Genomic DNA, 144,179 nt, shown 5'->3' with positions numbered 1-144,179 from the left:
GGGTTTTGGTGGGCTATACCACACACTAACATTTTCATTGTTGACTGCAGCTCCCATGATATACAGTTATTCATTACTGGTTGAACACCATAGGAATTGTAGACTGGGGTAGTTGTGGCTAATCTTTACCACCCCAGCTATTGTTAACTAAAGTTCTCATGCTTCAATGATCATATCATTTTTCCTATTAATGGGTAACTAACATTTGCCTGCCACCAGGAAACCCCTCTCCTGAGCCAACAAAGGCAGGCAACAGAGAGGAGGTATTGGAGTGGGAGAGGAAAACGATCGGGGGGTTATTTTGCCTCCCCTTAAAAAAATCCAGCTGACACCCAATGCGCCATGATGCTGCTCCCCCATACATTTCTGCCCTCATAAATTCTCCACTATTTACATTCTTACCGCTGGCTAAGGCTTTCATTCTCGTTTATCACCTGTTGCTTTTCCATCTTACAAGACTTCACTCGAGCCCCATAACTCTGAAACTCATTTCCACCAAACCTCCAGCTTTCACCCTCCCGCTCAATATTCAAGGAAAACCTCAAAACCCACTTCTTCAGAGAAGATTATAAGCATATATCACTTATCTGTCGCTAATAAACCCCCCGCATCCATCTATGGCACCACCTCACCCCTTTCTCCATACCTTATGATTCTTCATGCCATCCAGATTGTAAGCTTGTGTGCAGGGCCCTCCTTACCCAATGTATCAGTTCGTCTTAGTGTGTTAATTCTAGTTGTGCAAGACCCCTTGAATATCATATATTGTTGAAATTGTTGGCGCTTTAAAAGACAATGTTATTAAAGTGGAATTTGTATGAAAAATGGTGTTAAAAAACAAGCAGAGTTAAAAAAATTACTTTTTTTAATAAAAATAACTTTCATACTCAAATACTTTGGTAAAAAGATATGGAGCAAGCATATGCTAGGATGGGAACATCTATCAGGTCTTTTAACTCCTAGTCTTGCTGTATTTTCCTTTTTCCTAAATCTTCCTAAATCTTTCATATTATCTAGGTAATCCTAGTATCTAGGTGGAGACTATATGTAGTAGAGTATATAATTGTGCATTTTCTTTGACTTTCTGCATTTTACTATACTGTTACCTTGTGTGCTGATGGCGTAACTTATTGGATTGTTCTGATTCAGCTTTTGTTGATGATCCTAAAATCCGAAGTTGGGTCCCTCGGTGCATGATCCCAACAAAAATCCAGTGGGATTCCTGCTTCTAAGTCAATGCCTCCCAAATTCCTTTCTTAGAAGTCATAACCGATTTTACTTTACCGATTGTACAAAGTGGAACTTCTTGTGCCCTTTTACCGGGGGTACTACTTGACATTTATTCATCCTTTTGAAGCACCTGCTATCAAATGCATCAAATCTTTGCTTGCTTGACACTCCTGGTCTTTTTGCTGTAACAAGCAAAGTTGATACCACGCAGCTGTTCCACGTTTTGTTTTGCCGACACTCCCTCACGGCAACTTTTGCCCTTGAAGTAATGCCGTTGATGTTAGAATCATGTTTGCCTCTGCTAATAATGGAGATAAAGACAAACTCTTTGAAAATAAGCCTCAAAGGGATAAAGGCATTTGTAACATTCAACCGTATAAATATTTTTTAGAATGGAACTCCAAAGATCGTAATGTAACATTTTGAAAGAATATGGCTCCGCTTGAAAGCTACAGTGATGGGCACGGTATCACATGTTATTGGCATTCCTTCCAACCCTCTGATCTTTGAATCTCTGATCTGCCTTGGCCCTTTGTTGGCTGTTCTGCATTCCACCATTGACAAGAAGAAAAAAAAAAAACTCTAGCGTATTTTAAGCCACTGGTCAAATAGCAACACAGTGGTTCATCGCTCAGTCGGTTTAATAACAGGACTAAGCTCCATACCCACTCATTTATATTTAATAACGATAATAAAAAAAGAAACTTCTAACCCAACCATTTTCCCAAACCGCAACGCTGTTTTCGCATCGTCGGTTGTTACAGAGAAAGAGAAAACATTTTCAAAGAAAGTATGGCCTTTTCTGCTATATTTTTTCTATTAGAAGTAAAATACTGAATTAAATGGGGATTAAATAAAAACTAGCACAGATACTCCAGCAGACATTTTTAAAAAAAATTATTAATTATTATTTTTATTTAGTATCTAATTAAAGGGTCTCTATGATTACCCCCTCTTCCCACGAACCCACTAAAGTGGTAATAGGAGTAGGTCATTTGGTACTGATTATCCCACCATAAGTGAACATGTACACTACACCAAGTTTGGGGTCACTTAAAAGTGTCCTTGTTTTTGAAAGAAAAGCAAATTTTGTCCAATAAAAAAACATGAAATGGATTGGAATACAGCAAAGACATGTTAATATTGTAAATGACTATTATAGCTAAATATTTTATTGTTCATTGGGTGCAGATACCCTTTATCGCTCCCATCACTCCTGTGTTCCAATGGCACGTTGTGTTCGCTAATTCAAGTTTAAGTTTAAAGGGCTAATTGATGGTTAGAAAACCCTTTTGCAATAAAGTAACAGCTAGAAATGTCCTTGTCTTCCATGAAGACAGCTGAGTGACCCCAAACTTTTAAACGGTTGTGTATATCTCTGATTGACTTGCATTAAATGCTAGTTCCAATTCAACCAAAAAAGAAGTTAACAAAATAAGTATACATATATAATTTTACATTAAGGGTTTAGAATGTACATGAATGAAAATACATCTCCTTACTAAGAGCTGAGAAGCAGGTCCTTACTCACCTTCTATATAAACTTCCATCAAGTCAGGAAAAGATCTTTAAAGTATTCCGAATACAGGAAATTATCTCTCACTTACTAACTGCTAGTAAGATTACACCGGATGACATTAGATGTTCACTTATTTTTATATATCAGCCTTTTACTAGCATGTTTTTCCTTACTATGGACTCTGGTGGACTGCATTCTTCTCGGATATCTTAGTACATTGAAGTCTGAATTCCGTCTGTCATTACAACTGTTTGTGTGACGCTGATTAATATAAATCTTCCTTGATCTATTCCTACTCATTAAACATGATTTATGCTTTAACTTGTCTTGTGTAGAATAGGATTTTAGTTTGAATCGCTTTAAGCTAAAGTTAGCCAGATCAGTCAGGATGTATGAATTCCAAGTTTACTCATGAAGGTCTGATCCTCATGTTAATACAGTTTTCTTCTGGTTCCTGCCCTAAAAAAGCTGTTTTTAGAGGGTATAGATCATGTGGTGGATCCCTGGTTGTCCAACGCTAGTGTCCAGGAATACTTGGAGGGCTCAGCTTCTGTACGAAGTCTGTCTGTACATCTGGGAAGGAAAACTGCTCCACTCGAAGAGAATAGAGTAGGAACTCAACTTTGGCATCACCACCAAGTGAATTTTCCCCCCCATCTTTGAGTTCCTCTAGACTTTAGCTACAATCAAATCACCCTCGCCCTCTTCACCGTCTGTTTTATTCCTCCTCACGATATTTAGCTCACAAGAACGTGGCCTTCTTTACAAGTTTGTCTCTTTTGATGGCCTTATATAAATAAATGGTAATAATGATGATGCAAGCGGACAAGAAACCACCCGCTTATTTGACCTGCACTTATTTTTATTTATAACACAGGAAATCATTATAAATTAGTTAATAGATTATTTTTTGAGTGAATTTATATTCTCACTTGTAAACATAGCTCAGACCAGTATAGAAGCATAAGACCTATGGAGCTGTTTTTACAGTATGTTCTCTATAGATTGACCCCAGAAATGGGAGTTTTTTTGGTTCCTCGCCAAAGTCATGTCACTAAGACTAAAGAGCCAAATTGACAATGAACATATACATGATTTAAATCATGCTTTTACTTAGAGTGATGTAACAAAATACCTCACTAGCGGAACTATCAGAGTTTCTTTCTCAGGAAAAGGACTGTTTGATATAGTTTAAACATTAGCATGAAACTCAATATTTCTGCTCTGGAATTTTAATTACAGCCTTCCATTTTTTTTAAAGCTTCCAAGTATTTGGAAGATCACTGTTTCTTGAAATTGAACAACTCATATAAATGTGCTATATCCGGTATTTCTCATTAAAAATTTTTGACCTGCGAGGTACAGAGTATCCAAATAACATATCGTGGAACTATTATTTTCATACACCTTGATCGTTTCCACATTTCATTAAATAATATGCAGACCCCAACATACTAACAATCAAAAAATTAGACTATTTCCTACATTCTCCTCCCTGCTGCTCAGGCACAATTTGCACATATAAGTATTTCTTAAAAACAAAAGTTAGTATTATTCTAAACTGGCGTGAAAAGCACAGAAAATGTCCAGTGAGCACAAAAAAACACATAGGGAGACTAGTAACACTTCATCATTAACAACATTAAGGGCCAGAGGAGCTCCCTGCCGGTGACCAATAGAGTCACTTGTACAGACCTTAAACTCCTGGAGCAGGGTCTCCCCAAGCAGAGTTTCGCCATCAGGAGTTAAAGGTCTGTACAAGCGAATCTATTGGTCGCCGGCAGGGGGCTCGTCTGACATCAACCAATGAATAGCAGCTGTACTTCATTAGTTGATGGCTCATACGGACCTTTAAAATCCTGGCACCAAAGCTGCTGCGTACCACGTTAACCCCGTATTAACCCCTTAAAAAATTGATGAAAAAAAACGAATACAAAGGATGTACACGATTGTTCACCCGAACCGGACACAGGAACGGGCGAATATTCGTGGAATACCAAGATTTATTTCCTCACGAAGACCAACACGAAGAGTTGGACGGCCCCCAAGTCTAACAATAACAGCCCCCTCCCTAGCCTTTTTTTTTAATTTTTCCCCTTAACGTTTTCGAACCCTTTTAATGCTCCTCTTTTAACCTAAAACATTGGCACTCTCACCCACTCGTACCACCACATCACCATATCCCTTAACCCTGCTCCTTACTTTTCCTCCCTTAACCTGTTGTTATCCGCTCCCTCACTTTTCTCCCCTTAACCTGTTGTTACCTTCTCCTTCGCATCTTTCCCCTCTCTCATTTAATGCTTTCACCTTAACTGTTATCATATTATAATTAATTACCCTATTCAAATGTGAATCTAGATTTAATGTGATTTTCTGTTTCCCTTACTTTAATGGCAACTTCACTAATGGCATAATCAAAAAGAGAATGTTTTAGTAAGTTAAGTGGACTTGATACAGGAATATTCAACACTGTCGTTTCGTCTGTCGTCTTCCTTTACGTGTCTATCCAATGACCTGTATCACAATCTTCGGAACACGGGTCTCTTCTATGTTTGAAAATTCGTAAAGAACTCGGCTAATCTCACCCAACCAGATGCCTTACAGGCATTAACAAGTCAACGAGTTTCTGCGTCTTTTATTCTCTTGTTCATATATTCTTCCAAGGTAAGCGATATCAAATGTCTCACCTTTCTATTTGCATGGACCTGACAAAACTTGTTTCCTTCTTAGCTATAGTCTGTTGATACCTTTAAAGACAGACATATTCTGAACCTATGAGGTATAGGCGATGACAGAAGAGCTTATGCAGTTCATTAATAAGTAGACTTGAAAAACCTCCAGATTTTACATGGAGATTCCAGAAATCAGAGCTGATTTCTGGGACTCCAGGTATGTATCTGATCTGCTGGAAGGGAAGTCGTTCATGACCATGTCTTCGCCATGCTTACAAACCACCCGTGGAGGTACCCCTGTCCCAATCAGTGGCTTTGCGAAGGGGTGGTTCTTGTGGTGCACGGGAGTGCTAGCCACCTATATGAGCAGGGCTGGTCAGAAATGTGGACCACTTAAACTTAAATCTGCATGGGGCGGGAGGGGAATAGGACAAGCCGCGGGCATGCTTAACCGGCACTACCCGTCACTGGGAGATTCACCACCATGACCAGAAGAGCCCTTAGAAGCTCCCAGGCATGGTTATTATGACCAGGGCCGTCATTAGAAATCTTGGGGCCCAGAACATACTTAACACCTATATTAAAAATAACATTTTGTAACAATTTAACAAATTTTGGGGTTTTTTCTCTTTATTTAATAGTAATTGTTGCAAATGGTTAAAAATTTGAGAATTATAATCATGAAATAATGCATATTAAATATTCAAAATAAAAATTTTAAAATGCACTTTTTAACCATGTAAAGTTTGTATTATTATTTTTATTATTTAATGATTTAGATAGCAAAATCATATTCCACAGTGCTGTACAATGGGTAGGTGACCAGTCATTGGGTTTATTCTGCCTGTTACATTGCCAGATATAATATCTTTTTACACAATTGTTTTGAATAACGGAAGAGGCAGGGTATCTTGGTCAAATGTCTGCGGCAGAGAAAAAAATCTGGATAAATCACCATTTAAACCAACAGAATGTTCTTAATGTTTGCCCCAAACGTGACTGATAAATAGTCCTAAAAATGTCTATTTTAACATTGAGAAAACAGTTGGTTTCTCAATGAACACAATTTTTACTATACTTTTTAATACTATAACAATATCAGTGATAGACATTTTTTATTGCATAAGTGCAGGTGTGAGGGGTGTGCATAAAAATGGTGCAGGTGTGAGGGGATGATTTAAGGAGCATATATATATATATATATATATATATATATATATATATATATATATATATATATATATATATATATATATATATATATATATATATATATATATATATATATATATATATATATATATATATATATATATATATACAGTATATCAGACCTGCTTTATATATGGGTTTTGGGATTATATGGCCTAGTGTCGGTATGGTCTTGATGAGTAGAAACATGCTCGGTAAGAGAGTTTCTAACAATAAAAGTGCAGTTAGCAAAATAAGTGTATGGTATTAAAACAACAATATATTTTTCTTCTGGGTCTGAGAAAAAAATTAATATGTTTACTGTTTGGCATTTGGCGAATGTATCACAAGGTCATTGTTTTAAATTATACTGTTTATAAACTTTTATTTTTTAAAATTGTATTGGGTACAAATGGATTGTCTATCATTTTCTCCAAATTAATTTGGCTGTCGGCTAAAAAATGTAATTCTTAAATAACTTTTAAATATTCATAAAAATGTCACTAAATAAAGGTTCTTTGGAAAATTTTAAAAAAATCACAAATGTAACAATTATTTCCAATGCTTTTATGAGATTTAACTATGATTATGTTGTTAATGGGATTTAAAAAAAAAAAAAGGAATAAAAAATGAAAAGTTATAGGAAACAAGCACCCTTATGAAACCAAAGGCTAAAAGGTTTAGAAGTAATGTGAAATAAAAAATTATTTGATTCAAAACATAATCTGTTCAATAGAGGTGACAGATACTAATAAAATAATACACTTAAAATATACGCACGGTAGTCAAAGGGTTATTCTGGCCGTCTATTTATCTACTTGCTTTAACTTCTCATTTAATTAAGATTATCATTTGTCCATCTGCTAAAAGTAATGAAAGAGAGAAAAATTAATCCTGCTGTTCCAATACTCAAATAGGGAAGGTTCTGGAGAAATGTAAAAAAAATATATATAATTCCATATTGCTTCTTTCAATTTGTATTTATACTTTTTGTTTGTTTGCATAGTATTTTTATGTATACTTTGCTTTAAGTTCTTGTTTTATTTTTATTTAAAGGCCAAAAACTTTTAGCGTGAAATTTTTTTTGCATAAGGTATTATACAAAATACAGATCCATTGAAGTACTATCCATTGAATGACATATCGAGTATTTTCTTTATGATATTCTTATTATTTCAATACATTTTTAAATTTTTTGCATTTGCAAGGAGGCTGGAGGCAGCTGTAATTCATTGTTCCTGGCAACTTTTTGCAGGTAACTGCTCAAAAATCTCAAAAGCAATTGTTTCTTCCAGTTCCCTAAATGTATAACATGATGTTCAGTATATTGTAAGCTGTATAAATTTATGGAAATGTTTACCTAAATATTTGGACTTGTCAAAAACTATTTGAAATACAGAAGTATAGCAACAATTTCCCTTTCATTGTTTTCTCTGGAAAACTTCACCGTAGATCAAGCGTGACCGAGGACTCTATATAGTTTTGTATCATTGCTTTGTTTTGCCAACAATGGTATTATTTAATCAAGTCACAGAATCTGGTTCATTATTATATAATTGTTAGGAATTTCAAATTTTTTTATTTAAATAAGGTCTGGACAATATCCCAACATGGCTGGAAAGTGTCTGTTTCCATGTGCAAACAGCTGTGATTGGATAATGAAAGAAAACAATTGCCGAAGTATCTGGCAGTACTCCGACACAAGCATTTTAAAAAACTTTTTGGCATGTGTGATACTTTGAGTATTTTTTTTTATTCTTTTTTTTTTAAGTTGTGTTTTAACATTTAGTTATTCAATATAAAGTAGACGGTTATCCTATAGCACCGAAATTTATTATGTGTGTGGATTACCTCTGGCACGGTGGAATATGGACGATGAAAGTCCAGCTCCTAAGTCTTCATGAGCAGATGTTTTTGAGTGACTTAGCTATTTATTTAGCTATAGGGAACCCGAGACTTTTTAGTGTATGCAACATACCTCATAATGGTGTACAAGAACAATAGCGCCATGTAATCTATACTGGTTAAATTGGCAACAATGTCAACAAGTTAATCCCTTCTTATTATTGGTATTTTGGAAACAAGCAAAAACAAGGTTCCTCAATGCACAATTTGAGATAAACCAGAGCAATTATAATAACATATGGATTTTATATATGTTGTTCATGTGGTGAACTAGACTACATGGTAACACCTTACGAGGGTAAAAAAAAAAAATTCCTGTTAGTCTTCATGGTAGAGCTTGCGTGGAAGCTGTAGTGGCCTCACCCCAAGCGGACTCTTTATAAGTAGGCAGATAACTGGCGTTACAATGGACTATCCAGACATCCATCCCTGGTCTTCATGCTTTCATCCAACTACTCACCTGACAATCGTTAATGTCCACCATATCTTCTTCTCTCACAGGTATGATTATCTCATTGCATTGGATCCATTCCTGAACCCCTCATCTCCTGCTGTAACCCCTTGTTTTCACTTGGCCGAACTCTATTCTGCCTGTCTCCATACTCTGTTGATTTCAAAGAGTTAAGTTTGGTGCCCTCTTGTCTGACTTAATTACAAGTGTTAAGACAGGGCGTGAAACATCTGCATCCTATGTGCAATCACCGTTTCTGACCACGTGTGAGGCTTCCCTATAAAATCTTGGGCCTTATTTGGAAACAAGCTTTCTTGGCGATGTAGCTGCAGTGACCTCATTCCAAGTGGACTCTTTATAATTGGACAGATAAGAGTTACAATGGAGTGACATTCTGTGGAATTCCCTTTCAATTTATGTTAGACTTTCTCCCTCATATGCAACCCTCCTTCTTTCAAGAAGCGTGCCAACTTTCCTCCTAACACTCTCAGCCATCATCCTAATCAAGACATCTGAACAATCAACAACCTCTACAGATCATCCGCACCCCATCAACTCATCCCCATCGAAGCCGTCCTCTCCTGCTGTTTTACTTACCCCTCAACCACTGACTAGATTGTAAGCTCTAAGGGCAGGTCCCTCTTCTCCTTTTTTACCAGTTTGTTATTGCGTGTGACTTTAAATTATTCCACTGATTGTAACAGCGCTATGGAATCTGCTGGCGTTATATAAATAAATGTAATGTAATGTACTGTAAGATATAATTTATAGCGTTGAGCATGAATATTGTTCAAGCACAGCACAAACTTGGAGTAAGTTTTTCTTTTTCCCTGTAGGTTTCTCGGTAACCCTCCATGGTGATCATGTCCCCAGGAGAGAGCCAAGATACATTAAGAGAAAACGTATTACGTGACATGGGTTTTTATGTCAATATATTGTGCCAAGTGTGGTCCAAGCAATTGGTCTAAAGAGATTGTCTTATTTCATGTAGGCAAATTGTCATTAGAACAAAAAGATGTGGGGAAAAAAAGGTTTGTAGCATTAAGGAAAACAATATCACAAACAATATTACTATTATAATGTATTATATATATATATATATATATATATATATATATATATATATATATATATATATATATATGTTATTAAAAAAATAATAATCAATTGGGGGGAAAGTTTTTTTTTCTATAATAGCCGTACAGCTATAACAGCATGGCTATTGAGTTTTGTGCCTCCATGAAATGTAACAAATATCATGTTATGCACCAATATTTTTTTCCTGTGTAGCAAAATAAGGAAATCATTTCTTTCATGTGCCAGCCAAATATACGATCATAACCAAAGATAGAATTTGCTTCATTCAACACAAGGTCGCGGCACAGATATTTTACTGCACCTGGTCCTTGCTTCAGTAAAATGATTCCTTATTGCGTTATGCGCAGCAAATCTGGTTTCCAAAAACATTGATTAAAAAAACCTGAGTTTATAAAGAGTCGCTTACGTATCATGTGCCGTCTTCAAAGGTGCTTTCAATAAATTTAAAGAATGATCAAATGAAAATGAAACAGACCATTTGCCGTTTTGAACGTAAGGCAAATACTCCTTGTGATTAACCGTGACGTCGATTTTCATATCATTTCCTCCAGATAATACTTCTGTTTGGTCTAGAATACTATGAACTGGGGGATTGTCTCTTTTCTTTGAATACTGTAAATAGATGGCATGGTTCTTATTGACACCGGATAGGCCTAGATAGATAATTCGAGCGGAAAAGAGAGAAGAAGGGATAAGGAGAAGGAAAGAATATATAGGAACATATTCATTGATGACCATAATTTTAAATATATTGTGACTGTATTCTTGTAATTACAATATTAATATAATAGATAATATAATCTATTTATCAAAGGATTAGTATGACTGTGCATAACTTTTGTTATTGTTGAGATGTGGAAGTAATTAAATGGTTAAAATACTGGTATACCATCTGCACAGTGTTTTACATTGGGTGCCTAAATCACACTATATCAAAATATACATATATTTAATGGTTGAAATCCACCCCCTGAGATAGTTTGGGTATCACCCACACATAGTGCTTCCATGGCTAGACAGTAAAATCTAATATTGGAAACAGTCCTTTTTATTTGTTAAATAATTAATTTGCTTGAATAATTAATTTGCTGCCATGGAAAATAGCCAGGAAACAAAATATGCTAAATACGAATACATTTTGCTTTGATCCTCATGTATTTTGTACAGTTAAATTATATAGTCATAGTTGCAAAATCTGATTACTTTTGGGATGTCAAATTGTACAAAATGTTCCACGGGTAATGTTACATTGTTTCTGTTGCAAATTTGTCGAACACTTTAGTTCCTCTTTTAATACAAGATCTTCATGGCATCATATTCGAATCGAGAAGTCTTAATCCTTAAGGGCCTTTCTGTAATGTAATATGCTATTTGTTTGCTAGAATTGTAAGAAAAATATTTAGAAATGGGCAAGTGAGTACATATTTAAAGCAGACATTAAATGGATCAACTATCCCCATATCAAATAATTTCCGCAAAACTTCTAAAAATGTAAAGCTTGTTTTAACAGCCGATGCCGTATGTATTATGTTGAATAACTAAACCAATCTTTGGCCAGGCCATTCCTGTCCCTTCGCCTTCTACTAGGAGTCCTTTTAAGATGATCAGATGCATGGCTAGTTGGACCCCCTGTGCCTCTCATGTGGTTTGCCCTTAAGCCCCCATAAAGCCAAGCCACTACCCTATCTGCCATTCTGTACCCCTAACCTTACTTCCAAAACCCTCATCACCCTTCCATTCTCACCAACTCCAACTCAATATTTCAAACCATCCACCCACTTAGGTCTTATGTCCAATTTAGGCTACCATAACCATATAGATGAGAATATTTTTTCGTGATGTTATTGCCCACACATTTACCCGTACAGTTTAACAGTGCACAGGGCTGAACCTTGTTTGCGTTTTTATGCGTACTTTTATTGACGTCACTTGGTACCGGTACATTCCACTCCACAAGTAACGGAGATCCACAGATCTTGTGTCTCTGGGAAATGTGTTACTTAATTGGGCTCAAGTTACACAGCTTGAGAATGTCCCCTTCCAAAAATAAACATTCATTGAAAATCAATATATCTAAAAAAATATGATTTCATTATTAATGATATATGAATATTAAAGCTTTATTATTGTTAATGAAATTCTATTTCTTGTGTTCCAAGCATCATTTCATCTTGCATAGCAAAAAAAAACCCAAAACAAAGTAATAACAAAATAATCTGCAAAAAACGGGATTAGAAATGCTTGTATGAATCAATGAATGCATTTGTTTTGTTGTTTATTTTTTATAGTTAAAGAGACGGTTCCACTCCACACATTTCGAAGATGTCACTGCAGTTGAGGGAAACGCGCATGTTGGAATGCTTATGGAGTGCTCTCCAGTGCTGTTTAAAGTAAATTAAATAAAGAACTTAAAAGAACTTAAAAAAAGAGATGGAAAGAGAGAAATTACAGGAACAAGAAATATACAGGAAAAGTCTTTGCCTCTCAAAAACAGACACACAGTACACGGCCTCAACAACAGTCTTCCTTCACTAATAACCTTACTACCTTTTTTTCTCTGTTACCAAAAATGTTACTTTTTTTTTTCTTTTCTATCATGTTTTTTTTTTTTTTTTTTTTCTCAAAAATAAAAATTAGGTAAGTCCTGAAACTTACCATCACAAATCATACATGAAATACATCTTCTTCAAACATGACGAGCCTTCTAGACAAACACAAATTGTTTTAATCGGTATATTATTATTAGTCGGGGCAAATCATTTAACCCCTTAAGGACAATGGGGGGTCCCTAAACCAATTGAAAACAATGCATTTTGAGCCCGTACATGTACAGGCTTTGTCATTAAGGGGTTACAGTAATAGAACAGGAAAGTTCATAAAACAGCTGTGTTGTGTACGTCTGAACTTTACACTAAATATCAACCCTTGTGTCTGCAATAATATTATTACCTTTCAAATAATCACAGAAAAGAATTCATTTAATATTTAACATTGCTACTAGTAATAATTGTCTACAGAAAAAAATATAAAATTTCATGTATTTGACCCTACCAAAGAAAACACATTTTGGTTTTTAATTGGGATTTGTAAATATCCACACAATATTTTCCCTTAATATTGATAATATGTAACACAGAAAAAAAAAATGTTTTACATTTAATATTGATTTTTACTAAAATATTGTACAAAATTATTTCAATAAAATAATTCCATTATATTTGTATAATAATGTAAAAATAAAGAAGAGGTATATATATATATATATATATATATAAATGTATATATATATATATATATACACTCTTGGGATCTCTGGATTTATTTATCAATTTTTCTGTTTAAAAGATAGAGAATGTATTTTTTTATTTTAAATATTTATGGTCAGTTTTGAAAATTAATGTTGTCTTTATATAACTTTGCATGTATGTAACCTCCAAGCAAATGATCATCAACAAATACATTATAACAGATATACAATATACAGTATTTTGTCTCTGCTCTCCTCTAGTTCTCTATATTTTTCAAAAGTCCAGTTAAATCTAGTTTATTCATTTAAAATAAATTTGTCAAATATGGCCCTCTCATCTGTTAATATAAAACGTGCAACTTGCGCAAACCTGATTCCATGAGAATCTATTTTATCCAAGTTTATTTTATGAACCTGGACATACTCAGTTACATTTTAATTCCCCCTCCCAGATAATTTTTATGAAGCTTACCAGCGTCTGCTTCTACGTGACGTGACAATGCAGTATTCCCTTAAAAAATTATGAAAGAAGTGAAATTTGGTGCGTGAAAAAGTGCGTATGTATTTAACATCACTAATAACGTTACGTTCAGTATGTCTGCTATATTATTATTATTTTATTTATATAGCGCCAACAATTTACGCAGCGCTTCTTACAATACATATATTCAAGGGGTCTGACAAGACGAGAATTGACCGACTAACACAAACCGATATAGTACCAGAAATTATGTAAAACTATATAGCAATATTTCTAGCAACTCAAAAGCAAATCTTTAGTAAAGGGATATAAGGAGTTAAATTTAAAACTGAAAGTTGAAAAAGTATTATTACACCGACCCACTGCGATATTAATTTTGTATTTATAACACTGTATTAACCTGGCTGCTCTTAATTATCCATTCCTTTCTATAAATACACATATTATGCATTTATGAAAAGTGAAACTACATAATTTTTACGTGGCACGTTTATCTCTGAATTGGAGGCAGCCTATTCTACTTAGATGTATTTATTTCCCCTTTTCTCAATGCTATACACGTGATGATTTTGTTTCGTATACTTTAACACTTTTTACAGTGCTTGTTGTATCAGGAATTAACCACTTACAAAAAAAAAAAACCCCAAAACAATTAATTATATCATAAATTAGGTTATTATTGCTTTTTATGGATCACTGTCGCCGACCAAGTGTTTAGATTTTGTAAAAGCCTATTCAAAAGTGCAGCTGAGAAATCAGACAATAATCAGATGTAATGGTTCAAAAAATATATAAAAAATGCCAGTGTCAGGCCAAAATGAATGTAGACATCTCCTCTTAAATCAATCCAGATACCATGGCTGCTTGAAAATTATACTTATGCAGAGTCCTAATACCCAAAGAGATATAGCGTTTAGTTATTATGAATCTACATAAGAATAATATTGTTATATAGGTGTATTTGGAATTATTTCTTAATTTAAATTATTACTAATGGTTATGGCACGTCAAACATTTGCCCTTAATACAATTGGCAGGACACCGCTCAGAAGCTGGCCATCTGTCTGTATTTTTATGGGCTGTCCGAAATAATTCAGAGCTATCCGTTCAGAATTCTTCTACGTGTTAGCGCAGCTACAATATATTGGTTTTAGAGAATATTTTGAGAATATTGCTTCCATTATAGCTTATTCATCAGTAGCTGAATTTGCATTTTGTCACCAGCCTTTGGGTAATAATAAATAATTACCCTAGCTGAGCAAATTCACATTTGTTTTTAAATGTAACATCACTAAACTTTCCTATCCTTTACTATTTCTTTCCTTACTATTGTAAAAATGAAATCATTGCACAGAGCTGTGGGATATGATGGATATATATATATATATATGATTAATGATAATAAATCATCAATACAGTTAAAACTAATAAAATTAGAATTAATAGAATTAATATTCTCCAGAATTTTTAATGATATATACTCTTCCATTTTTTATTTTTTTTATTTGACACTTTATTATTACTATTATTATTATTATTTATTGTTTTATATTGTGCCTTCAAATTCTGTAGAGCTATACAATGGGTAGACACTTTAATAACGCCTGTTTCTGGAACTGATGATGAATCAATAACTGCTATAGTGAATGCCCAGACCACAAACTTTTTAACCACAGTCTAAAGCGGAAAAGAACATCTGGTGGATGTTTTAATTGTAGGAATGACTAACCTCAAAACTGTCTCCTGGAAGAAAATGTAGAATTCTCTCTTAAGAGCTGTCACTGTGGAATGCTGTGAGTTAGATTCGGAGCAGGTTAAATAAGCCTGTCCTTTTGAGCTTGTGTTGTGGAGAGACATATATACTCTGGAACAGGCTTATTGTCACCTTTCAAGCTTCCAAAAAGCTCATTATCCTTCGGTGGGTGTAAAGATCACGAGAAGTGTTATTAACTACTGAGTTATGCCTTGTTGAATGTATTTAATACAAATAGAGCGAAAAATGAGAACTGATAAATGATTTCACTTAGGATCATTTCGTAATGTTAACTGTAAAAAACTATTTTGTAAATTTATATATATATATATATATATATGTGTAGATAATAAAATTATGTTAAATTTAGGTTAAACAGAAAATAGGGGGAACATTTTGAAAATTGTTACTTTATTATGCTGCAAAAATACATTGTGCACGCTGATATACTATATCTAAATGTACATTTTTAAACATATATAATTTTTTGTACATCTATATATATATATATATATATATATATATATTAATAAAGTAAATTATATTTCATTGTCTAACAGTCCCTAGTAAAATGTAATTTAATTTATATTTTTACCTAAGCCATTGCTCCAGCTCTAAAGAGTCTTCTAAAGGTCTCATCTCTTCTTCAAACGCCTGCTCTCAACCTTACACCGAGTGAGATCAAAGCTGCTGGCTTGGATGTTTCAGCTGCCTTCCCACTGGCATTTGACATTAACCGAGCTTAGACCGTTTGAGGGTGCTGTGTCCCATTGGCTCAGTGCGGTGGTCTAAATAATTCAGCCGATTCTGCTTGTTTATTTATTTTTTATTTTACATGACGTGTAAAGATTTTGTGGTAGATTTTTTATCTATCTATCTATCTATCTATCTATGATGTGACCAATAATAATTAGAATGGCTTTTGATTTTAATGAGCTTGGATTCTTGATGAAGAGTCAAGAATTTCAAAGAAGGTGAGCATTTTGCATACATGTACCAGTAAGAACTTGTAACAACAACTAATGGCACTTTCTGAATCATTGGTGAGAGTGTATTTAGAATATTGTGTTCAGTACTAGAATCTGTGGCTGAGAAGGACATAAGAGTAGGTAAAATGGTCAAACCCTTCTAATAGATCAAAGGATGTAAGCCCAAGAGGGTTAGCATCCTTAATAACAAGAGCCATAGAAGATTACTAGAGGGCATGAGTGGAAGTTAGAAGTTGGAAGGCTGAGGGGTAATGTAAGAACATTCTACTTTACAGAAAGGGTTGTAGATATGTGGAATAAGTTTTTGGTGGAAAATGTTCAGACAACCTCTGTAGAGGAATTCGTTAAAGATTGGGATTTGCATAATCCTGTCCTCAAGAATAAATAAGGAGCCTAAAAATTCCCAGGTATGGTCACGGGTGTATCGCTGGTCATTTGCCTTTTAATATACAATTTACTAAATCAATTTAGGGGTTCAATATGATTGAAAAATGTTGGCCCAGATTTGATCTGAAGTTTGATTCGGTTCACAATTTCAGATGCAAAAGGGCCACATGAAGACAAGTATTTTGTCCTGCAGGAGCAGTGAGAGGAAGCAGTTTGCGCTGCTCCTTTTCCCAATTCATCAGCCGGAGTCCTGCTACTATAACCTCTATAGCGACAGCAGGGAAAAGCAAACAAAATGTGCAACTGAAAAATCTATTCTAGCAGAAAACTTTAAGTATATATAAAAATCCGGTTCCTACATATGAAGCCAGAGTTATTTATTTGTCTTGGCGGACCTTTCTTACCCCTTATCAACTTAAAAATCGATTAGCGTTATAATTATGGTATAAAATAGGATATTTGTATATTATATCAATGCGCTAGATTCATTACAATGCTCAGCTTTTATATTTTTCATCATGGAACTTTATCTCTACTTTGATGCGATGACCAAGAATGTTGTGAGGATGGAGCGGACGCCGCTGTGTTGTAGGTTAGAGGTGTGGGAGTTAATCGCTGAATGGGATTTCTGTTAGACTGCTTAAGAGCGATGGAAAAGTCAGTTTGTTTCCTCTGAAAGGGATCATTGTGTACGGCAATAATTTCTATCGCAGAGATTTCCTGATATTTTCTCCAGAGGTGCTCAGAGGAACAAACGACTGAGCATAGAAAATGTATGTTTCTTAAATCACATGTGTAAGTGATCAGAATTGCAGATATGGGATTGACGCTTTGCTTCGTTATATTTCGGCTTTTAAAATAAGGAAATTAGGCCTAAGGGATAACATTTGCACACGGATAGAAGACTGGTTAAAGGATAAGGAGCCGCCGTGGGGTCAGTTTTAGGCCGTCTGCTTTCATTTGAATGGCGTAGAAGCTATTTAGCAATATTTGTATTTTTCCTTAATTGTGTAGATTTAATAACTCGGGATGTGTGTTCAGAATAAATATTAATTGCCGAGTGATCCGATTAAATTGAGAGAGTGATCCAAAAAATGGAAGAAGAGACGTCAACGTTGATGAATGCGTGGCCAAGGGGACTGGGCTTTACCCAAATATGTAACTTTGTGCCCTATTTGCTAAGACATCATATATATATCTATATATATTCATTTTTAGAGTTGTAGAACAGTATCATACACTCTTTCTAGAAAACATTCTAAGTTCTTAGAAAAGAGGAACATCACGTGAGGAAAGAGGGGCAATGGGATTGAAGTACAAAAGAGGGGCTCCCCATTTTAAAGAGGGTCACTTGGAAGGTAGAGACTCATTCAGAAAAATTCTCCGATTTAAAGTTATATTGATCTATAATTGATTAATGTATTTTGGGTGATAGATACGTTTTCACATAAGTGCAACTGCAAAAATGTTAGGGTTGATGGCCAATCTCGAAAGTCATTTGTTGGCTAAAGGTACCGTAAGGTACTGTCTGCTAAAAAAAGAGTTCCTAGGGGTAGATAGAGAAAAAAAATATCTTTACAATTTACAAATGTTACAGAATGTATACTAAGACCCAAGTTGAATCACTTTGTTGTACTGTTCTTTAGTACTCACCCCTGTTGTTAACTAGAATGTGGACAAAACCAGCTGTAATGTGAGAAAAGTCGCATAAAGAATATATAGTCACAGAGTTCATCTTTGTTTCCCCCTCATGTGTGTGTGAGGAACCCATTCAGACTGCTTTCACATTAACATACAGGTGTAGAGGCATTCTTGAAGTAATGAGCACTCCATTGTGGAGGGATTGTCCATGGAAGCCGGCGTTATATGTCCTTTAATAGGAAGCCAGGAGCGTGGTTAGTACTGGGAGTGGTGGATCTAAGCGATTATGGTATATAAACATCAGAAAAGGCTACAGAATACAGGTCAGGTGGGGCTCAGAATTATAAAATGTTGATCTGGGAACAGAATAGAACATCAAGGAGAACTATCTTATTTACCCTGTAAGCTTTGAAGTATATTCACACAAAAATCCTGGCTCCATATTGTTTATATTTTAAAGAAGGAGTGTCCTCGGCTCAGCCCAAGTCATATTAACAATAGATCCAGACACTCGTCTCTGTAAATGTCATGTCAAATTACTTAAACGTCATATTAGTGTCATTGTCTGAAAAAGTGTGTGGGCCCGTAAAATGCACACGTTGATTCCTTGTCTTTTTTTGAGGAATATCAATTACAATAATCCCTTTAATACTTCAGGGGTTTTTATGCTACCTGGAAAATGATTTTCTCCTCACTATGTAATTATGTTACTCCGATTTTTGTTAGCGTAAACATAACGTTAACCACTTATCGACCTTGGGCCGAACTAGTGCATCCGAAGGATTGTGTCCTAGGTGACCTATTGTCTTTGCCTTGATGGGGACTTGCTGTGCTAACAAGTGTTTTGTCAGTTTTGCCCTCATTGTAAACAATTGGAAAGAGTTCCAAGATGGTCTATTCAGTCCCTGCTGGGACATCTGATGGCCCACACTGCAGGTCGATCATTGGTAAAGCAATCAGCAATGCAGGGTATTGGGTGCTGCTCGTTGATCCCTCTGAGATCTACCTCAGTGGGCTGACGAGGGCAATCTCCGATCGTTGATGAGGTAAAGTGGGAGGGACTGTGTGTGGGAGGGTGCATATCAATAACTGATAGGTAGAAGTAGCCAAAGAAATAGGGTTGGTCTCATTGATTGTTATGGCTGTGATTGATGGGTCCAAAAACCTTACTTTTTTCACTCTGGCCAATCAGCATTTACAAGGGGAGGGACAAGCATTAGCTATATAAGTGTGCTGGCACCATTTTAACTTGTCAGTAACAGCGGTTACAGAATGATGGGATTTGGAGTGTCAGACAGTGACAGGTTAGCAGAGGCTGAGATTGATGCTTTTTGCTCACCTCCCATACTGCAAGTTAACTAATAGTTTATTTGAGTGCAGAGAATCTCCTGTTGTGGGGTATAGAAGCTGTAGTGACTGCTGTAATGTTGTACAGGGGGTGCAGCAGACATTTTCCCTGTTCCTGAGGAGAGTTCAGTTGATGAAGAGGGTCGGCCATTTACTCTGCCAGACAAACCTGTAATTTGTGGACAAGTCAATTTTTGTTATCTTTTTATCATATCATCTATTATTCTTCATTGATAAATACATATTGGTGACAAAAAGAAGCATTATAATATATAATATTGGAGAAATCCAGTCCTGCTCCACGGGATGCATGTGCCTATCTTCTGCCGGTGTCTGCCTGCCCAGGCCCAGTGCTCTACTACTACTGCGCCTCTTTGACTGCCCTTTTTTTTATTTTTTATAACGAAAGGCGAGCCCAGAAGGTTTCAGTGACCTCCCCCTTTTGGGAAAGCTCCCCAAATTTTGTTTCAAATAAAAAAAGACCTCCGAATTTCATCCGAAACGAACAATCAGGAAACCAAATTCATTGCCTGAAAACAAACGTAGCAAAAATGAAACGAAAATGATGTCCGAAGTGATTTTGCTCGCCATGCACGTGTCTAGCAGCCCATAGTTACACATGTTGACACTCCAGCGGCAGATTTGATGCTGCAAACGCTCGCTGGATATGCCCCGACATACACTGCCTTAGTAAATAAACGTGACGTGTGACCCCCACACATCCAATTTACGGTTGCCATTCCATCATTTGGCTGCCACTGGCCTTAAAGTGCCAGAGCCACCTAATCATCCCTAGTCTGGCCTTGTTGCTTTATATAAATCAGTAAATAAAAATAATATGTTTGGCAGGGAACACTACAATATTCTATTTTTACACTGTTACTGATTTTTACACAATTATAAGCAAACTGACCACATTTTTCTTTTGTTACGTCTTCTCAGTGCACAACAAACTTTATCATCTGGAAAACTAAATATAAACTTAATAAAAACTATCAGCTCGAGAAACATTGTTTGCTTTATATTATTCCAGGAATGTGAAAAATAGATAACCTGAGTACAATGCCAAGATAAATACAACCCGCCATATATCTTTTAGTGTAAGCCTTATAGAAAAAGATGGAATATTATTTGGGACAGAAAGACTATATTGTTACATTCAGAAGGTTTATAATAGGTGGTAGCTAAAAAAACCTTTGCTTTATAAACCTGTCACTTCAATAACAGCCTTACGTGCGATCCATCTGCCTTCAATTTCCTGTACAATTGTTCAACAGTACTTCCTAGAAAACTATGTGCCCTGGACCTCAGTCCTGCCCCTGTTTTAAAGGTGATGTTTCACTTAGAAATATTAATTAGTAGGCCCAGACTGGCCATCGGGCACACCGGGCACAACCAATGGTCCACTGACCTACATCTATCATTGGGTGATGCGGTGTGCAGCCACTGCCCGGATATACCCAGCTGCATGCTTCAAGAGCATAAAACATAGTGTGTGGCCATCCGCTCTGATATCATTGGGCAGCCGCTGGCCAGTGTTAGTGTTTGTGAGCATATGCATACCTGGGAACTCTCAGGTATGAGCATATGATATTAGCATGTGTGTGTCTGTTACTGTATGGTGTTAGAGTGTGTAAGCGTGGTGGTATGGTGGTAGCATGAGCGTATGTATGCTAGTATTTGGTGTTAGCATGTGTGTGTAGGTGGTTGTCAGTGTATGATGGTTTTGCGAGTTTTGTGTTAGCATATATTGTTGGAATGTCAGGGGCGATCCTAGGGTTAAAAGCTCCTGGGACACGAAGAAGAGGAACAGCAGAAACAATGTGTATGTACCGTATGTAAGTGTACGGTGTTAGAGTGAATGTGTGTTTGTGAGTGAGTAAAAAACAAGTTTGTGTGTTAGCATGTATGCGTGCTATTTATAGGGGACCCTAAAGAAATACTGCACCCAGGGCTTGCCCCTGTTCTGATAAGGTATATTTATGGGAGGATCTTAGGACCAAGTGATGGGTGGAGCAACATGTGGGAAAATGGGATTGGCTGATCAGAGAGGTATGGGGGCTTTAAGTATGAAGCCTGTACTGGGTTCCAAAATCTCCGAAGTTAGCCCTGCTAGGGGTTGTAGCGTTAGAACGTGAGTGGGGCATGACCAAATACCGCTCCCTTGTCTGCATATTTAAGATACCGACCTGGAACCAAGGAAAGAAGCATTTCAAATTGGAGACTCAGAGTTCCCAAAATATACCAGGGCCTGTAATTCAGTAAGATAGGATCTTTTCAGATACAGAGACCTGCAATGGGAACATTATGTAAGGTTTATGTTATTCTGTATTTTATATTTTATTATAAAACAGCACACATAATCAGCTTATTTATTCAACTAAACCTCCACGACCCACAACAAAAATCTATAGCACCTATGCCTCAATTCCAACTATTTAAAAGTATTTTTTATGGAATTTGAGCGCTATAATATAAATTTTTTTATGGAATACAGGTGGTTCTTAACAGACGTTTGCATTGATACACAATGAATACACTGTAATAGCAGACAGAACTCAGGGATAAACAAGTTCGTTTTCTTTTTCGTCTTACTCTGTGATGCTTTTGTCAAACATTATGAGCACATAAAAGGGAAAATACTTTAGGCTGCGCCTCTGAGTTAAAATGACAAAACTGTGAACAGAAGTGTATAAATTTATCTCGCACTGGTTCAATGTGCAAAGGCTTCAAAAAATAAAAAAAAATCAGATTGTCATACGATTTTACAAACACAGCTTAGGAGCTTAAAAAAAAATAAAAAATAATAATAATAATAATAAAAAAAATAAAATATATATATATATATATGTAGATTTTTTGTTTTGTTTTGTTTTATTTGGTTGATTATATCAAATTGGATAAAACAGTATCCAAGCTATCTGTGGAAGAAACAGTTATCCATAAGCCTAATGTATTTATAATTGGAACATTGTTCTGGTGGACTAAATATAGGTTTAATTGCACACATGGGAGATTCATTTAAGTTCAATCAGTACGGTGTGATGTGTAGAGTCAATTAAAAGGTATCTAGTTCTGCGCAATCCTATCCCCCTCGTAAAATATATTTGAAGCTATGCTCTTTGTGATCACCTTGTGTGCGCTCAACAGGTGTATGGATGTATCCGTGGCACAGAGAAAATAAAATGCCCTTGATTTAGCACAAAATCTTTTATTTTTAGGTTTACAAGTGTCTTATATTTCTTAAGTCTGTTTGATTGGGTTAATCTAAAAAAAGTAGGCTTAGTTTAAATTAGGCTTTATTGAACGGGGCGCGCATTATTGTTTACAACTAATAGATTAAAAATGAGTTTTCTTTTTTCTATAACATAATGTTAAAATTATAATATAATATAGTGTTGCGCAAAAAGGATTTTTAAAACAATTCTAAGGTGATTATATATATCACCATCAGTGTATAAACCGTATATATAAAAAAAATATAAAAAAATAACAATAATAAATAAATAATACTTATTTTTTTCGTCTCTGTGTTCAATCTTCCAATTGTGGTTTTTGATCCAGTGTTTTAACATATATAAAGGAAGAAAAACAACAAAAACATAGTGCTTTCCGTAAACAATAAATCTATGACAAATGTCTCTAAGTGCAGTATCTCACTCACATTGATTAGAGCAATAGAGTTTGCTCTACCTTTCTGGGTGTAAATTAAGCGATTCCACCCGCCAAGTAAGGAGTATGGGCTTCCAAAGCTCGGTTCTCCGTCCACACGGTAACGCCACGGAACGAAGAGCACGAAACGAAGAGGCAGAAGGTAAGGTATACAATTGTTTAATCCGTTTACAAACAAAGTGCGCTATGCTCAGATTTAAGATTTCTTTCTCGAATATCTGGATCTCTCTCTCCAGGCGGACAGCTTCCGGGTATAACGAAAATAAAGTCGGCACGCAGGCGCGTTTCGTCTCAAACAGGCTTTCTCAATGGATTGGAAGATTGAACACAGAGACGAAAAAATATAAGTATTATTTATTTATTTATTATTGTTATTTTTTATATCTTTTCTATATATATATACGGTTTATACACTGATGGTGATATATATAATCACCTTAGAATTTAAAAATCCTTTATATTATAATGTTCACTTGTTTTTTGGTATTTAGGGGTTATACTTAAAGTGTTTGCAGCACCTGATATAGACATAATTTAAATCTTTAACTCACTATATATATTTATATTCTCTAGCGCCTGATCTTTATTTATTTTTATAATATAATGTTATCTATCAAATAAACATGCCCTGACACCTTATCATACAATGCAATGGCCAAAAAAATATACAGAAAGGGGAGAACACAACCTAAAAAGCATAAAAGGCATACAGATTCAGATTCCTGAGTTGCTGCTAGAATAATAATGATCAATAAATACACCAAAAAAAGCACCCATTTAAGGCATAATTATATTGCTTAGCCCCCATTATGTCACAGTACTCCAAGTTTGGCCAAATGAGCTCTATCTGTGGGGCTGCACTGCTTTTTAACACAAAAAAGACTCTCAAGCAATTTAAGCCTTCTCTGGACACCATTAATGAGGGTCCTGTGTGGAAGGGGGGCTTTTTAATCAAGAAGTTGTGTGATCTTAATTTTCAATATATGTTTTCAAAAAATACTCTTAAGTCTACAGATATTCAATAAAAATAACCTGGCAAATGGATAGAACTTAACAGGGATCCCTGGGGAAATATATTTAAGAAAAAAGAAGAAGGGGAACCTGGGAGAACAGACGGCTTTTCTCAAAGTGCTAAATGTGTATGGAGAGGTGGGATTTTCCCCTTTAACTTGTAGAGTTGGGGTTCGGGGTAAAGGCAGAATGTCAGCTCTTTCACCCAATCCAATGCAACGCAATGTCGAGACAGCGGGACATTGCTCCAAAATATGAACGGCCCCACAAAAAAAAAGGACTGTGTCAATACAGCACATATTGGTTCATTTTCGGAATTGTAGAAAAGCTTTGTCTGTCTTCGTTATATGTTTTTGTCGTCGTTTTTTGTGCGAGGTGTTGATTTTCACCTTGGGAAGTAATCAAAGTGAGGTAATTGTGAACAGGGGCCGGTGATCTCATGCTTCAATTAAAATTCCTGTCTCCAGCTGCTGGTTGTGAAATGAAGCTCAGAGATTTGGCCTTTTCGTTAGCTTTCAAAGATATAACATATTTCGCAGGTCAACCCACATTTGGTTTAAAGTGAAAAGGTTAAAAATATATTTTGGTGTCCTACAAAAGAGCCCTAACTTCTACATTGAAGTCTGGGCAGTCCAAACCTAGAACCTTTCCTATCTCAAGGAAACTTTTCCCAGGATGCTCTGGTTTAACTTTAATTCTTTCCCGCTGACCCTACCTGTTTACTGGAGTCTCCCCATTTAGGAGGGCCAGTCCACCAGTGGCCTAACCCTAGTTCATCAGGTCCAGGGAGTGCGGCAGACCCTCCGCCAAAAGAAAGTAGGCAGATAATCTATTATTATCTATCTAATCCCGACCTGCCCTGCTCAATGGACTAGGTGCAAGGGAGATCTTTGACCTCTGCATCCACCGACTTATACTATGGAGGACTGTGCAGGGCCAACACAGCCTCCATAGCTTGTTGTAAACAGAGCCACTTGTCCTTCTGATGCAGAGGGGTAGGATATGATGTCATATCCAAATACTCAGTAGAAAGGACAGTGGCCACAGAGGTAGGTGCTTGGAGTGCTTCCTCGAGTCAGGACTAGAGCAGTGCCCAGTATAAATATATCTCTGGGCTAAGATCCATCTGCCCCCTTTTCCTCCCCTGATGTCCCTCTTATTGACTTGGCCAAAATGTTTGAGTATTAGAGGATCACAATTAACCCATTCCTGTTTTAATATATCCACCCAAAGCATGTTCAGTAGTGTGGGAGTTTAGTGAATATACTCTGTGCTGATCGTGGGGAAGTTCTTGGCATGGTTACATTGTGAAAAGTAAACAAATCATAAAAAGCGGTTCTATTTTAACAACCTTTGAACGTGTTTTAAATATTTTCTTAAGGAATAATGGTAAATACCAGCATTATTACTGTTGTTATCATCATTATTAATATATTACATGTGAATATCAGTTCCAGGAGCTCTGGAAAATCGTACCGGCCCCTGGAGTACATTGCAGCCAGTACTGCAGTATAAATATATATTACCAAAATATTAGGAAATTACATTTTGTGATAAAGCCAAAATCAACGCCAATTCTTCAATTCAAGACTAAGGAGGCTTAAATGGTAACAACAATAACAAAAATCTATTACATGGTAAAATGTTATATTTACTAAAAAAAAACAAACCAAAACATCACAAATAATTTGCATAGATTTTACTATATGATATTATTCGCTATTGTGTCAGAATGATTCACCCTGATTTAAAGGGTCTTTTTTTACTAAATGGAACAAGAAAACAGCTTTTTACATCATTGGGGAAGAGATCCAGATTGTTGAATCGATGATAGGGTCATGCGAGGTAAGTGCACGTTCCCTCGTGAATTTTACATTTGCTCTCCAGTTAATCCCATTTAGTATTGTAAATGAGCCTCTGTTTGCCCTCTATGTTTTTATCCTAAAGCAGCTGTGGCTGCTTCATATAGTGCTTCTGGATAAGACAACAGCCGATACCGAATGCTTCCTGGAACACGTGCCTGAGCTGCTCCGAGCCTCAGTCCAACTACAAAATATACATTTCGACTCCCAAAGTAGTTGTGATTCTGGGTCATCCAGCTGGAGCTCTACCTTAATAAAATAATTAAACCAAACGGGCAGGAAAATCCATCTATACCTTGCATTAACCCTTTTTGCAGACTTTTTAAGACTTTTGCAGTTGCCCCGTTTTCTGTACTTAGTGTACAATTTCTCATATCACTTCTTTTATAAAAGTAGCGTTCCACCTGCCATAATCATGTAACATTTTGCCTCATTCACAATTTTTCTTGTTGGGATTTCTTAATTGTCATGTGACAGAACGGCAGCCACTGATGGGCCCATGCCATTGAAACTGAGAAACTTTCTTAAACGTTTCTGCTATACTTTTGTGATTAAGTGTTTTTTAGGGAAGCAAAAAAAGAAGATCTGCTCATCTCTATTCATTTAACTAGAGAGGGCATTCACTGTTTAGTCTATATGAAACAGCGCCTTTAATACAATGGGGATGATACATCTTCAGAGTGCCCCAGGTGCCTTCACCATAATGAATTCCACTACAGCTATATTGTAATGTAAATGGAAATATAATAACAACAGAATTATAATAATTCACAAACTTTCTTTGTTTATTTGTTCTGACTGCTTCATTTACTAAGGGTAAATAATTCGTATTGATAATACTATAATCAATAATCATGCAAGACCTGTGTATGATCCAAAAATGATTTTATTAAATTTTTGACTAGCGCTATACCAAAAACTAGCATATATCAACGAGGAAGAAATTATATATATATATATAGGCTGTCGTGTACAGCGGGCAATTACTTTCAAGGGATACATGTATAAAGGGGATATAGAGGCAAAAGGTGATCATAGTTGACCTTATTTGCATGTGCCTACCCAGAATCCCTTGTGGTTGGTAGTTGTGGCATCACCACGAGATTTCCTTCTGGCCTTCTGGCTTGTCTGGTGTCTGTAGATGAGTGTTTAACAGAGGCGTATATAGGGTATGGCAGCCATGGCACGTGCCATGGGCGCCATCTCAAGGGGGGCGCCGGTGAGCGGCTTTTAAATGCCGCTCACCGGCATTTTTTATTTTTTTTTGATGCGGAGGAGAGAGAGGGGCGTCTAGCAACCGCTCGGCGCCCCTCATTCTCCTCCACGAGCCCTCTACCCCCATTCCGGTGCCGGCATTTCATGCAGAGCGCCGCAATATGCCGGCATATTGCGGCGCTCTGCATGAAATGCCGGCACCAGCAAGCAGCTTTTAAACACTGATGCGGAGGAGATAGAGGGGCGCCGAGCGGTTGCTAGGCGCCCCTCTATCTCCTCCGCATCAGTGTTTAAAAGCCGCTCGCTGGTGCCCGCTGCTTCACTGCTGGGCGCGGAAATATGACGTCATATTACGGCGCTCAGCAGTGAAGCAGCGGGCACCAGCGAGCGGTGCAGGAAGACAGCAACATCGTGCTCCCGTCACTGGACTTCAAGGTGAGAGGGGGGGGTTTAAAAAGTGGTAAGGGAGGGAGGGGGTTAAAAAGTGGTGAGGGAGGGAGGGGGTTAAAAAGTGGTAAGGGAGGGAGGGGGTTAAAAAGTGGTAAGGGAGGGAGGGAGGGAGTTAAAAAGTGGTAAGGGAGGGAGGGGGTTAAAAAGTGGTGAGGGAGGGAGGGGGTTAAAAAGTGGTAAGGGAGGGAGGGGGTGGGTTAAAAAGTGATGAGGGAGGGAGGGGGTTAAAAAGTGATGAGGGAGGGGGGTAGATATAAGTAAAGAGTGTGCATTAATGTGTGGATGCATTGAGTGAATGAGAGAGAGCATGAGTTAATGTGTGGATGAGTTGTCTGAATGAGGGCGAGCATGAGTTAATATGTGAATGTATTGTCTGAATGAGGGAGAGCATGAGTTAATGTGTGGATGAATTGTCTGAATGAGGGAGAGCATGAGTTAATGTGTGGATGAATTGTCTGAATGAGGGAGAGCATGAGTTAATGTGTGGATGAGTTCTCTGAATTAAAGTGTGAATTAGTGAGTGACTGTAAAAGTGTTTGTGTGTATCATAGATGTATAATTGTGGAAGGGCAAAGATGGCACTAGCAGGAGGTTTGAGCCTTGGGGACAAAGATGGCACTGGCCGGACTGTTTGGGGACAAAGTTGACTTGTGGTGGGCTATTTGGGGACAAAGATGGCAAATCTTATGTGTGTAATCTGGGTGCTGGCCAGGTTCTATGTGGGCAGTGTGGACGCCAGGGCTGGCTTTGGGGTGTGCAACCTGTGATCTATGCCTGTAATTTAGGGGGTTTTAAATATACCTTTAATGCCGTGTTTTTATGTGAATTCCAATTGATCTTTACCTGCAAAGCTGGGTTTTTGTGTTATGCTGTAGATCCATATCTGCTATGCTATGTTTCCATACATTATTTATGTGTACCTGCAAATACAGGGTTAATATGTCTTATTCAGTTGATCTATACCTGCGATGCTACGTTTCATATATTATTATTGTATACCTGCAAATACAGGACTTGTATGTCTGATTCTGTTTATTTGATATATACCTTCAGTGCTGAGATCACAAGTGAATTTCAATTGATCTGGGTTTGCGTGTTGATCTATACCCGCTATCGGCAGCAGGGACTAATATATATATATATATATATATATATATATATATATATATATACATATATATATAGGCAGCAGGGGCTAGTAAATGGGTTTTTATTTGGACAGGGGCGCAATTTCAGTGCTTGCCATAGGCGCTATTTTCAGTAGATACGCCTCTGGTGTTTAATAATACTTCTACTACCCCCTTATATATATATATACCAAATTGAGACACCTGTATCAGCTTTTGTCTGTGTCTCAGCACAGACCTCAGTTGAGTTTACATTTCTCTGTGATGGACAGATCAGAAGATCTCCCCAACCTACTCATAATCCCCCCTGCCTACAGTTGAAGCAGCTACTCGGGACAGTTCCTTAAATTTGGGACTCTTTCACAAAAACATGGACTGTGGATAGGGATAGATAGATAGATATTGGCCAGAATGGAAAACGATCAAATTTGTCCTCTTTCAGCGGATCATTTTGGTCCGCTAGAGCGTATATCTCTTTTTTTTGTTCGCTTTGTATCCCAACTGCTTGGCAGCCCAAGTTTGTATCTGAGAAACATTATACGCGTTCTGCATCTTCCTGTAGTACTTCTGTCTGGGGAACATCTGTTGTATCTCCCAGCTGTTAAAGCGCTTCCTCCTCTGATGTGTCCCTCATGACATTTGCAGCAAGTACTGATAATATTACATCTCCGAGGGCTCGGATACCGGTCGCATTCATCGAGTGCTCCGTTTCTCACAAACGCAAAGATCCAGACGTGTGCTAAGCTGCTGCCCCAATACAGCTCACTGCTACGACTTCATATGATGTCATTCTAAAGAATCCAGCGTAAATCCTAAACAAAGCGAACGGCCTTTATGGGTCGTATCCGGCAAAATAAAGAGATTACAGGAGACTATTTATCATTGAAGAAAAAAAATATTATTAAAATATCTGCGAATAAGATGTTTTTTTTTAGTTCATGGGAAATAGTTCTTTAAGCTTGGTGGGAATGAATTAGAATTCACGTCTCTGATTAGCAGCTGCTAAACCTACTTTGCTGAATTTAACACTTTCATCGCAAAATTTAGTTAGAAACATAAATCTGTACTGCGTGACTTTACCTTTCCCAGGAATAAATTGAAATTTTACCTCTTTCCTAATTATTGGCATGAACAAGATTTGTCATGTGACGCCGCATGTCATATGATGCAGGCTCTGATAGATGGTTGACCTCAGGAAAGGAGATATTGATCGTGTTTCCACTCAATCTCCTATCTTAATGCTACCCTCTTTCTTCTCACCATTCTTAACCCCTTAAGGACAATGGGCGGTCCCTAAACCCATTGAAAACAATTCATTTTGAGCCCGTACATGTACGGGCTTTGTCATTAAGGGGTTAAAATATCTGTGTGATCCAAGCAACCCGTTGCATGTATGCTAGCATAACATCGGTGATCCGATACATACGTGTGATCTGTTGCCCGTATTGCTATTAAATGAACTCAACTCCCATTGGTCTGAAACTTAGCATGTGCAACAAGTGCCCCCTGCTTTTAGTAGCGGCAGCATTCAAACAATGTAAGGGTAACTGTGCTTAAGCCAAATGCCATCAGCTGGTTCTTGCTGACAAAGGGGGACCGGGCTGTCATCAGGCTTTATTAAGTACAGAAGAGAATGTTTATTTTTAAAGGAGGATAAAGGTTAGAACATGAGGTCTTAATCTAAAACTAGAGGTTCAGAGACTCGGATGTAACGTAAGGACATTTTACTTTACTAAGAGGGTGTTCGATAAGTGGAACAGCCTCCTAGCAGAAGTGGTAGAGGCTAATACAGTGAGGGTATTAAACATGCATGGGATAGTCTAAGACGAGACTAACGACTGATTAAGATTTGAGTTTTTACAACAGGAAAACTGGGCAGAATGATGGGTATTATCTGCTGTCAAATTCTATGTTTCTGCGTGTTGGCATGGAGATCACCCCGCCGCACCGAAATAGCCTAGAACTTAATAGTACGTCATGCCTTCTTGACGTAGTTATCCTTGACATACTTGTCCTCAAGGGGTCCGTTAATAAAAACATAACATTTGAGCACATTTAGTGTACTGATCTGTAAAATGTAGGGTTTGGGAATACATTAGCATTTTTTTAGTCACAGCGTAATAATGGATAACTCTGTACAGCGTTGTCAGCGCAGGTCTCTGCAGTGTTGTCAGCACCTTGGCTCATATGGCTTTATGGCTATACGTAAGGCATGTCTTATCTTACATTATTTCCATGAGCAATGAATCACAAAAGACATTTCCCAAGGCTTAACGTCATATGTGGAAGATTTCACGGGGATATTGGTGATATGTTGGAGGAATTCACGTAGATCCTTTTATGACTGATGAGTTGACATGACAAGAGGTTTCTTTGGGCTCAGCGGATTGAAACCATCTACCTCTGTAGGATTCCTGGTGCACACCTGACTCTTTCCTTCTAACGGGAACTCTCCGCGGAGAGTCCTGCTCACACACACGCTACGTCAATCTCTCCTCATTTATCTGTCAACCGTAGAAATTCATTTAGAATTGAATCTCCGCTTTCATCATTTCTGAAATTCTTACCCTTCTAGTAAGATATATTCTTTAAACATAGACCTTTAATGTTCACTCCAGACATATTTTGTTTATAAAATTGTTCTTTTATATTTATAGGTAATTGAAAGAAAAAAAATCTTTCCCACTGTATTATCTGTTGCTAAAAAGCATTTTTGTTTATTAAAGTCTCTGGTAATATTTCTAGATCCTACATTTTAAGGTACTATACAATAAATAAATCTTTTACAGTGTTTACAGATTTAAGTAAGCGTGTATGTATAAGAAATGACATCATAGGAGGGATAATGATGTATAGTATAAGAAAACTACACTTTATTTGCGTACCTGGGAACTTTCAGGCTCCAGATACCCGTAGCCTTACCTTCTCGAGATGGGGTAGATGTCCTGCTGACGTTGGTGGATATTGTGGAAGTGGACAGGGAGAGAGGCATGTTTGAAAGCCACTCCAGTTTCTTTGTTAAGACCTGGAGATCTGGAGCAGAGGTGCGTCACCTGGAGTCTCAAGCCCAAACCTGGAGAGTTCTTAGGAATGCTTTTTTTATACCATACAAGCATACCTGAGAACTTTTGGGCTCCAGCTACCCGGAGCCTTCCCTTGTGGGACGCAGCCAGGACCTGACCCAGAGAACCAGAGAAGCAGTGCTCACCCGGCAATCTCCGGGTCAAACCTGGAGAGTTCCCATGTATGCATAGGAGCAGCAACTTTAACTTCCTGTTCTTACAATCCGCATCATTATCCCTCCTATGATGTCATATCTCTTTTATTAAGATGCTGATTGTTGCTGATTGACCCAGACAATCTTTGTAAAGGTAGAAGAAGAACTCTAGGATAGGAAATTGATTGTATAATGCTGGCCCTGCCACAGGCTGCCGCTGATCTCTAGGAGGTGAACTTAGACTAAATATCTCCAAAGTTATTACAAAAACCTCAAGCTACAGATAGTTTTAATTAAATTATTGTAGTTGTGCTAAAAGTTCTTCACCTACAAAGCTCTGCTCGTTGGCCAGGAACATCTTTCTGTCATTTGTAACGGATATCCAATGCATTCCAATTATTTCCAAAGCCACAAAATACTAAGATTAGATTGCTGTATCTACCCAGATCCCGGAGGAACATCTTTATTGACAATTTTTTCCTCTGAAACCTCACCCTCCACATCCGTACTCTCTCGCGCAGTTCTAGCCAATTTTCTAACCGTTCTACGTGCCTTACATCCAGCAACGCAAGCCAGATGGGCTTATTGTTTAGATTAGTACAAAAGCTAGTGGTAATTTAAAATTAGAGCAGTAATCTTAAAATGACTATGGCATGACACACTGCAACTTTAAGATTCCAACAGATCCCATCACTGGTTCTCTTTTAGATTAATTCAATAAAAAATAAAAAAACATTTCTTGCTGGTTCCTGGTCAAGTGTAGGGGCTATCTCCACAAGACATGGTATGCGAGCAGAGATGTTCCTTATCCATCGTGGTGGCCTTCATTAGCAGAATGCACAGAAGGTGACAATTCATTTGGCCTGCTGTTCCAGGGCAGGAAGGACTTGATTGCAACCACGTGTTTGCATCACTCTACACCATTGAGTGTCGTATGCCCTTTCTGACTAAAAGCATTTGAATTCCTAAAGGCTTCGTGGATCCAGGCTAACGATAATTGAACTTCAAAAAAAATCTTATTGTAGAATGTTTAATATTTTACGCATGTGCTGCATGGAGTGAAAACTATATTAATAGAACGTGTGAGCAAAGACATAACTGCTCCTTCAATTTATAAATATATATATACATATATACACACAACAATATAAGCCGTAGTAGAAGTATTATTAAACACTCATCTACAGACACCAGATAAGCCAGAAGGCTTGTTTTTCCCTCAGAAATCTCATGGTGCTTTCACAACCACAAGGGATTCTGGGTAGGCGCATGCAAATAAGGTTCACAACAATATAAGAAATATACTACATTTTCATCAATAGCTGCTCACATAGTTCCCTGAATTTGTGACCTCTAATAGTTACCTGGCTTCCTGAGTTCGGTCTGAATGACTGAATTCCTACCTAAGGCAGTAAAGAGCGCATTATGTCTCCCCTGCATACTTTTCTGTATCCTATAGCATGCTTTATCATACATTTTAAAATTGATATTGCATTTTAGATAATTGCGTATTTATACATTTTCTGCGTCTGGATAAACATAGCGGATATTCCATCCGTTTCAGTTTTACAAGAATTCCTAATCCCCCACAGCAATGAGAAATAATCTACCTAAATGCGTGTCTACCACGGAAAAAGGTGTTTTACTTACAGAAGCTCCATCCATTAAAACGCGTTGTGTGCTAGATACTGCCACGCAAACCCAGTGTGTATCACATCCTACAAAATATAAATATTGTTTGGACGTTCTGGTAGTAGACTTGTGCATTTGTTTTCGTACAAATTTGTGTGTAGGAGAATATATATAGTATAGAAGTAGCCAAAAAAAGAGGGGTGGTCTCATTGATTGTTATGGCTGTGATTGATAGGTCCGACAACCTGTGGGAGTTTTTCCTTACGTTTTTTCATGCTGACCAATCGGCATTCACAAGGGGAGGGGGGGACAAGCATTATCTGTATAAGAGTGCGGACGCCATTTAACTCGTCAGCAGTAGTTACAGACTGATGAGATAGTGACAGCTCAGCAGAGGCTGAGATTAATGCTCATTGGTCATGAACAATACTGCAAGTTAACTTTATTTTAATACAGAAAACGTCCTGTTCTGTGGTGGATTTGAGAAGCTGTAGTGACTGCTGTAATGTTGTACAGGGGCTGCAGCAGACATTTTCCCTGTTCCTGAGGGGAGTTCAGTTGATGAAGAGGGTCGGCCATTCCTGCTTCCAGTCAAACCTGTAATTTGTGGACAAGCCAATTTTTTATTATCTTTCTATCACATCATCTATTATCCTTCATTGATAAATAAATATTGGTGACAAAACCAGGCGTTATAATATATAATATTGGAGAAATCCAGTCCTGCTCCACCGGGGCTGCATCTGCCATCTTTGAACGTCCTAACATTTCTATAATGAAAGATGAGTGCAGAAGATGTCAGGGACCTCTTCCTTTGGGAATGCCCCCAATGTTGTTCGGAATCATCCAGGGAAGCATGAGTCGAGAAATCACTTGACATATGTGTCTGTCTGCCAGTGCCTGCCCTGTGCCTCCTTCCTTTTCTCAGGGGGATCAATTCTTATTTTTTATCAAGTATTGGAGAAAATTAAGTCCCATGGCATGCTGTTGGATGTGTCTATCCATTGGTGTAGTGCTGCTATTACTGGTGGTCCTACAATGCAAAATTTAATCTGGTGGCAGGGACCTCCCTCTTTGAAAAACTCCCTCTGAATTTTGTTTCAGAATCAAAAAAATCCCTCCGAAATTTATGCGAACTGCACGGTTGTGAAATTAAATTTGCTGTCAGAAAACGAAACAAAAATGAAAATTTAGTCTGAAGCGTTTTTGCACAAGCCTAATATGCATTTAAAACAAAAAAAAACTATTTTGGGACTAAATTCCTATAATGATCTAACTCACTTTGAACTGAAAGCTTTAAAAATGGTGCTGTTGCCATCTTGCACTGATCATGCTATATTACGTTAAGGGTCCATGACTTGTGGACAGGCCCGGACTGGCCATCGGGCACACCGGGCGTTTGCCCGGTGGGCCGGGCCACGGCAGGGCCGCATTGACTTAGGGGCTGATGGAGCTGCAGCTCCAGGCCCCTACCCTACCTACGGCCGCATTAACGCAGGGCATAAGGGGCACCTGCCCCTTAAGCCCGCCGCAACTGCGACCGGGTCCGCCACTCTAAGGGGCCGGGAAGTCCCCACCAAGGCCGGCCTTACGGGTTTGCGGCCGCACAGGGTTTAAATTAAAACATCGGGGTTTTTTTAACTTTATTTAACATCCTCCATGTTAAATAAAGTTTTTTTTAACTTTATTTAACATGGAGGATGTTAAATAAAGTTGAAAAAAACCCCCGATCTTTTAATTTAAACCCTGTGCGGCCGCAAACCCCTAAGGCCGGCCCTGGTGGGGGCTTCCCGGCCCCTTAGAGCAGGACCGGCATTTGGGGTGTGCTACCGCAGGGGGTGCCAACTTGTGGCACCCGGCACCCCTCCAGAGACGGACAGTAATGTCCGCCGCTGGAGGAGCAGGCTCGCAAGGGAGCGGTATCGGAGGTCTTTAACAGACCTCCGGTTCCCTTGAGTGATTTTAAGCCGGGTTCAACCCGGCATAAAATCACTCAAGGGAGCCGGAGGTCTGCTAAAGACCTCCGATACCGCTCCCTTGTGATCCGCGCGGCAACAGCTGCTGTGCGCCGGGGTTTGTTGTTAGATCCCGGCGCACAACACTGAAGCCGCGCCCACCGCTGTCCGTGCCCTCTGAACCGGAAGAAGACAGAGAAGACAGAAGAACTGAAGAAGAGGAGCGAAGAGGAGGAAAAGGAGCTGTAAGGAGAAAAGAGGAAAGGTAGGAAAATATTCAGTGAGAGTGGATTGGTATATATGTGTGGATTGGTGTATGTGTGGATTGGTATATATGTGTGGATTGGTAGATATGTGTGGATTGGTATGCGTGTGGATTGGTGTATATGTGTGGATTGGTATATATGTGTGGATTGGTATATATGTGTGGATTGGTATATACGTGTGGATTGGTATATACGTGTGGATTGGTATATACGTGTGGATTGGTATATAGGTGTGGATTGGTGTATGTGTGGATTGGTATATACGTGTGGATTGGTATATACGTGTGGATTGGTATATAGGTGTGGATTGGTATATACGTGTGGATTGGTATATACGTGTGGATTGGTATATACGTGTGGATTGGTATATAGGTGTGGATTGGTATAGGTGTGGATTGGTATATATGTGTGGATTGGTAAGTGTGTGAGAGTGATGGGTGTTATGCTGTACCATTTCCAATGTCTTTTTCATGATCTAATTATGCTCTAAAAGCACATCATAACTCCCATCACTCTATACTGTTCCATACAGTGGCAGAGCTGGGAGGCAGAGGCCTTGCACCCTCACCGCAGGACTCCTGAAAGGTAAGTGAACTTCAAAGAGGGAGAGGGTAGATAGTTAGGAGGGGGTAGATAGGGAGAAGGGCGTGAGACGGGGGAAAGGGGGTAGATAGGGGGAAAGGGGGTAGATAGGGGAGAAGGGAGTGAGAAGGGGTAGATGGGGCAGAAGGGAGTGAGAAGGGGTAGATAGGGCAATCATACTCCTATCATGCCAAGTCTGCGAGTACATCCTGGAATCTGGGTATGCCTGGGCATGATAGGAATGTGATTGCTGTTAACAATCATATATATATACATATAATATTGTTTTTTAATTGTTTTGTCCTATTTTGGTGTGTTACTTACTTTAAATAAAAGGTTTTTTTTTATGGTGTGGGGAGGTCATATTCGGTTTCGGACAGGTAAATGCTGCATTTTCGGTTTCAGTCCAGAATTCGTTTCGGTGCATCCCTACTACTAAGCCAGACAATGAAGTGGTAGGCCTACACCACAACAATGTTTGGCGTAGTATATAGTGATTGGGGTTATGCTGCACTATTGTTAATGTCTGGCTCAATGTATAGTGATAGGGATTACGCTGTACCACTGTCAATGTGTGCCTCAGTATATAGTGATAGGTGTTATGCTGTACCACCGTCATTGTCTGCCTCAGTATATAGTGGTAGGTGTTATGCTGTACCACCATCAATTTCTGCCTCAGTATATAGTGATAAGTATTATGCTGTACCACCGTCAATGTCTGCCTCAGTATATAATGATAACAGTGAGAAGAGGCAGAGGTGGTAGATAGTGATACAGGGGGATAGATAGTGAGAAAGGGGAGTTTTGTTACAAGTTTTTATTCCTTTCTTTTTTTGGGATGGGGGGGCACCAGAGGAGTAGTCCGCACAGGGCGCCAGAACACCTAAGGCCGGCTCTGCCTTAGAGTGGCGGACCCAGTTGCAGTTGCGGCGGGCTTAAGGGGCTCTGCCTTAATGCGGCCATATAGGCCCAGTCAGTCCGGTCCTGACTGGGCCTATTTTAAGGTAGGAGCCTGGAGCTGCAGCTCCATCAGCCCCTAAGTCAGTCCTGCCCTGCCACAGGCGCGGTCGCAGTTGCTGCTTGCTCTGGCAACAAGGTAAATAGGGTGAGGGAAGGGGCTGCAGTGAGAAGGGGCAGAGGGGGGTTAGGTAGTGAGAAAGGGGGAGAGGAGATAGATAGAGGCGGTACATATTGAGAAGTGGGGAAGGGGGTTACATAGTGAAAAGGGGGAACATAGTGAGAAGGGGCAGATAAGATGATGAGAGGGGGTAGTGTGAATGCGTATGAGAATGAATGAATAAATGTGTGGATGAATTGTGTGAATGCGTATGACAATTAATGAATTCATGTGTGGATGAATTGCTTGAATGATTTGTGAGACTGCATTAATGAATGTGTTAATGATTTGTGTGAATGAGTAAATGCAAAGATGGTACATGAAGGGTGGGCTTTAACAATAAATAAATAAATAAATATGGGCTGCTCAGGCTTAAATGCCCGGGCCTATTTTTTGTCCCAGTCCGGGCCTGCTTGTGGACTTTAAAAATGACTTTTTCTCTTTTAAGAATAATAAAGAATATTCAAAAACATCCCAGAAGACCTTCTGAAGCAGTACCAGTCTGCTGGCGTTATAGCAAAGAGATTTCTATCATTGCATTTTTTGGTGGTTGTTCAGGGAAGGATAATCCGGATCGGTCAGGCACGATGCATTCCATGAATACTACTCACAAAACCCAAGGTTTTTCTCACATTACTTAAAACAAAATAGCTTGTAAGCCAATATATTATTCTTTGGTTATGACCTTCCTCTCACCACCCAATCTCTCTGTATGTCACCGTGAGGAACTGTTCCTTTTCAATTTCCAAATCACATTCCATTACATTTTCCTTAAAATTACGATCGTCTTCTCCGAAAAAAGAAAAAAAAAAACATGACAAGTTTAATGAAATCCAGTTGGATTCAGCCGTTCTTAAATAAGCAAGCAAAGGGTCTATTGGAAATTGAAAAGGACTCAGGTAACATAAATAGCACAGTTTGGGGATTTTGTCCGCTAATAGATTTTTGGCTCCTTCTTTCTGCCGCTATCAGCATAAGAGAGATATCTCTCTGACTCAGAGCCGAAATGATTTTCCAGATCATATTTCTGAGACTCCGGGCCAGGATTCTATCCCTTATGACATAAACACAAGAGTAAAAGATTTAGATACCCTGCGTTATCTTGCAAGACGGCTCAGTGCCTCGCTGAATAATGGCGCTCTCAGATTTATACGATGGGTTTCAGTCTCAAACCTTCCCCTCCGTCGGTGTTGATAAGCGCTCTCATTCTTTTTACATAAAAGGAATGAAATCGTGAAAAAAAAAAAGGAGCAATAGGCCCATTATCAACTTGAGCCTCTGAAGAAGTTAATAAATCCAAACTGGCAGAGAGATTCGTATCTAAAACCCAGCTTTGAAAGACGCGCTAATTTTTGGAAGAAAGCTCTTGGAATCTCGCGTATAACGGAGAACCGCCGTGGTAATTCAGTATAATCCAATCACAGAATAAACGTATGAAAAGTATATTTAGTTCCCAGCGGTTTTTCTGGAATTTGTGTTTTTTTCAACCATCATTTTCCAATTTCACAATATATACATATATATATACAGAGACTTTATTTTCTCAGAATGTGTATAATTATTCCTCCTCATTAATTCTCTGTCGTGTTGCTAATTTGCTGATCAGTTCCGGCAGCGAATCTCACCGTCCATGCAGTGAATGTTTAAACGAATTGTCCCAAACTACCAAATTCCACTGATTGCAAACAAACGTTATTGACTTTAGTTGGGTTAAAAGCTCTGGTGACAGTTCCCCTGTAACTTTAGGGGATATAGTGAATATACACACCAATATGTCAGCTGGAAATATACATATACGAGCGCACGCATTTCAAAAATGATTACTAAACATTTGTCCAGGACAGAAACAATGGTTTTCCTGATAAAATTAATGTATTCATTTATTTAAAGTACAAGGACAACTTTATCAACAAACAAAACCATCATTTTCCGAAATGTATATATAATTATATAAAATTAAATATATATATATATATAAATAAAAATCATACATTCATATATATATATGCCTTAACATCATCTTCTTACAAAAAAATGAAACCGCAATGACATCATCTAGTAATAATAACCAGAACTAATGAGCACCGAAGCATCTGGCTTTCAATTGTTGCTTATGTCAAAGTTCATCTGATGAATTTTTTGTTATCTTTTCGCACTTCTTCACCTTATATTCTCAGGTGTTTCTTCTTTTTATCATTGGTAATTCTGTGCTAACACCCGCCATTATGAACTTTTACATTCTTAAGAGACATTCTATTTTTTTTTTAAGGTTCCGCATCATAAACCGCTCTACCTGCGTTGCCTATTTAAAACTAATACAGTCTCCAATGGGATACCATTTGTTTGTCTGTGTAACTTGGGCATAAGATACAGAACCCACACAATACAAAGTAAAAGATAATCGAGTGCTCCTGGTAAGCTTCAAAATAGTTCAGCTCAAAGAAGTCTCGTGGTCAAAGGCAAAGCATGTTTCATTGAACTTCCGAGACAAGTCCATGGTCTCATCAATGGAGACTTAGCCTGATATACAAGGTCACCTTCAAGGAGGTAGAACTGGTACTGCTGTAACCCCTACAACCGGATCCCCCCGGGCATAGGGCTAGGCCAGTGCTGCGGGCTGTGCTTCCTTCTCCCAACTCACTGAGTCTGAGCGACGGAATCTGGCTTCATTTCTGGGCACTCAGAATAGTGTGTGAGGACCTTAAAGGGGCAGAAGACCTCACACCGGCGTACCCCCTTCTCTGCCAATAAAGGAAGATTTTCTGTGTGTAAGTCGAAATAATATGTTACTGGGTGTAAGTATGTGGATGCATGTGTGTATAGCTATGTTACTGTATGTGTATGTTAGTGTGTGCGTAAGTATGTTTGTATGTTATTGCGGGTGTAAGTACATATGTTAGTTTGTAAGTATGTTAGTGTGTGTATTTTACTGTGTGTGCAAGTGTGTTAGTATCCCTGTGTGTGTATATGTATGTGTGTATGTGTATCAGTGTTTGGTGTTGGAGTGTCAGGGATGAGCCTAGGGTGATTGACGCCTGGGAGGGGGGGTAGAGGAGCAGGAGAAAGAATGTGTTTATGCAAGTGTATGGTGATAGAGTGAGTGGGCGTTAAAGTGAGTTTGCATGTTAGTATGTATGTGTGTTAGTTATAGGGGTGGCTTAAACAAATACTGCACCCAGACGCCACTAACCCTAGGCTCGCCCCTGTTCTCATAAGGAGTGCTTATGGGAGGATCTTAAGGCGATGTGATTGGTGGAGCTATGGGTGGGATAGTGGGATGGACATAGGGTGAGGCTGATGGCTTGGGGGTCTTACTGTTATTTTTTCTCCAATAATGTAATGTAACGATGCTTGCAAAAGATGTACAACCCAGTATCTTGTGGATAAACAGATAAACCCCTTTTACTATTTTCTGCAAGTTGTGAAATAAAAACGACCCTACATTTTTGACATGTTTTTGTTGGGTATAGTCGATGTCACTGTGGTGTGTGAGCGATCGGTGATTCTCTAAAATAAAAGGTACCAGGTTCTTCAACTATTCGACATTCAGCAAAGAGTCGGCTGAAGTCCCCATCTTACTGATCTACCTCTAGAAGTCTAGATTGTAAGCTCTTTTGAGCAGGGCCCTCCTTACCCCTTTACTTGTTATGTCCTGTCTACCCATTGTACAGCGCTACGGAATATGATGGCGCTACATAAAACAATAAATGATAATAATTTTCCCGGTCCATGCTGACGAGCCTACCTGAAAACCTGGCTGGATTTTCCATTCTAATATCCTTCAACTGCAAACTTTGCCAGGTTGTTGTTCTGGTCTGACTACGCTAAAAGAAACAGAATCATTGAATAAAGGATAGCCATAAACATCTTCTACTATGTCTTAACGGTTACCACTTCCGCTGGAAAGCTGTTCCACATATCCACCACCCTCTCAGTGAAATAAAACTTCTTTACATCAAAGATTAGTCTTATGTATGCAGCTTTTCCAGTGTGTGTGAATACATTTGTTTTCTTGCATTTTGTTTACATGCAATTATGTTTCCTATGGTTTTTTTTTTATATCAAAACCTAAAACCCAAATAAATAGGTGTTTTATTTTTAAGTGCAGAGCCAATGATAGCATAAACATTGTTTTTTTTACCCAGAGCTTAGGCATCCTTGGGAGTCATCGTGGCCACAGGGGGCCATTATTTGAAATAACCCACTGTCCAGCTGATGTTATAATTATACTACATTACAAAAAAACAACGAAATAACGCAGATAAAAAAGGAGTTACGTTTTGATCCTGAAGACATTAATGTTACGGTGCAGACCTGCTTTATGGGAGAACAAAGCATTTACACATGAAACCACTTCTATGGCATGAATTACCGGTCCGCACGTATAAAAGGGTGGTCTGGTCCCCCCCCCCCCACGGCTGGCATGGCTTTAAAGCTTATCAGCAAAAATCCCATTATAAGTTACTGTTTATCACAAAATGTAAACAGTGTATTCAAGGACATAAACGGGGATTAACTCTGACATTGTGCAGTGCTGCAGTTTCAAGATCCCAGTTAGTAACATTTCTCTCCATTTTTGGTAATTCCATTGTGAGTGATTTCATGAGTGCCGGTTGTAACATTACAGTAGCACATTAACAACCACTCATGAACCCCACAATCAATGATACTTTAGCTGTCCGCGGACCACGAGCGTCACAGAACCCCGTAGAACGTAGGACTGGCAGGTCCACTTTCAATCTACTGCTTCAATGTATACGATCTAACATACACTATGGAGACCAGACCATCACACCTATAGGAGCTTGTTGGACGTCCCATTCCAAAACCATAGGCATTAATATGGTGTTGCCTGCACTCCATTGCAGCTATCCATTATCCCGGGAAGGCTTTCCATATGATTTTGGAGAGCGTCGGTGGGAATCTCAAGATTCAGAGCATATGTAAGGTGTTTTTTGGGTTTCCACATGCATCCGATTTCTTTTTTTCCAGCTATGCGCAATCAAGGTCCCGGAGAAGGAAGAAGATATTATTAATATAAATTTTAAGTTATTACGGAGAAACCCTGGCAGCTGGTGTGCAGGTAAATAGTACTCACGGCTCCATTGAAAGGGCGACAATTTTAATCCATCCGTTAGAATTTAGATCGCTTATATTCCTCAGCAAACTCAGCTATCCCCCTAAGTTTTTCCAGTGCCCAGACTCCATAGCCCCCACAGAATTGGTTTATTGACAAGTCCAAAAACATAATACGAGATACAGTAGCAAAAAAACCCCGTATTTCTATCCAATATAACTATTATATAAATAGAATCTATGAAATAAAAATGATGCAGAAGAGTCAAAATTAAAGTCTACCAGGAAAGGTGGTTTGTACCTTGATGGCTTAATAGCAAAAAAGAGGAAAGTAGAGAAAGGAGGCAAGGAGGGAGAGAGAGGAGAGGGGATCTCAGATAAGAGTCTTTCCGGTTCTTGGAGAGTCTGGATACCTAAGTAACTCTCAATTGATTTCATTCTCAAATTCAAGTATTGGCACCCATTACAAATTCACAGAAATGATGCGAAAACCAAAAACTAAAGGGTCTACCAAGATGAAAATACGACCACTTTAATAAAACTATAGATACAATTGAAGACACTTGCTACTTCAGAGATCAGAAAGACCCACAATTCTCCCAAGAAATATAACATTTCCGAGAAGTTCATTAGATACGGCTGAACTCTCCTAACCCTTCTAGATTCTCCAATAGTTCACGACCGCAGATGAAAAAACGTTGGACATTTTTATTACACTTATTAGATAATTTCTCTTACATAATTCACGTTTGTTAGGCAGCTCAGTAGAACGGACATACGTCTCCGGGGCATAGTCTCTCCCCATTCCACCCAACAGGTCTAATGATTTATTTTCTCCACTCAAAAGAGTAGCATGTTTGTGTAACGTCTCTGCCAGCTGACTGTCTGCTAGACTTGGAAAGCCCGGCCACGTTGACCAGAAACAGCTCAATCCCATTGTTTCACACCGTATTTCTTTTCACGGAACGAACTGCTAGGCACTTGGAAAGAGTTTGTCAAAACCATTACCAAGCAAAACAAAAAGGCAGAAGAAAATGCAGAAAAGGCCGGATTCCGCGCATAACAGCTCGACCTGCTATCGTTACATGTTTCTTTCTTCCCACATCGGAGTGGAAATGAGCCAGGGGCAATAAAATGATCTATAACAACGGTCACGACGACTGATTAACTTTGACAGACGACCTCTTTTTTTTTTTTTAACTGCAGAAATGTGACGATTGATAAAAACTGGCGAAAAAGAAATACTGTATATTTTTTTCCCAAAGTCAGCAACCGGGCAATGATTTAAGAAGCAACAGAACTGTAACAGGACGCATACTTCTCATTTTAATTAATATTTCATTTTTTTCTATATATTCTTACCGAGACGCACAGTGGGAAAAATTCTAAAATGGACTCCTTCACTCCAAAGATAAATCTCTGATTAATACGTGGTCAGTGGGATTTTTTGGGCATATCGATGGCTGGATTATATTTTTTTAGAGAAAATGTGTCAAAAGGCAGGGATTGGGGAAATAAAAAACAACTAAATTGGTCAATATGGATCTAATATCAGCTGATATAAATCTATGTAGCTCCACAACAGAGAAAAAGGAATTATGGAAGAACCTGTTGACAAGTAGATTAGAGGGGCTACTCGGGGCCGGACTGGGAATAACGAGAGACAGGCCACACGTTATGGTTTTATGCCCAGGTACGCTAGGCGTACTCAGCCGGTGGCCACACACTACAGCAGCGGGTGCGCATGGAGTGATGTGGGGCATTTGCCCAAGGTAGCAGATTGCCAGTCCTGGTCTGGTGCTACCGTCCCTTAGCTGTAGTCTATAGATTACTAAGTATTAGCAAATGTACGGCACAAGCAAATTATTACATATAGTACTTAATAAGCATAGGATCCATTTTTACTTTTCACCATGGTGACCAACTCCCTTTAAATACGAATCTCAGCAGAGGCTATTTCAGAAATATTTTCCACTATAACAGAAATAAATACTAGAATAAAATATGCTTTTAAATCCAACAGACGCTGTACCATTTTTGCTCAAATATCTCTGTTTTGAAAGCGGAAGTTTTACTGTCACAACTCTTAGCAACCAGAGTCCCGGATCAAAGGTACAATTGTTCTTGGCTTCTAAGGATTATTTTCTATCAGGGAAACTGAGATCTGCGGCAAAAGGTGGCAAGACTAGCATTGCTTAGTTTTAATTACAAAGGCTGCCTGAGCCAATCAACAACAACCAGCAACTCAACAAAAGACCGGAGATAACCTAACAGTGAAAAATAACAACCAGAGAGCAGGTGAATTAAGGTACCCCCATTATATTTATATATATATATATATATATATATATATATATATATATATATATATATGAGCTGTGAAATCTGGAATAGGGAAAACCAGAAGACCGGCTTTGAATCACCTTTTGTTTAATCCGCAATGATTTAGTTAATTGGAAAGTTATGCCGGAATCTGGAGCAGTTCATTTTATTTATACGAAAACCAACTTTGGAAGCTAGTTTTATTTTAGCGGACCCCGGTGCCATGTTTGTTGAGTTTAAACCACTGGAATTCAACCCAAATATTTCTGCTGCTTGGTGATCTCATTCTTGTTTAACTTCACTCACATCATCTCGAGAAAAAAAAAGTGACCGAGCAGAAGCCCTTAAAGGCACAAATACGCTCATTTTTATATTTAATTTCAAGATTGTACAAAAAAAAGAACGGCGTTTGTATAGACCATGAGAGGGGTAAAGAAAGTAGAAAGTTTTATTGCAATTCCCACTAAATGGTCTCTGGAAACAACAACTTTACAGCATTTACACCCAAGGTGGATCTATTCTGTGCTCCAATTATGGGTTTTTCTATGCAGTGACTGGATTGTCTAAATAGAGAGTGTTGGCTGTTATAAGTGTTGCCCCTCGGCTAAGTTTTCCCCTTAAGCTCAACGTTACTAGCCCTCCCTTGGTGCAATATAAAAAAAAAAAAAACATCCAATGAATAAGTGTTTCTTTTTTCCCTTTTTCACCTATTTCATGCTTCTGTTTGTGGGAATGAACACACAAGACGGCCCTTCGTTCCGAACCATAGGCAGATTTTATGAAAGTTTACATATGGCACATTTTAAACACATCTTACTATACAAAAATATATAATATACACTTTTACATGTCTAGATGCAACAAAAAGGGGGAAAAGAAGCAGAGAGAAAGAATTATCAGACATTTAGCTTCATTTTATATAAAACTGGACATTTTTCGGCATTAAAAGTCATGACGGCTTTTACATCCTTGCAAAAAAGTGTATTAAGTTTTTTCTATATAACTACACAGAAAGAAGATGTAATGAATATAATTTATTCAATGTGAAATGGCGTGTGAGCCTGCGGGTTGTGCTAATGTGTCCTCCGCTCAGTACGGCCAAAATCTACACGCGTGTTTTGTGCCCCGTCCTTGGTGTTTTAATACTAAACCAGATCTGTCACCGATATAGATTATGCATCATTGGGACGCAGGGTCCTTGGCGGTGTAAAGTGAAAGGTAAGCGTGAACTTAAAATAAAAATAATTGGGGGGGGGAGGTTTATTTACTAAAGGAAAGTTGGCGATGGCCCTGCATAAAGCATAATATAATGCGCAAGAAGACCTTGAAGTCATCTCACCGATTTAACTATACATTATATAGGGTCAGCCAAGCTCTTCCTGCAGCAGAAGTTTGCTGGGCTTGGACCTAGTTCCGGCAAACTCTCCCTTTGAGCTTGGCCGACCCCATACAATGCATAGTTATAACATTGAGGTTTATCCAAAGTCTCTTCACCCACTGAATTATACGTTATACAGGGTCACCTCAACCCTTTATGCTGGGGAGACCAGCGGGTGTTGGTGGTCCAGAATGAATAGCGAAACGAAGGGGGGAAAAAAATAACCATGAACATAACCTTTCATTATTTTTCTCCATTTTTGCCCCAAAAAGTCGAGATTTTTGCTTGCTAAATGTCTGATTATACTTTCCCTTTGGGGGATGACGGGGGTCGCTGTACAAGATTGTCAGTAAGTCCGGGGAAGCAGGGGGGTCGTAACCGATGGTAAATATTTCTATAGAACATTTTTTTATTCTTAACACCGTATACAAAAAAAAAAAAAACACAACTCCAGACGTGGTCGGGATTTAAATATCACAGCAAAGATGTTAGAAGGTAGAATTTTCACTGGGGAAATAAGGATGAAAAGTGCATTTTTAGCTCAAATTTATAGCCATCATCCTCTGCCATCGAGCTGTAATATTTAAATATCCGATATTAACTGCTACATTGTTATCTCTGAGGAGTCGCGGCTAAAATAATCTCACAAATTCACTGCAAAATATGTATAGAAATTACCATTTTGTTAAAAATAATATTTTACATAGACACTTTTTTTCTGTTTAACAAAATAAATTAAATAGACATGGCTTTAGTTTAAAAATCTATATAGAATTACACGTTTTCTATACTCATGAATAAAAAGTCTGTACCATCAACTTAATGATTATAAGGCATCTTTGAAAGCCACAGAGAGATACTATCGCTTTTATGGACTCAAAAATATTACTTTTTCCAAAGAATGAAATTAAAATACAGATAAAACTCGCCATTAATTGTATCGAGCGGTTTAGATTTGCTTACATCGATTTTCTATTATTCCGTTTAATTGTTTTTTTGTTTTGTTTAGTTTTTTTATTCGATGGGATGAAAAGTTACTATAAATATGAAATCCATGAGTTCTCTTCAGTGTGTTGTTTCTCCGTGTCTTTGCTAGGATTCCTACAAAGACGCAGGCACTTTTAAGAAAGGAATCTTTCGCCCAAAAGATTCCGGTGTCGAGATTTCCCGTTCTCGGAACAAACATGCTATAGCTTATATCGAATGTGATCTTTCTTCATAAATATTTGTTCTCCGTATTCCACTTTCCAGGTGTTTTTTCCGGTAAACCACTGAAAATTTTAACTATTCCGGTCCGACAAAAAAAAACCGAGCAAATAAGGCACTGTTTACACGAGGACGGCCATCTTTTTTTTCGACAGGCTTTTTGCCCCGAACATCGCTGAAACCACACACAAACCAAAAACAACAGCCCTGAATTTTCCAGGGTTTATTCTTATCCTTCATTTTTTTTTTTTGTTTGCTTTAAGTCATATAGTTATTTGCATTAATAAAAATATTCTTTCATCCGTATGCACTGGCAGTGTAAGCTGAACCAAGCAGTCTTTCTGAGGTACCGATGACGAAAGCAAGTCCTTTCGGTATGGCTAGTACTTAGCATTGATAATGGATGTGCTGGTGTTGGTGTATTTTGCCCTCGACGTGAGAATGCGTGTGCGTGTGGATATCAGTGTAAATCTTTGGGTACATTTTTGAAGCCACTCCCGGTGCCAAAACAGGTCCTTGCGGGAGTAAATGTTGTTGTTGGGCAACATAATCTTCATAGTTTATGGAGGACATGCAGTCTTTGTCTGGTATCTGCGGAACACAGACCCTCGGGGGTGGTCTATGGATGGCTGCTGCGGCCGGAGGCGACCAAGGTTTCTTCTTGGTCTGGCAAAGCCACAAGAGGATTGTCCCAAATATAAAAACAGCTCCAGCGGGAATACCGATAATTACCGGCCAAGGAAGACTGCTGGGAGAAGACGTTGCGGTGGCGATAGGAGGCTTTGGATCTGTAGGTCCAGGAGATTAGGAAGTAAGGAGAAGAAGATAAAACAAAGAGAGATGATTAAACCCAGAAGAGAACAATGAAAAACAGATGTCAAACATAACAGAGCGCACAATGCTTCTTCATAACACAATGTCGGCCAACCGGTAACATTCTAAGCCAACAAGTAATGCTTTGTTGATGGTGTCCTATTAAGGTTCTAAAGGACAAACAAACAGTTTGCTTTTTTGTTCAACGGTGATTTCTAAGGATCTGTTTTATTTTAAATCCCCCCCCCCCCCCAAAAAAAGACGTAACCGGATAAACCCAGCCCATACGGCTTCAAAATACAGTCTCTCAGCAGAAAGCTGGGCCATCTTGCCTGGCCCGGAGGTGAAATGTGGTTAATTGCCGCCAATACCTTCCTCTAAAGTCAACAAGTCAGAAATCTGAAATATGTAGCCGGTTGCACATGGTTTACAATTTCAGATTTCCTTTTTTTTTTTTTTTTTAAGTCCCTCAAGTGGTTTTAACCGTCTGTGACCCAGAAGGGCTTAGAGTGGTTCAATGCATTTTGGTTCCGCTAGCAGAAAAAGGCGACATTCCAATCAATATTTGGTAAATGTTTACTTTGAAATAATTATACTTTTATATCTTCCTTCCTATTGAGATCTATTAAATATGAAATATTTTATCAATAACAATCAGAATTTTGAAACAACCTTGTAAGAGGCCAGAGAATTACATTATTGATGGTAGATAATTAACATTTTTTTTTACAGTTTTGGTTATATGTCAATATATGAATAATATGAGCAAATTTGGTAACTAAGGGCATTGATTTTATCTCGTGTTATTATGTCTTTATACTTTAGAAGACACATTTATTTTCTTTTTGGTGGTTACATTTGCCATGAAAACTGCTATAAAATAATTATAATAACAAAATAAATTTAACATTAATATTTACTTTTTTGCAGGTGCCCGGTTTAGAAGACAAAGAACTGAATAATTGGAAATAAATGACAAAGATTTATTTTGTACCCACCTGGCAATACTGTTAAAAAGGCACTTTTGAAACTATATCCCATCGTGTTCGCCCCAAGACAGATGTACATGCCGGCATCGTCTTCCTTGGCCCTGGTAATGATGAGTTTATTCAAGTAGGATCCGTCTGGCCGTGACCAAACTTCTCCCGTTGGCAGAACGATAAACTTTTGCCCTCCAACATCGATGGTCGAGTTGTACTTGTTCTCCAAGCCGTACTCCACTCTCTTTAACCACTGAATAACTGGCTTGACGTCACTGCGCACTTTACACTGGAAGGACGTCGTCCCACCAAAGTCCACGGTGGTGTTGACGGGATGGTTCCCCGTCAGGATCGGCTTTGATCTCGTTCTCTCTGAAAAATCCAAAAGGAACAAAGGTATTATGTATATTCTTATACATATATAATTATATATATATTTTTTTTTTAAAAAAAGCTATATAATGTTTTCTCAATGTTTTTTATTCGACCAACATATAAAACTCAGAGGTCTTTTCTTCAGTTGGAAGTGATGTGAATGATGGGGATCTAAGATGTTGCCATCTAAATGAGAGATGTCGGGTACAGAAGGTTTCAGGGCATCTTTTTCTAAGTTGGCCCAATAAAAGGTATCACATTTGACTTAAGACTCCATAGATATTAAGAAATACTGAGAAAAAAAACTATTTGTAGCCTTTCCCTTAAAGACATAGTGATATAATGTATTCTTTTAATACAGCCAAAGTCAGGTGAAATGTATGTTGTTTTTAAGCATTTATTGATAACTTTACGACATTTTTGTTTAATGATCAATAAGAGCTCGTGCGTTATAAAGTTTATACCGTGTGGCTATGGTGTCAACCTTATCAAGATTACCAAGTCTAACAGTATACTCAGAAGGTGGAATTCTACAAAGACGTGGGCTTCAAAGAAATTCGGGGAGAGAAGAGGATACAGAATGTGTCAGGTTTGTGGAAATGTAGCAGAACGTGATCCCCCATGTGTATCCCGGGCAGCTCGGTATAGAGGGTTTTGCACCCTATAAAGTTTTCTTTAACTGGATCTGCACTCCATCAAGAAATGTTCGAATAACCAATAGGCGACCACATATCTACTCCAATAAAACAAACTGCAATATCGCATGGGTCTCTTGGTTTTGGTAGACATCATTCTGTTTTTGATACAAAAATAATTGCCAAAAACTGACACCAATCCGATTCGTTTTCCGGCGCTGGCTCCTGGTTTTAGTGTAAACACATGTTTTTAGTGTCTTTAAACAGCTGTTATTTCTTTATTGTTAGCAGATGTCCATCAGGTTAGCGAGCCTGTGCCGCCCATGTGCTTCTCATTGCCGACATAGGAGAGATACGAACGAAAAATAAAAGCGATGTCTGATAACATCTGTGCTCAGTGCCGGTACTTACGGATGACTTCCACTTTGTACGTTGCGTTAATCTGCCCCACTCTGTTGAACACCTGGCAGGTGTATTTCCCACTGTCCTCCGGTTTGAGACTTTTTAGGTTGAGCGTCCACTTCTTTTTTTTGTTCTCTCCGTTATCCTGAGAGTTTAGCGGTTTGCTGTCTTTCAGCCACATGATGTCCGGCCTGGGATTTCCGCTCGCGATGCACTTTAAGCGCACGGAGCTTCCCACCGGTCGCGCGATTACCCTTTTCCTCATTTTTGCCGGCTGAGTAAAGCGGGGTCGGGCTGCGGAGAGAAAAGGACATGTTAAATGCGGTGTTCTGTATTCAAACCAATTGACTAATTACCTTCAATGTTGGATTATAGCACACAGAGCACGGTCAACACCTTAAAGTAGTATTTACCTATACCGGGGAATTCTATGAGCGGAACATGAGCTCCTCGGTGGCGACTAAGTGCTTCTTAAAAACTATTATTCTTAGAAAGTAAAGACATTCTGTATTACGTCACCTATATTATGTATATACCAATGATTTTATCTCACCAACTATACATTTCTGGAATAAAAATGTCCAGGTTATTGCATTTCTAGATTTACTATTGGCCATAGCCAAGGTGACCAGCTTAAAACAAAAAGGGACCTATATATTTATCCAGAAATTGACAGCATAGGGGACACCTGATATCCTTCCCATTACTATAGCAAGGGCAAGAACAAAACATATAAGGAGCTGCAGACAAAGCCAATGAGTTTTAAAATTCTTATTAAAAATACATTTTAGCTGTCAGAACGACCCTTAGATGCGTAATTAATGCCAGAGTTGGCACAAATGAGATCTTATATATATCAATTACATCATATACAGCAATATATAAAGTATATATATATATATATTATGTTATAAGCTTTAGGGTGAAGAGACTTCTATCCCAACACACTTCTATGATGTTTGTACTTTGCCTATATGATAATATAAGCTTAAAAGTACCTATTGGTTCTATATAATTAAAATACAATATATATATATATATATATATATATATATATTGTATTTTAATTATATATTATTATATATATATATTATTATATATTATTATATATATAATTGTTTGATTTATTAAGACACTGCAGTGTTAGAGCTGTTCAGGCTCAGCTTTGACACCCCTAACCCTGCTCAGAACGACGGCTTGAGTGGCGGAGCAGAAGCTGACACTCACCCCACTGCTTGCCAGAAATGTCTTCTAAATCGGTATTGGGTCCGTCAGGTGGTTGGTTCGTTTTCCCGGCACTAGCGTCATCTATAAAACAAAAGAAAAAACACCTGGTAAGGCAAAAAATAGCCTTATTTTTAAAGTAGAAAAGACAAATTAATTCCATTTTCCTTTAACTCTTTCTATGTCAGAGGAAGCTGAAATGTTACTCTGCATTCTCTTTAACCATCTACAGGTTAAATAAATATAATTAAACACTAAAGGACAAGTTTAAGCAGTATAGTCTCAAAATATACATTCTCCTTCAGACTGAGTTATCCAATTCTTATCTCCCCAGCCTGCATTTCTTGGATATTTCTTCCACTGCTCCCAGCGGATTATGAAAATATATCTCGCTGTGATAGGAATGATGATTTTACCCGAGTGGAGCTACTGGCAAAAGATGACAAGACTTGTAAAGGTATCAAAGAAAAATTCAAAGCATCTGATCCTGAAAGCCTAAACCACGGCGATGTATTGATCTCCTTCCCCGCGAGCTCCAGAAAAGCTTAAAATTAAACCGGGACTATAAAGGCTCTATAGAGGGAGATCTCGTTACCAGACGTGTGATGGTATTTACACTTTTTGATGTCAAAGTAGTTTGAGGTCATATTTGGATATTCGTCACATGTTTAGGTGGTAGTCTGAGGTCACGGAGCCGTGCTGGCCTTTAGACTTGTCTTTCAGATGACATGGACACCGACCTCCGGGCGCACACATGCACCAACTGTCTGCCATTCTTTCTACCACTTGGTTTGCTTCCAAGTCTTTGATGTCAACCGATTTGGTCCAAATCTATTTGAGCCTTTGAAGATGCAGCTTTCCTTGTTATCCAGCCAAGCCCAAAAAAAAATCCCGTGTAGTTCCTGACAAGGCGCAGAGTTCCAGAGACATCGGTGGAGGTGAAGCGCGGGGCGACGAGGCGAAGCCTGAGGACCAACGTTCTAAGAAGCCCATCGTTTTACCAATCTTACTGAACTCACATCCATGCCTTCATTATTTCCTGATCGCACCCATATTTAGTTTTGCCTTCTTTAGCGTTTTTGTGGTTTTTAAAAGAATTCTAAAAACTTTCACCTCGAAAATGTTCTCTACTAGGATTTGAGACATGGCTTGGGACAATAAGCAAACTCGCCATGCTCCAGTAAAATCCACCCCCCCATAACCCAAAATCTGGAAGTACGGATATATATATTTTTTTCCGGTTTTTTTTTCCTTTGCCTTGATCCCAGGAGGCTGCTGCCTTAATTTGTTCCAAAGCAATGCCAGCCACTTGTACAACCTGACGATGAGATTTTCAGCCTTTGATGTCAGAGGCCTTGAAAAGCCCCATTTCACAGATCATCCAACTTTGCATAACTAAACACGGTGACCCTTGATCTGGAGCACACTTCAAAGCAAAGGCTGGGTGGATGGAGCCATCAATACATCCCATTAAGGCAGCTTCTACTCAACACTTAAGGAGGGAGAAAGTGATGTAATTCACCTAGGTTTCAGCAAGTATAATACATTTCAGAATTAGAAAGAGTCGGTACTCTATACTCTCTCCACCATTTCCCCCGGCAAAACCAAACGGAGGGACGTGCGCATTCCCAGGGTAATGAGCTCAGAATCAATATGCAGGGGTCTAATAAAGCTTCTCGGGAACGTGAAAAGCGCTAATTTCTTCGCACGGCGACAGCAGAAATTTAATTATTGTTTTTGACCCAGAGAACATGGGCTTTTAGTGTTTATAAAGCTATTAATACGAGCTGGCGTGGAAAAAACAGCCAAAAGCAACAGGGGCGACGCTGGGAACTATAGTCGCCATGCGGCATTAACCCTTCGAGAGGTTTGGGGGTGCCACTGAGATTACAACGCAGGAGAAAGTTTAGGAAAATGTTGGGAGTTATGCACAATCTTCCCATTTGGGGTTAGGAAGGGCAAAGAAAAGTGCAGGGGTCCTATGGGGCACTCATGGCTCCATTATTTAACCCCTCGTGATTAACGATTTCATACAAGTGACATATTTCGAAACGCCGCCACTTAAATCCCACGGGAGCACCGTTGCATTAATCTGTATGTTTTTGAGCCAATTAAATACCATTAAAAAAAGCTCCTTTTTTATTTTCTTTTGGGCGTGAATGTATAATTTTTGTAATTGTTGTGTAGTGTAGTGTAGTGAAGGTTTGATAAAAATAATAAGTAAATCATCACCATTAGCCATACGAATGCAACACAACACTTGCGCATAAAAGGTTAAAACCACTATTTTAACATTTTTAGCCACTGGCTAAAAATCTTTTATATTCATCTTTAAGAAAAGAAAAAAAAAAAATCACTGAGATAAAAAGGCCTTTCAGACAAACGCTTTTGTTTCAGAATTTCAGCGGCTCTATTAAATGGATTACGCTCACATCCGAGATTTACAATTTAGTATAATTTGCAAAAGCACAAAAAAGTTTCCCAGGGGAAGAAAAAAAAAAGACGCGTTCTACCTTCTGATTTTTAATAAGGTGAGAAAAGTATGACTGGCGCGTTCTTTTTTTTCTCTTTTGGCGGATGGTGGGAACTCGGGGCTTTGAATGGGTTTTTGTGCGGTGAGAGAACATGTTCCACACACTTAGAATTCTGTATTTAATTAAATAGAAGGCGCGAGAAACACCGTTTGTTAAAGTAAACGGACACGGGGTCCTCTCTTGGATACATAATCCCAGGTCCTCTTCGCCTAATCGCAGGGGTAGGCAATCTTTGGCTCTCCTGATGTTGTGGACTACATCTCCCATAATGCTCTTACAGTCATAATGCTGGCAAAGCATCAAGGGAAATGTAGTTCACAACATCTGGAGAGCCGGAGATTGCCTACCCCAGTGTATCGGATCGTCTCGGCCCGTAAAAAGTTTTCTCATAGCCTTTGAATGTATGGACCGTAAGAAGCGCTATAAAACCTCTATAAAACCCAGTAAATAATAAAACTTGAAATGTGGTCTTATCACCATGGCAACAAACCGAATAATCCACAGCGCGAGCCTTGTGTTGGTTGCTCTGGTAATAACGCCGCAAACCTGAACTGGTTAAGACAACCACCAGTTAGTTATACAGTAATTTTTTGGTACAATGTTCTTATTGCCATGGCAACCGCTGGAATGGATATAAGGATTTTAGAATAACATGGGGAATATTTACATTATCTGTATAGGCTATAGCCATCCTCCATCTCTGATAGACTAGGATATTATTCTCATTTATTCCTCCTCCAAATACACCGCTGAACACCGAGGGGGGTAAACATCTACACCCAATACAGAATTGTTCAAAAAAGGAGATGGGGAGGAAAAATGAAAAAGCGGAGACAAGCCGGCAATAAAATCCCAATAGAGAACGCGCTGCCAAGAGTGTTGGACGCGTAATAATAGCACGTAACCGCTAGCTTTAACGAAAGAGCAAGTGAGGTGATGTATAGTCTCGTGCTGCCGGCCGGGGCCGCCGCGTCTGTCTAAACTCCAAATTAAAAATGTGCGTTTGTATACTACGAACCACCGAAAAGGGCCTGTGTTTATGAATTAAGGGCATGTCATGAACTCAAGAGACAGGAGAATGTTTATCGCCGACAGAGCCCAGAATCCTCAGCGTTTTAAAGAGGAAGTTCCACTCTTTATTTACGCCAAAGACGGGAGACTGACCTACTGGGAAGCCATTCGGGAAGGGAATATACAGGAGCAAGCGTAGAAGACTCTCTAGATCATAAGCTCTTCAGAGCAGGGCCCTCCTCACCTGTTCTTCTGCAAGTCAAATTGAAATGTTATATACTACTTGTTATGTCCTGTCTACCCACTGTACAACGCTACGGAGTTTGATGGCGCTATATAAAGCAAAAAAAATAATAATAATAATAAGACCTTGCTTCGAAACACTCCCAGATGATTTGGGCACTGTGGAAGTGGACGCTGCCGCTCACACTTAGCGCTTACTACATCCCTATTGACAACGAAAAATAAGCCTCTCGTTGGCTGAAATGCATTGTTAAAATGTATTAAACTAATGAGCTTTGAGTAAAAGGACTCAAGCTGGACCACTTTCTCCTTGCGATCACCCTATGCACGAGGCAATTCAAATGTCTAGGTCAAAGTCAAAATGGAATGGAAGAGATGAAGGTCTCTTACCCCCAGGGTCTCTCCCTGTTGGTGGCATGTGGCCACACTAGTGAGCCGTGCGGAGCCGCACTAAAAGGCAATCCGTGAAGATTAGTCTACAAAGAGGTTGGGATTTTCCAGTGCAGTAATGGATTTTCGAGTGACATTTCTTACCATAGAGGACACCTACACCAGCTGCTAGAAGCTCATCTCGTATCAAGGCTTTCAACACCGTAATCACTTTCCGTGCAATGTGTTCCCGACTCGTGAGTTGGTCAGGTTCTACTAACCAGCCCGATCTACTGATCACACAAGAGGGGGAAAGGAACGCAGGATCCTCCGCTCTGCTCCTTCTGCACATACCCCTCTACAGCTGCCGAACGTAACTTTACCAAACATCAAGGGGAGCAGGAGGGTTTACTGAATTAAAATACTTTACATACTGGCTAGTCATCGTTCCCTTTGAAACTAATATGTGGCCAGGATTTGACTACATCGAGACTGCCGCGGTCTTTCCATACCATGGCCCCAAAAAAAGCTCAGAAGGAAACACATTGTTTGACACCACTTGTGTATACACTGTCTCGCTGTGATGTCCCACCGATCCTCTTTCAGCGGAGTTGTACCGTGCTACTGGATCCTTGTAAAAGTCATGAGCCTGTCACTAAAATGTGCACATTTACGGCTAAACCCCGAGGAAGGGCACGGTATACATGCCAGGCAACAACAAAAAAAAAATTATATATATATATATATATATATATATATATATATATATAAATAAAAAAAATTTAAAAAAAATTATAAAAATAAATAAAAATATAAAAAAATTAAAATATAAAAATAAATAAAAATAAAAAAATATATATACAAATATACACACAAATGCATACATATCATATATATTTGTGCGTATACACATACATATACACCATGCTGTCAGCTGCACATAGCGTCATATCTTAAGTGCTTCTAATGTCAAGCATTCCAGACAATGTCAGATGTCTGTATTTATACCGATTCTGTAGAAGGAGGTAACACATTATTTTTAGCTTGATATCCAAGACTGCTATAAACCGCATTAATGGTAATTTATATCTTACTTAATGGTGCGTGAACAATTATAACGTTAGTTTATGCGACGGGGATCCGGACTCTCTTTTGTGCTGCGTATCAGACAGCCAGATGCATATTATAGATCACCGAGTGATACTTTGTGTCTGCAGATTTCTAATTATACGTAACTTCTAGATGTAGTATTCGTACAGCTATGTCGGGTCATTCTAAATCCACAATTATGACTTTCCTTTCACGAGTTTAGGAGTGGAAGAATTTTTCTCTTTAGTAAAAGTTGCTTAAAGACGTTTGCGATGTAGGTTCTTCCCTCGCTCTGTTATTTGTAAGGGTCAAGCTACACTGGTAAGCCCGTCTCAAGTCATAATTAACTGGGGAAGGAGACAAAGAGACCGCGGTGGCTGTAAGGAAATTCTCTTACAAGAATGGAAACTTGTTCTTACGCTGTGGCGAACAAAAGAGACCTGCATCGGGAACCCGCTCAGAAGAGGCAGAAAGGACAGTCTTGAAGAACCCCAGCCCTTTGAGGACCATCTCTAGTACCTTTTCAAAGCAGCCCTTTCCGACATAACTAATCCCTGCGCTTAATGAACTACAAGCTTTCTTTTCATATGGACAAAGGCTTCCCCCATTCTCAGTCTTAATCGCGCACAAACGGCGCCCACCATGGTATCTGTTAAAATCCTATTCCCTCTTTAAAGCCCTGAGCTGATGAGAAACGTGTTTGACAAGAATGGTTACTCGTGAAATGAGTCCTTCTTTTGCACAGCGGAGAGATAAGTGGAGCATGCCAGGAGCCGCCGGAGAAAAGAATATCTCAGGGGGCGGCATCTGGGGTCTCAAAGGATCCGAGTTCCTCTTCCAAATCTGTTCGGGGACAGCCCAACCTTTTTTTTATTTATTTATTTATTTTAACGGCGCAGGTTATTTTGCTGATTTTTATTCCCATTGGCTGGTTAAAAAAAAAAATAGCCCTGTGAACGTCACAGCAGAAGAGACCCAATTCGGCCGTCTACTCGCCCGTTCTTCCTGATGTAAAGACTTAGACCTTAATCAGTCTTTGTTCTCGCCATGTATTCATAATTAAACATGGAGTAGACATACGGTTAATTCCTTCACTGTATTAGCCTCTACCTTTTCTTCTGAGAGGCTGTTCCACTTATCTACCACCATCTCAGTTAAGTGAAACTTCATTGCATTACATATAAAATTGTCTAAAATGTTTATTATGCAACAACGGCTGATGCATATAATATATTATTCAGTATATATATATATATATATTGGAAGCATTTTCCACATTGTATAGGTCAAAAAAAGTGAGCGCTCCATGGTTTCCTTTAGTGAATAATACTTTACAACGCCTCACGTACCGGAAACAATTCCAGGAGAGTAATGCTTCAGCTCGCTGGCGGACTACTGTTCCAGAGAGTCAAGTTTATTAAGAACTATGAAATAAAAGGTGTCAAAATGGACGTTAATCAGCTTACAAGAGGCTTCCACTCCTAGCAAACAAAGCCGGGGCTTCTTTGGGTCGGCCCCTTACGATGCAGCCAACTCTCTGCATGACTTCCCAATACCTGCTGGGCAACACAAAGGCAAAACTTCACAGGTCACCGCGGGACAATTAGCCGAGGGAAACGCACCGGAATATTAAGCACGAGCCCTGCCAGAGGGGGACATTTTGGGGATTTTCTTTAAAAAAAACCAAAAAAACCTTTATAGGTTTTTTTTTTTCTTTAATTTATATTTCAAGTAGAAATGTTCATTAATAGACCGTAACTGCTGTCATGGAAACGTAGAATTTGACGGCAGATAAGACCCTTTCGGTCCATCTAGTCCGACCCCTTTTCTTTCTGTAAAGACTCGATCCTTAATCACTCCTTGGTCTCGTCTATCCCATGCATGCTTACTCTCTCATCTGCTGGGAGGCTGTTCCACTCAACTACCACCCTGTCCATGAAGTAAAAAAGGTGTCAGCGCAGAATGTTATATCTCAGGAAATAAGCCTTGTCAGGCACTTGGATTATTGCTAATTTCATTGCTTACATCGCTGGGTGTATTTTTCACATATTTTATTCCATTCCCTTTTACTTTTTGTTTTGTTAATATTTATAGATTTTACTAATTAAGTCATAAAATGGGTTAATAAATTGAAGAAAAAAGAAATAGAAAATCCCAAACAAGCCTGTTTTGTTGCCGGTGACAATAGCGGGGTAAAGAACCCAGCACGGATCATTAGAGATGAGTAAACATCTCTATCATTTCTTCAAGAACGGCTCCGACACACAGAAACCCTGTTAAGACCCTGATTATGTGACTATTTTTCTACATCAAAGAGAAACTCGATTTCTTTTCATTCTCACATTAAAAAAAGAACGCTTTCTGTAAGAAAATGACATGTTTGACTTCTTTGTTGAAAGCGAGGGGTGAGGCTCCCCGTACCTGCCTCGCAGGAAGTTCCTTGTCCCGTACCGTCTACTCTCAAAAGCCTCTCTAAACCCGACTCGTTGTTCTTACATGCTCCACTCCAAGCCAGGTCTTTAAAGCGCCGCTCCGCTCCCCCCCACCTGAAACCCACCTACAAATCCATCTCTCTCCGATGACGCACCTCAGCAGCACAATCGCAAAGAGCGAAAGAACGATTTCAACTCAAAACCACAGCTGTTTGATCACACGAGCCTTATCATGTGTAAACATTGTACGGCTCTTTGTACATGTGTAGCAATTTATTTCAGGTGTTGAATCACGAAGGGTGTTTTCTTCTCCTAGAGCTTCTCCTTTGACCTATGTATTTCAGGCATCAGTCAAAGCTGGCGTATGGTTCAAACACGAGACACGAGACTCTCGCGGCGAGAATATTCCCTACTTTTTGTTTCCAGGTAAAGGGTTCTTTTATAAGATCTGGAAAAATGTATCACATGTACATACAATTCATAATATAAAGTATAATATTTCCCATCATATGACATCATATGACTTAATGACATCATATGACATAATGTTCAAAGTGTTCCCGTATAATACGATTACTTCTTCGAATTGCTTTTCAAAAGCATGCATGTATGGCACCCGTTTGGGGCAGGATCTTAAGAGATTATAAATATGTTCCTTCCTGTTCAATGGACGGTATTCACTAACCCTGGCATTAGCAGGAGAGCCGAGCAGCCCAACTCCCAAACGATAGCACAATAAGGCAGAGTAAAAATGAAAATTGATCATAATGTCAACACATCAGGATGAACAAGTACAGAAGGAGAAGATGACCCTGTTCTTGAGAGCTTACAATACGTAGTAACCCTGGGCCAAACTCTATGAGTTGCAAGAAGGCTTTGGGTGCGCATAGGGCGATGTCAAGATGATCAGACCCTCAATTACACAGCGTCTGAATGAAGCATCTTGCTTAGTGCTCTGCACTTGTGGGTATAAAGAGATACACCCTGATTGAATTTAGGTACATCATAGGTACAATGGTGGTCCAGTAATTAGATCTTTGGATGTTGTGGGACTTCAATTCGGATCTTATCAATTCTTATGGTGAAACAAGAATAAGGTTATTCTATGCATAAGAAGGTAACAATATAACAGAGTAGATGGGCCAGATGGTTATTATCTGCCATCAAGTGAATCAGTTATGATAACCATAGTTTAGGTGGCTACGAGTGGCATGGGGTAAAAACTAAAAACGCAAAGTAACCAAAGAACCAAGCAAACAAACCGGACATTTAAGCTAATTATTGGATGTCCCATTAAAAATAATCTTAGAGCTGAAAAAAATATTATTAGAAGCAAACAGTAACTTTAGCAGATGTATAGTTTTCAAAGTGGCCGACGGTGGCGTGTAGAATGCTCTGAAGATCCGGATTTAGATTTAGACCAAGTCGGAAGGTGGTTATGGAAAATAACACGTTTAATAAACAGTCCTTTGAGAGGGATATCGCGTTACTTCATTATCACATAAGTGGAAACAACAAATGTATCACACCAGTGCGTTCAGATCTCAAACCATGTGGAACGTCTGCTTTGGGGGACTGCCTGGTCGGCTCCTCTGAAATCGATATACGGAGCTCATATTAACAAACATCCAAGCGTGAAACGTAACCCCGCATCTGCAGAACTCCATCTCCTTATGGTGCCCGATTCGTGTCAACTTCTGCTTTTCTTTCCTGCTCAATGACTCGGTGTATTCGGGGGGCAAACAGGGGGCTTTTGCCGCCGCTGCGCACCTGTACATATATTAAACAATGCGGACGCCTGTTCTGTTTACATTCTTGCCAAATTTTCTTAAGTCTTGAATACACTTTAACTTAAGCCAGCTCCCGATGCTCTCCACCGAAAGGTTTCACACGTCGACTGGAAGTAAATGGTCCATGACTTGCGGAAGGAGATATGGGAAAAGGGAAGGAACAGGTGATTTTAAACAAAATCCCCCCCGAGCATGCAATTAAACGGGAAAAGTTAATGTGCTACAGTCCTAGAAAACACAACAAACGTAACCTTTGCACAGTTTATATAAATGTACGAATGTGATATCCGATTCACTCGAATTTCAGTACAGGTATATTGTTTAGAGAATGCTGGCCCTGCCACAGGCTGCCACCAAGCTCAGCTGAGATACCAGTCAGTATCTCAGTGTACGAAAACCCAAAAGTACAAAAGCTTTTAGGTCATTTTAATAAATTAAGCGAGTTATGCCAAAAGCAGAGAGACCAAAGCAAGGGTAATAAACATATATAATCATAAATCATGGTAACATTAATAAGAACAATGTTGTATATGATGTATTACAGAAACACACCGCGGCTGCTGCATTCCTTACGTTGTATATAATCGAATCCACTACTTGCCCCCCTAAGCCTTTTCTCTGAGGGCACCTAAATACGTAGGCGACCCCTACCTCGGCTATATGTGCGTTTATATGTGTGATGACTTCAGAAAAGGGAATTCGGATTGAATTCCACAGCTCTGTACAGACCACGACTCCAGAGTCCTAGTGAGTCGCACAGTAGTTTAGAAAATATAGTCTCGGAGCCTCGGGTTATGTTGCCCGGAGAAAACGAGGCTTGCAGTTGTGACCCACCATTGCTCACTTCTTCCATGTTAACATTTCTTGGAACAACCAACCAACGAAAGAAGCTATTCAAGCGCTTGGCACCGCTTTCTGGAAAATGATGGATGTCGTGTTTATGAACTTTCAGGAAAAGTTTCAAAGATACAAATGAGTAGAAACTAAAATTTTGAAGGACATGTTATGACAAGCTTAAATGATTAACGTACAAAAAACATGTATTTTGGAACATGACCCAATGTCATGTTTTCAGTGATCAGGATTAAACACAAATAACTGAACTACCGTATTGGCTCGAATATAGGCCGCACTTTTTTCCCCCCACTTTAAGTCTTTAAAGTGGGGGTGCGGCCTATATTCGGGGTCTAGCGCCGGCAGGCAGCGGGGTTAGGATACAGATCCCCGCAGCGGGGTTAGGATACAGATCCCCGCAGCGGTGCAGGGGACCTGCATCCTACTCCCCGATACGCTCAGACACACGGGGGGGGGTGCCGGCACGGGAGGTTGTCTAAGCGCATCGTGCGGACCGTCCGCACGATGCATTTTACCTCTGCCCCCTCCCGACTTACCGGAGCAGACTCCTGGGTGTCTTGCGGGGCCGGCGGGGGACATCTACGCAATACGTTGTATACGCGTATTGCGTAGATGTCCCCCGCCGGCCCCGCAAGACACCCGGGAGTCTGCTCCGGTAAGTCGGGGGGGGGGCAGAGGAGGACAGTGGCAGCATATCTCGGGGAGGGAGGACAGTGGCAGCATATCTCGGGGAGGGAGGAGGACAGTGGCAGCATATATCGGGGAGGGAGGACAGTGGCAGCATATCTCGGGGGGGGGACAGAGTGGCAGCATGTTTTTTTGGGTGCGGCCTATATACGGGGGCAGCCTATATCCAAGCCAATACGGTATTTTTTTTTTTAGTAAATTTGGCAACAACCTATTGAAGCCTGCTTTTGCGTCACATGACAATTCCCAGCGTTCCCAGTACAATTGTCTTATATCACTTTATACATTAAAGTGATATAATATTATATACTTTATAGAGATTTATATTTGATATGACTCTCTTCCTGTACCTCCTTGCACCAGAGGGGGCGCTAAGTAGCTATGTCATCTGCCTATGAATTATAGCTAAAAAAAACACAGTTTTTAATACTTATTTTAAGTTAGAACAACAACACATGAAGATTAAACAGAATCCAAAAATGCAATTGTGAAAGTTCTAGATATCGGGACACATAAGTTCACACCAAGTATTTTCAAATAGATGTCATCTCTTTCCCTGTTGACTCTGGAAGCGGCTTGTTATGTACGGTTGCCTTGTTTTGTCCCCCATTTGTTTCTCAGTTAGAGCCCCGAACCTTTTCACGTTAAAACAAAACCATTATATCCTTAGTTTGCATTGTCTGGTTTCTGCCAAAAACAGGCTTTTTCCCCTCTCTTGTGGGCCAATTAACGCATAGCCTTCCATCTCGCATCAGCCTGGCCATGGACACATGCCTATTGAAGGCCAGTGGAGTACAAGTAAAGACAAATTTACCAAGCTGGGAAGGACAATGCTGTAGTTAGCACATGAAAGGCTTTCTGGGGTACAAGTGATCCCTTTTTGGAACACGGCCAGCCTGGGAAGCAGGTGGTGTCCACAGCGTGTCCCATCAACATGCCTTCTCTACAAAAACGAAAAAAAAAGGAGAAAGGCATCTGTTGCTTTGAATGTCGGTTCCTGCGAACGCTCACTTTTCTGAATAGAGAAGCCTCTGCATGGATGACAGAGGAGAAGAAACAACTCACAGGTGACCCTGCTCCTTAGATTCTACGATAATACGTTACGCTTTGCGTCACTTTGTAAATAACTAGAGAGAATGGTCCGCATGATGGGTTCCTAAACTCACTTTTGGACGGTTAACAGCTGGTGGGGATCAGCACCACTGAAGCTTTGGAGAAAAACAAGCACTTCACTTTATTTTTGTTTTAGGTATACAGACCGATTGGCGTGCAAGAAAAAAAAAACAATTTGTCACCAAACAAAAAAAAAACAGGAAATCCCTACTTCTCCTTTACATGCAGTCATGGAAACAGCTCTCCGAGAGCATCAATTCAGCCATTTTTGTTTATACGTTCCATCGCGTCCACCACTCCTGGTTACTATCACGGTGGAGTCTGTACATAAAAACAAATTCTATTGAACATAGCCTTATCACCATAGCAACCAATGGAATGATCTATTCTACAGGACTGTCTCCTTGGTGATAAAACCACTTTTCAATCATTGCACAACCACTTTGTATACATAACCCCTAATATGTTCATAACCAAAGTAAATAGATTTATATTTTGTTTATTACACTTATTTCTTAAAGTTATTACAAATGTGACACTCTGCCTCAAATCATTAAATATTATATTATATACACTTATATATTATATCCCCTTTGGATTGAAACAAGTATGGAAACAAGCACATATTAAAATCAGACTGCTTTAATCATCGACCCACACACACACATCAACAACCTTTCATTTCCCAATTAAATAAGGAATTCCATTGATGTTCACAAACGGTTCAAAGGCTGAAAGCTGAAATCACCCTCTGTTAAGAACTTTATTTCCGTATTATCACAGAGTGCCTGACTCATACATCACGAAGATAACCCTCCGAAAAATAAAATAATCCTCACTGCCCATCCTTTCGTTAATAATGCCATCTTTCAGCCCTGTGGGGTGTATGGACGATATATCGCTTGTCCACCAAGACATTAGGGAAAGTTCTGGGTTGTCGGAAGCCAGGCCTTCAGGGCCAAAAACAAACCAGGATTCAGGTAAACATTTGCTTGGAACACAATAGATTGAATTAGTCCAAACCCCTTTCATTCAGCTGCATGTGCTAATGCTGGGGTACCCAGAAGACCTGGTTTTGCCCCCCCCCCCCGAAGCCAAAAACTTGTAGCTTATATTATTTTTTTCTATATAAGCGCCAACAATTTATGCAGCGCTTCTTATAGTCCATATATTTAAAGGGTTTGACAAAACTAGAACTTACAGACAAACCCATACATTTAGGTAAAGAGGGCTCGGCTCATAAGCTTACAATCTAGATAGAATGGGGTGTAAAGAAACAAAGTATGGAGAAAGGGGAGAGAGAGTGTTGGGGGGGGGATATATTTAATCCTCAAAAGATCCATGGTTTTACTTTGTGACAAGCCAAATACATCTTGGTACATGGAAATCCTTCTACGTGGTTACTGCTGGAATCCCAAAATCTATGACCCATTAGTGAACTAGACCAATATGAAACTTTTACCAAAAATGTCTCCTTCCATCCATTAATGAATCTCCTTTCATTATCAGCACCTCCCCTACCGATGTAAAGCACAACTCTCTATGACCTTCCCTTGAGAAATATCTGGTTTCTTTTCTGCTCTGCTTCTCTCTCTCGCCCATAACTCAAAAGGGTCTCATTTTAATAGCTTTAGAAACCATAACATTTCAAAATGTATAAATTGGAATCTCCTTTCATCCTCGAGAACTCATTTAATTGACACGCAACTAATCTAACTCTTCACGTCCAAGCAGCATGGCTGCGGAAGGCCAAAAATAACATTCTTTTGGAGAATTTCGGTAGCTATAAGATAAATCGAAGAGTCTTTTTAAGGAAATAAAAGGAAGGACTGACCAGAAAAAAAAGAACGTTTGTGTGAAATGCTCGCGGTATGCGAACAATGATATTAATCTATAAACCGAGTGAAAAAGATACTGGCCAACAGAAATATTGCTTCTCCGCCAGTGAAAGACCCTGGGAGTATATGAATTCTATGAATTTCATGATTTATATTACAGTATACATTAAAAATGCCTGCCACATCTGTTATGGCTTTTATGGTAGGGATTATTTACCCCCCAGAACATGTGAGGGGTCAGTTTTGAAGACGACCTTTTAGTGTATTTAGATATAAGACGTAAAAGTTAAACTTTTACTCTACAGAGTGAAATCTAACAAAATTTTGGCCATATGACATCACAGGAAGTGCTATGAGATCTCACTAGCGCCAAAGATTTCCTGGTTATGACACCTTGATACCTCACCCAACATGCAGTAAATATACTAATGTGATAAGCAAGTGTTAATAAGGGAGTTTGTAATATAATACACAAAAAAATATGCAAAATATGAAAAGTAAGCAGATACCTGTAAGCCATGTTACCTCTCGTTATCCTACCGATGCTGAAATCAGAACGTTGTGTCATAGGGAGGTATAACATTAATGCCCCAGGGACCACGGACTGGGTGGTCCAACCAGAAGATCCTATGGACCACAGCTTCTTGTAGCCCTGGATCTCAGTCACATTCACTAGAATTGTGACAATCTGCCCAAAAAACACATCCATAATTTAAATTGGTTTGGCTAAACTGCGGGGGACGAGATCCTACTGATGAAAACACAAATGTTGTATACTAATATACTTCTAATATACAGTAATACAACCTATGTTTTCAGAGGGAGAGAATATCTTGTAAATCCTCAAGACCCAAGGGTAATGCCTAATTGTAACGAGAGGGTATTGCCATAAACGTTGAGACGGCTTACACACAGAGCGCCTGTCAATATGTAGACGGATCTGTTGCTCACAAAATCCTCACCACTTAAACTGGAGCCAAAGAGATGGGCGCTCGCATGCACAAACCAACAACACATGCCGCTGTCCTAATTAGCTCAGAAGAACGGGGCACGCAAAGAACTTCCAGACAGGAATCCATGAGCTAATCACGTCTGTAGTGAGGAGTATAAAAAAAAACAACAAATAAATTATAGAAATGATTCCACTTACAAACTAAATTCAGTGATTAAAGAAAACAAACCAATGTGGACGACGATTTCTATCATTTTCAGGTAGCTGAAGGACGAAGGTGATGGGAATGGATCCATTAGCTTGAATTCAAGACAATGGCGTATAAGCTTAAAAGGGAAGGACCATAAGGGTTAAAAGTGTTTTATAAAACTCGGTGCTGTGCACAGTAATGTAGGTTAGCACTGGCAAAGAAACACTGTTTTTATTTTGTTATTTAATATTATTCCAATAAACCGCAGACCTGGAGGCGGCCATTGTTGTCAGTCATGTGATATGTTGGCGATTTTCCCTGCTTAGTCGCCACCCCAAGTTAATTCTTTATGGCAATGCTAATTAAGGCCATTCTTCCATAGAGTTCGTTAGTCAGAACGTCTGACCAGGTGATTAAGACTGAGCCATTCTAAAAAAAAACCTAAAAAAAAAACCCCTACAACTACTCTAACACTAGTGGTGGGCGTTGCCATATAAATTTACATCATCCAAATATGTTTTTAGACAAAGGGTAACCTTTCCTAGTAAACCAAAGACAACATGACCATGCACTTTAAATCACTATTTATTACTGCAGAGCATCTACCCCAGGCTTCCAGAATTAAGATGGAAAACCTGACACCTTTTTACAATTTCCTGCCACTGCATATCTGTCGGCAGCGAAGGCACGAAAGTCTAATGTTTGACTGACAAAAAAATAAATCAGGAGTGCACATGAACTTTTTTACCATAACCTATGGAGTTTCCTCGTGGGACTGCGTTAAAAGCATACGAAACCAACTTGGAGGCTTGTAAATCTAAGCAGGTTTAATGCAGACATTTGTATGGCAGGAAATTGGAATATTCAACCTGGGAAGAAATTGTGGCTAACGTTCAGATAATAGCAATTCTAAAGGTATGAAGAAACTCTAGTACAGGAGCGTTCTCCGATTTCTTAGTGATTACGTTTCCCTCCAAGACCGCCGCTCATGACTAGAAGGACGGGGGAAAGTTATAAAGATTATTTAAGGTTTCCTGTTCCTTCCAAATTGGGGGAAAAAAATTTGACTTCTCAACAAATTTATCCCCTTAAACTTGCTTCAGCTCATGGGCAGTATTATGCTGGGGGGACAACAACACACAAACATGTTAGGACGTTGGGCACCATTTTGAGCAACCATAAAGACGCATTAAGCTTTATTAATTATCTGTCTGGCATATTAATATTTGGTTCTAGGCTGCGCCACCAGCCCTTGGTGCCAGGATATGACATCATATGTTAATGAGCCAGCTGGGGAGATCAGATCTCCCTTTGAACCGGCCCATTGGGACGTGGAGCTACAGAAACCTAATTAGCCAATAGGTCGACTGGCTCCTAATGTGGCTTAGGGGCTGCTGGCCCCCCTCAACCAAAATACACCATTGCCCCCGACAACCTCACAAACGTATTTCATTAATCCTCGTAACCACTTGAACCTGCTTTCATTATTACTTAATCGCACCTCATTGCTATGGCTGCACAATCTCTATTTTTTTTGTATATGTATACAATTTGAATTAGAACACACACTTTACATATTATTTGTACACCCCACATTAACTTGTGTGTATACGGCGGGAGCAGCCATCGTAACTTCCTGTTCCAAGGATCCTCCCCCTTGCTGCTCCTCTCCTTGGATTGAAGCTGATTGGCTGTGCAGGTAGCAGATAGTCCTGATCCATCTTCCCCAAAGCTGTCACAAGTTTATTATACGTTGCCTACACTTAAACTACCGGGAAATGAGAATGTTTTGGAAACCACCCGTCCGGAAGAGCTTATAGTTTATTTTAATTGATTTCGCACACCATATGACCACGCGCCGTATATATTATGCACAATTTACATTGTGAAAGCGTAAATGTATAAAATAACATTTTCGTTTTGAAGGCCTCGCATGTCTGACCTCTCTTCAATTAAATAAAAACTAGAAGTAACCCGTGGTTATATAAAAAATATACATTTCCAGGCTTGGCTTCCTTCATTAACCGTTTGAACACAGTATGGGCCTCAAATGTTACGGTAACCTACACAGCTATATAGGAGAGGCCTTCTCTGAAAGGGTTAAAAATAACATATAGTGATCGGTGTCAGCTGCTGGCCCCGCAATCTGAAAAACCACAGAGCGTTCTTTGTGCTTTCATCTCCATCATGAGAGAGAATGACATCATCAGGATTCATTAAACCGACGGTCCAATAAAAATAACTGTTATAGCCCCAAATCACTTTTTTTTTTTGCAGGGAATATTTTTGGAAGCGTGCTCTGCATTCCAGTAAATCCCTTGCTTCCTCATACAAACATATCATGACCTAAAAGGAAAAAAAAAAAATTCTAAATTTTTTTTAAGAGACTTATTTCCTTTGCTTCTCATACAATAGTGAACTTCTTCTCGTGGTGACTGGGTCGAGAAATAAGCGAAAAGAGCAATAAGGTGGCAGATTCGAGAATCGGGATATCTCATTACCACTGGGAGTTCTTCATTAGCCCCAAGTTATAAATTAACTTCTGCACCCATCCCAGTGCTTGGATGGCCCGGACCCTTACACCCTTTGGTGGTCCTTAACCATATGCCATATTGCACCTTCATAAGGCAGGGTTTTTTTCTTCAGCCACCACATTTATATAACCCTACTGGTCAAGCACAACTTGCCCTAAGGGTTCTAAGGGTTTTATGGGAGGGTTGCAAAGCAGGACAATCACTGAAGATGAAGGATAATGAATTTATATCTACCTGAAGAAGGCAATAGAATGCAAACGTCAAAAAAGTGCATTCCACTACTTCTTATAAAAGGTACTATATTGTGAAGGAGACGTCATAATGCACAATTAAGTTCCCTAATAACAAATTAAATAGTTTTATATATATAATTTTAATAACTTCAGCCGCTCTTCCGGGATATGGCTACACGCTGGACAGATTATCACGGACATTCTCTGCCGGGTCTTCTGCAGACTCGCACATACGACGGAGTCAGCTCTGTTAGGAAATTCTGCGTCCAGCGCCCAAAACATGTGCATGTATAGAACATGTGATATTTTTTACGAGGCAAATAAAACCTGGAAAGGGATATTAACTTTATAGACCTCTAAGGGCTCTTATATAGAAGGAAATAAGTTCCACAACCTACTGTTGGCACCTAAAGTACGGAAGAATAACGTTTACAACCTGCTGAGAATCCCCTAACCGAAATACTGAGCTAAAAAAAACAACAACACATGAGTCGAGATTAAACAGGATAAAGGGAGCATGTGATTTCTCTAGGTGTTACTGCTTACATGTCAGGCACGGCTTTCGGTAATAATCTACAAGCGCAGGAAGCTGTGCTACTAGGTCTGGGAAAAATGCATTCAACCTGAAAACTTGAAATCCAGGTATTTGGTGGGGAAAAAAAAATCCTGAATTTTTTTTTCCCCAAAGTCTGTTTTCAAAAGGAAATTTCATTGGAAAAAAAACGTTTAAAATAATTTTTAAAAAATCATACAGTTTTAACAAAAAACATTTGAAAAACACCAGAATTGACAAAAAAATAAGCAAAATATTTTTGCTAACATAACCGTTCTATTCTACAATGCCTAATTTTGTTATTCTAGTACAGAATTATTTTGCCCCCACGCCAGCAGATAGCAGGACCGACTCGTGACCCAGTAACAGCCCCGAAGCACATGTTAAATCCAGGCTCTTAAAGCATCTTCAATCCGCCAGGATCATCCTGCCGGCTGTTATCGCTATCGCTATCTGACAGGATGACACCGGTTAAGGACTGGTAGCCGAAGGAAATCCAACGAGAAGGAAATGGACGTCCATTTATTGTTTACTTGGGATCCTCTCCATGAATGACTTCCAGATGTTAGGTTTAATTGTCACACGTTGGTCTGTTTGAGCAGCAGGACTTGGAAAGGGCAGTTTCTAAATCTGCGAGGCTCATCACTGAGTGAATGGAGCCAAGAACGCCTGCGAACCTTTAAAGAAACGCTAAAAGCAATATGGAGAGGGTTTTTTTTTTTGTTTTTTTTTTTTTTTACATTCTGGTTGGTTCTCCCTAGTTTTTAGTTCTGCGAATGTTTTGTCTCTGCTGCTTGTTCTCAGAAAACATCTAGTAAACAGGGTAGGCCTAGTAAATCAACCAAATTATCCAAATTAGAAGAACAATCTTTTTAAAATTTCTGAGTATTTCTATTTTTTAATGTAAGAGGACAAATGCGTCATTGTGGCTTCATTGTGTGTAAATACACAACTGTGTTGCCATTGGAATCATGAATGAAGACCCTCCAAAATAAGTACTTTGATTTTTGAACATTAATTACAATAAAACTGATGTTGTGAATCTTCAAGGCTGTTTACTAGAGGTTTTATACATTTTTCAGCCATACTTCTGATATGCCAACGTTACAACGTACGAAAAATTGCTACCTTTTAACCCGGTAGGGAGCTTCCTGAAAGGAGACATAATAAAAATTGTAAAATTTCTCAAGTTTGAGGAGATCAAAAAAATCCCTTATAAAAAAAGAAACGCGGTTTTCATAGGAAATTCCAGGAATGTATAAAGCAACATCCTGTAACATAAACAGTAGTCAAATATATAATATTACACTGGTGCCGACGAGACAGAAATACAGACTGGTGAACGCCTGTTGCTAACTGTGCTGTCTTAATTTAAACGACTGTGTAAACCTTGCTCTTTCAGACAGGGTCTTGCCCATTAGAAGACAAGTCTTGACATCTTTCGAAAGGCTCCACTGGACACTCATTTTTCACAGGTTGAAGTATTCTATGCCAAGTTGGTGGACCGAGGCACTGGCGGGAGAGGTGGTCACAATGCAATTACTATGTTGTGTGTAGACTGCCCACTCGGTTTTGTGTTGATTCTATTCAGAGAACACAATGGAAACCAGGAGAATCCACCATGGGCAGAGACGCGTTTAAAGACCGCGCAGATAGTTGGCTCTTTTAAAGGGATGAAGGGGCATCACGGCACTGTTCTGCTCCTGAGACTTTCCTGGTGAGAGTAGAAGGAAGGTCAACATATTCCAAGGGATGTCAAGTAGAGTCTTGGTTCCTTTTCTTATCAGTTGGCCCGTACTCTCTTTGTTCCTCCACATTATCCAAAACAAATCTCATTATGCTTTGTTTTATAATTCCTGTTCACCCACAAGCCTTCATGCCTCATCATCTCCCGCACATTTTCATCAGTCCACCCCCATTATTGCTCTGCATCACTAACCACGGAAGCTCCCCAACCCCTTAAGACTTTTTTTTTCTCATCAGTTCTACTATTGAGTTCACATACTACACGGGGAAATGCTTCACATTTCAGTGGCATGTGAAATGTATATGCGTCTTAGAAAAAAAAATGTCCCAAATGGTCACCTTAGCCATGAGAGGTCTATAAAAAGCATCGCTTATTGGTTAGACCACAAAAAACCCGCTGGCACCATCACTTTTTTTTTGTAACTATTACGCTTCTGACATCACTCCCTTGTTTTGACGTCTTCTCTATAATGTCTGTTTAATTGAATTTTACATTTTTTTTATGGAGAAACTGAGAAGGAAGAAAAAAACAACAAAACACAACAAACATACAAATGAAGTGTTAGGAATTTAGAGAAGGACATTTTGAGCAAAATCGGTCATATTTTTCTGGAGGGACTAAATGCGCTGCAAAAAGAAATAGGCACGCACTAGCCGTACGGGCTACAAGCAGCAGGCCTTCAATTTTCTAGCAGCTGGCCCAAGACGTTGCCATCCCTTTAACTATCGGGCTCTCGTCGATTAAGGTTACTGTAGCCGCACCACCTTGACACGGTTGAAAAGAATTGCAAGTGAAGACGTGGCTTTCAGGAGTGTCAGGGCACCTTAAAAGAGCACAGACTGATAATAAAAATAGAAGCTGGCAGTACCGGCGCACGCTGGCCGGCGGTTAACAAATACATCAGCCCTTGGGTGTTAAAATACATAAATCTGTCATCATTACCGAGGGTAAAGGGTCATCATCATTTTCACACAATAAAGGAACTGTACATAACTAGTGGGCCAGGGAGAAGCGAACAAAGTCTGTCTTTTACAAATACTCCAATGTTGATAGATGGATGTTTGCAAGGAACTTAATGTCTTTAACAGCAGTTCGCTGAAAGCCGAGAGTCTAGAATTCATGGCTCTCGGGAATTTAAGTCTCGACTCTTCTTTTCCAAACATATTGCCAAAAAAACGCATTCAGCCCCCCTCCTAATTTCAACTATGAAACGGGTCTTTTTTTGGGGGGGGAAAGGCACCGCATACATTTGTAAAATCCACATTTGTTAGACAAAGATTTTATTCAGAGAATATCGTCTCCTATTGTGGATGAAGGACACAGAAAGAGCGAAAGCTCAAAAATTAGTTTGCGTAAGTTTTGCCAGTTTTTTTTTTTTTATATACTATAAAAATCATACATTTTAGGGAAGGAGTCCAAAGACCTGCTTTTAAAAGACAGCACAATATATTTTACTGGAATGGCAGGTCCATGTGTGTTACTTAAAAATTCCACTGTAAAAAAAAAAACCCTCTTTGTTTTTACTTGGTTTTGCAAAAATAAACTATAACAAAAATATATATTTTCAGTGGGTTTTAAAATTTTTTTTTTACTATTTTTAATGGCAATACCATATGGAAGGAACTGCAAAAAGTTGATTAATTGGGGGTAATTTAGTTCTAAGAGCTGATATGTCAACACAATTCTTCATGTGGTTTATTGAACTAGAACAATAAGACTAGCAACATATTACAGAACTGACCGTTTAACAATGCTTCTCCTAAAACAAGGGCAGGGAGACGTCCGTCCGATTTAACTATGAAATACACAAGACCAACCAAGCTAACTGAGATTGGCCTTTCACAATGGATTGCATACCTCCCAACTGTCACATTTTCCACTGGCCAGTCTCTTTTACTGGCACTGTCCCACCAAGTGTCTGTGAGTAATGGGTATCATCAGCCAGTCGGGAAGATCAGAACATCTCCCCTGACCGGCCCACCGAGTCTTTCCAGCATGGTTATACTGGGTTGACAAAACCCTTTATATATGGAAAACTTTAGGAGACCTAAAAGTGTAAGAGTTAGTTAAGACATAAGTGAGACAAGGAATCGGCATTTCTGGGAACTTCCCAGGGTAGGCTACCTGGAGCTCTCTCTACTAAGTCTACTAAGGGAGCGGTTTCATGCGGACTTGGGCTTAACCATGAAGATAGCCATAGATTAGCTGGTGAAGGACATAGGAACGTGACAAGGAGACCCAGGAAAGCACATACGGGTATTGGTGGACCAACCAACGGACTAAAGGAACAGCTACATCATATTTTAGAGTAACTGTTTCATTATGTCACATTTATTAAACACTAGATGGCTGGTGTCTGGAAAGAAAATTGTGACTTACTGCCCCTTTATTTGCTGTTCTGAGTGGTGAGCATTTTTTATTTTTTTTTAACTTTGTTGCTAACTCGTCTGGCGCCGAAATGATAAGTGACTTATTCTTGTGTCAGGGGGTGATTTATACAATTCCAAAATGAAGAATTATGATTTGAAAACACGCACAAGTGCTCCACGAACGTGTTACTCATACAATACTCATCAACGTCTTCACGTTATACTTTCGTTGTAGGAAAGAGATGAATGATCAAACGCTTTGCGGGAACAGCCGTACCCAACGTTAGCAATCGGTATTCAAAACAGGAGTTACAGAACTACCCGCGATAGCATTACTGAGAGGAGACCCCCAACCTGTAAGCTTTGTTCACAAACGCAGAGATAACAAAACATAAAACATCTGACCTGCTTCTGATCTCAGAGTAGCCATCAAATAAAAAAGGAGAGGATTAGGTCAGATTTCCATACACTGGCCAGGGTAACATGGTTCGTATCGGCGCAGACATCATTATTAAATATAGGCAAAGCCCTCCTTCCAGCTTCAAGGTCCAGAGATAAGATCACTGCGGACACCGAGTCAACATCAAGATGCTCAGTGTTCCAAAGTCACATCACGTGAGCATCCATGCCGACATTCTCTGAAGTTGTAGACTTTGTAAAAGTTAATTTTATCTCTCATCGGGCTGAGGGTATACCCGCACACACATCTTTTTTACAATAATAATAAGCATACATATAGATGTTCACACATCATCCATATCTGCACAGACTGAACCGATTTTGGATCTTCTCTCAGCGATGAAAGCAATTTTTTTTTACATTTTTTTTTACTGTTTTCATTATTGTTTAAGCCCGGAAAACACGAATTAATAGGAAACACACTTACTTCCCCATAATCCCTAAAGGATGTCAGATGGGCAATAAATCCAGAAGATGAAAGCATTACATATTTGGATGTGTGAATCTTTATTTCGTAAGCATTTGCTGCCAATATTTGTTCTTTATGACTTGAGACGTCTTGTCTTTTGTGCGCATTACTCTACTCCAAAATGTACTATGAGTTTTTAACTTTTATTGTTGTTTTTTTTTATGTGTGTTTTATGTGTGTTTTATTCTTTATGAAATCGCATTCTTGTTGGTTACGAGAAGGATTCTTCTCTCGGAGCTTGTAATTTTTGTTCTTGTACTGTAATTGGCATTCCAAATTTTGTGGTTAGCCACAAAGCCTGTTAAACTTGACTACTGGCGATACCGTATAGTCTCCGTTCCTTGGCCTCTGTGAGTGTGAAGAATTCTAGCGACTCCATTGTGACCTCAGCCAAACTGACCATGTCTTTTATGAGACATCCAACAATTGTCAAGAGTCGTCTTTGACCACCATTCACAATTAATGGCGACGGTGTTTATCGGACCTCACGTTCCTGTTTTCTCCCCATTGACTCATACTTTGAGAATTAAAGAAATTTTGTCCTATGAACTGGACCAAAAGAGAACCAAGAGACGCTGCACAAAATGATGTTATTGTAAAAGTTGGATTTCAACTAACTTAAAGACGTAAACAGTTAACACAATTAGAATTAACTCGCGCCTGGTTATTTACCACGAGACAATGTTAACATTTGTCCAGTCTAAACAAGCTCGCAATATCAATTTGTTCCTCATCACTTAATGCATGACAGTCTGTTGATTTTAAAACACGGCAGGATTTTCTACATTATACAAAAAGATTTTCCACATAAAGTCTGTTAGCGGAGACTACTGAACCAGGGCCAGCTGAACATATTATAGCGTTTAGGGGTCAGCTTAGATCGTCAGACTGAAATCAGATGGTCTAACCTCCTGTCCTTTCCAGACTTCAAAAAGAAGGATGTGAACATTGATCGGAAATAGTTAATTAGTTCATTCAGGATGGGCTACTCTGGCATGTCATACCAAGCAATCTCATAGCCTGGGTTCATGAACAGCGAATGTCTGTCCCAAGAGTAATGCAACGTATGATTTCTTATGAATTAAAGTTTTCACATGCGTATTAAAAAGTGGCAAGCACTCTTATATCTTACAGGGAAATGATCACTTTGGTAGCTTTTCCTTTATTAAAATTACTGGTATTTTGTGCTTTTTGGGTTTCGGGCGGTGTACCTTTTTTTGGAGATACCTGCGAGGGAATGCTTTAACTCCGGGAATAAGATGTTTGGCAAAAAAGCTGAAATAACAGCATATTAATACTCTTTTTTTTGTCGCCCCACCTTAACAAATGTGTCCACCAAAGAAAGACAATAACTTAACCAAACGAAACAGTCATCTGTATCCTATGGAAAGGAAGTTAAAATGGCGGCTCTCAGAGATGGCGTTTTTTTTTCTCTTGGGCATCTCTGGGAACTTCCCGGCGTAGGCTACCTACTGAGGGACTGAGTTTCCATATGGCCAGGGCTAGCTATACAGTATGTGGTGCGGGTCTAGCCCCCGAGAGCCTTTTGTCGGAGGGTACTGGGAAGGGACCATGGGAAGGGGTCCCAGGTAGAACATGGGTGGCCAGAGGGCATATCAGGCAAAACTCCCTCTGCCCAGAGAAAGAAGAAACTGACCAGGAGAGCCAGGGAAGCCGCTCTTCATCTGGGTAGTTCCCAGGGATGCCCAATGAGTCCCAAATAGTTGAGGAAGGCTGTTTTTTCAAAGTGTTCCCCACATACTGGTACAACAGAGAGGAGTGCCCTACCCCATGTGAGTTTACAATCTAAAAAAATCTGGATTCATCTATGACTCTGGGAATGTGACAGCTGCCCTTAAAATGCAAACACTGAAGAATATAGCGGTCTCCTTTTTAAGTGCATATCTATTCACCATATGTAACGTCAGAGAGCCTTGGCTGTATTCACTAACCACAGCCAGGAGTACAGACTGAACTGATGACCGGACCCAGATAAGGCAGCGAACACATCTGCACATACTGTGTGTTTAAAGCTCGCAGGATTATCTCCTATTCCTAAAATTTATTTGTACAAAACGCAGTACACACAGACAGCTTACTAAAGAAATCTGTGCAAAAAAAAAAAAAAAAGACATTTTTTGGAAGCTAAGAAGTGGATGTTTATTCATCTCCAAGCACATTTTCATAATCCTTAAATCTTATCCTATATCCACACCGGGCTAAGCCAACGCATTTGGAAGAAGCACGTGTATGATAGGGGTTTTTTTTGCCTTACTGTATTGAGACATCTAAAAACATTAAGAGGGGTGTAATTTCAACATTACAAGATTCCGTTTCCCTTATTTATAAGCCATAAATAGTAATGCTACACGTGAATTTCGTTTGTAGTCCACGTGACATTCCAGAAACATTTATTAAGATTAGAGAAAAGTTTGGTACAGCTATGGCAGGAGGTTTTTAAAAGAGCAGACCAGCTCCTTTTATACTTCTGCCTTAGTGTCCTGTGAGTCCTAAAACCGGTAAGGCTGCCAGTGTAGGAAGCAGTGAGAGTTGTAGCCCCCCTATAGAGAGCTGCTAAGGGGGCAAATTTATATAGTCTGCAGAATCCCCCCCCGATGAATTTGCAAAGGGGGATATCATGTGACTTTAAAGGGACCTCCCCACTATCATATGCATTAAAGTGTATAATGATTGCCTGGAGTGCCCCTTTAAACCTCGGTTATTAGTAGACAGGTTTAAGAGACAGAAGATGACGGAGAACGCAGGCTCAATGAGTCTACTGCGTCACTTACCGATAACAATTAGGGTGTAATTCACGCTGATGCTTCCGAACCCGTTAGTAGCCTGGCAGATATAAGTTCCCGCATCTTCACTTTCCACATCTCTAATTTTCATCCCTTGCTGGTAAACCCTGAACCTAGTCCAGCCAGTGTGAAGGGTTCGGCCGTCTTTCACCCAGATGGTCAGAGGAGGTGGATCGCCTTCAACGGGACACAGGAGCTTGATGGTCCTCCCCAACCTCACGGTTTGCCGGTGAATGACTTTATCCGAAATGCGTGGGGGGCCTGCAGAAAAAAAAACAAAAATACAATGAGAAATGTTCTAATTGGGAAATTATTATAAAAAATATATTATAAAAATACAGAGAAAGCCAGGGAAAAAAAGCTAGGTGCTTGATCATTAATATTTAATCTTCCAAAAGAAATCTAATCCAAATTTAATATAATATATAACGGCATTTGTATGGCTCATATTTATGGTTGAAGGGTGACTGCAAGATCGGGTCTACTTTCCCTTAGATAATTATTGCCCCACGTGTTGATATAACTGCCCATGTAGGTCTCAGGTAAAGCCAGTACAATAAACACATGAAAAACATCTCCATTGATGAATATTTGCCAGGCAATGAAATAGGACCGTGTGCGTCTTATGAAAAAACGTCATGCTGATGGCAAGAGATCGCGGTCACGGACGTCTAGCATACATGGCTCGTGCCAACCAAGTCAGGGCTGCGAGTCCATACTTCCAGCGCTGACCTTTAATTCAAGCCCGTATTTGGACCGTTCTTCTGTCACAAGATCTAAAAGCAGACCATCAAAAATACTTCTGTAGGTTTTCCCCCGAAAATACCATCTCTGCTTGAAGAGCGCTCTCTTGCTTTAATGAATCGTATCCTTCATTGAGTCCTGAAAACATGGCTACGATATATGACCTCCGTTATTATTCAGCCCAAGGAACATGCCTATTTATGTATATAAAGCGACCTTGTTAAGCCACTTAAATATTTGTTGTTGGAGTATTTTTTTTCAGCTTTATGCCAACATTTTGCCGATAGGCGCGTATGGAGGAATCACATAGGCTGTATCGTGTGATGCGTCCGCAGCACTTTGTAGGAATCTGCCGTATTGGATTTCAGCGTGTGTTTGCTGAAACTGTTCCCTACCGCTGCGATATTTCACCCCGAGATACCCCTTGGCACATCCCATGTTAACAGAGGGTCGTTTTCTGGACCTTCTGAAAGACTGCGGTGCCAACTCAACGCGCCAATGCCAAATGGAAGAAGATTCTTTCTTTTATCCTTTTAATTATTCAATAGGCATCCAACCCGACGTTCAGAGCTATACAGCTAAAGGATCTGGGAAATACTATGTAATATAGATATGTATATATATATATATATATATATATATATATATATATATATATATATATATATATATATATATATATATAAAACACTTTCAAAAAGATGGTCAGCACTCCAGGTCTTTAAATTGACAATTTCATTTTATTCAAAGTCCAGTCGACGTTTCAGTCATTACTGACTTTCATCAGGACATGTCCTGATGAAAGTCAGTAATGACTGAAACGTCGACTGGACTTTGAATAAAATGAAATTGTCAATTTAAAGACCTGGAGTGCTGACCATCTTTTTGAAAGTGTTTTATATGGAAACTGCTGGTTACTAGCACCGGGCTTGGAACATTTGGAATGGTGTGCAATGGACTCTGTGAGTAAATATATATATATATATATACACTCACACACACACATGGAGGTGAATCATTTTTAGTTAACACCTCTGGGCTAATCAGAACAAAGGTATAAACTCTGTCTTGGCCGAACGAGAGTGCAATAATGCTTGCGTTATTAACAACTATTGAATAAGCAGCTTTAGAATATACACTATATGGACAAAAGTATTGGGACACCTGGCCATTACACCAACAGGGACTTTTATGACACCACGCTGGAGTAGAAAAGTGTATCTATATACTGATTTATACACAAGCTGGTGATTCCGCCAGCACAATGTATAGATAATACCTTCCAAGCTCCATTACGTGTACCGAGAGCTCAGAGAGACAGGATAGACTTAGTTAGCAGTCTCTAAAAAGACCTCCGGGCAGGCCAGTTATTCCCCTAATCTCACTGTGGTATAAGCCATCTGGATGGAACATACCATTATACTCCGCATTCTTTCTTCTTCACCAAGCAAACGGCAATGGAGGCATATTACATTATCTTCTAATAACAACTTAATAGCAGACGGTAAAAACTTAAAATAATGTATGTTTTCTCCATCAAAAATTAGAGGGAATATGTGTTGGTTTTAGCTTAAAACCAAGACGGTATGATGATTCAAATACATATATATTATTTCTATGATCAAGAGTTTGGTAGAAAAACCATCTACAATTATCATGGAGGCAGTTAAAAAAGGTCGGAGAAGTAAATATAAAGTTGGATTCCCTGGCACGTCACTAGAAAGAACATTACCAAGGATGAATGAACCGTGGGTAGTTACCCTGTATGGTTATTCCTTGAAGGCTTGTACTTGAGGAACATTGGTGCAAAAGGAGTAATCGCCATAGCAACCAATTATCAGGAATCGCTGCATATAGCAAAAATAGCTCCAGAAGCTTAGTAAGTATTGTACGTTGCCGGCATGCTTTAAATGTGTCAAATGTTTCTACCCCATTATATATAATGGTTCTTGAGAAAGGCTCGTTGAGAGCCGAAACGTTGGACCTTCACCAAGTCAATACATATAAAAAGAAGACCCGCTGAGTGCAACAAATACAACAAAAAACAATGAAAAGTAGTTGTTGAAAAGTTTTTCGTTTATTAAATATGCCCTTGTTTTATTATCCAAGTCATGTATGACCAGTAGCTCTCTTGACCTTATAGAGCCCTTTATATTAAATAAAAAAACCCTCCCTAATTCCATATATATTTCATCTCCCGTTTCTTTAAAACAAAAGTGGCAATGTCCTGCTCTCAGCTTGAAACAGGAGCAACTGGACGGTCATTTTTGTTCAACACAGAGTGGGGGGGGGGGGAGAAAAAGCAGATATGTTTCCCCCACCTGTCTCGTACAACAGCTGTGCAACACACAATGTATATTCTACATTTTAGTTTTTTACAATGGAGAAGAACAGAGTCCTTGCCAGCACTCACTCGATGAAATCATATACGACGACGCACGACGGAAACAGATAAACCAAGAGGCATTAAACATGGATGAAATTATATTTAATAATGTATTAATTCTTCGAAAACTTGCTGCTGCTTCCGGAGTTTAAGGTTCTAGCTGGGATATGGAGGAATTTAAAGTTTTTCGCATTTTAATTGTAAAAAGTTGGTTTTACCAAGTCTCTGGGTTATAAACGTCATGTAAAACCATCAGGTTGGATCAATATTCCAATGGGATTATTAGAATCATCTCACTAGCTAAAAGGGGTTAAAATACATTACAACCAAAGAATGTTTGAATATGTCTCCAACAGCTTAGCTAAGCTCCCAAACAGATAAATCATAGCAACCCATCATTTTATTCTTTCCCCGGCGGTTTAAATCTCATAAAAAAAGTAATATATATAAACATTTAGGAAGCCGTTTCAATTTCTATGGTGACTGCTTTTGAGTCACATGATAATTAAGGATTCCTTAAGACATTATAAATGACATGTTTAAAGAATTCTTTTTGGGAAGGGTTTGGATATTCAGAAGCACAAGAATGTTTATTAGTAATTCTGGATTTAGTTACAATTTTTAGTATAGGTGGAACATCGCCTTTTTAAAGATAAAAACTGAAAAGTACAATGATTAAATGATGATGGTCCTCCAGTCTTGTCCTCTTTCAACCTGCGGAAACACCTAGAGAGATTTTAGTGGGTTCCATCACCAGGATATGAATGGACGCTCATCCTAAAATACCGTATTTGCTCGATTATAAGACGACCCTGATTATAAGACGACCCCCCAAAATCTGAATATTAACTTAGGAAAAAAAGAAAAAGCCTGAATATAAGACGACCCTAAAGGAAAAAAGTTTTACCAGTAAATGTTAATTCATGTAAACTATTTTTTTAAATAAAAGCTATGATTGAGAAAAATATTTTTTTTGTTTTTATTTCCTTGTATTTTCCAACCTGTCCCCCAGTTACGCACATCTGCCCCCAGGCTTGCCACACCAATATGGCACTGTGGCCCATGATATGCCTTTTAACCCTCTATATGCCACTGTGCCCCATGGTATGCCTTTGGACCCCCTATGTGCCACTCTGCCTCCAGAAATGCCTTATACCCCTATATCCCATTCTGGCATTTAGGGGGTTAAAATGCATATTATGGGGCAGAGTGGCATATAGGGAGGTATAAGGCATTCCAGGAGGCAGTGGCATTAAGGGAGTTAAAAGGCATTGTATAGAGCACTCTATAAGGCATTTCAGGAGGCAGAGCGCTCTATTAAATGCCCCCTTAACGCCACTCTGCTTCCTGAAATGCCTTATAACTCCCTATATGCCACTCTGCCCCATAATATGCCTTTTAACCCCCTAAGTGCCAGAGTGGCATATAGGGGTATAAGGCATTCCAGAAATGCCCTATGTCCCCCATTTAACACACACACGCACACACACTTACCGGTGCTTCCAAATTCCTGCTGTATTGCCGGGGCAGCGGGTTGACGTCTCCTTCCGCTGCAGCCGGAAGGAGGTGGAGTTGGCAGCGGGGGGTTGTCTGCGTCCGTCGCGGATACCTTTCCCGGCTGTCAGAGATCAGAGTTCCGGCACCTGTGCGGGGAACTCTGATTTCTGACAGTCGGGGAAGGTATCCGCGACGGACGCAGACAACCCCCGCTGCTAGCCACACCTCCTTCCGGCTGCAGCGGACGTTGTCTACGCGGATCGCGTAGACGTCAACCCGCTGCCCCGGCAATACAGCAGGAAGCACCGGTAAGTGTGTGTGTGGGGGGGGGGGGAGACAGGAGGATCCAGGTCCCCTGCAGCGGTGCGGGGGATCTGGATCTTAGTCTCATAATCAGACCTCTATTTGAGGTCTGATTAGAAGACGACCCCGATTAGAAGACGAGGGGTATTTTTCAGAGCATTTGCTCTGAAAAAAACCTCGTCTTATAATCGAGCAAATACGGTATTCCTTTTGAGAACAGAACTACACCTTTTGCTACTTTCTGCAAGTTTCCTATTCTAATGATTTTGAATGCGTAATAATACCTTGTATGTCCTAAAAACATTAACTCTACATTAAAAAACTTCAGTAAGCCTCAGATTTAGCTCTGACAACCCAATTCCCAAAGTAGACTCTTCCTTCCAAACACCATCTCACCCACCAAAGAGAAGAAGGCAAAACAAACAAATAAACCGGACCAAACATTTACTTTCCTATCCATATTCTTATCTATTGTTTAACATCTGGCATGTAAATCCTTTATATGATTACTACTGTCCCCTACCAAAGGGGAAAACTACAATAATATTGAATGTTTTACACCGTAATATGTTGTGAATGGACGGTACATGTGAGGGAATGCATGGCAACTAGTAGAGGTTAAAAAGTCTGCTTTATGAACGGGCTTTGGATAGCCCTTTGTTCTGCTTTTATGATGTATAGACAAGCAATTAGACAATGAATACAATGTCACCATCATACATCAAAGTCCATATAAAAGCTATTCAGAGGATTGCAGCCACGCTGTCTGCGCATGCAAGCAGGTGCCTCGCGTGCTTCCACTGGCTCTGCCGCTACTTATTAACAGCTGCTACTCACGCTTACCAATGGAAGGAGTCGTCGGGGGCCCAAAACATCCCACCACCAATTACAAACCAGGGTTCCGCAGGGAAGGTCAAACTAGTCCTCCTCATATGGAAGACACCTCAACATTTTACATTCAATCACCTGGATTTCTTCTTGGTTATACGGGTAGGAGATTCAGAGAGACAAAGGTTTGGTACGCGACCGATTCAGTGGCATCTGAAGCTCGGAACAAACACTAGTATCGTCTTAACTGGCTTCTAAGAATTGGCTTCTAAGATTGACTTAGGACATGAAAAAGCTCATAAAAATGTGTCTTGGGTGTCACATTCACAAACGTTCAGTAGCGCGTATATCCCACCGCACCGTATTTAATACATAAAAGATGCGTCTCTCTCTCCAAATTATATTGTTTCCAGTATAAAATGGATAATGTTTACAAATTAAATTTCAGGCTCATTCTATGGAATGGCTGATTAATGCAGACAATGCTTCCGTAGTAACAATACCAGATCCAGAGCACAAACAGCCACGTTTTTGATTTAGAACAAAGTCCTCAGCTGTTTTTGGAAATCCTGGGAAGCAGACCTGTCAATCATCATTCTTCTTCTGGACATCCATGTCACGAAGAACACTAATTAAAAGGTTTTTTTCCTCCTATAATATTGAAACTTGATTTTGTACAACACCGACTTACGCAATTAACACATTACTTTATTTGGGCATCTGGACAAAAAAAAATTCACAGATTAGCCCCCTGCTGTCTTTTTTTTTCATATAACCAAAGTAAAAACGCACCTTCTCACCAAAGATGAAAAAACAGAAAATAAATTTTCATACAGTGACTAATTTCTCCCCTACGTGCTACTTCTACACAAACCACTCAATGGGGGCGCTTAGGACCCCCTTTTTGGTGATCTGGCAGATTAGCCTGGCTTATAGGCTCATGTGCCGACGGCATGGACCGGTCTCTGTGGGGTCCAATCCTCAAGGCATTGCGGCCATGATTTTAAAAGCTGGTTGTACTTTTTATGTATGTGAAAGGGAAAAGAAAGGTTATATCTGAATACAGTAGCCCGCTAGGTCATACCAGTCTTGAAAGTGATTTTTTGAATTATAAAAAGATACATTTTTCAGGATCCACTTTCTTTGGCTGTGGTTTTTGGCTTTCTCCCACGCCTGGTTATCTCCACCATGAATGTATTAATGCACATTCACTGTTCAGTAGATACCACTAAGTGCTGCCAAGGCCTCGCAAAGGTCTTAAAAAGAAGGAACACCGACAAATATTTATGGAACCTAAAAAGAAACTTAAGACGCTGTTAAAATAAAGATTGCCTTATTTCAAGAAGAATCGACCCAACTTCTTGGCAGATTTTCCCTTTCAGATGCTATTAAAGAGAGTTTAAACCGCTCATAAGAACCACATGCTTTGGCTGAGCTGTTCAAATTTCAACTTTTCCAAAAAACGGAGCTTATTAAGCCAATATTTACAATCACAACACAACTGGCCACGGGATGTTTAACACGATTCCGGTAAGTGCAAATCGATACCAGCGTAATCCTGAAAATAACTACTGCTGTATTGTTTAAATCATACTGAAAAAACCTGGAAGCTAATGTTGGCAAAATTACGATTTTTGGGTGTTCTTATGAGATATACACACACACTCACATAAAGAATTTTAAACATAATTTTAACAACAACAGAAGAGGATGATATATGAAGAACAATTTGGCCAAAGAGGTAAAGTGGACCAAGAAGCAGAAAATTCTATTGGTCATTATGGTGATTTTTATAGGCGTGCGTGTGCATTGGTTGAGCTGGCAGACAGCACATGTCCGGAAGGCATACTTAAGTATGCAGCCTGTTACAGATATGCTGTCATTCTGATCTCAGGATCCTGTAACTGAGTTGAGGACAGATGGGTAGGTTACAAATGTCCATACCAATGAGTTAATTGTTTGGATATGGTCAAAGCCAAGTCATAACCAAACTGGTACCACAATAGTCCCCTGGAGCTCTCCTTCTTCTGCTTATTATGTAAGAGAGAATCGGGGCAGGCATTACTAGCCAGGCTAAGGTGGAAATAGCCCTTAATGGGCAGGAGTGGGTATTGGGCAGAAGTGGGTATTGGGCAGACCTAGTAGGTTGGAGCCAAATTCCAAACATCTGCCACCAAAACCCATAAGGTTCCCAAGTCCCCCTATGATAGAGTTCAGGTCAGTCTGTACATCTTTTTGTTCCTGGTTCCTGAAGCTCAGAGTCGTCTTTCACTTTTTGTATCCCTAATGTGTCCTTAATAATCGCCTTAGTCCCCACCAACACACCTTTATGTATCTTACCTTACTGCAACTATTGCCCACTGGGCTAACAAGCATGTTATGAGCCATCGGTATGTTTGTGCTATGCCTTTGGATTTCATTTACACATACATGATTTACACCAGTCAACATTCGATTCATTACATTTTATAACAGTCTTAGAGAATCAAAAAGTAGTATTTTCATTCTAAATTGTAGTATGAGGTGCTCATATTATTAGAATTATATAATTCTAATAATATTAAATTATATAAATCAAACCTCAGCGTGGATTTGTAGATGCTTTTGAAAAAAGGGCTTTTGAAAAAAAAAAATGTATTAAAAGGGGGCAAATGGTCCTCATTTCATATCAATAATTAGAAAACATAAATAGATTGTCAGTCTGAGAAATGCTCTCTCTTTTGTTATGCCAAAGTGAAGAGCGTCTGGCGTGGAGACAGATTCCCCATCACCCCCACACAATTTCTCAGAGTTATTTAAACAACTTTAGAAGAAGACAAATGAAAGAATAAATGTACAAGGAAAGGGGTTGATTTGATTACACAAGCAAATGGATTTTTGACTTCACAGAACAGGGGTGATGATTCACAGAAAGTCAGCAGCTGTTTATATTACTATGTTTTTACCAAAAAAAAACTCACTGCAGAAAAAATATTTCTAGAGAATCTTGATGAATTATCCTTTCTAATATTCAAAGAAAGCAGCGTTCAGATTTACCTGGACAAAGCTTTTTTTTTTTTTTCTTTTTTTTTTTACACATTTATATTATTTATCTTCAGACTGTTTGATCTCCTTCTACTCTTTTTTTTTGCTGAAGGTGGCAGCGTACTTAAGTACACTCTCCCCCTATATCATTTAAGAAATCAATGGTAGATGAGAGGTAGACACAAAACCGACTTTAATGTGCCTTTTTTTTTTTCTTAATTTTGGTAATGAATGGTTTCTGTAAGGAAAGGACAGGAATTTTTTTGTAATTTCTTTTATTATTTCTAATTAAATTTCTCAGCGCTACACACAGAACTCTATGTTCTTTGGAGCTACTAGTAGTTAAATAAGTGTTTTTGTACCCCCGACTTTTTATTTGTTTTTATTGTACTGGTAAGTTTTCTGGAAGAAATGGACAAGTACAGCAATAAAAAAAAGAGAAGAATGAGATGAAGAAACAAGCTGCTCGGCCCTCGTGTGAAGGAATGTCGGTCATCAAACACACACTTAGGCAGGTGACAGTTTTTTACTGCTGGAGCTGTCACAGGTCAATTGTAGACAACCTGAAGACAGTTTCATTTTTAACGGTTCAGCCCCAGGGTTCTTAATCCTTTCTTCTCATTCTCTCGCTCTTAAAACAGCCGCCATTCTTTGCAGGACACCTGGGAGTACAGTTTCCAGATCTGGAAAAACGGTACAGAGTGTTTAACTTTAGCAGCAAGTTCCAGGGACGCTGCCCCGGCGCTGGCGGGGGAAAACAGATTATATCCACGTAGACGATTCACAGAGGGGATCGCGAGAGAGCTGCAGGAAACACAACCTGAGCTTAAGGTTAAAGACGTTTTGTATATTGAAAAGACACAATTGTGTTTATGTGGATCTCGTCGAGCAGTACAGACGCACGTTATATAATTATTATAAAATGATTACAAATTGTTTTGCGCCAGCTACGCTAATATTGGAAAGTGATGTGCGTTTTAAGTTAATAATTCTCATTTTGCATTATTTTTTATTTGATATAGTGCCATCAAACTCCGTAGCGCTGTACAAGGGGTAGACATAACAAGTAGTATATAACATAATAATTTGATATATAACAGCTGAGGAGGGCCCCGCTCCAAGAGCTTACAATCTAGATTTAAAAACATAGTCCAGAAAATGTTTAATACTCAACTAAAGTTAAAGCATAAAGGGAGGACATCAAATGTATGAGTCCAAAATCACTAATCAAAGACTAATATGATTACATATAGTCCTAAAGTATTAAACGTAACCGTGGTAACCTACATAGCATCGTCCAGGCATTCCAGGGGGAAAAGACCACCTAATGCGTTCAACGTGATGACTTTATTTCAGGACTTACAGCAAACTAGAAGCAGGAGTCCAGATGGGGCCGATCCAGACCAAGGTTTGTAGATAACGTGGGTCAAAACACTTACAGATATAACCAGATATCTACATATGGAAACATTGTATCTGATGCGTAACGGGCGAGTTATAAAGAAACCAATATGGGGTAGTGTCCTGCTGCGCGTCCTCCAGTCTGGCGCTTCATGGTGACAACAAGGACTAAGTGCTCCTCTACTTATTTGTTCAGGAGTGAAAGGGAATAGGAAACCAACACCAAGCAAAAAGAGCCTGAGGGCTCCACCAGATGTCATGAGCGGCTTCCTACAAATTAGGGGAGGAAAATCGCTCTTCAGGTTAATTGTAGGAGGAGGCCACACACAGAGCTGGATGAGGCGCAGACACCAAATACCTGCTATTGTATTTCAAGAGACGGAGCATGAAATTTCTTGTCACAATTTGATTAAAGTCACTCACGAGTTATATGCAGAACTATCCTTTTTTTTGTTTTTTTGTTTCTTTTAGGGTTTTTTCTGTATCGTTCCCGAATCGTTATCGGGCGAAAAGAAATCAAAATTAGTTTTGTTATTTAATTTGTGTTTTCCTGAGAACCCATCCTGATACACCAGCTGTATTAATTAAACGGTAAAGTAACTGAACATATAATTACCTCTAATCGCTAAACTAATCACTAAACTACTCAATCTACTATGGGGGATACACTCCAGTTGTCCGTGATTTTAGAGCAGCAATGTAAATGTCTTACCCTATGGAGCCAATCTACCGAACGTGCCGTTCCACCTACTTAGCTCAATGTATCACCGTTATAACTATTTTTGTCGGGAATGCTTAATTGTCATGTGACAAAAGCAGAGACACTGTAAAAAGCTTCAGATGTAACAATAAAATAGCAGATGTTTTAAGTATTTGTTTAAAGTTTTAACAAGGAGAGACTTGGTTGGCTGCCATAGCTGGTCACACTCAGGGTTTCCCTCCGAGTCTCAGGGTTTTTGCCCCAATCTCCTGTGCGTCAGGGTTAAGGGGCAGATTTTCAGGGTCACACAGTCTGGGGCGGATGCCTTTCTGTTCCACGCTGCTGTGGCCAGATACGAAAGACTCCCAACCGGTGCTTTTGCTCACGCACCATACGTATTATCCGGCTTGACTTCTTCAGGTTGGTCTTCTCTTCTGCAGAATCAACAGCTATTCATTCCCGAATCCCCCAACCGCTGGAAAACGTCCCCCAAAGCATGTCTTGATTTGAAAACGATTTTATTTTCTGCCCATGAACTTTGGAACTTTAATTAAGTCCAGGCACCATTTCGCCAATCCGTCTACTTTATTTCCAGTCCCTGATTACGGACGCGGTACTTGCGCCGAGCACCTGTGGCCTGCATAATTACAATTTTTATTTATTTTTATTTTTTTTTAATTCTCTTTCAGGGAACGGCAAGGGCTTTCTTTTTTTTTTTTTTTTTACTGATTTGACCGCGTTATTTGCAGCCATGTGGTACTTTTTGGAGGAGAAGAAGCATCACGTGAAAATGTGTCATATTTCAAGGAATCATTTCGACGTAATTCCTAAAGAACATGACAAAAAAAACACATCCTGTTACCATGATTCCAGAGGTTTTTACTGGTTTTACTAATCTACCAAAAAAATAATTACCTGTGGTTTAGGATGCCTTATTGTCTCCATTTTTAGAAGAACGGCCCCTACCTTAGCTTTATATTTTATGGTTGCTTTTGCTATTTCTTATTAAAATCATCTTCCGCTCCAAGCTTAGCTTTAGATGCCTCGACCAGCTACCCGTTTGTACAAGCAAATTGTCGAAAAGTCTTTTATCCCAACAACCCGTTGCCGATGTATATAAACCCCGTTTCCACCGTCCTTCCCAGAAATAAGTCTTTAATCAAGCAAAAGTTTGCCTCGTAATTTCTCGCCAGGAACACTTAGTCATGTGACGCAAAACGTAAGCAGAATGATTCTTTAGAAAATGCCAGCCCCTGGGCCAGGTTTGCCCATTGAATAACTGGGATCTGTACACAACCAGCTCATGATGGACCAGTTCGAGCTGGGTGTTAGACCTGTGACCGAATCGGCCGCCCGGGATTGGCAAGCACCCCTTCCTCTTTGGGCACACAGACATTAATCGTCATTTCCCCGAATTAGTGCTATTTCACACATTTTGTTCTGTTTGGCTGTATTTTGCAATCAAAGGAACCCCCCCACACACACTCCTCTCAATAAGGCAGCTCTACCGTAAGCCCGTCTGCCAAAAAGATGACTAAACCAGCCACCCAAATCACAATTACATTAGGAGTCCAGGAAGCGAGATCAATAGGATCAGCCAACGTAAGCTACCGAGACAATCCGTCTGCCTTCCTGGCTCTCTGTATATTCAACACCTTTCAAAACGGATTGTTCTTCAGTCTACTCATTGTGTCTATTAAACCTCATCAGCCATAAAACGCTCGTCCCAGGGTGCACAAAGCACGCCGCTCCATCGGTCTCCATTTTTTTTCCTCTTTCTGACAACACGTAGGCTTCATCCAGGGCACAAGATGTTGACCCATCGGGGCAGGAGCATTCGGTCTCGTGTTCATTCCGCCAGAAAAGAACTATTACGCACAAGTCTGCTTTAGTAGAACACAAAAGGTTCATTTTCCTACACATAACCCAAAGCTGTTATTGTAAATGATTTTCCAGAAGGTGACCCGAGACTTCATTCACAACCTCAACAAGCTTAATCAGAGTGGATTTCCCTGGGATTTGGGGTAAACACTTAAATGATGTTGCTTCACAAAAAAAAAAAAAAAAAACATTTAAAAATATTCCACTCTCCACCAAGCCTACAAAATTCTCTTCAGATCTACGTCGGCATAAATCACGTCGTTTTTGGTACGGGTATTGGCTTTGAACTTTGGTTAAAAGATTTGTCTTTTTAGAAAAATTACAAGTCAGCTTTTGTTTGTTTTTTAATTTTCTTTTGCCTTCCATTATTGATGTTTCCCTTCAAAAGAAGCTATCAGAGAGTAAAAATGTGAAAGTATTTCACCACTTGATTTGGAGCGAAACAGTCCCTGCATACAAATTTATTTTTTATTTTGTTCCCTGTTATTGTTATGTGTTTTTTTTTTATATAGTTAAAATCTTTCTCAGCCGCATCTCAATATATCCAATTTATTCCTACATAGGCTTTTTGCGAATGTATAAGCAAATAATGTACCTACATTTACAGCCTGAAACTCAAGTCTCAGGACAGAACCCTACGCAGAAGTAAAACAGGTGTTGGATCCCTGTGAATGACTTAAACGCAGCCGCGGTGACAGCCAACAATATGTATCAAGCGATTGTCGTCCACCTGATACTCAAACCATAAAGAGTCGGCAATGAACGTGAAACGCATAGTTTAATAGCCGCGATTCCGTATCATATATTCAAAATACTTCAGAATGCCAACCTGTCTAGATCGGGTACATTCCACCTGAAAAGTAAAACCAAAAATGACGGAGCCAAACTTGACTTTTTTTTTGTAGAGAAGAGAAACTAAATATTCCATTGGTTTTAGTTAACACCGCTGTGTGATATCATCTTCTCCCAAGAGAATCCCCTTTCAGAAACTATTAGATGCAATCGACTGTCTTTAGAAATAAATCTGCTGGAAAGAAGAGAGCATTCAAAGAGGTCCCCAGAACAAATCCGGAGGTTATCAGTAGCGAAACCTCAATGGTAATGCATCCCGCTGTCCTGATCGATTGCAGAGAATGGACATTGAGGTGGGACAAAGCTTTCTTATTCATAGACTCTCAATGGGACCTTCTAAAACTCCACTCTTTGGGAAGGGTAACGTGGACCAGGATATACCTCCTATCGGGTGACGCTAATGCCCGGCCGAGATATGGACTTTGTTACTTGAAAGAGAGACGGGCTGCCTTTGAAGAGCACGGCCTGACCAGCCACAATGACTAAAGGGAAACAGGAGCCGCTTCGTCGGGTTTTGGGATGGACCATCGGAGGATATCAACACACCTTCCCTTTTGTCCTTCAAAGCAATTCAAATGGTAATGGTCAAGAAAGGACAATACGGACGTCTCCACGGACCAAAGAAGAGCTTTGAGCTTCCACTCATCGAGAGCAAAACAAAACGGTTGCTTTGAAATGTTTCCGAGCGTTAAGCCCTCATACCGACAAACAACCCAAAAACATTTCACGACCGAGCATATCACATAGCTTCCCGCACATAACATACACTCAGATTTTTCATATTGAAGGGTTACCACTGATTATTAGTTATTTTATAATCCACCTGTAGGTACTGAAAGCATCCTCCTACGCTTCATACGGTTCCTTTAAACATATGCTTAGCTTATGAGACGTGATGTTATTTCTCCACCATCAGAAAGGATAAAGGAACGGAGGCCGTCTCCATCAGAGAAGTACAAAACTTTTTGTTTCTGGTTTGATTTAGTTTAATAAAGCTGAATTTATACTCGAATGTGGTCTGGATCAGATATTTCAGCGCCATGCGGGTTAGCGGGATAGAATCACACAGCGGAAGGTGACAAACCATCAATTGTCCAACTCAAAATAAAGATAAAAATGTACCAGACGAAGCTATTTTTAGGAACTGAACCAGCCGAGTGTCTCGTGGAGATTTTTTCTTCTTAAGTGCTCATGTCAAGAAAGTCAGAGTAATTCATACGTACGTTGAGATAACTCCGCACGCCGCTTATCAGAGAAGTGCCGGGGGAAACCCAACACAAACAGCCCGCAGTCTCACAATGGCCGACGCAGACCGGGGCAAACAAAACACGGAGACGCTGTTATCCTCGTGCTTCCTAAATTAGCACTCAGATCGATTACCACGAGGACCTGGTCAAACCTCACGCTGAATGGGCTTATTTTCTCTAAATCCATCAATCAAAGACAAAACGCTATAGGACGACATGTACACATATTTACCACGATAATAGTAAAAATTATAATTAAATAACATTTTAAGTGCCGTAAGTGAGAGCAGCGTATGGAATCTGCAAACCTCCATGACATCATCTAGGAAGAGAAAGCTAAGGATTGAAGAATTATAGTTTCAGTGTGTTTGGAGCCCATAAGATCCAATTCTATGCCGTTTATCACAATTTGTAGCTATCACAGTTATCATTTTTCTGCATTTTTGGTAAAAAAAAAAAAAGAAAAAAAAAAAAAAGGTTAGAGACACTATAATTATATATTATATATATATATATATATATATATATATATATATATATATATATATATTTTGGTTTCTTCCATTTGACTACAGTTTACTATAACTATTGCAAAAGCAGACGGCTGTCCTGATTCTGTATTACTATATACAGCTAAAGAATTCTCCTTCAGTGGGTTCCCAATAATAATTGACCTACACTAGATCATCGGGAGGCTTGCGTGCCGCACGACACCACCGGGACTCCGCGTAGCATCTAGAAAGCACTTTTCCGGCACAATGTATAGATGAAGTTACAGGTTTTTTCCCCCTGAATGTTTTCTGTACGGCTGGCGCAGCGCTGGAGAATTTCAGGCTAAGCGCCATTCACAGGGTAATTCTCTTTAATTGTGGCACTGTTTGGAGAAGGCGAACCGGAGACTCCCGGCAGTTCAAAAGGTGCCACTGGAACAAAGAACAATAAACGCGGCTTTAAGTGGAAACTGGAGAAATCGGGGATTACAGACTTAATTGATGCTTAATTTTATTTAAGTTACACAGGATGTGAGCCGGGGCCATCTGCTCAAAGACTTCATTACCGACTATTGTCATTCTTATACATGGGAACACGCATGGATTGGTCTTGGATTTCAGGGTTTGGCGTTCTGAGGGTTCCAAGCAGCACTTAATAAAATAAAGCACCGAACTGATGTTACTCAGACTTCCCAAATGGTGTTTTCCTTATTATTATGTCCAATAGCTGCCAACTGCCCCAACAGCCTCTTTGGAAATCAAACCCCTCATTCCTCTTTCCCCTGATGCCCCTCTTTGCTGGGTATCAGGACATCACGGTGCTCTACAGCCCTAAAAGCCACAATAACAGCTATAGAAAACGCAGGGAATTTAATTATAAATTATAAATACGTTTTTAGATAAAGATAAAGTATGTTTCTGGCGAGCAGAGACATATCACACGGTAACCGAGTCACACAGTGCTCCGTCTCGCAGTTATTACTGGAGCAACAATACCTAAATCTGTATTTTAATGGGATCCAGTAGTCATATATCAGGGGGTCCGCTGTCACAAGGTACAGTAGCTGTATATTAGGGGGTCCGCTGTCACAAGGTACAGTAGCTGTATATTAGGGGGTCCGCTGTCACAAGGTACAGTAGCCGTATATTAGGGGGTCCACTGTCACAAGGTACAGTAGCCGTATATTAGGGGGTCCGCTGTCACAAGGTACAGTAGCCGTATATCAGGGGGTCCGCTGTCACAAGGTACAGTAGCTGTATATTAGGGGGTCCACTGTCACAAGGTACATTAGCTGTATATTGGGGGGTCCGCTGTCACAAGGTACAGTAGCCGTATATCAGGGGGTCCACTGTCACAAGGTACAGTAGCTGTATATTAGGGGGTCCGCTGTCACAAGGTACAGTAGCCGTATATCAGGGGGTCCGCTGTCACAAGGTACAGTAGCCGTATATCAGGGGGTCCTCTGTCACAAGGTACAGTAGCTGTATATCAGGGGTCTGCTGTCACAGGTTACAGTAGCCGTATATCAGGGGGTCCACTGTCACAGGTTACAGTAGCCGTATATCAGGGGGTCCGCTGTCACAGGTTACAGTAGCCATATATATCAGGGGGTCCGCTGTCACAGGTTACATTAGCCGTATATCAGGGGGTCCGCTGTCACAGTAGCCGTATATCGGAGGTTACGCTGTAACAAGGTTCTAAGAGTGATAAATTCGGACAACTTTGATCAATCACAGAGTACAAACGCAGGTTTAGAATCTGGCCATCAGGAGCTGCTGCCACACAGCCTTCCGAGCTACAAAGACCGAGCGTGAATGCAAGAAAGCCTGTTTAAAGGGCGCGCGGAATGGGGGTGAGTCCGTAGGTTTATCAGTCTGAAAACTACTCCTTTAAAAACATTTATTTTCCTTCAAAATGAATTCCATATGAAACACTCATTCCCCCTTGAAAACATGTTATCCTGTTTATGCTTAGCAGGCTACCATACCGCTGGCCAATGCCTTACTAATACCTGGTGAAAAAAATTAAGAGGCATTATGGGCATTAAACCCCTGGAAAAAATAATAGGCGTTAGTGAAAAATAAATAAAGAGGCATTACTGTCCCTTTAAACTGCTGGGGGGGGGAATAATGAGAAATACTGCATCTTTAAGCTGTCCCTGTAATGCAAAATTGTTTTGCTATTAACTTTTGGCTTCTTATAATTATATGGATATAAGCATTTGTTATATTTTTATTTGTTGAATATATATTATATACATACACACACACACACACACACTTTATATGGGGATATAGATTGGTTGGAGATGGATAAGAGCTACTGGCCGTACGACACTCATCTGTAAAGACCAGAATCCCTCTTAAAAAAATGCTAGTGCAACATGCGCGAGTGCAACAGGATAGCCGACGTGTTATTTGGACGAAAGTGTTGCCATTCCTCTGCTGTGCATTATTGGGGAAGCTAAAAGCAGTATCAGAAGAGGCATGGAGGTTGTCGGCACTCAGCAAGTTGGAATGCCACGGATTAGTGTGAAATGTGCAGTAGCGGAGGGAGATCGAGAACCCTCGTGGGGTCGCACCATCCTTTAACAGTCTGTGCATACCTTATATCATTGTAGTCAAAGCTTTTTGCAACAACTTTAGCAAAAAAACACAACTTATTAATATGTTTTATTTATACAGCGGCAACAATTTCCACGGCACTTCTTATGGTCCGTACAGTCAAAGGGTTTGACAAACCTAGAACCGACTTGAAGGGGTTACGCTGGTTTCAGCCCAATCGGGCTTTCAAAAGATATTCCCAGTAGTAGAAGGAAATCGGAGAGCCAAGAATACTTAGATGCGTGTGTCACAGGGAGGATTTCTCAGCCCAGCTTGATTTATCTTCACGTTTTCATTGATAACACAACTATGTACTGAAAGACGGCTGGCATTCCAGAACGGGCCGCTTATCATAAGCAGGGAAGCTGGGCCTGGGAACACGTAGAGAGTATGTAGAGAGAGCCATATGCAAGAGAATGGGAGAGATTACGCTGCCGATGAGAAAGACAGAGGAATCCCAGATATTTAGGGTGCTGTCCCACCTACTCTGTTGAATTTAACATTTTTTTAACTAAATATTACCTTAGAAACACCATTCTTACTACTTTTGAATTTCCAAACCCTTTTTTAGAAATAATTCTTTAATCAATTCTTTAAAATATTTTCTCAGCTGTGAAAACACAGGTTTGTGCAAGAAAAGTATTGGACTGACGGATATCAACGTGGAGAGATCCATAAGTCAATATTTTTATTTTTAATTGTTCAACCAACCCGTGCCAGTTATCTAATAACCACCATCAAGAGATATTATAGTAACGAAGAATGTTGCAATAAGCCCCAAGAGATGGAGAAACCCAACGTGGGCAATTGACAGTCAGTGATCTGCAAATGTCCTTGGGCCGCTGTAGTCATTAGACCATCACTAGAGCCACTAGAAGATCTGCCTCAATGGAAGTAGAGTTTAGATGAGATTCCCGACCTAACTATTCGTGGAAGAAGCCGCCCGGAACCCGAATAATTGGAGCATTAGGCGTAGGTTTAGTCTAGGTTTTAGCTCTATTCTCTACTTAAGGTGCTGTTAAGTAGCCATTAGGTCCAATCTGCTGAAACAAGCATTATATATCCAGAATCATACTGGGGAAGAAGCAACGATGACCAGTGAAATAGGAAAAAACTTGGAATAGGCTCATATTAGCTATATCCCAAGAAGCTTCCCCCAAGAATGGCTTTGCAACCATTTGGGATGTGGTCAAAAAATCCCATGTACTTTAAAATCAATTCATCCTAACAAGAGAAAACCAAAACATGGTCGGGTGGGGTTGGGGGGGTGTATTTGAAAAGGAGAAAAGAACTTCCGATGTATGCTGCAGGTACAGGGCTAGCAGATGTTTAGCGATTGTTGGTCGGAAAGAAAGAGAATGTCAGTAGTTTGACTTCAAAGAGCATCTTGAATTACAAAAGCAAGACGTAAATGAAGCGAAAAACACACAGGAACCGCTAAAAAAAGTTTTTAAAACAATAATATCCTGTGCTGAATCTTCACACGCTATAGGACTATACAACATGATTCAGAAGCTTAATTTGATGTTGAGTATAAAGGCATTCATGAATCCTATGTAAACTCATCAACTCACGCAACCTCCCATTGGGGACGATGATGAGAGACATTAACCCAGTAAAATAAATGAGATGGAGTTAAATTGCGTATAAAAAACTTTGATACTAATACGATATAGCACAGTGGGTTAAAGTCCTGCTAATGGAACACGAGACTATACAATATTTCTTTCATAAACACGCGTATGGCTTTCCAAAGCAGCAGAAATTCCGTATAAGTGGAGTGAGTACATGTTTAGACACACAGGAGTGGACGGCTCTTCTTGAATCAGGTTACAATCTATTTCTCTATCTGTGGTACATGTACCTCTGGCAGGTCCAAAGCTTACTTCAAAAGCTTTGACTTTCTAAAATGGTAGATGGCTTTCATTAGACCAGTTACAAGAGGAGGAACACACATTCAAAAAGTGGTATTTTGGTGGGTACTACGTTGGAGGAATGAAGTACTTAACATGATTTGGTTGGGAAAAAGTAGAAAGCAACTGGGCTACAGGAAGGGTGGTCTCTACAATGGTCTCTGTTGGCTATCTACGGTCCATCGGTATCAGCATTAATTGTATGCCTTTCCTCAACAAACTTAATGTTGTGCTTTGTTCATTTTTTAAGCCAGTATCACATCCTCATGCTGACGAGTCCCATGAAGGACGAAAAAGCTGTCCATGAGTAGTGATCTGGCTATTGTACCTCTTCCCGAGTTTTGTCTAAAGGCTGCCTTGTACAGCGGGCAATTACTTTCAAGGGATCCATGTATATAGTGGATATAGAGGCAAAGGTGATAATTGTTAACCTTATTTGCATGTGCCTACCCAGAATCCCTTGTGGTTGTGAAAGCACCATGAGATTTCTGAGGGAAAAACAAGCCTTCTGGCTTGTCTGGTGTCTGTAGATGAGTGTTTAAAAAATGAAGTATTATTAAGGAACCCATAACACTTCAGGTTTTGCATCGTAACCACAGCTGGACTCCATCGACTCCTCCGCGGAAAGATTGCCTGAGAGCCGAGTTGTGACCCTGGAGGTCCTGCTCAATCATTCCTCCCGATTGCTTAGCTGCAATGTGATGGAGGTAACAGCCCACGTGTTTGGATATTTCTCTCATTAGTTTGATGACCTTTTTTTGTTGATTTAACTTTTTTGGTTGCCGTGGAGATTTTCCCATAGGTTATTTCACAGCCCCTTAAGCTTGTCAAGCTTCCCAGCTTGTAAAAAAAAAATTAAAAAAAGACAGTGTGGAGAAAGTTCCAAGTTCCTCCAAGACAGGTTTATGGGTGTAGTCAAAGGTGACCATTTAGCATCAATATCGTCTTTGCAGTTTTGTGTACCGTTAAGCGGATTTGTCATATAAACTTCTTTTTGCCTATTCAAAGCAGATGTGTCATCTACAAAAATGTGCTAGAATCCTGCGAACTAAAGAGTTCCGTTTTCATTCATTTACATTTATATAAAACATTGCTTAAAATTCATACGACCTTCAAAATATGAGATCTAAAGACTAGCTTATAACAATTTTTTACTGTAAAAACTGTGACTGAAAACCGTGCAACCAAAAGAGGGGTAAAGAAAATTGGAAGTGGTGTAAATGTTGGAATGGTGTGACTTGAGCTGTTGTGTTAAGATTAAATGTGAGGAACTCAAATTTTTGGGTTTTCATTCATCCGTATCTGGCGATGCTTCGGCGGCTCTGAAAACAGAGCTTATTTTGCCACGTGACTCCCTATTATGTGTGGCTCCAACATCTACGGCTGCTTCCAGGCTAGAGTCCTGTGTCTATTTAGTAGTTTTATTTGTATTTATTTTATTATTTTTTAATGATTTTATCAATGAGACCCCTAGCGATTACGTCGGCACTGGCACCGCACAGAAGTCTTTTTTGTTGCTCTTCCATGCAGACAGCAGCCCCGGCCAAATTATTTTTTTGCCGACAGCCACGGAATATTGGTTTGAACGAATCTGTCATCAAAGGACTGTTGTACCTGTCATTACAGCCCGATTCCTACCTCCTTGAGAAGTAAGCAGTAGTTTAACCTTTCAAAGAAGCGGGTTTTTTTTTTTATTATTATTACTTCTTTTCATAAACAGACAAATCGCAGAAGGTCATGCTCATTGGCTCAGCGCTCAAGACACAAACAAGACATGCTCTGTCTAAACCGGCAAAGCCCCCCCTCCCTCGTTTTACCATAAGTATGCATTTATCTGCTTGTTTGAAAGAAAGAAAAAAAAAAAAGCTATTTTTAAGCCAATAATCCAGGTATCGTTCCATTGAACAGCTTGAATGACCTCAAAAGGGGGGTTTTATTTCTTCGTAACTTTTTTTGTTGTTGCAATTGTGAATTTCTGGGCCGCTAAACGGTGTCATCAAAGCTTTTCATCCCGCGCCAAATAAATAAACAAATAAAAGGCATTGCGACTTTTCTTCTTTCACTTATAAAATAAAAATGTTGTGCCCCTTTCTTTTTCTTAAGTTGTGTTGTGGGTGTTCTGTCATAGCGTGTGAGTTCTGTTTACCAAAAAGCTCATTGTATGGTTAGGAGAATAGGTTTTTCATTATTTTGTTTCGTATATTAATAAACGGTATTTAAAGGTTTTTTTTAATGTATGTTTTGCATGGACTTCAATACATTTTATTGGCCTTAGAAAATTACACTTTTGATTTATTTAACTCCTTCCCCAGATGCCTCTGCTCCTTGAACATGCGTAGTAGCGCTCCTAAGGACATAGCAGCCAATAACATATTATTATTTATTGTTTCATATAGCAGCATCATACTCTGTAGCGCTGTACAATGAGTGTCAGCAAAACACCATTGCTCAGTCAGCGTAAAAGCAACTGGCTGCGACTGTTCCCATTGACTTCGACAGGTTCTCGGCTCTCCATGACTAGAATGTGAGTTCTACTGAGCATGTGCAAGAAGCATACTAGCATATGCTCCCTGCTTTCAGTAGAAGAAGATGGGGGGAGGGTCTAAACAAAACAGAGGTGTCTTTTTCTAACTTTAAGTACTGAAAAATCCTTCCACCGATTTGCAAGCAATAAAAATGTAAGTAAAAAAAAAAAAAAACTGCGCACAGATAAAATAAAGAAAATACAGACTAAAATAAATAACAAAACTACCTAAAATAAGTTACCACCCAATGAGAAACCAAAAACAGACACCGTTAATCAATAAGGATAATCGTTTGATGACAATAGAGCTTTATAAACAACATTCCACAAAGCTAAACAGCACCAAATAACTGCATGCGGTTTGGTGCTAAACCTTCGGGAGATTATGTACTGGGAGCTCCAGCCAGTCCCATCACTCTCAGCCAAGTGGTATAATGTCTCTGTTTTTGCGACTTTACGCATACATGTACCACGCAAATAATAATATTTACACCCAATTCAACCAGCCTAATGTTGGAGGAAACCGTTCATCTTAATGCAGCAGCTGGCGAGAGAGCATGACGTTCTTTTCTGTAGTCGATGCAACCGACATGTCTAATGACCTTGTCAGAATCAGGGGAGGAAAAAAAAAATGAAGCTCTTATCTTATGACAAAATAGCAGCCACTCTCGCTGTAGAGGCTGGAGTAACCGTCTCCCAGCACGTGGAATAATTCGATACGGAAAAGGTCAGCCCGGCTTCCACGCGGTGTCTGCTCGCAGACGGGTTACAAATTGCAGTACGGACTCGAAAATTAGCGCTAAACAAAAAGCATTCATTGAGGACACGTACAGTAACCGGATCCGGCATCGGCATAAGTAGCAGAAAGTTATGCTAAATGGAAAGGGTCTGGGTTATTTCGCATCGGGCATGCTTTAATGCGAGCGATCGACAAGGGGGGGGGCAAGAGTGCGGAAGAGTTCATGGAGGAGACAAAGAGTCTGATGGTTTTAAGCCACATCTGGTGGGAACTATATGCAAATCCGTTCAGGTAACGAAAGGATCGTTTCCAGCTTCTACCACATCTGCTGGGAGGCTGTTCCACCTTCTCAGTAAAGACTTGAATTATTTTCTTCTTTAGTAATCCCGCATAGCTATGTTTACATACTAGAAACCTAGATTTTATCTTTAAACCTTTGGCGGTCACATCCTTTTCTGAAAGCTACCTGCATGACCACCATATGGATTGCACGATATCGCAGGAGGCAGGTATTCGTGAAACCAAAGGGATTACGGTAAAGACCGACGACGTAAACCCCGGCCACTACGCGGGCAAACTGGTCAACACTTGCCACCATGAACATTTCATTTCCTGCTCGACGTTCCCTCTCTCTCTCTCTCTCTCTCGATACATCGTATCGCCTTTCTCCCTCATTCTATGATTAAGCCAGACATGGTGCTTTGCACAGTCTTTCACTGACTCCTTATCTCAATAAATGGAGAAAGGAAGGGGGGAGCGAGGACGAGAAAGGACGAGAAAGGCTCAAGGACACAAGCAGGGGAGTGGGGCTGAGAAACGCTACATTATTCTCGGGCCGCTCAATGGGCTTCCATGCGCAGGAGAGACTACGCTGCCCCAGTGCAGGCTTGTTCAAGGAGGCAGCCGTCTCGGTTTGTGTGAAAAGGAGGATTATTTGGGCATTATTGATTCTTTTTTTTTTTTTTTTTTTAACCATCTCATGTAACAACAGCTTCTCAAATCCGTCCTACGTGATTTTACATATCAGATTATGTCTGCGCTGTGACAAGCCCAACTATGGCTTATTCATCCTTAGCGGCGAAATTATTTACACAGGCTCTTGGCATTCCGAAAACCCTGGCTTAGAACTCGTGTAAACAGGCACAGAAGAAAAGCCGGAATCGAGTCCAAACTCCATGTCATCCTGACACGCTAATCCACGCTCCTTGTTCCTATTACCGGATGGCGCATGGCGGTTTTCTCCTAGATCTGCATGTACACGGCGAAATCTGTTTTAAATATCCAGAACCGCTTTACGTCCGGAGCGTGATCCCACCGCAGACGGTGAAAGGAACAACACGGTGGAAGCCAGTGGCGGAAACAAAAAATAAATAAAAATAATAAATTATAATTAAAATTTAAAAAAAATGAATGTTTTCTAATATTCATGCAAGAAAAAAAATTAGCCGGGTATAAAAAGTAAAACAAAAACAAGCACACCAAAAAAAAAATCACTCCCATGATAGTTAATAAACTGTACAGAGAAGGAGATGGACTGGGGGGGGGGTAATAAATGTAAACAGCTTTTGAAAATATTAAAATGTTGGAAGCCCAACTGTGTTCAGAGAGAACTTTTAAGACAACCGAATTTACATAACTCAGTTAGATAAGGGCATTCTCCCCATGCTAAAAGCCTTTCCAATTATGCGCTTAGAAAAAAAAAATTGGCTTCGCAGACAGAAGTCATGCCAAGTCCGCGTGATGCCTTCAGCTTCACCGCTCCTGCCACCGCCGTGGCTTACAGAAGGCTGTAGGTGAGCAGATAGACCAGGTGCCGCCACGGTGGCCTACAGGGATTTCTCTGCATCGCATTCAAACCCAGACCATATCACTGGTGAGATTAAACGTGCCCTCCTGACAGCTCGGGCGTAAAGACGAAAAGGGCAGACGGCACAAAACGCACAGCTGGGAGGGAAACAAACACACACAAAAAAAAAAAGGCATATATATATATAGAGCCGTGATGATGATGATTAGGCATAAACAGAATATTTTGAAGATTAAATTCCACATAAAGTCATTCCATGTCCAGATGCTAACAGCCACGTAGAAAAAAGTGTTAATCCGACCGGCATTTTTGTCCAAATACCTCTCTGAATTCAGTCTGCAAAACATGGTTGTTGTGATGCTTGGTGTTGTGGATGTCTGTATGTCTGTACTGTTGCATGAAAATACATCTGGCACTCACTAAAATACAATACAAGGACTTTGGTTTCGCCTGATTGTTGGGTTACTCGTTTGGGGCAAATTGAGTTCTCTAAGATATCACCTCATCCCGTCAGCTTCCTCCTGCCACGGACAGTAAAAGTACAAAAAAAACTATTAAAAATTAGGAAGCCTCTCATTTCATGGATCCACGTTAACATTAAACGCTAGCAGATCATGGAAGCGTCTTTCAACTCCGCTGCGTAAAGGAGCCCACGGATTGTTTTCCGCAGAGTCAGCCAGGCATTACCACTGCCACAGTTACTTTCAATCAAGCCTTCAGAGCAGAACAAAACAAAGGAAGAAGTTAAAACCATGGGAGATTTGCAATGAATACTTAAAAGTCCGGGAATGCAGATGGATCGGGAGCCGTGCAATCGTGTTATTTTAGCGAGGTAGGGTTTTAATTTCCAGACTGACTCGGTTATACAACTCATGGGGGCCAGCCATGGGGGATTAATACGGCTTGTTGAAAATATCCTTTTTAGGGGAAGGAAGTAAATGAACAAAGCTCCGCCAGATGAAAGACGCCGGGACAGTGAAAAGAGGAACCGGGAGATGTGCAAACTTGCAAGGCCTTCGTCGCGCACCAGGTGTTCAGGTGTATCAAATAAACAACACGGAGCCACTTAGAACCTTAGAACCGCGTGCGAACGGAACGCGGAATACTCGACTCAGGAGATTACTTGCTCCGTTAAACGCAGACGCAACATACGCCAAGTGATTATTTAATACACACAAAAAAGACTATACACGTCTGCAACAACTTCCAAAAAGGAGAAAAAAAACCCACGGTAACTGTCTGAGCCGTTCAGGACAAAAGAAAGAACTCAGCGAAGGCCTTCCCGGGGAAATCGGCAGGCGCTTACCCTTCACCTTCCCGTCCTTATCAGCGTCTGATTAAGGGTTCAATGAATCCAGTTTCTTGTTGGTTAAAGGTTCACGATCGTACAATAAGTACAATATTAAATAAGATAAAAAAATATCTTACAATCACAATCTTGGGTATTCGATAATGTGACCCCCGGTTTAAAATAAAGGTAGATGAATTCCTATGGAGCCTAGATACAGGGATAGATGTGTATGTATATATATATATATATATATATATATATATATATATATATATATATATATATATATATATATATATATACACACATATATATATATACACATACATATACACACACATATACATACATACATACACATACAGACACACATTGGGCATTAGAATTGCCATCCCTAATGCTGCTAAATGTACAGACCATTTCCACCAATGGTTCTTAAATCACGTGAAACTTTGTCTCATTCATAATTTTTCAGGGAAGGCTTAATTGTCACGGAACACAAAAGTAGCCGCTGATAGGTCGATGCCATAGAAACGGAGACAGCTTCTTGAAAGCTTCTGTATATGTGGCCGAACCGTCGCAACAAGAAACAGACACAGATCAGGGTTTATTCGCTTAACGGCGTATATTGTGCCAGAACAAGAGTTTTATATAATAAAATAAGCGTGTGTTCTTTTAAGAATGATATCCCATACATATAATTGTATGTTTCCCTTATTAGCAGCTGCAATAAAACGTCCCGACAGACGATGCCACGTTTTGAAGCCATGCCGTAAACTACAAATATATATTGGCTGCGGTTTGGGATCAGAGAATATCAAACAACGGTTGATCTTTTTTTACGGAGTAGGATTTTCCCCGAGTGCTAGCAAAGTCTTGACACCCCAAGCTAGTTAACTTCTACTTCAAAAACAAACAAAAAAAAACTTTGTAACCCGAATGGATTTCATCGGCCTAATCACTGTTTGTAAAAGAATACTTCACAGTGTCTGTAACAAGCCCATGCTGAAGGGAGGCTCTCTCTCTCTCTCGTCACATATCTCATTTACCGGTTCACATCGGCTTCTGTCCTCCTACACCATTACTGAACCGTATATCATTCTGCCGTGAGTTATTAGTTCAAAAACCGGGCTGTAAATCAGTGGTGGCCAAGTCTGGGGCCCAAGGTCCCTCTACAGTCCATTATATCTCCATATCAGCACTCAGGCTTACTTACAAGGAAAAAGAGTATAAATCCAGTGCCGTATCCAGTAATGTACAGCAGAACGTTCTAGAACCTGCTTTATCACTTTTTCTTCAAACAGACATCCGGTATCTGCAGACCTGGAGGCCGACATTGTTGTCAGTCATGTGATATTTGGGGTGACTTTCCCCGCGCAATCACCACACTGAGCTGATGCTTTACGGCAATGCTAATGAAGTCTGTTCCTCCACATGCTTTTATTAGTCAGAGAGTCCAATGCTTTCTAATTCAGGCAGTCAGGATGTTTGTCTAGTAACAAAACTGGAAGTTCGCTTTAAGGGTAACTTGAGCATTAGAATATCTTGTGCAGTAGTGCAGGGGGATCCTGGGGACGGATAAAGGGACCCCCAGATCGATCTGCAGAAAAGCACTGTAGCTCTGTATGTTATTGCGAGCAACGCACGGGGCCAGACTGGACTGGAATGGACTCCTCCACCACCTCTGAGATGGAGATGACGCAACATTTGGTTGGGGTGACACTTTGTGCTACTCTAAAGTTCTCCAAGATGTACAACTCCAGTTGTTTCCGTGTGTTTTTAAGTAACGAGATCTTTTAAAGTCTCCGAGGCCGATACAACTGGCCACTCGAAACACTTAACAATTTAAAGCGCGTTCGTCTCTCGGGTCCCAGAGCACCAGAGACAAGCTCTGCGGGACACGTGACAGCTGGCACAGCTTACCAGGGTTTTAAACAAACTGCCGACATACACTGATAATGTTCCAGGTTTGTTAACATTTTGACCTATATATATTTCAAGACCAAAGGGCTTACCTTCTAAATACACCACTACTACTACATTACTAGACATTCAAGGTGATGGGAGTTGGAGTTCAATAAGTTCTCGATAGGTTCCCTATTAGGGGGGCTGCCATATTTTCTGGGAACAGAAAGCCATTTGTATTTAATAATGTAATTATTTCAAGTCTGAGCAATTAAGCCATCCGATAAGAATAACGAAAAATGACCTATTCCGAAAATAATCAAGCAGCGTTCTGCTGTTCGCAGTACAAATAATAATCAGAAAGTAAGGTCCCTTTATAAACTTCTAAAAGCCTTAAGTAATCAAGCCTGGATCTACTACCCCCCCCCCCTCGTCAAAATATTTTTCTTTGAAAGTGAAGGTAGCATTTGGTTTCAATTAATTTTCTAAATGAAAAGAACACAAAGGTTTGTATGTTCGCAGACAGCTGAATCAATCGTGATCGGGGTACGGTGGTGTTTTCCTGGCATTTTCACACTTCTCATTCATGCCAACGAACAGATGGCTCAATATTCTTAATTTATATATGTACTCATATATACGCTCACACACACACACACACACACACACACTACCATTCAAAAGTTTGGGGTCACTTAGAAATGTGTAGTATTCGTCGTTAGTGTAGATGTTTGGGGAAATAGACTATAAACACAGAAACAGAATTTGACAGCGGATCAGACCCATTCGCCTCTTTTTTTTTTCCTGATGTAAAGACTCAGACCTTAATCAGTCCGTGGACTTGTTTTGGAGACATAATCTTCTCCAGCCTCGTTTGAGGAGCTGGTACAGTCAAAGAGAGCGGATCGTTTAATATGTTAACGATCCAATTACGTAGCGCCGCGCTTTTCCCCCGAATAAAACACAAAGACGATGCCTGAAATACAAGGCTCTCTTTTCAGTATCCCATCATTGGTTAAAGGACAGAAGAAACAGCGGGGGGGGGGGGAAGAAATGTGGGTTCTGTTAGAAGAAAGAAAAAAAAGAAGACCCCCACGCCAGGAATCTGCCGGGTTGTTAGGATGCCTGCTAATGAAGGCGTCAGGTCTTCAACTTTGCCACCCACACCTAATTACTCAGGGAGGCCACAATTATAGAATATGTCGGCAGATAAGAACCATTCGGCCGTCTAATCTGCCCAATGTTCCCGATGTAAAGACTCCGACCACAATGAGTCCTTGGACTCGTCTTCAGGATAGTCGTATTGCCATCCCCTGCATGTTTAAATTCCCTTACAGCAAAAACATCTGCTGGGAGGCTCCCATTTACAAACGCTAATGTCTCTACTGGGAACACCAACATTTCAACTGTAAAACCCGACCTGCTAGAAATAACCACTTAGTACAGGAATTTGGCATCCTCACGTTAAAGCCTCCAGAAAGCGGTATAAATTGAGTAAACTAAAACAAATAACGCCTCCAAAATTATCGCCATTATCCTCAATCTGAAAGGCAGAGGTCAAGGTACGATATTTAAAAAAAAAAAAAAATCATTAAAACACAGGTTTTCATTGTTGGTATACTGTTGATTGTCGACGATCGAGGGTTCTGCGATCGATTGCTTTTGCCTGACAAGGCCTCACGTTCGATTCACAACCTGGTCACATGACCCAAGAAAAACACCTGTGCGTTTCACGGTTTATTGTGACCACATAATCCGCCCCCCCCCCCCCCCGAGCGCCACAAACTGTGAAACGGCTCCCAAAAATCATGTGAAAAAAGAAAAAAAGGGGGGGAAATAACCCAAAAAATTTTTCAACCGGTTCCTAACTCCAGACAACATATAGTCATTTCCTGTACATTATTTGCCAACACGGCAAAATTCAACATTAACCCTTTGTAAATGGAGAGAGAAAATTAAGTCACAGAAGGCCCTGAACCGACGTGTCAACAGCTAATACGTTCTACGAGACACTTTATAATCTATATTAAATAAAAAAATAGGTTAATCTTGTTTTTCATCCTCAAAAAAGAAAAATTTAAAACCTGCAGCAATATTAAAAAAAATAAAAAAAATCCACCCCAACTTCTTTAGGAGTAACATGTATTCGCCATAATACAGTTATTGTTCTCTTTAAACGTATCCAGACTCCGTAAACATGCTCGGAGGTGGAAGGGGAGTTCAGTATGTGTCTTGTTTTAGAAACAGTAAATTATGTTAATTCATTTCCTCTGGCCAAACAGTGGTAATAAACTTGAGGCAAAAGGGCGTACAGGATAAACAAGAGTCAATTACAGAGGCAATGAAAGAGTCTTAACAAACGCCTCGGAAACAGGGACCTTTATACGATGTTATGACTTAGATGGGCTTCACACTGCCTTCTTTTCAACGGGGTAGCTAAGTGTTGCTTTTGTTACACAAAGAGCGCGTTTGTAGAACTGATCATCAACCCTGATGAATTTCAAATAAGGTCTAGGTGCGAGCTGCATTTACCAGGCCGAGTCGGAGTCGGGTTTCCACTTTCACACGGACCATAGAAAAAGCAAACACTCAGGGGCCACTCGGCATTTGAATCTAAAACGAACGAAAGGTGTCAAAATTCCGATCGCAAGGTAAAACAAAAATAAAAAGTTTCCAAGATATCTAATGTCGGGCTGTTATGCAGCGTAACGGTAGACTGTTTCTCCAACATATATGCGGAATAGAACATGGAGTCTATTACCAGGTTCTGGTGGCAGGGGAGACAAGAACACGGACGTTCTTCAGCCAAAACCAGGCTGTCCCCCAAGGGCAAGAGGGATACCGGTATGGAGAAAAGATCTTTGTGGATTTTGCTCCTAACCAATCTGGCCACAAAAAATATATTCAATAAATATGCTCCTGGTCCTTTAAATGTTATCCCAACATGATATGCACTCATTTTATACCTTTGACAGACAGATTTGTGTTTAAATCACTATTCTCTAAAAGAACTTCAACTAATTTATATTTATATATATATATAACAGTTTTCTGAAAAAACACAGGAATTCAGGGGGTTTTGGGCGCTCTAAGCATTCCTTTGTACTGTGCATGGTCCCAGGTACCAATTAAAAAGGAGGCATTTTCCATGTCATGTGAACAGGTAGGGTTGCCGGTTAGCGGTAAAAGCAAAGTAAAAATACTGCTAGAAGTCAGCAGGTTGGTAAAATTATTTCGTTATCAGTAAAATAGGATGTTGACGGATTAATGGAATAGTCGGCTGAGATTCCCTCCATCTCCTAATCTCATAATACAATACAAATCAGCCTGAACCTAGTAACTAAGTGTATACATTAAACAAGCAAATCTAATAATAATAATAATAATAATAAAAAAAAATGTAAAAAAGCAAAGAAGGTCCCTCTGAGCCATGTGGATGATTCCATATTAACATAACCAGCGAAAAAGTTGGTTGTTGGCCACCACTTTTTTAAAAACACTCCACAAAAAAAAATTAGGATAATCGGCAAACAGGGTCTGATAGAACACCACAGAGGATTCTGGGTGAACTAGGCACTCCTATGTTGCCTCCTAGGTCCAAAGACCTGTTAAGATGAAACCCACGTCAACAAACGCACTACGAGAACGCAAGCACGCCAACACAATGTAACACTGACGAGAACTCTGTTCGTTATGACGCCATGATTCCAAAACTACAATGCCCGGGAAAAAAAAAAAACCCCAGTATTAATATAAACATTATCAAACACCAACATCGGTAGATTATGGAGTGACAGGCCTATAAATCTATCAACCAGAGTAGCTCGGTAAGATTGACGGGACAATCGCTTTGCTTAACTGCCAAGACAGAGCTCATTCAGGCATTTACAATAAAGCGAGAGAGGCCCGGGGAGATGACAGAGGCTGGCAGGGACTGAATACACGCACGTTAGGACTTTAGCACATGGAGATAACATCCAGTAATTCACAGATATTTACCCATTCATTCACAATTGCTTTATGGCCCTCTCACTGAATGAAAACTGTATAAGAAAACAAACATATGGTAAACTCGTGCTGGGCCGGCAAACCAAAACTAATTAATTCACAAAATAAGGAGCGTGATCATATTATGTGTCTAATTAGCCCCTTTTGTCTGGTCAGATGGGATTTGTTTAACGCGGTACTACTAGGTCCTAGGCGTCAAATAGTCATCGACTGCAGGAGGAGTAACGGCGGGGCTGGAACTGACTTTGCCATTCATTGGACTGCGGTACGACCCAAAAAAAAAAGTGTGAATAAAAAATAGCCCGTTCATGGCAGGGCAGCCTGACCATGTTTATTTACGCAGCTTTATTAAAAAGGAGCCTTTTCAGTATTTTCAACGAGACTCTAAACCCATAACTCCCTCCTTCCCTTCAACACAGCATCATATATTCGATAGGACTTGCCCGGTTTACGGAAAGACTAACCCAAGCTCCTTTGCACGACGTACATAAATATGTTGACTAATAATGCAAAAATAATACAGTTTTATTTGTTTCTTTGCTCTGGGACATTGTGTGCTCAACGTGACATACGATTCAGGGGTGTTGATGGTACATATATATTATATAGGCAAGTAGAGCGCCAACATGGTAGGGGGCACCACTATGAGGTTCATGCTGCAGGCCGGAGCTGGAGACATGGTTCCCCTTGGGTTCCGAAAGCCCAAGGGTTGGCCCTTATGGTATACTGGATCCATAGTGATGCCCAGTGACTCTGATAAATGACCCATCGAGTCCCTGGTCCAATGCGCCACTGGGATTAGCACCAGTAGGGGGCAGCATAGCGTGGAATTATCGTCCAACCAGGAAGAAGCCTTCAACTGCACATCCATATACAATTAAAATGTAAACTTCTGTTATTTGAGATATCCAAATTTAAATCCAAAGAACTTTTGCCTGCCACCTTCATTCCAGCTCCCTAACACATGATGCCACCATACAACTCTTGGTACAAGCGGGTCACCTCATACATTTTCGGCATTGGATTTCAAACCATCAGGACAATTACCCCCGATGAGTCCCGGAAGCAAACAGGCTTGTGTTCCCCCGGCAAAGGACGCCCCAGATACTTCACCGTTCAGCTTCTACTGAACGTTTGTGAAATACGTTGAGCAGCGGAGTGAGAGGGGATGGGTCAAAGAAAAGCAGTCCTGCCAAGACAGAAACCACTAGGACTTCTACAGTTACGCAGAGAGAAATAATTAAAAATAAATATCATTTTTATCAAGGGAAACAGAAGAAGGTTGCTCGTAGAAAATGTCTGTTCCTAATTAACTTTTTTTTACTTTTCAGCGTAAAATGCAAAATTCAGTTAGTGGAAGAAGCAGGTTAACGTCAACGGGCAGATTTCCCTTTTGAGAATCGAGAAGCTTTGATGAAATTGAAACGTTAGGTTGTTTATAGCACCAAATAAAAACATGTTTCTGTACGAATACACAAACGGTGCACTTTGTAATCAGGGCAATCCACCAAACACCCAGCAGCTAATGTGTATTTGACTCGGAAAGGGGGGGGGGGGGTGAAAATTCGATCCCGAGTTTTGGGCGCAGTGGCAGACGGCTCCTATTAACTTGTTATACACCGTTTCTGATCTACATCCAAACTGCCGTTACAACGAGACTTATTTTCCCTCGACCCCCTTTTTTTGGAAGAGGGTAACCCGAACCTAGCTGGCATATTATATATACTGTATATACATATAAATATATATTATGTATATGCCAAAAGGCATCTAGCGTACAGCCAAATCAGGTTATTCACGGGCATCAGATTAAGCCACACAAAGTGGTAGTAGCTTTTTTTTTTTACTGAATGATTACCATCTGTTATATTTATTTCAGGTCAGCCTTGCAGGCTATGTAGTCAATTTCTTTAAACACAGAAAAGAAAAAGAAAAAATTAAAGGGCTGTGATGTCATAGGATTTATTTTTAGACATCACAATAGCGGGATACACACGCACATGTTTTTAATAAACCACCTGTTGGCTACAAATAAAATGTAGTTCACGCCGTGGATGGGTTATCTGATAAATTAAGACGAGTTACGGGCCGTATGAGAATGTCCTGCCTTATCAGTTTCAGGCTGACAGACGCATTTTAACTAGTAAGTCGCGTAACGAGTGATCTTTATTTTTTTTTTTTACGGAAATAAATTATACAAAGAAACTGATTCCGGAATAAGGTAAAATATTGGAGTTAGAATCAAATCAATTCAATGTATTGATAAAAATATTCCATTGCATTTTCTTCTTCTCTGGTGCCGGGAGGCTTAATAAAAGGAAGTAAGGAGGTTATAGATAAGTGGAACCGCCTGCCAGGAGAAGTGGTACATCTTAATAGAGTGAGGGAATTTAAACATTCACGGGATTAGGCATATGGCTCCTAAATCGAACACGAGACCAACGACTGATTAAGGTCTCATCGAGAAAAACGGGCCACTAGATTAGCCGAATGGTTCGTATCGGCCAACAAATTTCTAGACAAACTTTGGTTTTTCCAGAACCCCCAGTTTTGCACAATTTCTGACATTATAAAGGTTCCTCTTTTTTTTTTTAAAGTAAATTTATAGCCGACTTCAAACGTAGATGGAGAGTTTCCACATCCCTGGAAAACCCAACGCTGCCTTTGATATGTACGCTCGGTAAACAAAATGGAAAAGATGGCAGGGGGTCCCAAATGAAAGAAAAGCAGACATGTTTTCATTTCCACTTAAGTGAATAGACGACTGCAACGAACTGGCTCTGCATTCAGACAGTGTCCCTGTTACTACTCAACTGCGTTCTGTTCCATGAATTAGAAGTCATCCAAGTACCCTAGTTGGCTACCATATTTACCTAAAGGATCGGATAAAGAGCTGCATTGTCTGAACGCTTATGGTCTAAAGCAAGGGAATAACGCAGTGGAAAGAATAAGAAAGAACGAATAAGAGAGAAGTATCCAAGATGTCAGCCTGTAACATAAAGCTTAGAACGTATAATGCGGTCTGTACGCGGCGCCGGCATCTTCCGCGGTCCTGTAGCTTGTGCCGGGGCGTTCGATAACCGCACTCTGGGTTTCTTATTGTCCCCTGCCAGAACTTAAAGGCTCGACCAGATTATTGCGCTGGCAAATTTTATGCATACCTGCCAACTGTCCCATGATTCTACAAGCCGTTCCTTGTCTAGCGTGAGCCACCTGCTGTTCATCGGTTTGTCTTACATTCGTGACGCCCTCTCCTGCCGGAATGCTACCCGCTCTTATCTCCCAACCTTCCCCCAGTTAGACCACATAGAGCCCCGCCAGTCGATTCTTCAAACGTTTACTGCCAGATGCTTTGGACGGCTGGCGCTGAAGGTGTTAACCATGAGTATTCTTAAGAATCTTAGAGCCAGATTACTTAGGAGCGTCCCAGATACGGCAATAACCAATCGCCTGCATCCGCCCGAGCTATTAAAAGGCAGACGCGCCGCTGCACCGGTGAAATGGATAGGTTCTGATTGTTAATGAGTTATTACAGGCAGAAGTTCTTAGTACGCCGAGCTTAGGATACACAAAATCCTACCCCACCCAGTAAGCAGGTTCAATGTATGCAAGTTCCTTAACTCATGTCGTGACACATCGGATACCCGCATGCAACCAACGGCTCTCAGCGCTGGCTGGGATTTTAAATCATCCGGCAGCGATTTCTGACGGGAAGGGGCAAATTCACAGAAAGCCATTATACAGAGATTACGATGTCACAGCCACATTTCATGATGTCACATGGACCCTCTTACACGTAATTAGGCAAGGAGGATTTCCATATATGAAATGCTGGAGGAGAATAAAAAAAAAAAAAAAAAGGCGCAATTAACCATTTCACTGCTAAACTGCTGTGAGGTTACATGGAAGAGCGTTTTAAAATTAACTCTACACGCCCTCGAGGGGTTAAATCCCAGGGATACAGGGACGTGTCTGATCGATGAGAGAGGACGCAATCACACACACAGGTCTCGGGAGATGTATTATTTTGTGTGGTTTTGCCACATTCCATGTGTAAAAAATAACTAAAAAATAAAAATAATAAAAAAAAAATATATTTAAAAATATGGACTTCTCGCAGCTGCTAAAAAAGGAGCAAAAGTGTAAAAGTTGCGAACGCAGGGTCCAGAGTCAACATTTCCCAACAATGTAACGGCGTAAGGAAACCGCAATGAACAGACACTGGATCAGATACCTATAATTGTGGCGAAAAGCATTATAAAAGTTTAAATGTCCAAAGTAAAGATTTTAACGGCAGAGGGCAACCATCCCAAAGGAGAAGGAACCTTTTTCTTTTTTTTTAACCCATTCACTGCCACGGGCTCACATCCTTTGACGCTGGAAAGGATTTAGACCTTATCCATTATGGGGAAACCTTTCTTAAAAAACAGCTGTCTCCCCGTGTTCTTGATAGGGGTCAAAATGTGTGCATGTCGGGAAAGATTTGGGAGCGAAAAACCCCAAAGGAGCGGCAGATGACACGCTGCCTGCCGGAGCACCAACTGGAACGCTACATCGTTAACGTTACGTCTACCCCCCCCCCGTCCAAAATTAAAATCAGAAGGCGATTCCGCTGGACCTTAAATAACATCAGGGAGTTAAAACCGGAACGTGGAGGAAATCTTTCACACGTGCAATAAAAAGAAAAAAAAAATCCAGAACGAGAAAAACGCGCTAGGGGGAAAAATTAAACAAGACCCGGCTGCGCGAGAATAAGTTTGAGGATACCACGGCTATGGAGACAAAAGAACGTTTGTACGATCAAATCTGCTACAGGTTAATGCACTAAACCAGGTACCTGGACGTCTAGTGAAATAAACACACAGCTATGATGTCATTTTTACTCAACCACAAACTACTACATGGTATGCGTTACCAAGAGCAAGAAAAGGGGGGGGGGGGGGTTGTTTTTTTTTTATCCTAAACCGAGTCAGGTCCACGGGCTTAAGAAAACATTCCTTGAAAGCTCACAAAAGACAATCGCCAAACAAATGACATAGTGACGTTTAGCAATTCGTTTAGCAATTCGCAGCCCCGCAAGACAAAAAGTGAGCCAGATGTGCTGAGAGGGGTTTTTTTTTTTGGGGGGGGGGGGGGGGTTCTACTTTTGTTTAGCTCTTTTTCCCCTCTTTTCTAACAATCTGTGCAGTTTCACACTTCTGAAACAGTACGCTTGAGTAAATGTGACCGACAAGGCAAAACATCATGTGCAGAACTTGTGTTTCTGCCAAGAAGGGAGGAGAGAATCCGGCCGGGAAAAAAAAAAAAAAAGAAAAAAGAAAAAAGAAAAAGCTACTAAAGGAGCTCAGCACAAGTGTTCACAATCTCGGAATATGGGGGGTATGTGTATCCGCTCGGTACTTTGAATACCACTAGGGGTGTAATTATATACAGCAAAATCTAGTATAGCATAGTGTGTATATTATATATATATATATATATATATATATATATATATATATATATATATATATATATATATATATAATCTTTTGAAATGCAAAAGAAAACGGGGAAAAACAAGCATATTTTAGGAGCTTAATTTTTGGACATTAGATTTTTCAGTTGAGATTTACTATTTAAAAAGGAAAACTTTCTATTGAAAACGGCCAAATGATTCAATTAATTTCATTATGAGTCGAGTATAAGAACCCACTGTAAGGTGTAGATTAAGGAAAAAAAAAATATAAATTTTTTTACGTTTTATTCGCTAATTTTCTACATTAAACAAAAAAATTTAGCAACAAACAATCGATTCCTAAAACACGGTCATTCTTTTATGATTTTTTTTTTTTTTTTTTTTTTTTAAGAGACAGGTGCTTTCTAATCACAAGACGCACAACAAAAATGTAGAAAAACAAATGTACAAATACAAAAACCCCCTCCCTGCTTTTCACAATTAACCCCTTGCATGCCATCACAGAAACACATGGTTAAGGAACAGCTTTCGCACCTCCCCGGCAATAAAGTTTCAAGGAAAGCATTTAGGCGGGTAAGTGTGTAAATACCATAAAACAGTTTGCATTTGGCTACCATCCAGCTAGTTACCCAAATTACCCGGGATGGTGTTTATCCCTGAATGGCCACCTTTAGAAGAGGTGTAGGCTGCCGTCAATGGGCTAGGAAAAGCGACAGAGCTGTTTTGTTTGGTGGGACCAAGGAAAATGGAGAAGGGTCAAGGGATTTCAGCGTTTGCTCTGATCCACCCATTAGCGGCAGCATTTTGCTCCATTGTTTTATCTTCCTTAATCCCACCATTCAGGCTGCTGATCGGACAGTTTAAAAATCACCAAATCCCAGCTCGCCACATCTGGTGTCCCACAAAAGGAGCAGAATGATGGAAAAGACAAGCCGGTGTTTGGGTATTTGTGGGAGGAATGCCTTAAGCCTTATACAAATAAACAAGGTTTGGTATTTCACATCAGACACCTTCGCGTGGAATCGCAATTAACACACGTACCTCTCGCGGAGTCCGAGAAGGCAAATATTCCCATTAAAAGAAGCGCAAACTGGTATTCCATTCTGGAGCGGGATTACACCGATAAATGCCCGAAAAAGAAAAAAAAAAACCTAAAAAACAGAATCAAACATCAAATGTCAGCCAATGAAATAATATCACATTAAAATATATTCAATATTAATAAAAATGAAAATAATTGCTTCATGTACAAACATTTACACATATATCACAAGATCCGCGCTCCTCGAGCTAAAAGTTCTGCACACGTGAGCTTAAACTTTCTCTATGCGGAGCTTTCCGGCATTCAGCATTATAGATACACCTGTATTAAGGTACAGCGTCAAACCACAAGGGCGTTTTGGGTGATATTCTTTATAAAACCATATTTTTTTTTTTATATACCATCTTTCTGATGGGAATCAGGGATCGTTTAGGAACGCTAATAACATTCAGGCTATATCACTAAGCGGTGTTACAGAATTCCATAGCGCTGAACGGGATCGAGATTCCGCTCAGCCTACGAAGACTCACTAGCAATGCCGCGTCCAATATGGAGGTCAATGTATATTAGGGGTTAAAAAACATATACAATCGGACGCGAGACAGCCCAAAGGTGTACATTAATTACGCCGAAATGCTCTACCTTACTCTCGCTCTCTAAACAGTGTCTGAATTCCTGGATCGTGTAAACTAAACACTTCTAAACGCTTTCTACCCCTGGGGACACACAGCAATCCTTGTATTGAATCCAACAAGTGAAATAATTACACCTTGTATTTGGCTTACAAATTTGTAGCATGGGCTCTTAACCCTTTTCTCTCCAGAAGCGCCCCCCGAGGCTAATTTTGAAGTAGCTTTACAAGAAAAAGGGAAAAGAAAAAAAAAAGAGGGGGGGGGGTTAAGCTGTCAAAATCAATCTTGTTGCGGGAAGAGCCAGTACAATATAAATAGCACCACGTGCGGGGAGCGCTGCGCGATGGTCTGCATGCACACTGATGGATCGTAGTAATGAGCTGCACTCGGGGGGACACGCTCTCTATAGGCACGAAAAAAAAAAAAGACAATTGTACAGCATTCGGGTCCCAATCACGAGACCGTAGGGTTCGTTATCATTGTTTATTGATTTATATAGCGCCATCATATTCCATAGCGATGTACAACAGGTAAATAGGACATAATAGGTAGTATGTAACATTAAAAAAAAATAATTGGTAAGGGGGGGGGCAGCCCTGCTTAAACAAGGTTCCAATTCACAAGGAAATATCAATTCTGGTGCAAAATAGTTAACATGGAAGCAATCAGCGGAAATATTACACTGGTTGCTTTGGCGACGGCGCAGAAATTTCTGAGTTTTTTAAAAAGGTTACAATAGGGGCATCTTTTTTAGAAAAATAATCTAGCTATGTGCAATAATCTACATGGACAGGTGGCATATTTTCTTATTATTCAGAAATATTGATTTTTTTTTATTGATTTTGACACATTTAGGGTAAATAAGGATAAAGGGCGCTGACATAACCCCTTCTCTGTCCTAAAGCGACAAAGCAACAAGCCATAGCATTCATTCCAGAGGGGGGGGAGCAGCGTGTAAATTTGTTAGAACACATGTGTTATTATAGAGCAACAGGATTTTTTGGGGCGGGGGGAGGAAATGCTGGAATATTTATCACCAGGAATTATGACGAATATATAGTAGCTGCTGTAGGGGGGCTGATATTTGATTTAGAAACCCCATGTGTCTGGACTCACCATGGGTATGGTTTCCATATAGTACCAGGGGATGCCGTGCCCCGATATAATAACACCTTTACTGCAACTACCGACCTCCCTAAAAATTATTCCATGATCAAGGTATATCACACATGCTAAAAGGCAATGCACGCAACATATCATATAGCCATATCACATATGTTATAAGGCAATGCACGCGATATATAGTATAGCCATATTACATATGTTATAAGGCAATGCACGTGATATATAGTATAGCCATATCACTTATGTTATAAGGCAATGCACGTGATATATAGTAAGGCCATATCACATATGTTATAAGGCAATGCGTGTGCCATACAGAACAGTCATTTAAAACACTTCCTAGGCATTTCAATTATTTATTTACTCTTAAGTGAGATATTCAGTATTTTCAAACAATGTAACTTGTTGATTGTAACAGTAACCATGAAAATATACATCTAACAAATATTCGTTCCAGGCACCTGAGCTATATGGGGTTAAATGTTTCATATATATCACAGCACAATAAAAGCACCGCAGAATACAGGGGGTCATAATGTGCATATGCACATCATTTCATTATCGTTGAATGATAGCATAGGGGTTCTATTAGCTAATGAGTAAATGTGTATATTATCATATAGATGATTTATATATATGATGTATGCACATTATATAGAGTATTATATATGCTGTATGGTATATATTATAGTCAGGCAAGTGCATAGCTGGGCAGTGTGATATCCATACAGCAGATCTATAGGTGCCAGGGATTTGGCAAGCAGCTGGCACTCTCTTGCCCCCTCTGCCCAACTACTTACCCCCAATGTATCCAGTGAGCTGAGTCCTTTGAATGCTGGCACAGTCACTATAAATCCATAAGCCCCTCTGCCCCATGTGCTGTCTGTTTATAAGCCGTAATACCCCCTGGGGCACAATGCAGTCCGCCTCAGCTGCTCTGACAGCCTCCTCAGGGGGACTTTGGGGTAACAGGGGATGAAGAAGGGCTGAGGCTTCAGGTTTGGGGGTGCGGGTACCCCGGGTTATTGGCTACCTGATACTGATTCCAGTAGTCCTGGGGGGCGGCTGGTGTCCGTAAGCGGGTATATCCAGTAAGCCGAGATGTCCTGCCCCTCCAGGCTCAGCACAGGCACTCTTCTCCCCACAGCAGCCAAGTGCACATTGATACGGAGAGGGCTTTCCCCTGCCCGCAGCCTCTGTATCCCGGGTAATATCCTGGCTAGTGCCCCGGCCGGTGGATGCTCCCGTGTGACTCGCAGGGCTCAGCACAGCCAGAGGGGACACACAACGAATCCCTGCCGCAGCCTCGCTTCCCCCAAGCTTTGTGATTCAAGGGGACCGCAGAGCACAGCCAGTGACCCGCCCACCTGAAAACTTCCCGCCAATCAGCAGACACCTCTCTCCCTCCCGGCCTATCGCAGCACAGGACCAGTTAACCCTTATCAGGCTGCTGCTGTTGAAACAGTAGTTCATTTAAACTCGCTTTAAGGTGTAGTGAGCGCCAGGCAAGCCTGCTGCCGCCATACGGGATAATGTAGATGGAGGAATCCACACACAATGCATATATATACATACACACATATACACACACATATATACACACACATATATATATATACACATATATACACACACATATATACACACACACACACAAATATATATATATATATATACGATGTCAAAAAATAGAGTATTGCAGAGTATGCGGTGATACCTTTTTTATTGGACTAACATAATATTAAAAAGACAAGCTTTCGAGAGTTATCCTCCCTTCATCAGGTCTGAAGCAATACTAATCATCATGATAGAGGTTACAACTTTAAACAAGTGATGGTATAAGGGGGGGGGTTGAGTGGGGTGTCGTAAATAATAGGTCTGGAGGTGAGAAATGCAGAGAGGTAGAGAGATAACCCAGGGACAGAACAAATAAACTTAGGGAACCAATAACCACAGTAAAACATCAAAGATAACAGCAATTAGACATTGGATGACTAGATGAAGTTCATATGAAGTTCTGGTAGTGTGTAAGGAAACCAGAATCCACATTAAGTCCCTCTTTTATGGTGTTAAAATGTGTTATCATTTTCATCTCAAATGTTTTTCTTTCCTGAGAGTTTCTGAAATTTCCTTTGAGTACTTTAATTTTTAGGTTTTGGATGGAGTGATTGTTCTGTGTGAAATGATGTCCTACCGGGGTGCGATATTTTTCTTCCTCGTGGTTTTTGATGGAGCTTCGGTGCAGGTTCATTCTAAGGTGCAGCTTAAGCCCAGTTTCTCCAATGTAGCACCCTTTGTCACATGCAGAGCATTGTATGATGTATACCACGTTTGCCGATGTACATGAGTAAGAATCTTTGATGCTGTATGTTTTGTTGTTGTGACTGGCTGTGTTGCTGTCACATATATGTTGGCAAAGTTTGCAGCGGGATTTGTTGCATGGTACGGTGCCATTCTGTGTATGCTCCTGTTCTGGGGCCAGTTTGCTGCGCACTAATCTTTTCCTCAGGTTTGGTGGTTGTTTGAATGCCAGTATTGGGGGCTGAGGGAATATTTTTTTCAGTATGGGGTCTTCTGAGAATATCGGCTGTAGGTCTTTAATAATTTTGCGGATTTCCTCAAGAGTTGGGTTGTAGGTAACTACCAGAGGGATCCTGCTTGTGTTATCCTTTTTTTTGTATTCTAGAAGCCTTTCCCGTGGTGTCCTTACAGCAGATTTAATTTTTTTGGATATAGTTTTTTCCTTGTAGCCCTTCTTCTGAAATGACTCTGCCAGCGCGCCCAGGTGTTTGTCTCTGTCCTGAGTGTCAGAGCAGATACGGTGGTATCTGATGGCTTGGCTGTAAATGACACCTTGTTTAGTGTGTTTGGGATGAAAGCTTGAATTGTGAAGGTAGCTGTACCTGTCTGTGGGTTTTCTATACACGGAAGAGTGAAGAAAGCCAGAGGTGACGGTTATAGTGCAGTCCAGGAAGCTCACACTGTGTTTTGAGAAATTCATTTTGAGTTTTATAGATGGGTGGAATGAATTAAAAGATTCGTGGAATTTTAAAAGGTTTTCTTCTCCTTCTGTCCATATTATGAAGATGTCGTCGATGTAACGGTAATAATTATCCGGTTTGTGGGGGTGAGTGGCTAGGAATCTCTGTTCCAAGTCAGCCATGAAAAGGTTGGCATATTGCGGTGACATTTTGGTGCCCATGGCTGTCCCGGTCATTTGTAGGTAGTTAGTGTCATAGAACTTGAAATAGTTGTGTGTCAGTATAAATTCTATGAGCTTGGCGATGGTTTCACTATCATATTTTTGTGTGGCATTGCTGGAGGAGAGGAATTTGATGCAGGCCTCAATACCATCTTTATGGGGGATGTTGCTATATAAAGACTCCACATCCATGGTTGCAAGTATTGTATTGGCAGGAAGGTTACTAACTTGGCTCAGTTTATTGAGAAAATCAGTGGTGTCCTGTATAAAGCTCTCAGTGCTGATAACTAGGGGCTTAAGAATGTTTTCTATAAGGCCAGATATAGATTCGGTAAGAGTTCCCATACCTGTAATAATGGGCCGTCCTGGGTTGCCTGGCTTGTGGATTTTGGGCAGCATGTAGAAAGTGCCTATTTGAGGATTTGAAGGCACAAGATTTTCCAATTCTTGTTGCATGTGTTTTGAGAAGGATCTGATAAGTTTGATAAGATCTTCTGTATATTCCCTGGTGGGGTCCTGGTTCAGTTTTTTGTAGTAGAATTCATCTGCCAATTGTCTATTTCCTTCTGCCATGTAGTCCTGGGTGTTCATGATGACTACTGATCCACCTTTGTCAGCTGGCTTGATGATTATGTTTTTATTATTCATTAAATTATTCAAGGCATTTCTTTCTGAAGGTAGGAGGTTGTGTAGCATTTTTTTCTGTTGTGTGGTAGCGAGGGATGCTGCTCTTGTGCGGAAGCTTTCAATGTAGTTGTCCAATTTCATATTACGTCCTGTTGCAGGTGTAAAGTCTTTGTTCTTTTTTCTCTCATTTTTAACAGGACTGGATGTGGTGTTTTCTTTCTCAAAGAAAAATTCCTTAAGCTACACACACATACAGCCACAGAGGGAAAGATTTACATTTGTAATAATTATTACTAAGTTCACTCAGCTTACATGATAAAAACAGGACATGCAATTAATTCGTTTTAGATATAGAAGCACAGCAGGTTTCACAAAACACTTTAAAATGGGGATTATACCCAATAATGAGACATTAAATGTGTGGAGGGCCCTAAAAACCACTCAGTATACATCCACGTACAGTCCGAAAAATGACACACAGGTAAAAGAATACACAAAGGATGACATTTCAACACATATCAACATGCAACCTGTGTATATAACACATTACAGCAGAGAAGAGAGTATAGCATACATGGTATAACTCACAACGAGAACAGACACAACCGCATCAATAGAATAAGACGTGCACAGAACATACACAGCATATAACACCATATACAGAATAACACACAAACAGAACATTATATACTGAATAACACACAAACACCATATACAGAATAACACACAAACACCATTTACAGAATAACACACAAACAGAACATTATATACAGAATAACACAAACACCATATACAGAATAACACACAAACAGAACATTATATACTGAATAACACACAAACACCATATACAGAATAACACACAAACACCATTTACAGAATATCACACAAACAGAACATTATATACAGAATAACACAAACACCATATACAGAATAACACACAAACAGAACATTATATACTGAATAACACACAAACACCATATACAGAATAACACACAAACACCATTTACAGAATATCACACAAACAGAAAATTATATACAGAATAACACACAAACGACATGTACAGAATAACACACAAACACCATATACAGAATAACACAAACACCATATACAGAATAACACACGAACACCATATACAGAATAACACACAAACAGAACATTATATACAGAATAACACACAAACGACATGTACAGAATAACACACAAACACCATATACAGAATAACACAAACACCATATACAGAATAACACACAAACAGAACATTATATACAGAATAACACAAACACCATATACAGAATAACACACAAACACCATTTACAGAATAACACACAAACAGAAAATTATATACAGAATAACACACAAACGACATGTACAGAATAACACACAAACACCATATACAGAATAACACAAACACCATATACAGAATAACACACGAACACCATATACAGAATAACACACAAACACTATATACAGAATAACACAAACAGAACGGTATATTTCGGGTAACACACAGAAACCATATACAGAATAACACAAACACAATATACAGAATATCACACAAACAGAACAGTATATTTAGGGTAACACAGAGACAAGATAAAGATTAACACATGAATCATACAAGATACTGTATATACGGTACATACATTATTTGTATTAAAATTATTATTATTTTTTATTTATATAGCGCCAACAATCTACACAGCACTTAATACAATACATATATTCAAGGGGTCTGACAAGACAAGAATTGACACAAACCAATACATTAGGTGGAGAGAGCTTGGCTCGCAAGCTTACAATCTAGAGATATACAGTAAACATAGAGAATGAGAGTGATGGCTCTGTGTACAGAGACCAGAGGATATGATATTATCCATTTATTAACCACCAACATATTCCAAAGAGCTGTTTAATTTAAATATGGGGGGGGGTTAACATACAGCACACGGTACACTTACATACAGATAGATAACAGGTAGATATCACATACATAACACTTCATAGATAATCATTAACTGCTATCACTTCTGTCTTGTTTCCTTAATCTAAATTAATTATTATTATTTGAATTAATTACAGCATGTTCCCCTGTCCGGCGTGGCCCCTGTCTGGCCACCCTCCCTGGATTTCCTTATTAATTGGCATTATGTGGCCATTTTAACCCCGGAATAAGATAAATTTGTCCACAATCCCCTGGACTCAGAAGGATCCCACTGTCGCAAGGACCATGCCTGGTGGGCTATCAGGGCAAATCATTGAGATTATTATTATTATTATTGATTTATATAGCGCCCTCATATTCCACAGCGCTGTACAATGGGATCAAAACATAATACGCATAGAGCAGAGCACACGGGCAGCAGCGCACAATACAAGCTAGGGTCATATGTTATAGGCAATGAGGCATTGTATACAAACGCACACCAGATAGTTACTATATCCTATATCCTATATATAATGCCTCAAGCTACGCAAAGGAAATACAAAAACAAAGTCCTAATCCAGATTTCAAAATATAAAAAAAAAAATAATATTTAGAAAAATCCAAATTCTAATTAAACAGCCATTACATACACTTTTAAAAATCAAATCTATAAGTATAAAAGTATATAAATGTGTGTACTTAATAATATTTTTGTGATTGAACAATTTGACAGCAATGTGCATATAATTTACTGAGCCATCTAGAAATAATAACAATAATAATAATAGTTTTATTATTATTATTATGTATTTCATTTTACAGTTTAATTTCTGCTTTATCTAAATATTTTAGATAAATATATTTAGATATATATTCTGAGGTCATCAGAGGAGGAAAACTGGGCACAACGTTTTAGGTGATCTGTGGCTTCTACCACCGTGGACCTGTCTGCCTAGGGGGAACATAATACCACCCGGCGCCCTCATGACTCAGATACCCTAGGCGGCTTCCTGGGACACCCAGTGCCACGACCGGCCCTGCCAGCAAACAGTCCAAGCTCTTAAAAAGGGGGTCGTCAGGAGGGAAAAGAGGGGCACAGGGATCTGGGGGTCATAGAGGGACTGTCTCGTAGATTAGGGCAGTTAGAGGTATATATAAATATATACAGAGTCTCCCTGGGGCTCCAGTTCCTGCATAGCATGGATACACAATGCATGCCATGAGACTGCGCATGCAAACAAATTCGTATTGCCAGGGATTATGTCCCAGCCTTTGATGTGCCGTGTTTATTCTGGTGTAATGATAGCACAGGGTACAGCTAGAGTTGCCTTCAGCGGCTCTTTCATCATATGATCTCTCCGTGAAAACGAGAGACTGTGTCTTTAACAAAATTGTTAGTATATTTTTAACCTCTTTCATAATAAAGGACTTTTCAGGACACAGTTGCGATTAAAGGTTTTTGGGGGTTTTTTTGGACCTTTAGTGGTAGACACAAAGTAACATTTTTAAATATTGTGAGTTTTTTATATATATATATATTTTTTATATATTTAATAAGTCTTCTTGAGTCAGAGGGCTGCGTGGTTAAAATAACCCTAAATCACAATTCACTGGTATTTTATTAAAATCATAGCTTCTTTTACATGAAGAGAGAGATGGTGTTAAGGACAGTATGAGAAGAGAAGGCTGATTTAACCCTTTAGGCCTTGCACCACCATTCAAAAGTTTGGGGTCACTTAGCTGTTTTCATGGAAAAGAAGGACATTTCTGGCTGTAACCTAATTTGCAAAAGGGTTTTGTAATCATCAATTAGCCTTTTAAACTTAAACTTGGATCAGCGAACACAACGTGCCGTTGGAGCACAGAAGTGATAAAGGGCCATTGGAACACAGGAGTGATGGGAGCGATAAAGGGCCATTGGAACACAGGAGTGATGGGAGTGATAAAGGGTCATTGGAACACAGGAGTGATGGGAGTGATAAAGGGCCATTGGAAAACAGGAGTGATGGGAGTGATGAAGGGCCATTGGAACACAGGAGTGATGGGAGTGATAAAGGGCAAATGGAACACAGGAGTGATGGGAGTGATAAAGGGCCATTGGAACACAGGAGTGATGGGAGTGATAAAGGGCAAATGGAACACAGGAGTGATGGGAGTGATAGAGGGCCATTGGAACACAGGAGTGATGGGAGTGATAAAGGGCCATTGGAACAGAGGAGTGATGGGAGTGACGCATGAGTGCCGCAGAAGACGTATATCCACCTCTGCACATCACTGCTACCTGTATCATCATCCATATAAACCTGCAAGACTCGGGAACATTTATCTAGGATGCATAACCAGATTTCCCCTTGAACAGGTGGAAATTATTACTATTATTATTATTCATTGTTTTATGTAGCGCCATCAAATTCCGTAGTGCTGTACAATGATGAAACCTGCGTTAAAATATTGGTATTAAGATGTTTGCATATTCTAAGTTAAAGGAGAAGTCTCACCATTTTTTTTTTACTAGAACCAGATTAAAAATAAGCTTTAAAAATATTGGTTTTTTTTTAATTAATAATACGAGAGGTTGCTTTCAATACCTGTCCTAGCTGCGTTATCTTAGCCCGGACTACTGCACAAGCACCCTGCCTTGTGGTAAACAGTGGAATTGCTCAGTCTTAATCACTCATCCTGAAACACCATGGTTTTGCCAGTGCTAACCTACATTACTATATACAGCAGTGGATTTCATGCTCAAGGGGGAAAAGTATTATTCCTATGGGACTTTCCCTTTAAAAGAACACTCCTGCCATCGTATTCACTTTAATGCATACCATATCTAAGCGCCACCTTATATTTTATCTTGTTTTTGTCCAAATGGTTAAATATCAAACGATTCTACTGCTCAGCGATACCAAAGCCTGGATACTCACCTCCAACATTGGCTCATGCAAGATTTCTAGGTGGTCTAATGATAACACCTATTATTATTATTATTATTTATTGTTTTATATAGCGCCGTCCTTTTCCGTTGCGCTGTACAATATGGCACCAACACTTGGTGTTCCCATTAAATTCAATCGGGGTGATTTTCTGCCAATGACTGGCAGTACTCTAACACAGATTAATTGCTGGTGATGCGGTTTGGGGCAGTAGACTTCATATGGGCACACAAGCCTAGGGGATATTAATAATGCAGAGGTAGTGGCCCTCTATTCCGGCTACTGAAAGCCACAGCGACTAACCACATAAACCAGAGGCCTGGATATAAAAGGGTTACAAGTCTACAATTTTCCCCCTATGCCCTGAAAATTTACTGCGCTATTCAAGCCAGGTAGAGCCGTTGCCGAGAAATTCCCAAATCTGCATTCCATGGAATCCCTACATTTTATTTCCATTTGTTATTACTGAAGAAGCACAGGACACTTCATCAGGACTCATGGAAAAAAAAACTCCTTCTAGCAGGTTAAAGGTGCTGTTCCACTTACATTCCACATTTATCGCTCATCCTTACCATGCTACGCAAAAAAAAAAAAAAATCTTTAGCAGATCCGTCATTTTATTCTTTTTCAATCACAAGTTTAATCACAGCACAGAAACATTTAATGATTTAAAGAACAGCTAGAAATGTTTTTTTTCTATTCCTGCTATGTTGCCATTAATATCGCGTATAAAGCAGATGCTGTTTAATAATAGCAGGGGTTCATTAGTGGTTAAAGCCGCCGTCTCTGTGCACTTGTGTGTTTTCTTTCAAAATATTTGCTGAAATATCTCTGATCTTGTACCCCGTGGATTCTGCCTCCGGGTCAAACTAATTGTTTGCTTTTACCCTTTCACTATCAGAGACACCCCGAGGGTGTAAATCGTAAATCGGTAAATCGTTTACCGTTTCTTCATATTTTTGTACAGCAACGTACAGAGTTTGAGAATATTTAATAAGAAGGCGCTATACGTGACTTACTTTGGATATAGAGAGAATACGATTGGATGGCTAAGAAAGAAAAAAAGAAAATAATATTAAAAAAATAATAAAATAATATAAATATATATATATATTTTTTTAAATGGTTTTTACTGTAAGGCCCCTTGAAAGAGAAGAGAAAAACATAAGTCATTAAAATCTGTCTGGGAATGCCAGGTATGATATTCTCTGGGTCACTTTGGTGACAAAGCTATAACAGAAATCGAGTATAAAGTATTAAAATATTATATTTATTTATGAAATGATCATAAACTAGCGCAATAAAAAATAAATCCAATAATAAGGTTATTAAATACTGCCTGCACCAGCCTTATTGATGTGCTCTCATTTCTTAGGTTAAAAATAAAATCTATTATTAATAATAATAATAATAATGTATATAGCTCCAAGATTTCTATTTGCAAGACAGAGGGGTCAATTTACTAAATGGAGAGTTGTCAGGAGAGTTGTGTTTCAGCTCCTTGACTTCGCTATACATTATGAAGTTCCAAGCCCAGTGAGCAGGCTGGCCCTCTATAATGTATATTTTAATCAAACATTGAATTATGTATTACACATGGCCATCTCAGGCCTTGACACTGGAAGAACTTACCACTGTTGGCTAACGAGCAGCGAATTGAGAGAAACAAATCCACAACCCTCCTACAAACACCCCCAACAACTCTGCCTTTGGTGAATCCATCAGTACACAAGGTAAAGATGGCTCGGCCAAGCTTTCAATCTACAGAATTTCTACAGAAGACCCCAAAGTGAAAGAAATTACAACAGATCAGACACATTTTCTGGTTTCTGTTTGAAATGGGGTCAGAAGTATCATTAGATGATGGATCTTCTCACTTTCACCTCTGACCAGTGGTTTGATTGACATGACAAATGGCTCAAGTTCCCAGAACGGTATCTTGTTTGAAGTCAGCGCCTTTGCAAAACAAGGTATTTAGTATTAAACGCTGTTATAAAATACAGAACAGTAAAACCCAAGACTCTGAGAAGTATATCTCAAAGTGCCACTAAACATTTGAGATAACTGGCTTCTTTTGAAGACGCTTAAGGTATTTTTACAATGTACATTTTAGGAAAGCATTCCGTACCTTAGAAGTTACAAGCTACTTTCTATAGGCGGCTGGCGGCTTTTCAAAGGTTAATGGGGTCTATTCACTAAGGCAGGAGCTGGAAGGGAGTTGGGGTTAGAAATCTTTTCTGCTACGCTAAGGATTGAGCTGGGCTGTACAATGCATGGCGTCATGACGTTGAAGAATTCTCATTTATTTAAGTATGCATTATCCAGGGCCAGCTCAAATTATATGCAGCATGATGTCATTGTGGTTTAGTCTTTCATAATGCAGTGATTTGAAATGTCAACTCTCCTACGTACTCTCCTGCTAGCTGTCGCTTTAGTGAATAAACCCCAAATGGCCATTTATCAAAACACAGGAAGAAAGACCCGTATTTGGTAATATGGGAATATGTTATTTCATGGGCTCCTTGTATGTGAGCAACAACTCATGCATTAAGCTTTTTGTTATGCCCGTGGGGCAATAGGGAGATGGCATTAAGATTAGATGAAAGTGAAACAAATTGGATGGTTGCCTCATTGGCCATTTTTGAGGCCTGCATGTACGTCCTATATATATATAATTACATAGTACATAAGGTTGAAAAAAGACATAAGTCCGTCAAGTTCAACCCTTCTACCTAACCTTCCTACTCTTCATCCAAAAGAAGGCACAAAACCCTTATTAAGCTGCTTCGAATTCTGCCATCAGGGGGGGAAAGGGGGAAATTCCTTCTTGACTCCAAAAGGCAATCGGATTTCTCTCTGGATCAAGAGGCTCTAAAATATTAATTCTATTTATAGCCCTGTATATCATGCCTTTCTAAAATAATATCCAGACCCCTTTTGAAGGCATCTAATGTATCTGATAACACCACCTCCCTTGGCAGTGAATTCCACAGCTTTATTGCCCTCACTGTAAAGAATCCCTTCCTTTGTCGTCTATGAAATCTCCACTCTTCCAGTCTCAACGGGTGACCTCTCGTTCTTTGTACATTTCTGTTAATGAGCAGGTCACTGAAGAGCTCGTTATATTGGCCCTGTATATATTTGTATAATGTTATCATATCCCCTCTAAGATGCCGGTTTTCCAGTGTATGTCATTTTATATAATGTGTATATAATGTTGCGGGACATCACAAGTACCGCCCATGTACTACGTGTGCGTGATATGTTATACATAGTTGTACATCCCGCATACTGCGTGGGACACCTTACCTGAGTTGCTCACCAACATGGGACCTACTTGGCATACTAGGCTTAATACCTAGCCCTGTCTCCCCGTGGGTGGCAGATTAGATGGGCCATGTAAAGCAGACGCTCTGTGCCGGAAGCCAATTAAGGGCTAATTAACTAATTACACTAGATTTTTGCATTAAGAGCTCAGCCCCTGTATTAATGAAAATGGTTGTTTGTTCCAAGACATGTTGTATTTTCTGCTCTGAGTTAGTACTTCTTCTCAGCCATGGAAACCAATTTCATGAAGCTCCCGACGCACAGAGCTTGTGCTGATGTTGCCCCCAGAGGCAGTTTGGATCTCTCTAGTGAGAGACGCTACAGAGGACAGGAGATCCACCACTCCACGGCCCCGCTCTGTCCACGTGGTCTACCACTTCACGGCTGAGCTGTTGTTACTCCTAGACGCTTCCACTTCACATCGTACAGCGGACTGATCTAGCAGGGCAGAAATTTCATGAACAGCGTTGTGGCAAAGATGGCTTCCTATGACGGAGCCATGTTTAAAGTCACTGAGCTCTTCGGTACGACCCGTTCTACTTCCAACGTCTGTCTACGGAGACGGCGGCCCATGTGCCGGATTTATACGCCTGTTAGCAACGGCTGCGGCTGAAACACCTAAACTCAATAAATCCAATAAATGTGGAGGGGCGTCCACATACTTTTGGTCACATAGTGTAATACATATGACTACTGTACATATTATACATCCACACTTACTGACCCTCCTTTTTATTATATCGTGCTTAAATTTATAAGCACTATTTTAATTAAAAAAATACATATATATGCATAAATACACGCACTGGCTTATCCTAAAGGTTTCCGATGTACTTAGTTCTTGTGCACTCCGTCCAGCCTGACATATGGAAATGATGTGTGATTACACAGTGAGTGGATTAGTGGCTCTTGACATTTGCAAACCTATGGATCTGAGCCAAGTTCAATAACTCTACATTTTACGTTTAATTTCATTGGTTCCGGAGTGTTCTGCATGCATTCTACCCGACCTCTTCCACTACACACAATGCAGCTATTTTTTCTGCATTTTTAATACTGTATGTTTTTGGTTTTTTTACCCGTTATGTTGTTTTACATAACGCTGTATACCGCGCGCTTCTCTTTAATGTATTTTAAAAAAATATTTTTTGCAATGTCCAAAGTATAATATAAAAACGCGATCGCTTCAGAATAAGCACGCAAGTGCGAAACGCGTCATGTAAGGTCTGACCCTGCAGAAGCCATTCTTACTGTTGCTGTCCAAGGACGCGAGTAAAGTTTTTCATTTTGATTTTACTACGTCGACGGTTGCTTTCATTTTCGCCTCCCCTGGACGTGCGCACGCTCGTTTGTATGTTTTAACATAAAAACGTGTTTGAAAAAAGGTAAGCGATCATTATAATCCCAGGAACTTGCCTTGGAGCTCTCCACGTTTCACCGGGAGGCTCTAGAATTCGAAGTTGATTACCATACCTGAGGGTCGTTTTGTGTAATATCTGGGCGGGGCCTTTAGAGTGGACCCTGCCCACGCTCCACCCAGATCCTGCCTACTCGTTGTCCTGGTCCCACCTATATGTGGCTAGCCCCACCTCCTTCACCCAGACACTGCCCCCTATAAGGGACAGGAGAGGGAGAGCTCTGAGGGCAGCCCTAGAAAGTTCCCAGGTATGCCTTTGACTTGTAATGGGAATCCATCATCAAGGAATTCCAAGTAAAGAATGAAACAGGGTGTTGGTTGATGGGTTTTACTAGAAACTATCCAAGCCCTGGATTTAAATATACTCTAGATTGTAAGCTTATGAGCCGAGCCCTCTTTACTTTATGTATAATTGCTGCCGCTATATACTGTAAATAAATGTTAGTTGTATTTTTATAATTATGATCTCCCTGTTCCATCCTCTTTTGAGTATCTATAGGCCTGATTGAGCATCATGGAGCTGTAGATCCAAAACATACGGATCAAAACCTTCCAGTAGGGTTTCTACCTTTTTGGGGGTGGAAATGGCCTTGGCCTCGCTTACATAGGGTTAATCCAAAGCGTGATGGCCAGCCTAGGTGCCAGCCATACCTGTTGGAAAACATTTAAAAAACTACAAAATAACCAGCCAATCAGGAAAAAAGGATCAGAGCGGAGTGCATACAGTGACTGACGAGCATGCGCAAACTCCATTCTCCTTGCTATAAACAGAACTTTTTTAATTGAAATAATTATATTTTTGTTTAAAAAAAACCAATACAGACTAGATTTGATGAAAAATAAAATACATTTATTTTAATATTATTTTTCTCAAATATTCTTTAAATAAAAACAATAAAAAACATAGGCTTTTTTTATTTAGCTGTTGCAGTAATATTTTGGAACCCATTCATTTTTCCGTCACGATGAAAGCTTTTCCGGGTCTGATGCGTCGGTGCCACACACCACGGTGCGCGTTTAGGGATTTAAAGAGAAGTCCTCTCTCCTGGAGGCGATTGACCGCACCCAAGGAATATATGGAAATCCTTTAATGCACAGCCCGTTGGGTCTTACGGCTTTCCTACAGGCTGCACAATGTAAACATCTGAAGTGGAAAATCTATTGAAATGAGTTGCTAGGCGCTTTTTAACTACATGCGATTAGCGGTACAATTTAATCCCAGGTTTGGGGATTTCTGTGTACAGCCCTTCATATGACATTAGGAAATTGAACGTGTAGCAGCCTTCCATCGCTGTCAGTTTAAACAAATTGAGTGATGGCAGAATCGACACCATTCCTACGAAGAAGATTTTCCCTGATCTCAGAAAAATGGTGGGCAGGCTAGAGTTTCACGGTGGAACGCCCGCCATACGTTTATATATATGGTTTTCTCCTCGTCATATGGTTACATAGTTATATAGGCTGAAAAAAGACATGCGTCCATCAAGTTCAGCCTTTCCCAGATCTGTTAATTGCTGTTGATCCAAAAGAAGGCAAAAAAAACCCAGTGGCTCTTTCCAATTTTGCAACAACCTAGGGGGAAAAAAATCTTTCTTGACCCCAGAATGGCATTGAGATCTCTCCTTGGTTGGAAGGCATGTGTATAAATATTAATCACAAAAAGAAAAAATGTATTTCTAATATTATAATTATTATTTCATTTATTTATTGTTATTTATCATGTTTGTTTCATGCGAGGACCCACCTTACCCTCATACTGATGCTGTTTGAAAAGTTAGTTCTCAGGACTTGGAAGCCCCATGGAAAACTTTAAGCGGGGGGCAGTTTAATGTCCCAGACAGAAAGAACAATGAATATTAAAGTACGTTTCGAGCGCATTATTTAAAATGTAATAAATCAATACTGTATTGGCTCGAATATAGGCCGCACTTTTTCCCCCCACTTTAAGTCTTTAAAGTGGGGGTGCGGCCTATATTCGGGGTCTAGCGCCCGGGCAGGGTTAGGATACAGATCCCCCGCAGCGGTGCAGGGGACCTGCATCCTACTCTCCGATACGCTCAGACAGCCTCCCCTGCCAGCACTTCCCACGTGCGGCACGGGAGGTTGTCTAAGCGCATCGTGTGGATGGTCACCGGCTGCGGAGGTTGTTTACCCGCATCGCCGCAGCCGGTGACTGTCCGCACGATGCGTTTTACCTCTGCCCCCAAGACTTACCAGAGGAGAGTCCCGGGTGTCTTGGGGGGCCGGCGGGGGACATCTACGCAATACGCGTATACAACTTCCGGTGCCGGCACATCGGGGGGGGGCAGAGTGGCAGCATATCTCGGGGTGGGAGGAGGAGGACAGTGGCAGCATATCTCGGGGGGGGGGACAGTGGCGGCATATCTCGAGGGGGGAGGAGGACAGTGGCAGCATATCTCGGGGGGGGAGGACAGTGGCAGCATATCTCGGGGGGGAGGACAGTGGCAGCATATCTCGGGGGGGAGGAGGACAGTGGCAGCATATCTCGGGGGGGGAGGACAGTGGCAGCATATCTCGGGGGGGAGGAGGACAGTGGCAGCATATCTCGGGGGGGGAGGACAGTGGCAGCATATCTCGGGGGGGAGGACAGTGGCAGCATATCTCGGGGGGGGAGGACAGTGGCAGCATATCTCGGGGGGGAGAGACAGAGTGGCAGCATATCTCGGGGGGGAGAGACAGAGTGGCAGCATGTTTTGTTGGTGCTTTTTTAAAGAAAAAAACTTTTTCTTTAAAAAAGCACCAAACTTTTAGGGTGCGGCCTATATACGGGGGCGGCCTATATCCGAGCCAATACGGTAACTAAGTCCAGGCTCCAGCGCGCTGCAACTTCACACCTATTTCTTGGTCCGATGATTCGCGTTGACGAGTGGCTGCTTTAAGCAGCCAATCAGTGGCAGGAAAGCGCCCCTGTTTTTGTGTACACGGGGGGATCTTGCTAGACCCCCTCAGCAATATTTGCTGAGCCAGCGCTGGAGCTGACTGGCGGTAAGTATATCACGTGCCAGACGCATCTCCTGCGAAGGAAATGGCCAGCGGGACGAGACGGAAAAGGGCCAGATGCATATGGAGGGCCACCAGCTAAACCACTCAACTAGCATTTCCATTAAAGTGCATAGGATGGCAGGAATCTTCTCTTCCGCGTCAGGTCCCAAAATCCTACTTAGTAGGCAGTATAAATATCCCGCGCTCCCAACGGGGGACACTGGGCAAGTATGTGATGTTAATTAACGATTTTTCTCGAAATCCCGAGAAATCTGCCCAAAAAGCCTTCTTGAGACCTCTGTTCCGAATCCAAATGAGACAGAGAAAGCTTGTTGTACGACTTCCGCGGACCTGTTACACATTTGCGCATTCATTAAATTATTGCAATTTCGGTTTGCAGCTGGAGGGCAGCAGCCATCATAATGATGAAAGTGCATTCCAACTGCGATTCTTGATTTCTGAAGATAAATTGAGTACTTCCCTAAAACTTTAAATATGTTTATGCAAATTTTAAGAGGAGGAAAGAAAAAGCACTGTTTATTTCGGAGATCTCTTCTAAATAGATGATTTTGTTTTGTGTACGTCTTGAGAGTAAGAACATTTTAATTACTACAAGAACTTCATCGTTTAGATTTCTGTAAATTCTGTTTTTCCGCTCATCCCCGGTAATTTGGAAATAATTGTGTTTTTTTGGACGGCGATCAAACACTACTTTTCAACTGCCACCTGATCGTCGGACTGTTCGGCAGTATCTCTAAACAGTGTATACCATGATTAAAAGCCTTGTATTAATCCCAAACAAAACCCCCAAACTCTACTCTACAGGGCGAATGTAAAAAGTAATTAGAGTTCTATTTACTATTATGTAAGCGTTTAGTAACATACACAGGAAACACTTTACTGTTCTGTTTTTTTTTACCCTGGGTGAATGTAGGTGATATATTTTCATTTTAAAATAATTCCTGACCACATCAAGAACTAATACACACGCAGCCACTCACACACCCAGACACTAACACACACACACACTAACATATTCAGACATTCTCATTAAGACACACACAGAAAGTCATACTAACACACAATCACACTACCTCAACCAGTCACTAACACAACCAGGCCCTTAACATTAACACACACAAAATAACATACAAACTAACATACCCAAACACTAACAAACATACCTAGACACACACGCATAGTCACATACACAAACATATTGAGACACGCACCCACGCTAATACAACTAGAGACATTAACACACACACAGACTGACACTAACACCCAGTTCGGGACCAGGACCATGAAGAATAAGTGGTCTACAAGATCCTTGACTCAAGAAGGGTCAGACTGGAGAGGAATCGGTCCAGAAAAGATGTCCTGGGTTCCTGCCTTTATGTGCATGGGGCTGGCAAAGTACGCTTCTTCCACGCCGCACATCCCGACAAGCCTGCTGCTGGGTGCCCAAAGCATGCCCCTCGGGGGGCTGTTTCTGTGCCATGTTTTGCCACTCAGGTGATACCAGCTCTGCATTGCTGAACCGTACCATGACTCCCTTACCTGACGTGACAAAAGATACAACCTCTGAATCTTGCAAACCGCATATGAAAAATGTATTACGGATCTCAGTTTAAATCCCCGAAAATGGTAAAGCCAGTATTGTATGACTAATTATTGTAGGGTGTGTTAAGCCCGGCTTTACAAATAGATTTTTGAAAGCTAATCCTAGAACCTTAGTGGCTTTCAAGAACTATGTCTGCCAATGTCTTTATGGAGCCACGAGCCACCAATGGCAAAGTTGACCATTCTAGAGTTTTTTTGTATTTCGCATCTCCGGTAATGTTTAAATATCAGAATTTAATGGGGCTGCTACGTATCAGAAGCCGGTGGGTTGCAAGCAGACAAATAAAGTACAGCTCAATTCATCTGACTGCATCCAAGGGTGGGGAACAACACAATAAAACTAAGGCTGCATTCTCACTGCATTAAAACATGTCTGAACCCAGGCTGCAGTCACTAAATATTTAGTCAACAACACAAAGGAGGCAAGAACAGACAGTCATCACAATCAGAATCCTTCTGGAGTGACTTAAAAACCCTTTAATTAACCCTTTGCGATAGGTTCTTTCTTCCCGCTGAAAGCACCGGTGCGGGGAACTCTGATCTCTGACAGTCGGGGAAGGTTTGCGCGACGGACGCAGACAACCCCCGCTGCTAGCCACACCTCCTTCCGGCTGCAGCGGACGTTGTCTACGCGGATCGCGTAGACGTCAACCCGCTGCCCCGGCAATACAGCAGGAAGCACCGGTAAGTGTGTGTATGATGGGGGGGGGGGGTGAGACAGGAGGATCCAGGTCCCCTGCAGCGGTGCGGGGGATCTGGATCTTAGTCTCCTAATCAGACTCTATTTGAGGTCTGATTAGAAGACGACCCCGATTAGAAGACGAGGGGTATTTTTCAGAGCATTTGCTCTGAAAAAAACCTCGTCTTATAATCGAGCAAATACGGTAATTTATTTTGTTTCTTATCACTATTCAAGACGTCATTGAGTTGACCTGGTTGGCACCCATAGAGTTCCTACTAGTCAAAAAAAGACACTAAAAGATACTAAGGTGGCATAATGGAGAGTGAAACCTTAAATTTAAATCTTAGGGACAACTTAAGTTGCTCATTTTCACAAAGTTCCCCGGAGTGTCAACGGAGATCACTTGAATGTTATGAATGGTTCTGGTGTTTGAAAAATGGTCTTATCGCCATAACATGCAATCCTACTGGGGTTCTACTCCGGTTTGCGACCATGATGAGGACTCTCAACACCAAAGTCAACCCCCGCTGGAGAAAGAGAAGGGATGTATTGAATGTTAAACAATAGTAAACTGCGTACACAGGGGTGTAAAACTGTAGAAAACTGTTCAAGAAGATGTTGCGTACTAATAGAAGTGTTATAGCAAATATGGCGCTAAGATAGAGAATTGGTAAATGGAATATTTGCATTATCTAAAATCTAAAAGTTTGACATTGCAAATGCTTGAACTGTTGACACGATGTACTGCTTTGTGTGTCACAGCGCACCTGGGTTTATTTGCTCACATTTCTCCTAATGCTTACAGAATGATAATGATTAATGACTGCGTAAAATAATTACGATATCCACAAAAAACATCCAGAAACTCTGAGAAACCGACATACAATACCTAAAACCAGTGATCCCGCGTTTAACGTACCCTTAGAAAACAGAAGATTTAGATTTTAAGGTACGTTGGCCAATAAAATGAACAAATAACTGTGTAAAAAGCCCCGTCCCAGCTTAAAACTGTCCTTGGAATCTCTACGTACCTTTAGTCGAAGTTGATGCCTTTTATTGATCCCTCTGAGATCCATCATTTTTGATCTTGGCCCAATGAAACTTAAATATTTTGACAAAAGACTCCAAATAGATGTTTTCCCCAGAGGGATATATTAACTAAAGCGTGTGTTTGTAGGACAGCTGAATGAAAACATAGAGGGATAATACAGAAGATTTATTTAGCTGTTTGTTGGAACGTTTTCAGTCTATGTCGATAGATCTTTGCACAAACTTTGAGCCCAAGTAGCAAAGCAGTTTTCTGATAAGTTTCCTGCTTCAAGAAAAAGTACAAGAATCCATGGAAATACAATCTGAGAGATACGAGGAAGCTTTCTGCCTAGAGGGAAGGAGGACATCCTAACGTTAATTATTAACATTAATTCTGAATTAAAATGATGCCTTGACAATGCATTATGAATGGCTACCTCGGCAATCCCTGCAGGGAAAACTCACCAGGGTTGGCCCTTCACAATGCATAGTAAATTTAGTAAGAGGCTGACAAATTATGAATGAAAAGCCCCATATACTGGAAATGTTGCTGGTGTAACACCAGAAATGGTGTGTTGACCTTAATGGATTGAAGCTTTGATTGCTCCCTCTGTATGGTATTTTTTTACAGGATGGCTGTTATTGTCATTGCTGAACAGGTTAATAAACGCAGTCTGGATGACCTCACAAACAGTAGTAACTCTGTTTGCCAACCCGGGCGATTAGCGTCCTTATCGCAGAGCTCCGGTGGACTTTAACTGTTTGACTTTCTTGCACGTTTACTTCCCAGTTAGGTTTATAAGAGTTGACCTTGGCTGTAATATCACATGGCAGAAAAGAACAAACAATGTATCAACCGACTGGTTTAACATTCGTTAGCAAGGCCGGATTAATGGCGGAGCAGATGGACCCCGGTGCTGTGAGGGGCCCAATGCCGCTCATAAGCCAGACAAAGCCGTGATCTGATTGGGTCCCGTGACATGGTCTCCTTCGACGTGGCGATGGTGCTCGCTCACTGACACCGCGTGCTGGAAAGTGAGGTCTATTCCGGGTGTGCAGGGAGGAAGCTCCTTCACTGACATTGTGCGCAGGAAGTGATGTCATTTCTGGCCACGATGGACTTCTGGGAGGTATGTGGCATGTACCTCGCAGGAGGGGGGGCAAGAGGGGCCCTACTTGTCTAACCGCACTAAGTGCCTTAATCTAGCCTTGTTTATGGAGTCGAGGGACCAGGGGTTTAAAAACAGAAACTGTTTATATCAAAAACTGAATGTGTGGCCGTAAAGTACATTTAAAGTTTTAAAAGTTGTGTCGGTGGCATGAGCCTGGAGGACTGGACTAGTGGGGGGTAACGGTCATAATGAGGTATGAGGAGGAAAAATATCATAAGTCAATATGACGACATGGTTGATAGTGGTCAGTAATGGTCCTCAACTTATTGAGTACCCAAGATTGTGAAGTGTGTTGTCAACCCACCTGGCATTAAAATGTATCTATGCATTTTCCCAGTTTAATTGTGTTTACCCCTCTATTTGCATCTATAATCCTATATACATTTCCTTATGCCATTATGTCTACAACTGTGACAATGTGCTTTAAGGTCTTTGATAAGAATATTCTATACGTGGTGTCTTCTACTAAGTCCCCACGTGACTACAAATGCATTTACCTTGTATTTACTCTGTAATTTTAGCCTGTGACTCGCAAGACCGTATTCATACGGGGGCCAATGCTTTTCTGTGAATCAATGACCACTCACTGCAGTCATTTTCTTTTCCCAGAAGCCCTAGGATTAAGAAGACCCTGTGTTGAGCCATTAAACATCACTGATTTGAGGTGACGTGAAGAATTTCATTTTAAGTAAGCATTATACGTGGTCAGCGCAGCCCTTCTTGGTCCTTTATAATGCGTAGTTAGTTTGGTGAGGATTTCTCTTTCTCTCCACAGCTCACTTAGAACTCACCATTTAGTGAATAAACTCTCTTCTGACGGGACACCTTACAGAGGCGTTTGTATATTGTGCTTTTGGAATTCCACAACAGTAAATCATACGTTTTATGTTACCGTTGACCACATTATTCTAGGAAAAAGTTCCAAGTGCAATTATCATAGTGAAAATATTGAGTTAGTTAGTTCCACGGTGTAAATGGAACAGTTATAGATCTCTGCAACTCACCCATTGAGGAGTGATGCACCAGAAAGACTGATACCCCATTATGATTTGCCCCCATTTATGCGTAGGTAGGGTCTTCAGCCCTTTTGGACCTGCTACCCTAGGCCTAGGGCAAAATATAGCGCTTCATGTATAGAGGAGAGCTATATCATGTTTGCCATTGCCCATTAACCCTGGAAATCTAACATTTTTTTAATTAAAAAATAAAGTTTTCTTAAAATAATAAACTAAATTCTAAATGATTAAACTAAATTAAAAGAGAATAGGCCAGTAGTCACGGTCATCCTGCTGGTTTCTAAGAAGAGAATGCCCAGTTGTATTGTATTATATCCTGTACCCAATTATATAGCATTCATGTATATAAACATACACATATCTGTTATTGCATTATGCCATCATACATACATACATATGTACACACGAGTCCCAAGAGTTCAAGTGGACCCTATGAACGGAAAAAAAGCAAATAAACAAAAGCATGCTGAGCGGGTAACGTAAGAGCCAAATGCCAAATTCCGGGAAAGCGACCTGAGAAAGTCCATGCAGCCTCCACCGTGTTTATGTTTGTTCTGATTAAGTTAGATCCACATCTGGAAACTCCATTGTTTGATTAGGGCTGATTACTATCACGTGGAGGTGAGAAACACCGGCCACGCTTTTTGTCAAGGAGTCAGCTGAGCTAACACACGCTCTGTAAGCAACGGATTCTAGAATACAATAGGGGATGATGATGATGATGGTGAAAACAACAGAGGGTGGGAAACAATTGACTTCTCATCTACCTCCCGATAGGTAATCATTACTTCATCTGCGGAGTGGGAATTTTCAGATTCCGACCATGGAATGGTATCGGATATTTTACGTAAGGAGACGGCAATGGCAGAATTCACAGAATTTTTACTACACTTTAATATATTCTAATATGAATCTATTATTTTATTTTTTATATATATATTTATTTATTTTTTTCTTAATTTTTTTTTTAAAATAAATTAATTTTAATTTATTTCTGGTCTACCTTTAACTAATCAGAGAATAAGAAAGGTATATAATCCACCCTACGTTTTGGTTTATACAGCACTCTTGTCGATATAACTGACTGGTTTCAAGATACCAAATAAAGGTGCAAGTTGTGAAGAAGAGAAAATTTTAAAAAGCAAACCTGTTTAGCAAGAAATGGAAAGAAACACCGTCTTATCTCGTAAAAGAAGGATCGCTCCCTCGCTGGCTCCAACTTGTGTGTATTATCGGTTTTAAGGGGTGATAATGGGGGGTTTTGCTAATAATTAACTCCCTCGCCCAAATACTGCCTATTTGTAAACTACCGGCAGTGGCCGCTGAGTAGAAATCTCACATGCATCCCCCAAATGTGTGGGTTTGACTGAGCTTTATTTGGGGGTTCAGTTACCCAAAGCTTCCCTTGAACATACATGCCAACTGCCCCAATTTACAGAATAGCCCTGATTTCTCACTTAGCTGCCTTAATGTCGCTCTTTAAATTGAAGTATTTCGCCTTCAGCATGGATCTCTCTCTAAAGCAGAGCGTGTGTGACGCGTTGAAGCCGCAATATGATGTCATATTCTTGTACTGCTTTATCATGGAGTGGAGGCTTATGCTGCAAACCTAAATGTGATGGGAACCAGGGTTGCAAGGGTTAACGCCACTGACTATCCCTCTTCCGCAGACCCCGAAGGATCATTCAGCCCGTCTAAATCAGCCATTTTTTTTCTAATGTAAGGTCTCAAACCTTCTTTGGTCCCTCCTTAGATCCAGGAGCCATCTGCCTGTCTCATGAGTGTTTAAATTCCCTTACTGTATAAGCCTCTACCACGTCTCCTGAAAGGCTGTTCCACTTATCTACCACCCTCTTAATAAAGTAAAACGTCTTTACATTACATCTGTGACGGGAAGCATGGTTGTGATGGCACTACGATCTAACCCTTCTGAGTGTCCTGCATCGGAGTTCATCATTAGTATGGTGTCATCCCATCAGACCATATGCCTTACTTTTTTATGTTTTGGAAATAGTATTTTTCACCCAAAAGTCTGCCTTCAATATGACGTATGACGAATCACTATTGTATCCAAGGACTTTGATCCCCTGAAAAGAATTGCTTGGCTTTTTTTTCTAGTTGCTATATGCCATGTGTATAAGACTTGAAGGCGACTCTTTTTTCTAGAATCTTAATTAGAAGAAAATTATTTATTTTTCTTGCTGGCCTTTCTTGGGAGTAACAGAAACTCATTGTGCCGATGGTCAAAGTTGATGAAAATGTGTGGTTTTTTTTTAAATTACCCTTTTTTTTTTGCAGAGTGGTGCCTCGGAGGTCTGTTCAGTGGCAAATACGTTAAATTAAAGTCTTACATTACACCGTGTAAGGGGGTCTGGTACAGCTGCCACCACGGTTCCATATGCAAGGCAGGACATTCCTTAGGAAGCTTTGAAGCCCCCTTATTGTAACAGCTGTGGGGGGAATATTACCCTTGCAGGACCGATGCTTATACACAGTTAATTATTTCCCACTGAAAAAACATGGTGTTTAGCTAGAAATGAATGGATCCATACATACCAATTAAACCAAACTCATTCTTTCATACTTTAAACAAAAATAAAATTTAAAAAAAATGTTCGCGGGCCCACGGTTAAATGGGGGGTAATTACGGCTGGGGAACGTAACCTGGAAGGTGAAAGAAGTTTTTATTTTTAAAGCACATTCTCATTTTGTTTAAAAAAATTGGGTTTTATGGAGCGGATTAAAGGAATCTTAACAAAGAGGGCAAAAAATGTTTAGGGTTTTATAATTTAAAAAAAAATCGGAGGTTGCGTAATTTTTTAGGCATAAAATCAATATATTTCTAGGATTTTTGCACTGGTGCTATATTTTAATTGTATATTTTAAGCGCTACGGAATTTTATGGCGCTATATAAAACAATAAATAATAATAATAATATGTGTATTTTTAAGGTTTTGTTCATCTTCACTGTCCCCCTATTGCAAAAGAGCTACAGAATCTCACGGGGCTCTATAAATACAACCCTAATAGGCATTATTTAGGAACATTGGCATTTCATAATGTATAGTTAATAAATTCATGGTAAATATTTTGTCTCATCTGTCCTACAATTCAAGGTCAGGGT

General features: G+C 40.0%; 1 protein-coding gene across 1 annotated transcript; it reads right to left on the bottom strand.

Moving 5' to 3' along the window:
- Nucleotides 1–48,386: 48,386 nt before the first annotated feature.
- On the bottom strand, nt 48,387–102,431 carry LOC149285137 (fibroblast growth factor receptor-like 1). The gene is made up of 7 exons (XM_089495815.1): nt 102,300–102,431; nt 90,343–90,409; nt 78,688–78,960; nt 52,432–52,512; nt 51,214–51,498; nt 49,811–50,164; nt 48,387–48,787 (listed from the first exon to the last, which is right to left on the bottom strand). Exons 1-7 carry the CDS (start codon nt 102,429–102,431, stop codon nt 48,387–48,389), a joined length of 1,593 nt encoding a protein of 530 aa, XP_089351941.1.
- Between the last annotated feature and the right edge of the window lie 41,748 nt (nt 102,432–144,179).

This window comes from Sceloporus occidentalis, unplaced genomic scaffold (assembly GCF_023333645.1).
Source record: "Sceloporus occidentalis isolate IW3139 unplaced genomic scaffold, rSceOcc1.0.p SCAF_84, whole genome shotgun sequence".
Classification (NCBI taxonomy): domain Eukaryota; kingdom Metazoa; phylum Chordata; class Lepidosauria; order Squamata; family Phrynosomatidae; genus Sceloporus; species Sceloporus occidentalis.
This window is presented reverse-complemented; position numbering and strand designations above follow the sequence as displayed.

Bases quoted from the DNA above. Each gene is read 5' to 3' on its own strand.
- LOC149285137 (XM_089495815.1), bottom strand. From the start codon at position 102,431: ATGGTGGCAAGTGTTGACCAGTTTGCCCGCGTAGTGGCCGGGGTTTAC. The intron at 52,513-78,687 runs GTAAGTGACGCA...TTTGTTTTATAG, and splicing joins TTACACCCTAATTGTTATCG to ATGACGCTAGTGCCGGGAAA. The intron at 50,165-51,213 runs GTAAGTACCGGC...TGGATTTTTCAG, and splicing joins GTACAAAGTGGAAGTCATCC to AGAGAACGAGATCAAAGCCG.